The sequence below is a fragment of the Dendropsophus ebraccatus genome, unplaced genomic scaffold (assembly GCF_027789765.1).
Source record: "Dendropsophus ebraccatus isolate aDenEbr1 unplaced genomic scaffold, aDenEbr1.pat pat_scaffold_510_ctg1, whole genome shotgun sequence".
NCBI lineage: Eukaryota > Metazoa > Chordata > Amphibia > Anura > Hylidae > Dendropsophus > Dendropsophus ebraccatus.
The window spans coordinates 1-112718 of record NW_027210112.1 but is presented as its reverse complement, the minus strand read 5'-3'; the positions used below and the strand labels follow the sequence as shown (position 1 = coordinate 112718).

The 112718-nt window shown below is 45.4% G+C and overlaps 2 protein-coding genes across 2 annotated transcripts; one reads left to right on the top strand and one right to left on the bottom strand.

Annotated features, from left to right (window-relative positions):
* The first annotated feature begins 36954 nt into the window (after positions 1 to 36954).
* On the top strand, positions 36955 to 50305 carry LOC138777136 (heat shock protein 105 kDa-like). Its single transcript, XM_069956241.1, has 18 exons — positions 36955 to 37293; positions 39550 to 39607; positions 40142 to 40282; positions 40372 to 40494; positions 41046 to 41145; positions 42115 to 42248; positions 42463 to 42707; positions 42909 to 43137; positions 44390 to 44496; positions 44889 to 45022; positions 45280 to 45488; positions 45850 to 45972; positions 47054 to 47188; positions 47722 to 47847; positions 47957 to 48064; positions 48371 to 48490; positions 49030 to 49191; positions 49398 to 50305. The coding sequence occupies exons 1-18, from the start codon at positions 37187 to 37189 to the stop codon at positions 49593 to 49595; spliced, it is 2559 nt and encodes an 852-aa protein (XP_069812342.1). The 5' UTR covers positions 36955 to 37186; the 3' UTR covers positions 49596 to 50305.
* Positions 50306 to 53446: 3141 nt separating this feature from the next.
* On the bottom strand, positions 53447 to 108198 carry LOC138777134 (WD repeat-containing protein on Y chromosome-like). The gene is made up of 9 exons (XM_069956240.1): positions 108140 to 108198; positions 91886 to 91978; positions 91746 to 91804; positions 85763 to 85904; positions 82528 to 82567; positions 68692 to 68780; positions 62810 to 63000; positions 61754 to 61857; positions 53447 to 54239 (listed from the first exon to the last, which is right to left on the bottom strand). Exons 1-9 carry the CDS (start codon positions 108144 to 108146, stop codon positions 54071 to 54073), a joined length of 894 nt encoding a protein of 297 aa, XP_069812341.1. The 5' UTR covers positions 108147 to 108198; the 3' UTR covers positions 53447 to 54070.
* Positions 108199 to 112718: the final 4520 nt, after the last annotated feature.

Sequence of the window (112718 nt, the reverse complement as noted above, 5' to 3'; positions counted from 1 at the left end):
TATATATATATACCCACACACATGACATGCCTGCTGTACACACACATATACCACACACACTATACCTGACATGTATACTGTACCATACACACATATACCTCACACACACTATACACATGACATGCATACTGTACCCATACATACATATCCACCACCACATATACACATGACATGTATACTGTCACATACACGCATATCCTCCACACACTATACACATGACATGTATACTGTACACATACACAACATATACCTCACACACACATAATACACATGACATGTATACTGTAGCACTACACACATATACCTCACCACACATATACACATGACATGCATACTGTACACATAAATACACCAACACACTATACAGATGACATGCCTACTGTACACATACACACACACTATTCCACATGACATGCCTACTGTACACATACACACACACATACCTCACCACATATACAACATGGACATGCCTACTGTATACCCCACACACACACACCACACATATATACAGACATGCCATTTCCACTGCACACATTTATACATAAAACTGGATAGCACACACTTATGTATGCATACCTGGATACTGCACACCACATACACAACATAATTACTACACCTTATATAAACATACTAGATCTACACACATATACACATGAACATGCATATGGCTCACATATATACTAACATACTGCACACCACATATACACCAAAGATACATACTGTACACACACACACACAAACACACACCACACGTACCTACACAAATCCTGTGCGTAGTGTAGACATAGCTGCGTCCAGGAGAGCAGCAGCTATACACATGTCCATAGTACAGCTGGAAGGGGTGAGCAAGGGACAGGGCTGACAGTTTCCTGCTTCTCCTTTGCCCACAGCCCGGTCTCCCCCTCCTGTCTCTGTTTCCTTCACTGCTCGGCAGGGTCGGCACGACATCACATGGCCCAGGCTGGAGACAAGCAAGAGCCGCACAGGCAGAGAGGAGGGGAGGAGTCCTGCCTGAGGTCAATGTGCCGGAAGGAAGGAGAAGCAATGTAGAAGAATATAGCTGCTCAGCTCTGCAGGGGACCCGATAGTGGGCGGGACTTTTCTCGCCGAGGTAACACCAGAGGATCCTCCGTGGCTCCGGTCCGACACAGGTTAGGAGTGCTAAGAGATGTAGCTACCATGGTGGCTGGCCCGGGCCCCACAGTGTGCAGGGGCCCCATAGCAACTGCCTACCCTGCCCCCATGGTAGCTACGCCAGTGATAAGAGTAACCCTTTAAGGAGAGAAATGGAACAGTTTCTAGTTGAGCTAAATGTTAAGTGACAGTGAAGTAAACATCAGAGTTGAAGAAATGCATCTCTTAAATGTCTTAAAGGGAACTGTCACCATGAAAGTGCTTCTAACCTAAAGGCCCCTATCGCGGACTGATTATCAGCCGTATTCGACCAATATCGACAATGACTTATACAGCAACGATCTGCTGCCGTCGCCCCGTGGAAATAGGAGCGGCGGCAGCAGACCGCTGCTGTATGCTATGGGCTGCCCGACGATCTAGCGATCACCCAGGCAGCCCCCCCCGCGACCTCCCCGCGGCCCCATCCCGCACTCCACCTGAGCATACGCTGCTAAAGCCATGTGGAATAGCGGGCGGCAGCGAGCGGGGAACGAGTAGCACACAGCTCCTCTTAGTCGGCCCATGGAATAGGGCCTTATGATGTCATGTAAGCAGTAGGAGGAGTTGTGTAGATTGATATATATATCTTTGGGGGCAAAGCTTTAGTATACCCTTGTCCTTTATTGATTGAAGTCTCTGATCTTTACATGCTTAGGAGTCCAGTAGGTGGTCCTAGCACTGAGTGACACTGAAAACGTCTCCTAAACACAGAGTGAGGAGCGATTTCAATTAATAAGTTAAAAATTATACTGAATATTTTCCCACTCATCCTGTCCTATAACATGATGTCAATAGATCAGGAATAAATTTCCATGGTTACAGGTTCCTTTAAATGGGCTCTGTCACTTTCTAAAAACTTTTACTTGTCATGATAATGTCAAACTTTTGAACAGTTGGGGTCTCAGTGTTGGAGTCTTGTTCAAGGCCTGCATTAGAGTTCATGCTGCCCTGTCAACTCTTGGCACGCTGAGGCGCCCCCCCCCCCCCATTACTGTACATGCATGGTATATACCCTGGCACCTGGGTGCCGCTCTGCTTGATGCCGCTGTTTCTCATCAAACAGACGTGATGGAGGGAGGAAGGAGGCCGGGGACGTCTTAGTTTGGGGACCGGTTCTGTCCAGTGTCGGACTGGGTACCTGGAGCCCCCAATTACAACCAGTGAGACACGGCATGCTGACCCGCTCCTTCCTAATTCATCTGTATCTGTGACAATCTCAGAACAGCCCTCCATTTATAAGCTCTCAGGGTATGCTGGGAGTTGTAGTCTCTGAGAGGACACCCTGTAATAAATCACTGTGTGCAGAGTCTCCTGTGTCTGCCATCTGTGGGTGACAACACATCGCCACTGAAGGTCCAGCAACACATCTGTCACAGCGGCAGCTATCGAGGATTGTACTACGGTACTACAACTCCCAGCAGACCCGAGGGCTGCGACTGTCCAGTACATGCTGGGAGTTGTAGTGCCTGCAGCTTTGTATGTGGGTCCTAGTGCATTATACACTGGATGCTTTGTGCATATAAGAATACATAGATCTGTGGGGGCTCAGTATATAGAAGTGACCCCAGAACATCACTAATAGGGATAGAACAAAAACATCTCCCCCAATATCTTATTAGTGATGTTCTGGGGTCACTTCTATTATACTGAGACCCCCACTGATCTATACATTCGTATAATGCCACAAAGCATCCAGTGTATAATGCACCTAGGACCCAACTACAGCAGCTGCATACACTACAACCCCAGCTATCCTGAGGGCTGCAGACGTTCTGGGAGTTGTAGTGCCTGCAGCTGTTGTAGTTGGGTCTGGAGGCGTTGTGGGAGATCAGAAGACATAGATCTGTGGGGGCTCAGTGCAGGGAAGTGACCCCAGAACATCACTATAGGGGGGGAGATGTATTTGTTCTATACCCTATTAGTGTGTTCTGGGTCACTTCCACACACTGAGCCCCCACAGATCTCTGTATTCTGATCTCCCCACAAAGCCTCCAGTGTATAATGCCCTAGGACCCAACTACAACGCTGCAGGCACTACACTCCCAGCATTTACTGACAGTCTACAGCCCTCAGGATATGCTGGGAGCTGTAGTACCTGCAGCTCTTGTAGTTGGTCTATTTTAAAAAGTTTGTTTGCGTTTGCAGCTAGTGTACTGTAGTGACCGCGGGGCTGTGTCAGTACCTACGCAAACAATACACTGACCATTGAGACCCCAATGGTACACAGGCTCTGCCCACTATAGAAGTGATTACAGTGCAGTGCAGTTACTAATGACTCACGGTGACGTCTTCTCAAATTGCTGTCGCTCACTTTTGCTTTCTTCTCCCCATATGGCGCAGCCTCATGGACGGCTGGGGTCAGGGGAGACGCTGAGGGTTAGTGGGAGGCTGGGGGGGTCAGGGTAGAGGCTGGGGGTTAGGGGAGAGGCTGAGGGTTAGGGGGAGGAGCGGGAGGACGGGAGAGGCTGAGGTTAGGGAGAGGGGTTTAGGGGGAGAGGCTGGGGGCAGGGAGAGGCTGAGGTTAGGAGGAGAGGCTGAGGGTTAGGGGGAGAGGCTGAGGGTAGGGAGAGGCTGGGGGTAGGGGGAGAGGCTGGGGGTAGGGGGGAGGCTGTCGGACAGGGGAGAGGCTGAGTTAGGGGGAGAGGCTGGAGGGCAGGGGAGAGGCTAGGGTTCGGGGGAAGGCTGGGGTTAGGGGAGAGGCTGGGGGGCAGGTGGAGAGGCTGGGGCAGGGGAGAGGCTGGGGCAGGGGAGAGGCTGGGGGGCAGGAGAGAGCTGAGGGTAGGGAGAGGCTGGGGGGCAGGGGAGAGGCTGGGGTTAGGTGGAGAGGCTGAGGGTTAGGGGGAAAGGCCTGGTGGGCAGGTGGTAGAGGCTGGGGGGCAGGTGGAGAGGCTGGGGGGCAGGGGAGAGGCCTGGGGGCAGGGGAGAGGCTGGGGGGCAGGGAGAGGCTGGGGGGGAACAAGGGGAGAGACTGAGGGTATGGGAAGGGCTGGGGGGCAGGGGAGAGGCTGGGGGTTAGGTGGAGAGGCTGGGGTTAGGTGGAGAGGCTGGGGGTTAGGTGGAGAGGCTGGGGGGCAGGGGGAGAGGCTGGGGGGCAGTGGAGAGGCTGGGGGGCAGGGGAGAGGCTGGGGGGCAGGGGAGAGGCTGAGGGTAGGGGAGGGCTGGGGGCAGGGGAGAGGCTGGGGTTAGGTGGAGAGGCTGGGGGGCAGGGGAGAGGCTGGGGGTTAGGTGGAGAGGCGGGGGTTAGGTGGAGAGGCTGGGGGTTAGGTGGAGAGGCTGGGGGGCAGGGAAAGAGGCTGGGGGGCATGATGAGAGGCTAGGGGGCAGGGGGTAGGGCTGGGGGCAGGGGGAGGCTGAGTGTAGGGGAGAGGCTGGGGTGCAGGGGAGAGGCTGAGGTAGGGAGAGGCTGGTGGGCAGGGAGAAGGCTGGGGTAGGTGAGAGGCTGGGGTTAGGTGGGAGAGGCTGGGGGGGCAGGGGAGGCGGGGGGGGGGCAGGGGAGAGGCTGAGGTTGGGGAGAGGCTGAGGTTAGGGGGAGAGGCTGGAGGACAGGGACAGGCGAGGTTAGTGGAGAGGGTAGGTGTGAGAGGCTGGGGTTAGGTGGAGAGGCTGGGGGGTAGGTGGAGAGGCTGGGGGGCAGGAAAGAGTCTGGGGTCAGGATGAGAGGCTGGGGGTGGCAGGGGAGCGGCTGGACCAGAGGTAGAGGCTGGGGGGCAGGGGAGAGGCTGGGGGTCAGGGGAAGGCTGGGGGCAGGGGGAGGCTGAGGGTAGGGGAGAGGCTGGGGGGCAGGGGAGAGGCTGGGGTTAGGTGGAGAGGCTGGGGGGCAGGGGAGAGGCTGGGGGTTAGGTAAGAGAGTCTGGGGGGGCCAGGGAAGAGGCTGGCTGGAGGATAGAGGCTCGGGGGTGCAGGGGAGAGGCTGGGGGGGGGCAGGGGAGAGACTGGGGGTGGGGGCATGGGAGAGGCTGGGGGGTGCAGGGGAGAGGCTGGGGTCAGGGGAGAGCTGGGGACCAGAGGGAGAAGGCTGGGGGTCCATGGAGAGGCTGGGGTTAGGGGTAGAGGCTGGGGGGGCAGAGGAGAGTCTGGGGGGCAGGGAGAGGCTGGGGCAGGGGAGAGGCTGGGGGCAGGGAGAGGCTGGAGGGGCAGGGAGAGTCGGGGGGCAGGGGAGAGGCTGGGGGGAGGGGAGAGGCTGGGGGCAGGGGGAGAGGCTGGGTAGGGGAGAGGCTGGGGTTGGGGTGTAGAGGCTGGGGTTAGGGGAGAGGCTGGGGGTTGGGTGAGAGGCTGGGTTTAGGGGAGAGGCTGGGGGGTTGGGTGGAGAGGCTGGGGGGGCCCATGGGAGAGGCTGGGGGTTAGGGGGGAGGCTGGTGGGTTGGGTGGAGAGGCTGGGGGCAGGGGAGAGGCTGGGGGGCAGGGGCGAGGCTGGGGGGCAGGGGAGAGGCTGGGGGTAGGGGAGAGGCTGGGTGTTGGGTGGAGAGGCTGTGGTTAGGGGGAGAGGCTGGGGGTTGGGTGGAGAGCTAGGGGTTAGGGGGAGAGGCTGGGGTTGGGTGGAGAGGCTGGGGGGGCAGTGGAGAGGCTGTGGTTGGGTGGAGAGGCTGGGTGCAGGGGAGAGGCTGGGGTGCAGGGGAGAGGCTTGGGGGCAGGGGAGAGGCTGGGGGCAGGGGAGAGGCTGGGGGTAAGGGGAGAGGCTGGGGGGGGCAGGGGGAGAGGCTGGGGGGTTAGGTGGAGAGGCTGGGGGGCAGGTAGAGGCTGGGGGCAGGGGGAGAGGCTGGGGGTTAGGTAGAGAGGCTGGGGGTGGGGGGGAGAGGCTGGGGGGCAGGTAGAGGCTTGGGGCAGGGGGAGAGGCTGGGGGGTTAGGGGAGAGGCTGGGGGGCAGGGGAGAGGCTGGGGGTAGGGGAGAGGCTGGGGGGCAGGGGAGAGGCTGGGGGCAGGGGAGAGGCTGGGGGGTAGGTAGAGAGGCTGGGGGGGCAGGTAGAGGCTGGGGGCAGGGAGAGGCTGGGGTTAGGTGGAGAGGCTGGGGGTAGGGGGAGAGGCTGGGGGCAGGTAGAGGCTGGGGGTAGGGGGAGAGGCTGGGGGGCAGGGGAGAGGCTGGGGGTAGGGGGAGAGGCTGGGGGGCAGGGGAGAGGCTGGGGGGTAGGGGAGAGGCTGGGGGGCAGGGGAGAGGCTGGGGGTAGGGGAGAGGCTGGGGGGGCAGGGGAGAGGCTGGGGGGCAGGGGAGAGGCTGGGGGTTAGGGGGGAGAGGCTGGGGGGCAGGGGAGAGGCTGGGGGGGTAGGGGAGAGGCTGGGGGGGGCAGGGGAGAGGCTGGGGGGCAGGGGAGAGGCTGGGGGTTAGGTAGAGAGGGCGGGGGGCAGGTAGAGGCTGGGGGCAGGGGAGAGGCTGGGGGCAGGGGAGAGGCTGGGGGCAGGGGAGAGGCTGGGGGGCAGGGGAGAGGCTGGGGGTTAGGTAGAGAGGCTGGGGGGGCAGGTAGAGGCTGGGGGCAGGGGAGAGGCTGGGAGTTAGGTAGAGAGGCTGGGGGTTAGGGGGAGAGGCTGGGGGGCAGGTAGAGGCTGGGGGTAGGGGGAGAGGCTGGGGGGCAGGTAGAGGCTGGGGGTAGGGGGAGCGGCCAGAAGCAGGATGGCAGGCAGGCTGGCTCCCTCCCCCTATGCAGCGCCGGGGTCCGGGGCCGAGCTTCCGGCACACACAGTGTGACAGAGGCCGGAAGCTCACAGCTGCAGCCCCGCGGTCCCGGATCTTCTCTCCTGCTCGGCGATGACGTCACATCACGTGAGCGCCGCCGAGCACGAGAGAAGATCGTGCATCGCGGGGCTGCAGCTGTGCGCTTCCGGCCTCTGTCACACTGTGTGTGCCGGAAGCTCGACCCCGGCGCTGCATAGGGGGAGGGAGCCAGCCTGCCTGCTGCCCATCCTGCTCCTGCTCCCGGACGCTCCCCCTCCTCCCCTCCTCCCCCTCCTCCCCTCCTCCCCCTCCTCCCCTCTCCCCCTCCTCCCCTCCTCCCCCCCGGCGCGGACTAGGCACCCGTGGGCCGGTGCCTACAAAGATATTTAAAAAAAAATATATATATAATAAAAAAAGTGTTCCCTGCAGGTGCCGCCCCCCGCAGGGCGCCGCCCTAGGCACCGGACCACGGGTGCCTAGTGACAAATACGGCCCTGGTCTTGTTAGATATAGCTGGGAGAGGTGAGCGATAAGTGCTTTCACTTTTCGCACTGTCCAAGGAACCGAGATGGACTTGTATAAAGAGTGCAGAGACGTAGCACTCAGTCATGTGCTTCTCTCTCCCCACTCATTCTACGATCAGTGGGGTCCTGAGCACCCACACCCCCACTGATCAAAACTTTTGACATGTCTCTGTCACATGTCAAAGTTTTTAAAGTAACAGATACATGTAAGGCTATGTTTCACACCTTGTAAGAGACCAGCCATTCCGTGGCCCAGCTGGGTCATGGACGGCCGGTCTCAGAAGAGATCATCCTGCCTGGTACTGCAGTACCGGACAGACTGATCTTTAGCGCCACTGAGTTCGTGTGCACGCATGTGCATCTTTAGCTCCGCTGAGTTCTTGTGCATCCGTGCACGCAGCATCAGAATCCCCACTGCACACAATGGATTGTGCGGCCTAGCCGCTAACGGGATCCCGGCTGGAGTGTAAACTATGTGTATACACTCCGGCAGGGATCCCTCAGAAGGCATTTTTGTGTGACATAGCCTAATGCATTAATTTTGGATATACATATATTACTTTATACCCATTATATTTCCACCAATACAACAAACGTGCCCAGCTATTATTGTTTATGGAGAATTAACTCGGCATCACACAAATCTGCATAAACATCCATTAAATCTCATCAGGTTTCTTTTTTATTATAACAATTATGTTAGAGAAAACTAATGCTGGAAGGTATTTGGAATAGCTGCAGGCTCTCCGTCTGTCTGCCGGCTGGATAGTATATGTGACAGGGTGACAGGTTTGGGTCTTCCTTGTGTTCCAAATGTTTCTGCCTCATTATAACACACCGCTACATTATACCTGTGGAACGCACACATTGCTATGTATTATTTATTATGTGCATGCGTCCCTGCTATTATTGCCATCGCTATCTGGTTGCTGGCAGATTTGTATCGGTCACTTCTTTAATAAGATATTTTTAGAGAAATGGAGAAATGTGCTGCACAGACAGAAGTTGGAGCGAGTACTTTAGGACCTGCTTTCACCAATTTGACTATTATGAAAAAAATTTTTAAGCTGATTCTTTAAAAACCTTTTCATGACAGATCTACTTTAGTCGTATTAACACCTATTAAAATAGGTATAAAAATGGAAGGGATTTTCCTGGATTAATATATTGATGGCAGGTCCATATGATCAGCCATGAATGAATGATTGGGACCTCACCAATCAGCGAAATAAGAGGTGCTATACATAGGCACAGCAGCTCTTCTCAGACATCTGTGCTTGTACTCTAGGTAAATCCCATTCAAGCACTGTCTGGATGTTGACAGTCCTTTCATGCTGCCCATTGGTGGAGGTCATGTGATAAGGAGAGGCAATAAAGATGTTTGAGATATAATGGAAAAAAAGGTGGTGGAGGATACACTCCAACATAATAAAATAAAATGTAAGCTTAAATTATCAAAATATAATGTAACAGACAATGTGGACCCTTTGTGCTACTTGTAACGCCTGGAGTAGTGGATCCACTGGACCGGCACCAGCGATGGCACAAACCTCACCAGGGAGCGGAGTCTAAGGGGCCGCTGGTTTTCACCAGAGCCCGCCGCAAGGCGGGATGGACTTGCTGCGGCAGGCGACCCCCAGGTCGCTACCCCTGGCTTGGTTGCTGGTGTCGGCAGGCGAGGCGTGGCAGGAGATGGCACAGGCAATAGTCTGCAGATGAGAGAGCACGTGACAGGCTGGACACGGGAACAGGTGGAGTGACAGGGGAACAGGAACCAGGAACAGGGACTTGGGACCAGGTAACGGACAGGACTCAGGAACAGGGACTTGGGACCAGGTAACGGACAGGACACAGGAACAACAGGGAGCTGGGCCAAACGCTATGGGAAGCATGTAGAGGCTCCAACACAGGGGACAGGGCATGCTGGGATTTATAGGGGAGTGATTAGGTGCAACTACCAATTAGGAGCGCACTGCCCCTTTAAATCTGAGACAGCCGGCGCGCGCGCGCCCTAGGAGGCGGGGACGCGCGCGCCGGCCGGCACAGCGGGAGTCAGGAGCGTGGAGAGGTGAGGCGCCCCCCGGGGCCGAGGTGATAGCAGCGCCGGGTCCCCGACTATGGACACCGGCTGCTGCATGGGGCAGGAAGCGGTCGCGGCGGCGGCCCGGCACGCGGGACGCCGCCGCGGCTGTGACACTACTTAACCGATTGTGCTTCTTTGGCTTTAGGCCACATCAGGGAGCAGAGTCTAAGTGCGCTCTAGGTCTTTACCCTTTATCCCACAAGGTAGTGGGGAGACAGGTATCATAGTCAAACCAGCGATAGGTCAGGGCAGGTCAAGCAATCTGAGTCAGCAATGGGAGAGGCAGGCAGTACAGACAAAAGTGAGGCATGTAATCCGAAGAACAGTCACGGGTCAGGATACATAGGAATACAGCAGAATCAGCAGACATCTTCACTTGGAATGCTAGAACTCAACAATGCTCAGACAGGGAGCAGGAGGTGGAGCTATTTTAAATAGGTGCAGGTGGCTCTGGATCGGCAGACGGTAGTAGTTGGAGACAAACTGCCCCTATAAATCCCGAGAAATTGGATGCTTGTGCATCCTACTGGCCAGAGGTGTCATTGAGGGAGAGCAGCCCCAGGACAAGCGTGGAGCAAAGGAGAGGAGCGGACAGGATGGCAAAGCTGCCAGTGAGTCTTGCCCAGTATTGCATATTATATAATGCCAAGGAGATTCCCTCCTTTAAAATCACTTAAAACAAACACACCATACTTGGAGACAGACAGTATTCCCTGCCCCCTGAAGCGATGCCCACATGGAATACTACTGACCTAAAGCGAAAAGATAAAGTGCATACAAATATTAAAGCAAAGACCTATACAAAAAGTATAAACAGTGGTATCCCCAGTGATGCAGATCCGAGGGGTCTGTTTCCTACTGCGCTCCTGAGAAAGCCAAGTTGTAGAGGATTAGGGGAAAAGGTAGTAAAACATAAAAAATATAATTAGGTAACACTGAAATTGTAAATAAATAAATAAATTTCACATTATAGTTCTAGGTGCAAAAAAAAAACCAAACCGGAATTTCTTCTGCTCATCTTACCTACCAATGAATAAAATGTAATTAAAAAGTTGTATGTTATGGTGCCAGCAACATACTGGAACAATGGGATGTGAGTCGACCAAGTCGACCCAATTTGCAATCTCAATGCTGTTTATACCTAGGTTCTTACCTTCCCTTTGATCTAAGCAAAATTCCAAGCTGCCTTCTCATCCATGTGTGCCAAAATTATTACAATACCAAACTACGAAATAGACATCCTCACCTGACATTATATTTTCAACATGGCCTACCGGATCTACATCTAATATTCTAAGATAAAATTACTTTTTAAAGATTTCTGCAGATGAGGCTGAAGAGGAGATGTTAGGAGAAAAAGAGCGCCTTTGTGTCGTCTGACAACCCAGGCAGCCAAGCAGTGAAAGTAAATATTCTCGAAATACAAAATAGCTGCTGCAGGAATAATTGAAACAAAATAAAGAGCACGCACACAAGTGAAATGCAATTCAAGGCTCGAAACACATGAGTGGCTCTAGAAAAAAAAACCTGCATTAGAGCTCAACTCTTCAATGTAAGACCAATGAAAAAAAAAAAAAAAAAAAAAAATACATGACCTACCTGAAGCCTGTGATTTCACTATTCTGACTTGCTTGATTGAAATATAGGCCTCACACTAGACGCTGCAATAAGAATAAGCAACTTGCCTGTACAGGAGTGTTTCCCCCGCATGGCCTGATATATTAATATCATGTCGGGCACGGGGAATCTGTTTGAATGATCACGCCGTTGTAATGACACAGCCTCACAACTGTGAGCTGGTTTAAAAGGAAAAAATAGATTTTTCTATACCCCTAGTGGCCGATCCCCATAGATCAGCAATTCTTGTTCACATCTCAACATGCAGGAAATGCCTGCTTGGCCAATAGTCGTCTAAGGTGGGCATTTCTCGTGTACTAGAAAGTACTGATCAGTGGGGACCTGGCACCATAACAATGGCAGCAATAAGGGATGGGGTAAGGGAATATTGCCTATTGTTTACTATTACTCTTGTATACTTTACTCTTTGCAGTTCCTGACAGTGTCTTTAGGTATGCAGTAAATGGATATAATGAATATAAGTCCAGGATGGTCCCTCCTTAAAGCTATGTAAGGGAAAAGACAGGATGGAGTCACAACAACACACATATTACAGACAGAAAAAAATGATTAAAAAGTGCTATACATACACCATGTTTATGATGGATTGGTCTATATATTAACAGTATCAGTGTACACAATCAGTTCAAACAGTTCCACTTCCAACATTTCCCCCCAGCTAGTAAATCCAGCTTCATCAGGGAACCATAATTATTGTTGCGCCCTCTCACTGCAGTACAAGAGGAAATGTATTTCCAGTCTACACAGCAAAGATGGCGAGTGTATCCACAGTATTGGGGAACAACTACAGTGGGGGAGGGAGGTATACACTATGGGGGGCTTACTGCAGAGGGGGATGTGTACAGTATAGGAAAAGAAGTACAGAGAGGTATACAATATGGAGGCCTAACTATAGGGGAAATTACAGTATAGGAGCCTAACCACAGTGGGACATAAAGTATGGCGGCTAAATACTGTGTAGAGTGGGGATACAGTGTAGGGGCATACTGTGTTTCTCCAAAAATAAGCCCTAACCCTTTTTTCAGATGTCTAAGAGAGAGGTTCGATCATCTGATGAGCCCGGGCTACGACATGGTTTCAGGATGCGTGACCCCATCCTGATACCATGGCGTAGTCCGCACTCTCCAGATGACCGATGTTCTAATAAATGTGACATTTTATTGTAAACAGAACATAGGTTCTTCCACTGTGATTTGTTATGTGAACATAGCCTTAACATAGAAAGTTAATTTAAACAATAAATCACATTCAATAGGTCACATTTCTTCATAGATCAGCACATTTGTGGTGCCTGCCATAGCAGAAAATACAGGAAGGGGGAACTGGCGCCAAACCATTCATTATGCAATATGACTATAGGACTTGTTCTGCCTAGAGCTCTATATCAATAATGAATACGCCTCAGCACTAGACATGCCTTGTCTCAAAGAGAACAACAGAGTCGCCTCCCATGTATATTGTGTATTTAGATAACAGAGGTTATTATTAGGCTACAACTAGTTACTATGTGACTGCAAAAATAATATAATCTGCTGTTCTTTGTGTAACAAACTGAACAGAAACTCAACATTGCATTACGCCAGAGCAACAGCGATGGCCGTAATTTTGAGGTAAACATACAGCCATGTTTTCATTATAATAATGCATTCAAAGTCAATGAGAATTTGTCTGGCAGTGCACACGCACATGTAGAGTGACCATCATGCACGTGCTTTTCAGTTACCACCTGCATTTCCATCTGTTTACACATTGTTTTATTTTTACTTCAAATTACGGTCGTATTTAGCATTTTACTGTGTACATGGACTAACAGGGCCATCGATCAGCTCAGAATTCTCTAATTCATTAGCTGATCGCATTTTTTGTGTGGGCATTTAAAGTGTCACTGTCGTTATAACTTTCAAAATCTAAATCAACAGTAGATGTGATATAAAGCAAGTTTACAATATACATTCATTATTTTTCTTGTTGTTATCATGCTGTAAAACAAAGCTGTACTTACCAGAAATCCAGGTTCAGCCTCCTGAAGGAAGATTTTCTGACTTGTGTCGGTTGAAAAAAAAAAAACAGACTAAACACAGGAAACACAGAAATGTGTCCATCAGTCACATGACTGCCTTCTCTCTGTGATTGCTCAGATCACCTGGGAAACAAAGGACTTCCTGTTTTCTCACTTTTTTGAGAAAACTGCCGTGTTTTCCATGATAACTAAAAAAAAAAATAATGAATTTAAATTGCAAACTTGCTTTATATCACATTTACGGTTTATTTAGATTTTGAAAGTTTTAACGACAGGTACACTTTAACCCTTAGACGACCCAGGGCGTATAGTTACGCCATGGAAGTCTGTCCCCAGACGACCTAGGGCGTAACTGTACGCCCTGGGTGTTTCTCACGCTATGAAGCGTGCTCCGGAGCGGAGCGCGCTTCATAGCAGGTGGGGGCCGGCTGCAATCAGCAGCCGGGACCTCACCGGTAATGACACGCGGCAGCGCGATCGCTCCTTAAACGCGACCGCGGCGTTTAAGTGTAAGTGACAGGGGGAGTCCCCTGTCACCTACCGATCGGGACCCCCGCAGTGTGACTGCGGGGGTCCCGATCGGTAAAACGGGCCGCCGGAGCTCTCTCACCTGCCTCCGTGCGGTCCGATCGGCGCTCTGGTCACTGAGCCTGCACAGGCAGGCTCAATGAGCAGAGCGCCGATAACACTGATCAATGCTATGCCTATGGCATAGCATTCATCAGTGTAAAAATCCAAGTAATGAATGTAAAAGTCCCCCAAAGGGACTTCAAATGTGTAAAAAAAAAAAAGTTAAAAACACTAACACACTACCCCAAAACCCCCTCCCCCAATAAAAGTTGAAATCACCCCCCTTTCCCATTATATAAATAAAACATATAAAAATAAATAAATAGATAAACATATAATATACCGTAGCGTGCGTAATTGTCCGATCTATTAAAATATAACAAGCGTCATGCGAACGGTAAACGGCGTACACGAAAAGAGGGAAAAAAGTGTGCGGATTACCGATTTTATGTTACATTATATATATAAAAAAATTAATAAAAGTGATCAAAACGTCCGATCTTCACAAATATGGTATTAATAAAAACTAGAGATCATGGCGGAAAAAATGACACCCCATACAGCCCCGTAGGTGAAAAAATAAAACCGTTATAAGCGTCACAATAGTCCCATTTTATTTATAATTAATTGCCAAAAAAAAGGATTTCATTTAAAAAAAATATATAACATTAGAGAATCTGCGTAAACCTGCATATGGTTGTGTTCGGACTGACCTATAGAATAATAGTATCATGTCGCTGTTACCATATAGTGCATTACGTAGACACAGGAACCCCCCAAACGTTACCATATTGCATTCTTTTTTGCGATTTCACCAATTTATATCTTCATAAATAATATATTTGGAATTCCATCATACATGTTATGGTAAAATGAATGACGCCATTACAAAGTACAACTATTCCTGTAAAAAACAAGCACTTACATGGCCTGTAGATAAAAAACTGAAAGTTCTGGAGCTCTTAGAAGGGGAGGAGGGAAAAACGGAAACACTAAGATCAAAATTTGCGCGGTCCACTGGGTCATTTTGGGCCTGGTCCTCAAAGGGTTAAAGGGTTTCTATCATTTAAACAAACTTTTGACATGTCATGTCAAGTCGCCCTCCCACATGCCCTGGCGCTTTTTTCCAGCCAGGTAGGAAGGGACCCCCAAAGCACTTGTTAGGGCAGAAACTATATAAAAACAGACATTTACAAGCTGTTGTGAGACAGGCAGTGTGTCTACACTGTATAAGCTGTTGTGAGACAGGCAGTGTATACACTGTAGAAGCAGTTGTGAGACAGGCAGTGTGTCTACACTGTATAAGCTGTAGTGAGACAGGCAGTGTGTATACGGCTGTACACTGTAGTTGTGGGATGATACCTTTTATCTTGCTACCACAAATTTGCGCAGTCTGCGTCCAGTGAAGGTGCTGACCAGCCCTTTATTTCTATTGTTGTAAAAACTATTTTATATCCGGTATACGGCTGAATACTGTAATTGCGGGATAATACCTTTTATCTTGCTACCACAGATTTGCGCAATTTGCGTCCAGTAAAGGCGCCGACCAGCTCTTTATTTCTATTGTTGTAAAAACAATTCTATATCAAGCATACAGCTGTATACATTGTGTGGGATAATATAGCTGTTTTCTCGACTCTAGAGATTTGCGCAGTCTGCGTCCAGTAAAGGCGCCCACCAGCCCTTTAATTCTATTGTTGTAAAAACAATTCTATATCAAGTATACGGCTTTGTACATTGTGTGGGATAATATAGCTGTTATTTCGACTCTAGAGATTTGCGCAGTCTGCGTCCAGTAAAGGCACCCACCAGCCCTTTAATTCTATTGTTGTAAAAACAATTCTATATCATGTATACGGCTTTGTACATTGTGTGGGATAAATCTAAAACTATCTGGTACAGCTAAATTGTATACTATTGAAAAAAGTTAAACGGCTACTACAATGTGTAGGGCAAAGCGAAGAGGACAGAGATGCGGAAATGCTGCTGGGGTTTCAAGCCACGGTGAAGTGATTGGGAATACAGCGCGTGATTCAGAGGGGCGTCCACCATCCACCATCCCTGGCTTTATAGGACAGTTGGGCAGGGGGCAGGGTACACAACTGTCGAGGCCCGATCAGTGTGACCAAGTGATGGATGGCGGAGAGTACTTCCAGTCATTTATCCACTCACTCCAGTCTCAAGGCTAGCCAAGAGTCTGACACTCATGTCTCCAAACCTGCACAATTAGTCCATAGTCATCCCACCCTTGTCCACTTCGAGGAGCTCTTTTCGGGTCCTTTTCCCAATTGGACAGTGTTGAAATACTTGATGAATCCCAGAAGCTACCTGAGGATTTTATCTGTAGCGATGCACAAAATCTGGACCAGCATCCTCAAGTCGTTATAAATGACGATGAGAAGACCCAATTGCCCTTAAGCCAAACAGTTGACATGCCCAGTGTGCAGGAGGAGCAGCAGAGTGAGGAGGAGGGGCTGGACGATGAAGCGAACGACCCGACCTGGCAAGAGGTGATGTCCAGTGGGGAAAGTAGTGGAGGTGTGGAGGCCTGCGCCACACCAAAAAAAGACGCAAAGAGGCAGAAATGTCCAGAGGTAGAGGACAGATGAGTCAGGGGAGGCAGGCCAGAGTCACCAGGGCCGAAGCTTTCCCCCGAAGCAGCCAGTCACGTCAAGCTCCACCCTTGAGGTCACGCAGTTCTTTGGTGTGGAGGTTTTTTAATGTTTGCGCGGATGACAAGCTGAGCACGGTGTGCACGATATGTCACTCCAAACTGAGTAGAGGCTCGGAGAAGAGCAACTTAACCACCTCGCCATGCAGCGTCACCTGAAAGCAAAGCACTGGGCTCAGTGGGAAAGAGCAAATGCAGGAGAACCTGCACCCGGCGTTGCCACTGCTGACTCTTCCCCTGTTTTCTCTGCTAGAGCTACAGTCCAGACCACCACCACCCAGGACATTTCGCCATCTGCCTGTGCTTCGGCCACTTTGGTGCCTTCTTCACCTTCCCCTTCGCCTGCACCGTCATGCGCCTCTTCAGTGCAATTGTCTCTCAGTCAGGCATTTTGACTCACCCCTCTGCCCAAGCCTTAATCTCCAAATTGCTGGCCATGGAGATGGTGCCGTTTAGGCTTGTGGAGACGCAAGCCTTCTGTGACCTCATTGCAGGTGCCGCACCTCGGTATTCCGTCCCTAGCCGCCACTACTTTTCCAGGTGTGCCGTCCCCGCCTTGCACCAGAACGTGTCTTGTAACATCAGGCAGGCCCTGAGTTATGCGGTTAGCGCGAAGATCCACTTGACCACCAACGCGTGGACAAGTGCTTGCGACCAGGGACGCTATATATCACTCACGGCATACTGGGTGAATGTCGTGGAGGCGGGTACCGCGTCTCAGGCAGGAAAAGCCTCCCTCCTCCCCCCGCCTAAGATTGCCAGCACGGACTCTGACAACCTCTCTTCCTCCTCTGTAAAATCTCCCTCATTGGTCAGCTGGAAACGCTGTAGCACTGGCGTGGGGAGATGTCAGCAGGCCGTGCTCAAGCTTATCAGCCTGGGTGATAAGAAGCACGGCGCCCCAGAGGTCAAGGATGCCATCTTGCAGCAGGCAGAAATTTGGCTGTCGCCTCTGCAGCTGGGATCAGACATGGTCGTGTTATAATGGCCCAACTTGGTGGCAGCTCTGGAGCTTGGAGAACTCCAACACATTCCATGCCTGGCCCACGTTTTTAGTTTGGCGGTGCAGCGCTTTTTAAAGACCTACCTCGACCTGCCTGAGCTACTGGTGAAAGTGCGGCGCCTGTGCGCCCACTTTCGGAAATCCACCATGGCATCTGCTAGCCTTAAAAAGCTCCAAAAACACCTACATTTGCCAGAACACCGGCTGTTGTGTGATGTCACCACTCGCTGGAATTCCACGTATCATATGTTGTCCATGGTGTGTGAGCAGCAGAGAGCTCTCATGGAATACCAGCTACAAAACCCACAGGTGCCTTCAACTCAGCTCCCTCAGTTTGCCAACCATGAGAGGCCATGGATGGCAGCCTTATGAGAAGTTTTAAGGGTATTTGAGGGGTTCACTAAGAGGGTCAGCTGCAACAATGCCATAGTGAGCGTAACCATCCCACTCCTATGCGTCGTTAAAGAATCCCTCATTGCCATCAGGGAGAATGCCTTACATGCACCGGAGGCCGGGATAGGAGGAGATGTGATGGAGCTAGACAGTCACACTACACTACTGTCAGCTTCTCAGGGTCGATTTCTGGAGGTAGAAGAGGAGGAGGAGGCTGTTGGCCACACTGTTGGCGAGGCTAGCGGTGCAGTTGTATGCGTTCTATTGGTCCAGCGAGGATGTGGCGAAGAGGAGGAAGAGGAGGAGGAAATGTTGAGCAATACTTCTGGTGGGGGCAGCGATGTGATGCCAATTCACAGCCTGGCACACATGGCTGAATTTATGTTGGGCTGCTTTGCGAGGGACAAACACGTTGTCCACATAATGGGGAGCAAAAAATACTGGGTTTTCGCAATGCGGGACCCCGGGTATACAGATAATGTCTCCTCATTCATTCCAGTAGAGGAGAGGACCACTAGACTACTGGAGTACCAGAGAGAACTGCTGCAGAATATGATGGAGATATTCCCACATTCCATTGCTGGCAGCAGAGAGTTCCTCCCAAAGCCAGACAACATCCATCAGGTCCATGGCCACCAGGGGAACACTCTCCAAAGCATGGGACACGTTCATGGCACCCCCTCGCCAAAGTACCATCAGTGCAGGGCCTAGTACGAGCAGGAGGGACAAGTATCGGCGGATGTTGAGGGAGTACCTGGCCGACCACAACCCTGTCCCCCTCGATCCCTTGCCGCCCTACACGTATTGGGTCTCCAAGTTGGACACGTGGCTGGAACTCTCAATATACGCCTTGGAGGTGCTGGCCTGCCCTACTGCCAGTGTTCTGTCCGAAAGAGTCTTTAGCGCAGGTGGGGGCATCATCACAGATAAGTGAGCTGCCTGTCAACTGACACTGATCAAAATGAACGCCCAGTGGATAGACCCAAACTTTGCTTCTCCACCAGTTGAAAGCCTTGAGAAGTGAAGTCGCATGTTTCAGCTCTAGGTCATTTCCTCCTCCTCCACTGCCATAGAAATGGGCCATTAAAAATAAATAAATAACAAGACTGAAGGGCCATGTTCACAATTCTTTTAAGGGCTCACCTGGTGGGCCTAATTTCATACGCCTCTATACAGTTTTTTTGAAGGCTCACTTCATAGGCCTCTATACAATTTTTTTGAGGGCTCACTTCATAGCCCTCTATACAATTTTTTGAGGGCTTACCTCATGGGCCAAAGTTCATAGGCCTCTATACAATTTTTTTGAGGGCTCACCTCATGGGCCAAAGTTCATAGGCCTCTATACAATTTTTGGAGGGTTCACCTCATGGGCCTCAAGCTAATTTTTCGATGGCTAACCTCTTGGGCCTCAAGCTAATTTTTTCGAGGGCTAACCTCATGGGCCTCAAGCTAATTTTCGAGGGCTCACCTCATAGCCCTTGTGAGAAGATAATATTTGTCATTTTAGAGGACAGATACGTGTCACCGAGGTGCCTGGCCTTGGTGAAGTGAACCGATAGCTTTAGACAGTAACTGTAGGTTATTGTCACTTTTATTAAATGCATCAGCTGTTTCCACAGCTGATCCGAGTCCGGGTTTACTGGAGCAGTCAAAGCGACGGGTAGGACGACTGGTCCCACGAATTCCAGGCTTTTCCATTGCCTCAAAAAATAAAAGGACTGCTGTTTGGCTAAGCAGCATGGGGAGAGAGACTCTACTGCCGTTTAAAGTAATCCCCACACCAACTTTGCTTTTTGTGATTTAAATGGCTGCATGATAAATTTTATTTTGCTCAATATTTGGCTTTCTGTCCACGCTAATGTAGAGGAAATAAGTTGTCCGAGTATTTTTTTCCATTATACAAAGCGGTTATATTGTGTTTGGAGTCTATAGTGGATAGTCTGTGATAGTGGCGTAATACTGAAAGTGGATATATATTTGCAATATATTCATGTGTGCAATTCACATCACTGGCTGGGCATTATATAACTCTGCAAACAATTTTATTTCACAAGTGTACTGAATAAACAAGAAACAAACATATGCTAATATTACACACCACCTAATAGGCAAGTACCGCTAGACCAAAAGGTACACTTCTACCTTACGTTCATGTACCCAGGCATGCTTCCCTTGCTGTCCCATATGCATTCCAGAGGTGTTTGCATCATTCCCTGAGGTTTCATTGTGCACTTGGTGACCTCCTAGTGGTCGAATTTTAATTTCCAAGTCTCAAGGATTTTTCTCCCATAGACTATAATAGGATTCGATATTCGATCGAATAGTCCAATATCGGGAGCTATTCGAATCTAATCCAATCAAATATTTCACTATTCGCTCATCTCTAGTAATTGGTATACTGGAAGTTTCATAGGGCTCCATTATAATTTCGTCCACCACTACTTTAGCAGTGAGATGGAGATGAAGAGGCAGAGCACATGGTGCTATGCGTGTCTGCCCTTTCGTTCAAACAATCGGTGCAGGTCTCAGCACCTGGACCCCGACCGATACAAACCTCTGACATGTCGCTATGACATGTCAGGAGTTTGTTTAAATGATAGGTACCCTTTAAATTATTACTAGTTCCCCCCACATCTTTTTCAGTAAATAGGAATATACGTGTGACTGATGAAGATAATAGGCCACACCATTGATCTTGCTGATTGGCGTTCACTTTCAGCACAGATTTTTGTCCTATTTCTTCCCCCTCTCATGTAGCCTTCCTGGTATGGTTTATTCAATATGCAAATTAGCCAGTTTGGTGCACTGGGAGTACTGGTGCAGTTTGGAGTACTGTCATCAGTCCACGGATCAATCTCGCTCCTTCTCCTTCATCCGGCATTCTGCAGTGATGAGGGTCGGAGTGAGGTCACTGCAGAGCGGCACCTCTATATTCATGAGGATGGTTCAGCCGACGGGGTAGATTGTTGCACATAGGATGTATCCTGTATTTTTAGCCTGCCACGGAATTCTCCTTTGCCAGGCCATTCACAACTGCTTCAAATTCCAATTAAATTTTTTTAAGCTCCCATACCTCTTTATTGAAATAGTAGTAGATGTTGGAATAAACTTCCAGCAGATGTGGTAAGTAAAAGTAAGTGAATGTAAACTTGCCTGGGATAAACATCTATCCTAAGATAAAAAAAAAAAATAAAGGAAATAATATAAGGGCAGACTAGATGGACCAGTTGTTCTGTTGAAAATCTTCTATGTAGCTATGTAATCTTGCTCTGCCTCTGCCCACTCTAGAGAGTATAATGGAGGGGCTGCAGTCTTCAGTATGATTCATGTAGTCAGTCTGATTTTGCCATCTGCTCACTTCAGCATTTTCCTAATGTTTACCTCCCAGGAACCACTTGCGTCATGTAGATTTGGCATCTTCTTTGCCATTAACCTCCCACAACCACATCAAGTTGTACGGAGATCCAATGGGATGCAGGTGTGAGGCAGGGCATGGGTACACTTTGCCAGATCACCAGATGGCAATTCTGAATTAGAAGGTGCTGTAAGGAAACAGTCCAGACAAAAAAATGCAGAATTAAAATCTCCAGTAATGGAAGGAATAGTCTTAAAGCGTAACTGTCATTTCAGGGTCATTTTTTTGAAAACATTAAATATCATCAGTTCAAGAGATTTTAAGAAACTTTGTAATAGGTTTTATGTACTAAAAGAGTTTCCTTCTGTACTGAAAAAGCAATCTCCCAGCCTCCCCCCTCACATCAGATGAAGCAGGATTTCTGTCTCCATTATGTGGCTATGGAGAGGAGAGGGGCTGTTAGGAGTGACTGAGCACGGAGCAGTCCTGCACAGCACAACACCCTGCAATCTTCTCTCAGTAAGTTCATAGATAAGCACTGACCTTTTTGACACCTGAATTTAGCGTTTTAGGTGCCCAGACAGTCTATAAACAGCTGACCTTCATGTCACCTCTTCCTGCTCCCTCATCTCCCTCAGCCCCTCCCCTCTTCATAGGCTTACAATGGAGAGAGCAGAGCCCGTCTTCACTGGCTTCTCTGTAATGAAGACGTGTTTGCCTGATAATGCATAGATAAGAAGTCAGGGGGGGAGGCTGGGAAATTGCTTCTTGAGTACAGAAGGAGGCTTTTTTGGCTGATGAAACCTATTACAGAGTTTCTTAAAATCGCTTACAATACTGATTTCTGCAATAAAAACAAATATGACAGTTACGCTTTAAAGGAGAAAGCTTATTACGTGCTTTTTTCCCTGCACTTACTACTGCATCAATGCTTCACTTCCTGGATAAAATGGTTATGTCACTTCCTGGATAACACGGTGATGTCACAACCCGACTCCCAGAGCTGTGCGGGCTGTGGCTGCTGGAGAGGATGATGGCAGGGGGACACTGAGGGATACAGGGCACTGGAGGGACACTGAGCATCCCTCTGCCATTATCCTCTCCAGCAGCCACAGCCTGCACAGCTCTGGGAGTTGATTATTTTATTTTTTATGGTGGCAGAAATTAGGCAGGAGAACTGACTGACTAGTGGACCTATATACAAGGAGCCATATTGGGAGGACCTAGCTAATGGGGTAAACTTATCTACCACTTACATGCCTACCAACCTACTAGGGGCCTACTTACTGGGGGACCTACCTATCTAAAGATGAACCCACCTACTTACTAAGGGGGCTATCTACTTACTGAGCGACCAACCTATCATAGGAGGTCTACGTAACTTTCTGGCCAGCCAAAAAAAAAGTAAAAGTTTAAAAAGTATGAAATACCTCTTTTCCTCCCTAACTTTCTTCCTGTACTTTTTTGCTTGGTCCACTCCTGTAGTCCCGTTATCTTGTTTCTTGTCGCTCCTCTTTACGTGCGCACTGTCAGGCTATATTTCCCTGTAGTGTTTGCGGTATGTGTTTTAGCCCTGTTCTGCCCCAGGTCACAAAAGTGGCCCGGGTTCAAGCTATAAGTATAGTGAGGGGCATGGCTTAGGAGCCATCCTTTAAACCCTTAGTGACCGCCGATACGGCTTTTTACGGCGGTCACTAAGGGTCCTTATTCTGCTGCCATCAGCTTTTTACGGCGATGGCAGAGAATAAGGCTGCGGGGCCGGGACGGCCCCCACCCCATCCCCCGGAGGTAGCTGAGGGGTTGGGGCAGTGTGTGGGGTCCGTCCCGCCCCCCCCCCCCCCAACCGACGATCGCCGCTATTAACGTTATAGTGGCGGCCGTCGGTAAAGGGGATTACCGGTGCCGCCGCCTTTCATCTCCCCCCCTGTGACTAATGTCTGTTCACAGCGATGGAAAAGTTAAAATGAATGAAAACCCCATGCTCTCCACCACCGGAGGTAGCGGAGAGCATGGGGCAGTGATCGGGGACCCCCCTGTGGGGTCCCGGTACAAGCGATCAGCGGTATATACTATATACCGCTGATGGCTTGTGCCACGTACATCCCGGCACTTTTTATCCCCTGTCACCATGAATGATTGGTGACAGGGGATAAAACGTGATGTCCCCCCACCTCCCAAGTCGCCCCCCACCCCCCTGTCACCCTCGTCCCCCAGTCACCCCCCCTACCCCTTATACGTTACCTGATCCTGGAGCTCCTTCCTCTTCGGCGTCCTGGCTGGTTGTGAAGTGCGCATGCGCTCCACAACCAGCCAACTCTGAAAATTTTAAGTGACAGAGACCAATTTGGTCTCTGTCACTGAACTATGATTACTGTGATAGAAAATATCACAGTAATCATAGTAATACAGTGAAAATGAATGTGTAAAGTACAAAAAGTGACAAACATACAAAAAAATAAAACACACACTTATTATTATAGTAATAATTGCAGTTTACTCCCAAATTACCCCTAAACCTCCCCCCAGATTACCCGTAACCACCGCACGTTGCCCATAACCACCGCACGTTGCCCGTAACCACCGCACATTACCCGTAACCACCGCACATTGCCCGTAACCACCGCACATTGCCCGTAACCACCCCAAATTGCCAGTGACCCCCTCCAGATTGCCCGTAATCACCCCAAATTACATGTACCCACCCCAGATTACCTATAAGCACTTCAGTCTATCAGTAACAATCCCAGATTGTCTGTAACCCTTCCAGGTTGCACATAACCCCCCAGGTTCCCCGTAATCACGCCAGATTACATGTAACCCCCCAGATTGCACGTAACCACCGCACGTTGCCTCTGACCACGCCACGATGCCTCTGACCACGCCACGATGCCTCTGACCACCGCACGTTGCCTCTGACCACCGCACGGTGCCTCTGACCACCGCACGTCGCCTCTGACCACGCCACGTCGCCTCTGACCACCACACGTTGCCTCTGACCACGCCACGGCGCCTCTGACCACGCCACAGCGCCTATGACCACCCCAAATTGCCAATGACCCCCTCCAGATTGCGGTGCCCATGCCAGATTACAGGTACCCACCCCAGATTGCCTATAACAACTTCAGTTTATCCGTAACCACCCCACGTTGCCCGTAACCACCCCAGATTGTCTGTAAGCACTGCAGGTTGCCCGTAACCACCCCACGTTACCCGTAACCACCCCAGATTGCCTGTAAGCACTGCAGGTTGCCCGTAACCACCTCACGTTGCCCGTATCCACCCCAGATTGTCTGTAAGCACTGCAGGTTGCCCGTAACCACCCCACGTTGCCCGTAACCACCCCAGATTGTCTGTAAGCACAGCAGGTTGCCCGTAACCAACCCACGTTGGCCGTAACCACCCCACGTTGCCTGTAACCACCCCACGTTGCCTGTAACCACCCCACATTGCCTGTAACTGCGCTATTCTAATAACCATTACTAGCTGCGGTTTTGTTCCAGTAAATTGGCGCTCCTTCCCTTCTGAGCCCTGCTGTGTGCCCATACAGTGGTTTATGCCCACATATGAGGTACGGTTTTACTCAGAAGAACCTGCGTTACAGATTTTGGGGTACGTTTTCTCTCCTTTTCCTCGTCAAATTGAGAAATTTCAAACTAAACCAACATATTATTGGAAAAATTCGAGTTTTTCATTTTTACTGGCCAATTTTGAATACTTTCCTCTAATACCTGTGGGGTAAAAATGGTCACCACACCCCAAGATGAATTCTTTGAGAGGTGAACTTTCCAAAATGGGGTGACTTTTGAGGGGAATCTATTCTGCTGACACTACAGGGGCTCTGCAAACGCACCTGGCGCTCAGAAACTTCTTCAGAAAAATCTGCACTGAAAATGCTAATTGGCGCTCCTTCCCTTCTGAGCCCGGCTGTGTGCCCATGCAGTGGTTTATGCCCACATATGGTGTACCTTTCTACTCAGGAGAACCTGCGTTACATATATTGGGGTGACACTTCTCTCCTGTTCCTCGTGAAATTGAGAAATTTCAAACTAAAGGAACATATTATTGGAAAAATTCGAGTTTTTCATTTTTACTGTCTACTTTTAAATACTTTCCTCTAATACCTGTGGGGTCAAAATGCTCACCACACCCCAAAATGAATTCTTTGAGGGGTGTACTTTCCAAAAAGGTGTGACTTATTGGGAGATTTTACTCTGCGGACACTACAGGGGCACTGCAAACGCACCTGGCGCTCGGAAACTTCTGCAGCAAAATCTGCATTGAAAATGCTAATTGGCGCTCCTTCCCTTCTGAGCCCGGCTGTGTGCCCATGCAGTGGTTTATGCTCACATATGGGGTACCGTTCTACTCAGGAGAACCTGCGTTACATATATTGGGGTGACATTTCTCACCTGTTCCTCGTGAAATTGAGAAATTTCAAACTAAAGGAACATATTATTGGAAAAATTTGAGTTTTTCATTTTTACTGTCTAATTTTGAATACTTTCCTCTAATACCTGTGGGGTCAAAATGGTCACCACACACCAAGATGAATTCTTTGAGGGGTGCACTTTCCAAAATGGGGTGACTTATGGCGAGATTTTACTCTGATGGCACTACAGGGGCACTGCAAACGCACCTGGCGCTCGGAAACTTCTGCAGCAAAATCTGCATTGAAAAAACTAATTGGCGCTCCTTCCCTTCTGAGCCCTCCTACAGTGGTTTACGCCCACATATGGGGTACCATTGTACTCAGGAGAACCTGCGTTACAAATTTTGGGGTACTTTTTTCCTCTTGTTCCTCGTGAAATTGAGAAATTTCAAACTAAACGAACATATTATTGGAAGAATTCGAGTTTTTCATTTTTACTGTCTTCTTTTGAATACTTTCCTGTAATACCTGTGGGGTCAAAATGGTCACCACACACCAAGATGAATTCTTTGAGGGGTGCACTTTCCAAAATGGGGTGACTTATGGGGGGTTTCCTCTCTGCTGACACTACAGGGGCACTGCAAACGCACCTGGCGCTCAGAAACTTCTTCAGCAAAATCTGCATTGGAAAAGCTAATTGGCGCTCCCTTCCTTCTGAGCCCTGCTGTGTGCCCATACAGTGGTTTACGCCCACATATGGGGTACTGTTGTACTCAAGAGAACCTGCGTTACAAATTTTGGGGTGCATTTTCTCTCATGTTCCTTTTGAAAATGCGAAACTTTAATCTAAATGTATATATTATTGGAAAATTTTAATTTTCCATTTTTTTACTGCCTAATTGTGAATATTTTCCTCCAGCCCTTGTAAGGTTAAAATGCTCATTATACCCCTAGATTAATTCTTTAAGGTGTGTAGTTTCCAAAATGGGGTCATTTATGGGGGTTTTCAGGATACTAGACTTCTAAATTCATTTAAAAAAAGAACTGGTCCCTAAAAAAAATCAGTTTTGGAAACTTTCATGAAAATTTGATAATTTGCTGATAAATTTCTAAGCCCCATAACACCCTAAAAAAGTAAAATATGTTTACCAAATTATGCCAGAATAAAGAAGACATATTGGTAATGTGACTTAGTAACTAATTTATGTGCTACGACGTTCTTTTTATAGAAGGAGAGAATTTCAAAGTTCATAAAATGCTAATTTTTTAAATTTTTCATGATATTTTGATGTTTTTCACAAATAACACACAAAGTAGTGACCAAATTTTGCCACTAACATAAAGTGCCATATGTGACGAAAAAACAATCTCAGAATCGCTAGCATACGTTAAAGCATCACTGAGCTATAAGAGCATAAAATGAGACAGGTCAGATTTTGAAAAATTAGCCTGGTCATTAACCCTTTAAGGACAGAGCCAATTTCGATTTTTGCATTTTCGGTTTTTCCTCCTTGTGCTTAAAAGGCCATAGCACTTGCATTTTTCCACCTAGCGACCCACATGAGCCCTTATTTTTTGCATCACTAATTGTACTTTGCAATGACAGGCTGAATTTTTGCATAAAGTACACTGCGAAACCAGAAAAAAATTCAAAGTGTGGTGAAATTGAAAAAAAAAAAAACGCATTTTGTTTATTTGGGGGAAATGTGTTTTTACGCCATTCGCCCTAGGGTAAAACTGACTTGTTATATATGTTCCTCAAGTCGTTACGATTAAAACGATATGTAACATGTATAACTTTTATTGTATCGGATGGCCTGTAAAAAATGTAAACCGTTGTCAACAAATATACGTCACTTAAAATCGCTCCATTCCCAGGCTTATAGCGCTTTTATCCTTTGGTCTATGGGGCTGTGTGAGGTGTCATTTTTTGCGCCATGATGTTTACTTTCTATCGGTACCTTGATTGCGCATATACGACTTTTTGATCGCTTTTTATTACAATTTTTCTGGATTTGATGCGACCAAAAATGCGCAATTTTGCAGTTTGGGATTTTTTTGCGCTGACGCCGTTTACCGTGTGAGATCAGGAATGTGATTAATTAAAGAGTTCGGGCGATTACGCACGCGGCGATAGCAAACATGTTTGTTTATGTATTTATTTATTTACTTTTATTTATAACCTGGGAAAAGGGGGGTGATTCAGACTTTTATTAGGGGAGGGGGCTTTTAACTATTAACAACACTTTTTTTTTTACTTTTACACTTATACTAGAAGCCCCCCTGGGGGACTTCTAGTATATACACTTGGATCTCTCATTGAGATCTCTGCAGCATAGAAATGCTGCAGAGATCCATGAGATCGGCACTCGTTTGCTTTCTGCTGCTGCAGCCGGAAACAAACGAGTGCCGAGCCGAGGACGGCGCCATCTTGGACGCGTCCCCGGCCGGCTTCAGTTACGGAGATCGCTCCTCTGGGATAACATCCCGGAGGAGCGATCTCCTCCACTAGACCCCAGGGAACGGCTGAATCCGGTAATCGGATGCAGCTGTCATGTTTGACAGCTGCATCTGATTACTGTATTAGCGGGCACGGCGATCGGACCATGCCCGCTAATACCTACGGTCCCGGGCTACTCGCGGCACCCGGGACCGGCGCGGTTCTGAGCGGGGTCGCCGCGCGGCCCCGCTCTGGACTTCCTTACCGGCATCAGGGCGTAAATTTACGCCCGATGTCGTTAAGGGGTTAAGGCCCAAACTAGCTGCAGCACGAAGGGGTTAAGTACCCAAGGCCCATATCTGGAGAACATGTGGGCTTTGTCTCCTGCAAAGGTTCCGGCTAGAGATGAGTGAACCTGGAGCATGCTCGAGTTGATCCGAACCCAAACTTTCGGCATTTGATTAGCGGTGGCTGCTGAACTTGGATAAAGCCCTAAGGCTATGTGGAAATCATGGATATAGTCATTGGCTGTATCCAGGTTTTTCAGACAACCTTAGAGCTATATCCAAGTTCAGCAGCCCCAGCTAATCAAATACCGAACATTCGGGTTCTGATCGACTCGAACCCGAACCCGGTTCGCTTTTCTCTAGTTTGGAATAGATGAAGCTGGAGACCAAGAAGGTCACTCTCCATAGAGTTTCCATGTTGTCTGGCGGTAAGTGCATTACCAGCACAAAATTGCCTAACTGGTAATACGATTACAAAGTAATTTAACCTTTTATTTACTTTGTATTTGAGTTATAAAACCTATTGATTCAGAATATCTCTTTAAGGGGACCTACTTATCTGAGAAGAGAACCTACCAACTTACTAAGGAGGGCTACATACCTACTAGGGAAACCTATTTACCTAACATCTACTCAGCTCTTGCTGGTGGCTCCATAGAGAATAAAGAGCTGCGGATCATGTCCTGTACCCGTGGCTGTATTGCAAACAAAGGATCTGAGCATTCAGATTACTAAAACAAGAAGGTAGTGGGGAAGCATTGAGCAACTATAGACAGAAGAATAAAATGTGTAAAAAACAAACAAAGGAAGCAAAAATTGCAACAGAAAGAAGGATTGCCAAAGAACGTAACAGGAATCCCAAAATGTTCTTCACCTATAAAAATAACAAGACTTAAAACTGAAAATGTTGGTCCCCTCAAAAATAATCTGGGTGTAATGATGGAGGGGGAAGAGGAAAAGGCCAATCTACTAAATGCATTCTTTTCTACTGTATTCACAGAGGAGAATCCCATAACAGAGGACATGACTAGGGATAATATAAATCCTCCCATAAATCTCACCTGCCTAACACAAGAAGTGGGGAGACGCCTTAAAAAGATTATAATCCATAAATCACCAGGCCCAGAAGGTATCCATCCTAGAGTTTTGCATGAATTAAATACTGTGTTAGACAGACCGTTATTCCTAATATTTAAAGATTCTATAACGACAGGGATTGTTCCACAGGACTGGCGTATAGCTAATGTGGTACCAATATTCAATAAGGTATCAATGAGTGATCCAGGAAATTTTAGGCCCGCAAGTCTAACATCTATAGTAGGTAAAGTATTTGAGGGGATTGTAAGAGATGCTATACTGGAGTATCTTAATGAAAATAATCTTATGACTCAGCACCAGCATGGATTTATGAAGGATCGGTCCTGTCAGACTAATCTGATCGGCTTCTATGAAGAGGTAAGTTATAGATTGGACCTGGGGGAGGCTGTGGATGTTGTGTATCTGGACTTTTCAAAGGCATTTGATACTGTGCCGCATGAAAGGTTGGTGTACAAAATGAAGATGCTGGGACTGGGGGAAATTGTATGCAAATGGGTAAGTAACTGGTTGTGTGATAGAAAACAGAGGGTGTCATTGATGGAACATATTCAGATTGGGTTTTAGTTACTAGTGGGGTACCACAGGGGTCAGTGTTGGGTCCACTTATTTTTAATATTTTTATTAATGATCTTGTAGAGGGGCTACAGAGTAGAATCTCCATTTTTGCAGATGATACTAAACTGGGTAGAGTAATCACTACAGAGGATGATAATATCATATTACAGAGGGATTTGGAGAAGCTAGAGGCTTGGGCGGTGAAATGGCAAATGAAGTTTAATGTGGATAAATGTAAGGTTAGGCACTTGGGCCATAGAAATAATAAATAAAGTTATGTGCTAAATAATAAATCACTGGGTGAAACTACTTCCGAAAAGGACCTGGGGGTATTGGTGGACAGTAAACTCAACTTTAGTGATCAGTGCCAGGCAGCAGCTGCCAAGGCTAATAAAATAATGGGGTGCATCAAAAGAGGTATAGATGCTAAAGATCAGAACATAGTTTTGCCTCTTTATAAATCACTGGTCAGACCACATATGGAATACTGTGTACAGTTTTGGGCACCGGTATATAGGAAGGACACAGCTGAACTGGAGCGGGTGCAGAGGAGGGCAACAAAGGTCATTAAGGGAATGGGTGGGTTACAGTACCAGGACAGGTTATCAAGCTTGTTATTTACGCTAGAAAAAAGATGTCTTAGGGGCGATCTGATCACAATGTACAAATATATGAATGGACAGTACAGAGATCTTTGTAGTGATCTCCTTACTCCTAGGTCTGTAACCATGACAAGGGGGCATCCTCTACGTCTAGAGGAAAGAAGATTTTATCATCAGCATCGACGCGGGTTCTTTACTGTACGAGCGGTAAGACTGTGGAACTCTCTGCCACATGATGTTGTCATGGCCGATTCATTAAATAAGTTCAAGGGAGGCCTGGATGATTTTCTTGAAAAATGTAATATTACAAGTTATGGGCATTAGATTTCCGGCAGTGGCGGATTATAATATGGGCGGTATGGGCGGCCGCCCGGGGCCCGAGGCTCCAGGGGGCGCCCATGCCGCCCACATTATTACTATGCATGAGGTTACACAGCAGCACATCACTTACGGGGCCCAGTGGGCCCCTGAGTGAAGTGCTGCTGTGGCGCGCTGTCCCTGGAGTCCCCCCCCCCTGTCCTGCGTGAGCTGCGGCTGTACACTGCTCCAGGTGGGCGGGACGCAGCGCAGCGGTCAGAGGAAGCTGGTGATGCAGGAAGTGAGGCTGAGCTGACAGAGTCTGTGCCTCATTGCAGCCAGCAGTCTGGGGCCCTGTTTACTCCCCTATCTGCTGTTGGGGGAGGAGCGGAGGAAGAACCCGGTGCCCACCTGGATGAAGATAGAAGCAAAACTGCAGTGAGCCTGCATAGGGGGAGGGATGGAAGAACCCAGTGCCGGGACCAGGAGGAAGATGGAGGAGGGAGGCAAGAGGCTGCTGTCTGCTGATAACCAGGAGTTTCTTTGTAATAAGTGTGTGTGTGTGTGTGATGTTACACTGGGTCAGGCTGTATACTGTGTGTGGTGTTACTCTGGGTCAGGCTGTATACTGTGTGTGGTGTTACACTGAGTCAGGCTGTATACTGTGTGTGTGGTGTTACACTGGGTCAGGCTGTATACTGTGTGTGGTGTTACACTGGGTCAGGCCAGGCTGTATACTGTGTGTGTGGTGTTACACTGGGTCAGGCTGTATACTGTGTGTGGTGTTACACTGGGTCAGGCTGTATACTGTGAGTGTGGTGTTACACTGGGTCAGGCTGTATACTGTGTGTGTGGTGTCTGTTACACTGGGTCAGGCTGTATACTGTGTGTGGTGTCTGTTACACTGGGTCAGGCTGTATACTATGTGTGGTGTCTGTTACACTGGGTCAGGCTGTATACTGTGTGTGTGGTGTCTGTTACACTGGGTCAAGCTGTATACTGTGTGGTGTCTGTTACACTGGGTCAGGCTGTATACTGTGTGTGGTGTCTGTTACACTGGGTCAGGCTGTATACTGTGTGTGATGTTACACTGGGTCAGGCTGTATACTGTGTGTGATGTTACACTGGGTCAGGCTGTATACTGTGTGTGATGTTACACTGGGTCAGGCTGTATACTGTGTGTGCTGTTACACTGGGTCAGGCCTTATACTGTGTGTGTGGTGTCTGTTACACTGGGTCAGGCTGTATACTGTGTGTATGGTGTCTGTTACACTGGGTCAAGCTGTATACTGTGTGGTGTCTGTTACACTGGGTCAGGCTGTATACTGTGTGTGGTGTCTGTTACACTGGGTCAGGCTGTATACTGTGTGTGATGTTACACTGGGTCAGGCTGTATACTGTGTGTGATGTTACACTGGGTCAGGCTGTATACTGTGTGTGATGTTACACTGGGTCAGGCTGTATACTGTGTGTGCTGTTACACTGGGTCAGGCCTTATACTGTGTGTGTGGTGTCTGTTACACTGGGTCAGGCTGTATACTGTGTGTATGGTGTCTGTTACACTGGGTCAAGCTGTATACTGTGTGGTGTCTGTAACACTGGGTCAGGCTGTATACTGTGTGTGGTGTCTGTTACACTGGGTCAGGCTGTATACTGTGTGTGATGTTACACTGGGTCAGGCTGTATACTGTGTGTGATGTTACACTGGGTCAGGCTGTATACTGTGTGTGTGGTGTCTGTTACACTGGGTCATGCTGTATACTGTGTGTGGTGTCTGTTACACTGGGTCAGGCTGTATACTGTGTGTGTGGTGTTACACTGGGTCAGGCTGTATACTGTGTGTGGTGTTACACTGGGTCAGGCTGTATACTGTGTGTGTGGTGTTACACTGGGTCAGGCTGTATACTGTGTGTGGTGTCTGTTACACTGGGTCAGGCTGTATACTGTGTGTGGTGTCTGTTAAACTGGGTCAGGCTGTATACTGTGTGTGTGTGGTGTCTGTTACACTGGGTAAGGCTGTATACTGTGTGTGTGTTGCCTGTTACACTGGGTCAGGCTGTATACTGTGTGTGTGGTGTTACACTGGGTCAGGCTGTATACTGTGTGTGTGGTGTCTGTTACACTGGGTCAGGCTGTATACTGTGTGTGTGGTGCCTGTTACACTGGGTCAGGCTGTATACTGTGTGTGGTGTCTGTTACACTGGGTCAGGCTGTATACTGTGTGTGTGGTGTCTGTTACACTGGGTCAGGCTGTATACTGTGTGTGGTATTACACTGGGTCAGGCTGTATACTGTGTGTGTGGTGTCTGTTACACTGGGTCAGGCTGTATACTGTGTGTGGTGTTACACTGGGTCAGGCTGTATACTGTGTGTGGTGTCTGTTACACTGGGTCAGGCTGTATACTGTGTGTGGTGTTACACTGGGTCAGGCTGTATACTGTGTGTGGTGTTACACTGGGTCAGGCTGTATACTGTGTGTGTGGTGTTACACTGGTTCAGGCTGTATACTGTGTGTGGTGTTACACTGGGTCAGGCTGTATACTGTGTGTGGTGTTATACTGGGTCAGGCTGTATACTATGTGTGGTGTCTGTTACACTGGGTCAGGCTGTATACTGTGTGTGTGGTGTCTGTTACACTGGGTCAGGCTGTATACTGTGTGGTGTCTGTTACACTGGGTCAGGCTGTATACTGTGTGTGTGTGTGGTGTTACACTGGGTCAGGCTGTATACTGTGTGTGTTGTCTGTTACACTGGGTCAGGCTGTATACTGTGTGTGGTGTCTGTTACACTGGGTCAGGCTGTATACTGTGTGTGATGTTACACTGGGTCAGGCTGTATACTGTGTGTGATGTTACAAAGGGTCAGGCTATATACTGTGTGTGATGTTACACTGGGTCAGGCTGTATACTGTGTGTGTGGTGTCTGTTACACTGGGTCAGGCTGTATACTGTGTGTGGCGTCTGTTACACTGGGTCAGGCTGTATACTGTGTGTGGTGTCTGTTACACTGGGTCAAGCTGTATACTGTGTGTGTGGTGTCTGTTACACTGGGTCAGGCTGTATACTGTGTGTGTGGTGTCTGTTACACTGGGTAAGGCTGTATACTGTGTGTGTGGTGCCTGTTACACTGGGTCAGGCTGTATACTGTGTGTGTGGTGTCTGTTACACTGGGTAAGGCAGTATATTGTGTGTGTGGTGTTATGTGGGCACTATGGGCACTATGATGGCAGTATACTGTGTGGGGGCACTATGACGATATTATACTGTGTGGGGGCACTATGATGGCAGTATACTGTGTGGGGGCACTATGACGGTATTATACTGTGTGGGGGCACTATGACGGTAGTATACTGTGTGGGGGCACTATGACGGCAATATACTGTGTGGGGGCACTATGATGGCAGTATACTGTGTGGGGGCACTAAGACGGTATTATACTGTGTGGGGGCACTATGACAGTAGTATACTGTGTGGGGGCACTATGACGGCATTATACTGTGTGGGGGCACTATGATGGCAGTATACTGTGTGGGTGCACTATGATGGCAGTATACTGTGTGGGGGCACTATGATGGCAGTATACTGTGTGGGGGCACTATGATGGCAGTTTACTGTGTGGGTGCACTATGATGGCAGTATACTGTGTGGGTGCACTATGATGGCAGTATACTGTGTGGGGGCACTATGATGGCAGTATACTGTGTGGGGGCACTATGACGGCAGTATACTGTGTGGGTGCACTATGATGGCAGTATACTGTGTGGGGGCACTATGATGGCAGTTTACTGTGTGGGTGCACTATGATGGCAGTATACTGTGTGGGGGCACTATGACGGCAGTATACTGTGTGGGTGCACTATGACGGCAGTATACTGTGTGGGGGCACTATGATGGCAGTATACTGTGTGGGTGCACTATGATGGCAGTATACTGTGTGGGGGCACTATGATGGCAGTATACTGTGTGGGGGCACTATGATGGCAGTTTACTGTGTGGGTGCACTATGATGGCAGTATACTGTGTGGGCGCACTATGATGGCAGTATACTGTGTGGGGGCACTATGATGGCAGTATACTGTGTGGGGGCACTATGACGGCAGTATACTGTGTGGGGGCACTATGATGGCATTATACTGTGTGGGGGCACTATGACGGCAGTATACTGTGTGGGGGCACTATGACGGCAGTATACTGTGTGGGGGCACTATGACGGCAGTATACTGTGTGGGTGCACTATGACGGCAGTATACTGTGTGGGGGCACTATGACGGCATTATACTGTGTGGGGGCACTATGAGGGCAGTATACTGAGTGGGGGCACTATGAGGGCAGTATACTGTGTGGGGGCACTATGACGGCAGTATACTGTGTGGGGGCACTATCATGGCATTATACTGTGTGGGGGCACTATGATGGCAGTATACTGTGTGGGGACACTATGACGGTAGTATACTGTGTGGGGCACTATGACTGCAGTATACTGTGTGGGGGCACTATGACGGCAGTATACTGTGTGGGGGCACTATGACGGCATTATTCTGTGTGGGGGCACTATGACGGCAGTATACTGTGTGGGGGCACTATGACGGTATTATACTGTGTGGGGGCACTATGACGGCATTATACTGTGTGGGGGCACTATGAAGGTATTATACTGTGTGGGGGCACTATGATGGCAGTATACTGTGTGGGGGCACTATGACGGTATTATACTGTGTGGGGGCACTATGATGGTATTATACTGTGTGGGGGCACTATGACGGCATTATACTGTGTGGGGGCACTATGACGGTATTATACTGTGTGGGGGCACTATGATGGTATTATACTGTGTGGGGGCACTATGACGGCAGTATACTGTGTGGGGGCACTATGACGGTATTATACTGTGTGGGGGCACTATGATGGTATTATACTGTGTGGGGGCACTATGACGGCAGTATACTGTGTGGGGGCACTATGATGGTATTATACTGTGTGGGGGCACTATGACGGCAGTATACTGTGGGGGCACTATGACGGTATTATACTGTCTGGGGGCACTATGATGGCAGTATACTGTGTGGGGGCACTATGACGGTATTATACTGTGTGGGGGCACTATGATGGCATTATACTGTGTGGGGGCACTATGATGGTATTATACTGTGTGGGGGCACTATGAGGGCAGTATACTGTGTGGGGGCACTGTGACGGTAGTATACTGTGTGGGGGCACTATGATGGTATTATACTGTGTGGGGGCACTATGATGGCATTATACTGTGTGGGGGCACTATGACGGCAGTATACTGTGTGGGGGCACTATGACGGTATTATACTGTGAGGGGGCACTATGAGGGCAGTATACTGTGTGGGGGCACTGTGACGGTAGTATACTGTGTGGGGGCACTATGATGGTATTATACTGTGTGGGGGCACTATGATGGCATTATACTGTGTGGGGGCACTATGACGGCAGTATACTGTGTGGGGGCACTATGACGGTATTATACTGTGTGGGGGCACTATGATGGCAGTATACTGTGTGGGGACACTGTGACGGTAGTATACTGTGTGGGGGCACTATGACGGCAGTATACTGTGTGGGGGCACTATGATGGTATTATACTGTGTTGGGGCACTATGATGGCATTATACTGTGTGGGGGCACTATGAGGGCAGTATACTGTGTGGGGGCACTGTGACGGTAGTATACTGTGTGGGGGCACTGTGACGGTATTATACTGTGTGGGGGCACTATGACGGCAGTATACTGTGTGGGGGCACTATGACGGTATTATACCGTGTGGGGGCACTATGACGGCAGTATACCGTGTGGGGGCACTATGACGGCAGTATACCGTGTGGGGGCACTATGACGGCAGTATACCGTGTGGGGGCACTATGACGGCAGATGTATCATATACACTATATGGGACTGATGGTTTATGCTGTTATACATTTCTATTCGGAAGCTCCCTGCTCGGATTATAAGGAGTATATATAATATATATGTGTGTGTGTATATATCTATATATATATCTATATCTATATATATATATATATATATATATATATATATGGTTATTCATAGAGAATGTATGCCGACTATTCATTGAATGACTACAGGAAGCGTCTGCTGTTCCTCTATCCGCACATCTGCCCTCCTCTCCCTAGTAACCGCAGCGTTCAGGTCGTCCTAGTAACTATCTACGTCACTCCTCACGCCGCCTTCCCATTGGCTCCCGGGCAGCGCGTTCTCTCCAGAAGCGTCCAGAACGCGGAAGCGGCGTGTGTGTAACCGGCGAGTAGTGTGAGGCTGCAGCTTCTGGAATGTTCTTCCCCAGCATCTATATATGTAGCGGCGCCGCCCCCTCCCCCGCAGCACACTAAGCAGCAGCAGCTCCCGGCTCAGCAGCCGCCGCACAGGTCTCCCAGCTCTCCAGATACCGCGTCTGTCTGCACTCTGCCCTACCGCCTCACCATGTCTGTGGTCGGCTTCGATCTCGGCTTCCAGAACTGTCACGTCGCCATAGCCCGAGCTGGTGGCATCGAGACTGTGGCCAATGAGTTCAGCGACAGATGCACGCCGTGAGTACACGTGTGGGGGGTGTAATATAGATATAATGGAGCAGGGCATGCTGGGAGTTGTAGTCCCAGCACAGTATACTAATAACATTATAAGGTATTGGCTGAAGTCATAGATTTCTATGGGGAAATAGACTAAATGATGGTGAATATAGTCACTAGCACAGAGCTCAGCTCCATCAGGTTAACCCTTTAAGTGCATGGCTCTCTACATAATAGAATACACTGTATAGTATTGATCTGATACATTGTTGCAGTCTATGATCCTGCTACTTGTATAGACAGGAAAGTATCCAGCTCCTCCTTATCATCAGCCTTGGCTTGTGTATCCCTGATACCTGGTTATCCTATGACATGCGGTCTGCCAATGACTTCTGCTGTATTATACTTGGCCCCATGTGACGTCACATCATCCTCATCATCACCATGAGGTTCATGGAAGTCTCTGGAACCTTCTCCTCCTCCCCCTCCCTCCTCCAGGATGTCTCCAGGGTTATTATCCTGTGATGCTGTCTCAGCGTTAGGTTAACAGGATATAATGATGATGCAAGACTATACACGTGTCTATGCTACAGGTCAGGGATTGGGAACCTTCCGCCCTCCAGCTGTGGTAAAACTACAATTCCCATCATGCCTGGACAGCCAAAGGCTGTCCAGGCATGATGGGAGTTGTAGTTTGGCCACAGCTGGTGGTGCGAAGGTTCCCCATCCCTGCTATAGGTAGTCGCCAAGCCTATGTCTGTATAGTGATGGTATGGGGTCAGACCTTGGATCTAGTTATCCAGTCTTGCTGTTTGCTGAGCCTATATCTGCAGAGGTTCATCACTATAATAGGGCTTTTTTTTTTACAGTCGGGTAATGTGTTAATTAAAGGGGTATTATCATCTGGACTTGTTATCCCTTATCCATAGGAGAGGGTATATAAAGCGGTTTGCTGGGGGTCTGACCTTCTTGAACCCCACCGATCCTGAGATTTGGGGTGCAATCTTCCCACATCGCTGAACTTGAAAGCATTCAGCGCCTCCATACAGAGTGAATAGAGCAGTGGCCACACAGGCGCACTAATCACTCCATTCACTATGGGGCGCCCCCCTTCTCATGATCAGTTGGGGTCTGGACAGGTGGACCCCAGTGACTAGCTTGTTTACAAGCCATTCCACCCCCATACTGTAAAAGAATAGAAAAATGCATACTCTCCTCCCCTGCTCCCCCGACACCGCAGCTATCAGATCTTCCGGTTGCCACTCCTGTGCTTTTTCTTTTTCTGCTCTTGGCCTGGCCAGTCACAGGCAAGAAGCAAAAACAGCACAGCAGCGGTATCTGAAAGAACTCAGAGTTACAGCATCAGGTGAGCAGGGGAGGTAAGTATGCGTTCTGTTATCGTTTTACAGCATAGGAAACTACAGGTTTTTACTGGATTACTCCTTTAAAGGGGTTTGTCCATCAATACAAGATGTGCCCTAACAGGATAGGGGATAAATATCTGTTCAGTCGGGGGTCTGACTGCTTGGACCCTTCAGAATGTGCAGAACAGGGGGCAGCATCTCCCCTGAGAATGGGACTCCATTCTTTCTCTATAGAAATGCTGGCTACTATGGATCTGCTGCAGAAGGTCTGCAGTGATTCTGCACCAAAACACTTCATTAGATGGAAAATCACTTGCAGATCTGCAACTCGTTGAAGATAGTGGAGCTTTTTTTTCTGGGCCAAACAACCTCTTAAAGGGTGGCTAGAGAGGGATGCCGATTGCATTAGTTTTCTCTCTGGACAATCCCTTTAAGGGTGTCTATATGCTTTCCATTGCTATCCGACAAACGTTTAGCCTGTCCGCTATCTCCCTCTATACGTGAACATTCATGTGTTACTCTTCTCCATGGAGTTCCCGACCGGGTACCTGACACTTACTGAGTTGCAGTACAACACCTAACCTGTGGACAAGTGTGGTGCTGTTATACGGTGCATTGCAGCTTTATATAGCTATAATGTTGTTCCAGGGCAAACTGTGTCTCCCCCCAATATTTTCTTACAGTCTGAGTGCTAAATAATACTGTGATGCTTCAGTGTCTGATGTGGGAGACTTCTCCTTATGGACTATGTTCTGGAAGGTTTATTGTACAGGTTTAGGAAGCTGGAAAAACCTGACAGGTTCCCTTTAAATTTGCATCTTTTTCTTCTTTTACTGTGTGTTGGGAACATCCCATAGTTAAGAGTTTACTACCCCTATTCTTTATGCTGACTAGTGTCTGTGTCTATTTTCAGGGCTGTGGTGTCTTTCGGAACAAAGAACAGAACAATCGGCATTGCTGCTAAGAATCAGGTACTGTATGATCTTCAAACTACAGCTAAATAGTGAAAGGGGTCTCTAGATAAGCGGTGTTTTGTTCTAGGTCTTTGATGCTTTATCTAGATATCATCCAGGTCTAATAATGCGACTTCCATATCTAATCAGAAGGAATGCGACTCCTAGCATCCCACCCATTCAGCTGACTGAAGGGGCCAGTAAGTGAACACGGCAGTGACCAGATACAGCCCTGTACATGTTATAACAGCTGTGCTTGGTGCTGCACATCGCTCAATTCCATTGGCTTGAATGGGACTTAGTTGTAGTGAACTGCAGTCCCAGGTACAGCCACTACAGTGTGTATGGCGCTGTGTCTGGAGAGCAAAGAAGGTAGAGCAATCATAACCCTCTGTTCAGTGTGGATGCCAGAAGTCAGACAGATCTTATAGGGATGTCCCGTCCTAAGGATAGACTAATAGCATTAAAGTCCTGGAAAATACCCTTAAAGACAGACATTTTTCATCTGTTTGATGATTATATAATCAACTTCATATATTTGTCTTCCTGCAGCTAGTCACTAATGCTACCAACACCGTATCCAATTTCAAGAAGCTCCATGGCCGAGCATTCAGTGATCCTTATGTGCAGAAGGAGAAGAAAAACTTGGCCTATGAACTGGTCCAGACAGCCAATGGAGGTGTTGGGTTGCGGGTATGTGTCCAGTGAATATTACTATGGTCTATAAACTGCATTGTGCTCTGTGTTGGCTTTGTATGACCCCCTTTTTGTCATATTTTCAGGTGATGTACATGGAGGAGCCCCATATATTCAGTGTAGCGCAGATAACAGCAATGCTGTTGACAAAACTCAAAGAGACTGCAGAAAGTAACCTGAAGAAGCCCGTGACTGACTGCGTCATATCTGTAAGTGTCAGGGTATTGTCTCCAGAGGTCCGTGTTTAACCCGATGCCTGAATCTCTTGGCCTGTGCGTATGGCACATACACAGACCAGTGAATGTGCAGTACAAGTAATACGAGAGGTACATGGTGTAAGCCAGTCCAGTGTTGTTGCAAAATTACAACACCCATCATGCGTTGCTTCTGCTATTAAGGCGATATAGCAGTTGTCCTTTTGCAACAACCACATAGCCACAGGCTGTGCAAGAAAAAGCACTGGTCTTTTAGCTGTCATTCACTGATATGCTAGTGATGCTCGAGTCGGAAAGTTCAGAATTTCAATACCAGTGGCTGAAGTTGGATACAACCCTAGGGTATCCTGGAGAACTTGGATACAGCCTATGGCCTTAGGCTGTATCCTTTTTTTTTTCCTGGACTCCCTAGGGCTGCATCCAACTTCCGCCACTGTTACTCAAATGTCTAACAATCGGCATGGCCGAGTCACGCTAATCTTTAGTTGTGAATAGTGATTTGGCTTCTGTGTGCAGCGTTACAATTATGTTCTCTCTTTTGGTAGGTTCCCTCATTCTTCACAGATGCTGAGCGGAGGTCGGTGCTGGATTCAGCTCAGATCGTTGGCTTAAACTGTCTGAAACTCATGAGCGATATGACAGCAGGTAAGTTTCTCGTTTGAGAGTTTTATTGTTTGTCATCATTCAGTTGCCTTTAAACCATAATTTTTATATGGCACGTGGAATATCCTAACTTGGGGCCTCGCACCTACCTAGGGCCAGAGTTTGGTTAAAGGGAAACTATCAGCAGGTATCTAACCTGTTTCATAGGTCTCTCTAGCACAAGGGCGCTGAGGAAAAAGGTATGTCTCTTACCTTTATCCTTGGCACAATGTCTGTGATATTAATAGTTTTTAATTCATATGCAGGTTAGAGATGAGCGAACCTCGAGCATGCTCGAGTCTATCCGAACCTGATCGTTCGGCATTTGATTAGCGGTGGTTGCTGTGGAAAACATGGATATAGTCATTGGCTGTATCCAGACAACCTTAGAGCTTTATCCAACTTCAGCAGCCACCACTAATCAAATACAGAACGATTGGGTTCGGATTGACTCTAGCATGCTCGAGGTTCGCTCATCTCTAATGCAGATATCTAATTTGGCACATCAGGGTGGGACTACCGATCTGCCACTCCCCCCTAATGAATATCAGCAGAGCAGGCTGGGGGGTGAAGCCGGTGCAGGGTGGGTGGTATTCCTTCCCCCTAGTGCACCAAACAACATTTGCATATGGATTAAACTTTTACTATTGCTGAAGCGGCACCAAGGTTGAAGATATGGAACATAACCTTTTTCCTTAGTGCCCCGTGCACTATAGGGGCATTTCAGCAGGCTAGGTACATCTAACCTGTTAATAGTTTCCCTTTTAACCCCCATTGACTGTATCTGGAGTAAGGGAAATGACATTGCTCACAGTCCTATGCTTTTCACACAACATCACTAAACCATGTGCTGTTTTTGCCAAGTAGGCCATAGCTCAGTGTATATGGACATATTCAGAGTGTTTTCTGGTTATAAACATTACCATCAATGTTACATCTTGAATTATACTGTATTTTTTTTTTTTTCTTCAGTCGCATTGAACTATGGCATTTATAAGCAAGATCTTCCAGCTCCGGAGGAGAAGCCCAAGATTGTAGTTTTTGCCGATATGGGGCATTCATCTTTCCAGATTTCTGCATGCGCCTTCAATAAGGGCATATTAAAGGTAGAGTAATAATCCTATAGAAATAAAACACATTCAATAACAATCACTTTTTCTGCTTCTAGATTACAATTTAAAGGTACTAAGGGGGGACATCTATCAAAATGCGCCCAGGTGTACACCATAGAAAAGGAGTAGATCCTGCATATGTAATGCACAGGCTGTTTTATCCATATGTTTATTAAAATGACACCACTTTATCCTATCTTGTCCATAGGTTTTGGGTACTGCCTTTGACCCGTACCTGGGAGGAAGGAACTTTGATGAAAAATTGGTTGAACACTTCTGTGCGGAGTTCAAAACCAAATATAAGTTGGATGTGAAGTCTAAAATCCGAGCCCTCCTGCGCCTCTATCAGGAATGTGAGAAGCTGAAGAAGCTTATGAGCAGCAATAGCACCGATCTACCGCTCAATATCGAATGCTTCATGAATGACATTGATGTGTCAGGACGCATGAGCAGGTGAGTGATTGGTTAGTTCCTGTAATATAGGACGGCGTTGTAACGTATTAGCAGATTCTCCTGAGCTGGTCCAAGTATTAAAGAGCAGGTTTACAGTTTACAAGCTGTATAGTAGTCAACCAAACATGGCTCCTGATAGGGAGTGTTTCCTACAAGTACATGGTCAGGTTTTCATGGTATGACTATTATGGGATCTTGCAGGTCAGAGTTTGAAGCATTATCTGCCGACCTCTTACAAAGAATCGATGCCCCCCTGCGCTCTTTAATGGAACAGATCCAACTTCGGGTGGAGGATATCGGTGCAGTAGAAATCATTGGCGGTGCCACCCGTATACCAGCTGTAAAGGAACGCATTGCTAGGTTTTTTGGGAAGGATGTCAGCACCACATTAAATGCAGATGAAGCCGTGGCAAGAGGATGTGCACTTCAGGTAATGTAGTTTCCAGCTTTAACCAAACTACAATCGCCATGAAGCCTGGACAGCTAAAGCCAAAGATTTAATATAGTCCAGGCAAAAACCTGTCAGAAATGTCTTTTGAGCTGCTTTCTACTGCTTCTCCTTCCTCTGCTCCATTCACAACTCTCTCTTATGTTTAGAAAGAGATCTGTCAAGCCAAGCAGGAGGTGAGATGCCAACATCTCCTAGGGTCTTCATAGGGTCAGTCTTGCTACTTACAGCTTCTTGAGCTGTACAGCCTTTTGTATTGATTACTAATGGGTGTTGAATATTTATGGTAGGCTGCACCTTCCGTAACGAATGTTAGGGTCACTATGACCATTCTATATTGATGTAGAAAGCTTTCCTTAAAGCTCTGGTACTTGGCCAAGGTTGAAGCAGGTGTTTGAGTTTTTCGAGCACAGACCAGATCATATAGGGTATCAAACCCCCCAAAAGGGTAAGTTGGCTATAAAAGTCCTCTTTCTATTATATCTGTAAATACTAGGCAAATGCATCCTTTTTACAAAGAAGTCCAGCCAAAACGTTTTTTTTTTTTTTTTTTTTTAGCAACTGATGGGGAGGATAAAATAAAGTGTTCTTAACTCCCCTACTCCAGGGTTGGTGTCCACGTACCTCTGCTCTGGTCCCTGTGTCCCTGGCAGTCTCCTAGTCTGGTCTAGGGACCTGGGTCATGACTTGTGAGGCCCGCTCAGCCAGTCAGTAGCCGAGGCGGGACCCCACTATGGCAAGTGACCTCGCACATCACGACCTGGAAGTGGCCAGGAACCAGAGGGCCAGGATGCGGCCACCAACGCTGGAGCAGAACAGATAAGAGCACTTTATTTCTTTTATTCCCTCCAGATAAAAATGGGTTTAGCTGGACTTTTAGGTATTACCAAGCACAGTAAGAGGCAAGTAGGCAGAGACATATGATCTTGTGGCATCTGCAGCTTGAACTGATCTTAATTGAATATATGGCTGTATTTAAAGGCGCATTTTACTGTTCCTTGTCTTGTTGAACTAGAGTATTGCTGTAGAAAAAAGGTGGGATGGGGAGGGAGGAATTCCTTCAATATAGAGTAGAGCACAGAAATGGAGCATAAATAGAGAAAAATGAAATTCACATGGGAGTAGGTATGAAGACCAGATCAAAGACGATCAAAAGATTTAAGAATTCAATGGCAGTCTATTGTTAACACGCTTTCTGGCTGTGTATGTAATTATTTCCCGTTTTCTTCTGCAGTGTGCAATTCTCTCACCAGCCTTCAAAGTCCGAGAGTTTTCAGTCACAGATGTAGTGCCTTATCCCATCTCCCTGAAGTGGAGCACAGAGGCAGATGAGGCTGAAGGGTAAGTAGAAATTGCCTAAGCTAAATGACCTTCTCTTAAAAAGGGGGTTATAGTGGATTAGAAAGTAGTGCCCCACCTGTGGTCAGGTTGTGTGTGGTATTGCTTAAGTCAGGGATGAGGGAATCTTCGTGTGAAGCTACCCTTAAAGGGAATTGAGCTGCAATACCATACACAAACTGAGGATAAGGGTGGTGCTGTTTTAGAAGGAATTGCATATGTTTTTCTAATCCCATTAAAAGGGTATTCGAGTCTTATAATATTTTGTCATTGCTGGGATAACTTACTGATTCATGGACAGGGCACAATCTGAGGTTACTTGGGGGTGAAAGAATAGTTGAGGCTTGGAACAAGCAGACAACTCATCAGTTATTGTAACCTGATCTATTTTCTAGATTTCATGAAGTCTTCAACAAGAACCATCCCGCTCCATTCTCGAAAGTCCTCACTTTCTATAGAAAGAATCCTTTCAAGCTTGAAGCCTTTTATTCTGATCCTGCAAGTGTCCCTTACCCTGAAGCCAGAATAGGTAAGTCTTTATGGGGATTCTGTATTCCAGCTTGATTTGTCGTGTTGGTTTGGAAGCATAGATGGAAACAAACCCTTGACACTGAGTGGTTAGCTAAGGCGTATATTGGGTTCTGTTTCCACCATAACTGTATCCTAAATATGTTTTGTTAACATCATTTTGAAATGTTTAATGTGACATAGCGTATATGAGCTGGTGATGTGTTTGCTTTTATCATATGTGCAGAAGTATTCATAATAGTTTTTCTCCACTTATAGGCCAGTTTGTTGTACAGAATATTTCCCCGTCTAAAGATGGCGAAAAAGCTAAAGTGAAGGTTAAAGTTCGTGTAAACACTCACGGTATTTTCAGTGTTTCCACGGCTTCTGTAGTAGAGAAAATGGAGGTGGATGAAGCTGAAGAACAAGCTGTAGAAAGTGGAGTGGAAGCAAAGAACCAAGGATCTGTGGATGCGATGGAAGAGGATGTAAGTAGTTCTTAGACTGCTGAGCTAAGGAGAGGGATGGGAGTGATGTCCCTGTCTAGGCTGGGTAAGGGGTATTGACCTTTGTTATAGGTGTCAGACATTGTTTGGTCCAATCCCCCCCATCCCACACTGTCTTGATAAGATGACAGTCAAGATGAACATGTGACTGCTCCCATTGTACATAGGATCGGAGATCATCCACATGCTGCATTGTGATAACGTGTATATTGGAAGGCCCTTGTGTGTCTGGTGCATATGTGACTGCTTCCATTTTAACTGCATATAAGAAATGCTTTAACAGTGCCATGTTTTCACCTCCTAATTTCATCTGTTTGTGCCTGGGTTTTTTTTTCTTCAACAGAAGTCTGTCCAGCAAGATCACCCAGATGCTGGACCACAGCCCCAGGTACAAACCGATGAGCAACCTTCTCCTCCTCCTCCCGAGTCCACCAGTGAGGAACACAAAGTTGCTGACACTGAAAAAGTGAGTTTTTCCAGTTCACCTTTTTTGCTTCAGCTTTCCTCCAAAGTCTCACCCTTAATCATCAATAGTTTTTAGTAGTGTCCAAAAACTGCGGCTTGTGCAAGCGTTTTCTCTTAGAACTCTGCAATGTGATGTTCCTTTAGTTTTCTGTTTGTGGATTTCCAGGAAGAACAAGAGAGCATTAGAATGTTAGGGGTGTGTCCTTTACAGTCTGACATTGTCCAATCAGTGCCAGTGTATAGGGACACGCCTCTATGACATAGGGAGTGTGAGAGGAGTTGTCAATTTATTCATATATTTATATAGGAGGAATAAGAGGGGAACGACCTAGTGTAGAGTTCTGGGAAAGGATGCGCCATAGTTGTCTCTTTGTGGCTAATATGAGTATTGCAGAGATGTCAGGAAAGCTGACTGGTTTTCCTTAGAATTGGCTAACATCTGCTTTAGGTATATGTATTGTATTTCAGTAGAGATGAGCAAACCTCGTGCACGCTCAGGTTTGTCCGAACCTGAACGCTCTGCATTTAATTACCTTTGACTGAAGTTGGATGCAGCCCTAGGGAGTCCGTGAAAATATGGATGCAGCCTATAATCTGACTTTTTGTTTTCTAACCTTACTACTTCAGCCATCTGTAATCAAATGCTAAGCATTCGGGTTCGGATGAACCAGAGCATGTTCGAGGTTCGCTCATCTTTATAGTTCAGTCTTTGTGTGCCTCGGGAGGATTTGGTTATCACATCTGTAGATAGTTTCCAAGCTATCTCCAGTGAGCCTGAAATATGCAGTGTATCCTCTGTATCCCTGTTTAAGCAGAAAAACTCTTTCTACCTACTTAGAAATGTTTGCCACCATGTCATTTCTTTGGTCTGTAGCTATAGACTACAGTGCTCCCCCTTATTGCTGTGAATTCAATGTCCCCTTTCCTTTTAGAGCCGGCCCTAGATATCCAAGAGCTGCAATCACATAAGTTGCTCTAAGCAAAGTCCTGATGGAGCCATTCATAGACCCTGCAGGTTGACGTAGTCACTTGAGATACTATAAAGACTTGGTGATTGATAACTATGACTTTTTCTTATTTAGGTGGAAAAGAAGAGTGATAAGCCTCCCGAGGCCAAGAAGCCAAAGATGAAAGTAAAGAATATTGAGGTGCCCATAGAAGCAAACTTTGTATGGCAGCTGGGAAAAGACCTTCTCAATATGTACATTGAGAATGAGGTAAGGGGTTAAAAATTACATATTCATCATACGTCTGGCTTTAAAGAGGTTATCTGGGATTAGAAAACATAGCATGTTCTCAGCTTGTATGTGGCATTGCAGCCCTAGTCTATTGAAGAGAATGGAGCTGAATTTTAATACCACACATAACATGAGGACAGGACTGGTTCTGTCTTCTATTCCTGGATAACCTCTTTAGAGCATATCCATACTAGAGGTCCAACTTGTTTTTTCTTAGTCCTTGGGATAAAGCAATGCTATTGGGTAATAGGGACTGTAGACATAAGCCGTGCCCACACCTTTGCTCAAGACACTTTCTCTAAGATGTATAGTAAGGATCAGCCATGTGGCAGCTTCCTAAGTTTGTTCAGTGTGTTTTATGAGTTCAGACTGTCTTGAAGGCTGTGCAGCTATAATTACCAGTCTCATCCCCTGGCGGCAGTAGTAATTACATATATAAGGCTGTTTACAAGGGCTTTGGAGCATTGCATCTGCACCTGTTTGCTTAGAAATCTCTCTATACCAAATTGCAGGGAAAGATGATTCTTCAAGACAAGCTAGAGAAAGAGAGGAATGATGCAAAGAATGCTGTAGAGGAATATGTTTATGAATACAGAGACAAGCTGTCCGGTCCTTATGGCAAATTCATCAACCAAGAGGTATGTGCATGGATTGCTAGTTCTCTCCCCATCCACCCCAGGTAAAACTTGCCCTTCTGGACAGTTGGCACGAAAAGCTAACGTAATATCCTATTACCCCCTTCCCCAGGACCTGAGCAGTTTTTCTGAGCTTTTGACTGAAACTGAGTACTGGTTGTATGAAGACGGAGAAGATCAGCCCAGACAGGTGTATATTGAAAAGCTGGATGAGCTTAAGGTACGTATACTGTAAGAGAACTGAGTGATAAGCAAACCTCGAGCACACTTTTGATTACCGGTTGCTGAAGAAGGCTGCCTGGAAAACTTGGATACAGCAATGGATTGCATCATTGTTTTCCAGGACTCCCTAGGGCTGCATCCAACTTCAGCCTCCCATAATTTAATGCAGTGAGTCTAATGTGAACAAAGCCTATGTGAAGTTTTTCTGAATAGTCTTCTAATGTAATTCTTGTTCCTTAGTCCAGCGCTTGTTATCATTATAAACTCTGTATTAATGTGGTTCCGTATTTGCATTTTCCTTTAGAAACACGGTAATCCAGTCAATGAACGGTATAGAGAAGCAGAAGAACGCCCAAAATTGTTTGACGATCTTGGTAAAAGGTTGCAGCAATACTCAAAGATTGTAGAAGAATACAAGAACCAGGTATGTGTCTACACTTCATGATTGTAGAGCATAGTTAGTGACTGTACCACCAGGCCCAGGCTGAAGCACTGGAGGCGGGCCGACCCACCCTTAGTGGGAAGAAACCCCAGCCCCTCCATGACAGGACTCCATTAGAATCAATGGAACCCTATCATAGAGGGGCTAGGGTTTCCTCACACTAAGGGTGGGTCAGCCCGCCTCCAGTGCTTGGGCCTGGTGGTACAGTCACTTTAAAAACTTTTCACATCTGTTATAATGGGGAAGGGGTCAGGTGCTGAGATCCCTGATTATTGCTCAGAGCAGAAGTGCTCAGGGAAGTCCTGTGGCCATTGTTTCTTGGAGAGCCTATTTCTTTTATAGAAGTTATTAAAACAAATGTGCACCATGCTCAGCTGAGCGTTTCGTTGACACTAGGGCCCCCACTAGTTTAAATATTTTTGATATGCCACCATGCTGTGTCAAAGGTTTTTAAAAATAGGCACCCTTTTGCTTTCATTTATGACGGGGAGCTAATGTAGTGTACATGTTCCTATTGACAGAGTGAGGCGTATCAGCACATCAGCGCCACTGACATGGAGAAAGTAGAGAAATGTGTCCAGGAATCCATGGAATGGATGAATAACGCAATGAATCTTCAGGCCAAGCAGCGATTAGATCAGAACCCTGCTGTATACAGCAGTGAAATTAAAGCGCAGCTATCTGTAAGTATTGCTAACAAACTTGTGCTGTGTTTGGGATCTGTAACAGATGTGTTTGGATGTGACCCCCTATGGCTGCACGGAGCAGAGATGCGTCTACACCTTAAAAGGTTCCTGATGAGTGAAGCCAAAGAACCATTGCTCTTGGGTTGCCATGTGATAAGTGTCTTATCAGAATAGATGGTAACCTATGCTTTTATTTTATTTAGGCATTGAACAGCAGCTGCCACCGCATAGTAACACAACCAAAACCCAAGACTGAATCGCCCAAATCTGATAAACCGGTAAATGGTATGAAACACAATGAAGACCACAAAGATGAGAAAAACAACACCGTACCTACTTCTCAGCAGAATGGAGACTGCCATCCAAATGAGAAGGAGACTATTGATATGGACTTGGATTAAAGGACTCTGTCCCCTAATCTCCTGTTACAGGGACTCGCTGGAATCTGTTCCTGGTTCTTTGCTCTTTACATGTGTAACCTTCCGTAAATGAAGATTTGTTCCAGTTTGGGTTTTTTTTCCTTTTATTTCCGCCCATTATTTCTGTATTCCGTGACCAAGCACTGTCTAAGGACTATTTATAACAGATGTAAAATTTTTAGATTTTTTTTTTGTGTGTTATGTATTTGTTTCGTTTCATGACGTAGTCTATTGCACAGGACTAGATTACGAGATGCCTTGTTAACTTGGAGGAAAAGAAGAAAAAATTCCTGTGGAATTGTGAACTTCATATTGGGCTTCTGAGCAGATGAACATTACAAAGCACTGAGAAAAGGCAGTGTTTGGTGGAAAAGGATCGGAGGGAGCACATTCTCGTTCTTTTCACGTTTCCTGCATGCCATGAAGAGACCAAGCAAGTCTTCTGGAAATGGCTTTTTGGTTTATAACAAACTCTTTATAACCTTCTTTTTTTTTTTTTTTTTTTTGTTTTTTTTTTTTTAAGCCGAATGCTGAGTTTTGATCACAGCACTGCAGAGATCTGCATTCGTGCATTTTCTTAGTTTTGGCTATTTTAGAAAGCGCAACAAAGTGAAAGATGTGCTTGATAGTATTGTAATTGTTGTGAAGCCTTTACAGAACTTGGTTAATAAAGTTCTATGCTCTATTGAGAACTCTGTGTGTGTTTTATTTTATTAATTCAGAATTGTGTTAAGGCACAGATGTCAAAGCTAAAGATTTGGCTGTCCAGGCATGATGGTATTTGTAGTTTTGCAACAGCCAGAGGGCCGGGATTTTGACACCCCTGTGTTTAGTGGCTGACTGTACCGTTCTGGGCCATGGGCTGTCTAGTATTACAGCCCAAACATATTCACTTCTATATATGATATGTGCATAGTGTAGTTGTTTGTAGGGAGACCTCACCCTTCATTGCAGGTTGTGCAGAAACATGCTATTTTATGCCAAAACTGCCATATGAGAGTGACCTTCCCCAAACCAAAGTTCCTTACAGCATCCATTACATGGAGCTATATCACATAAGGAGGTACAACCAGGTGACTCATATCAGGAGATATAGTTGTATAAACCATTGCATATTGTGATCAGGGTGCTGGATATACAGATGCTAATCTCACACTGGCCATATACTGTATAAGATACATGTTGCACATATCCAGAGGCCAATTTTTTTGCTCTGAGAAAGACAGGCCGCCACCAGAGAAGTTTACTAGGCACTTTCTCAAGTTATTGTTAAAGGGATTTACTCATCTGAGACACTTACGACATATGGGCATTACATGCTATAATGGTGTTTTTACAGAGAGATTCATCTGAAGCCAAAGCCAGGAATGGATTTGAAAAGAGGAGAGATCTGTCTTTCTATTATGACCTGTTCTGTTTATAGCCTGTTCCTGGCTTTGGCTTAAAAAATCTGTCTGATAAATCTGTGTGTAAACACACCCTAAGGCCTTATTCACATATTCCGTAAAGTTGTCCGGGATCACTAATCCACTCTCACGGACAACTTTAGGGCCCAATGAAATCTATGGGTCTATTCAGACGTTCTGTGCCGCGACCTGTACCGCCATCCTTGCCGTAAAAAAAGGGCATGTTCTAGTGCGGACTGCTCAATAGGACTCTATGAGAAATATTTTTTTTCCAATGACTCCATGGATGTTACATCTGTGAAATCTGTGAAAAACCTCGGACCCATGTCGCCTGCACCAACATCACTTTACTTGTGCCCCAGGAAGCCAAAAGAAGGAAGCAGTCAGGCACTAAGCCAATTGAGCTGAGACCTGAGTTCGTCTGTGTGGTGATGCCCTGCCAGGTCCAGACAGCAGGGGGTCTCCTTTGGGTGTTGATGTGCTGCCAGGTCTGGGCGGGGGTCTTTCTTTGAGTGGTAATGTGTTTCCAGATGTGGGACTGGGGGACGGAGTGGGGGGTTGACCTCTCCTCTGTGGGGATGCACTGCCATGTATGGGAGGGGGGACTAAAGAAATACCCCGGGGTAATGTGGTGCACATAATTGAAAACAAAAGATTTGGATGATAGCTGTTGGCCTAATGGTCTGACAGCTGTTTAAAAACAACCTGTCACTAATTTCATGTCAGAATCACGGGCAACATAAAATGCACAGGCTCCCTTGACATTCTTATACAAAATTTACTGCAATTTTGGCTTCAGCTTGGAATTGGGCTTGAAGTCATAGAGGCGGTCCCCGACAGTGATTGACAGATCTCTCAGGATGTGCATAGGTACAGATCAGTCATCCAGGGATGACAGACCACTGCTATGGCTCAGAGCCAACATTGCAAGTATGATAAGTCTGCTACAGATAGTCTCTGTGAATTCTAGAAAGTGTGAAGGAAGCCAGTCAGCGTTTCATCCTGCCCGTGGCTTGGACAGCCTGAAACCAGTAGCAGGTTTCCTTTTAATATACATGGCCAGATTTAGGCACAGAAGCTGCAGACAGGATGGTCAGTAGCTGCAGCCTTTGTACTGGTAATGTTCACGTTCCATCCTACTGTATGGAGGAGTGTTGCCATCTTGCATAATTTATATGAAGCAGCCTGAAGGGAGACTTGGTAACCACTGCAGAATATACAAGGCTGGTTGTCACCCAGATCATTGTTACTATGCAATGGTCCAGGCTCACACTGCTTGTTATATATATATATATATATATATATATATATATATATATATATATATAGCAATTACTCATTACCTACAAGAGGCAATAGTGATAGGATATGTGCGGCTCGGAGCCCTGTCAGAAACTGCAGAGGCATATGAAGAACAGGACTGTGTGCATGTGTGTACAAAGTAACTACTAAAAGGACAGACTGGGTGGACCAAGTGGTCTTTTTCTGCCGACACTCTGTGTGATGAGGTCTTGTTTCTTAGCCAGGCTCACAGGAAATTTATATAAATTCAAGAACTAGATGTGTTATAAGATTCCTGTTACTGCTTAATTCAACCAAAAACAATAAACTATTCATACAGTCCGGATAAGCGTATTACTTCTCCAAACATTTTTTTCGAAAGGTCAGGGACTCTGCTTGTGACGTGTTAACCTGCTCAGCCAATCAGCGACTGGGGTGGGACCCCGCTATGGCCACTGACTGGCTGAGCAGGGCGGACATGTGACGACCCGGGTCCCTGCTCAGAACATAAAGTGGCTGCGAACCAGAGTGGGGGAGAGCAGACCCCTGCGCTGGAGCCTGGGAGATAGGTGCATGTTGTTATGTGCACCCACCTCCTCCCTGACTCTTTTGAAAAAAATGGCCAATGCCGGACTACTCCTTTAAACAGGCAAAATCTTTGAAAAAATATTCTGGTATGCTTCAATTCATGCTGGGTTCACAAATGTCTGGCAATCTGAAGCTATCCCATAAGATAATGCAATAGGCTGGATCTATTGCACCCAGTGCAACTAGGCTGACATGTACCTGAATGCTCTCCAGTCTGGTATACAATATTAAAATACATTGAATGCAATGTTTTTTCTCCCCTCATCCAGCTCAACCAGGTTGGATTACCAGACACGTGTGAACCTGGCCTTACAATGATGTGCTTCCCTACAATCCATGGTCAGTTATCCCCCAGTAGGAGTTGAGCCCACTGTTAATAGGTTGCTGACATTTTAGCTATACACCATGTTTTGTGGAAACCTTTTTACACAGACCATTTAGAACATTCTTTAGCAATGGATCCGCTGATCTCTGCTGCCACCTCACCTCATTATCACACAAATATTATGAATGTTATAATGTGCAAGAAAAGGTGAATATCACTTTGCATTCTAGTTTATTCACATAGGTTTGCACGAAGAGCTTCACTGCAGAAAACCACACGTGCATAGCTGCCACCACATGAAGCTTTGTGATAATATAGAAATATTGCACCTCTCCCCTGCAGTATTATTACCCCATGTGTATACATCCTCAAGACAACTCAATATACATACAAAAAAGTGCACCTGTAATTTGGGGCCATCAGTGTTCAGCACGGTGTGCAGGGACAATTTGAAAAAACTAGCTGAAAGATTGTGTAGTTAAAGCGAATGTAATACTACATTTTGAGGTTTTTACATGAATAGACCAGCGCAGGGATGCTAGTGACGTGGTCATTTTCTGAACCGCCCACCGACCCCCAGTGTGACGATCTTTCCTCTGTGACGTGGTTCCATTGGTTATAATGGAGACGCTTCACAGAGGGGAGGGGGTTTCGTCACACTAGGGGCCAGCTTGCCCACCCCCAGTCCTTTATGCCCAGCTGGTGCTAGGGAATAGACCAGTGCTGTGTGCAGGAACCAGGGGCGGCGGTTCAAAAAAAGGACCACACCAGCAGCATCCCTGTATTGGTAAATTTATGTAAAAACCCCAAAGCGATGTACATAGTGGTACATTTGCTTTCAGTTGCCGTCAGTCATCTCATGAAGATACAAAGCTCTGAAATGGATCAGTACCAGCCACAGACATGTCCGGCTTTTCAAAAGTCACAGAATTACTTTCCAGGTTGAAGTATTGAAGATTGTGAAATGCGTTGGGTCCACCGTGGTCCAGAGGCTTGTGCGCGATCTTGTATTTCTCATGACGTAACCTGTAAATAAATAAGATAAATAATAAGAAAGGAATTCCTAAAAGGCCGGACTAGATAGACCAAGCGGTCTTTTTCTGTCGACAGTCTTCTATGGACATAAGGCGGCACAATGCATCGGTTTCAACAGGGTGTTTCCAAATTTTTGATCTCCTCACATTCTATAATATATTAATTTTATATAAAAAGAGTAAGAGGAATAGTGCATGATAGGAGTGCCCAGGTGACATCCTATAATACCAAGCAAAATAATGCCACAGTATGTGGGGCTCATACTTTGCACTAGCGCATGCTATACGGTGTGGCTATGTGTACAGACTGTATTTTGGAACATTCTTCTGTCGTAAAACTGCTGTTTTACACCTCTAAAAAATGTGGGAAGATAGGCCCAGATTTGCCTGAATTTTGGTGCAATTTGCGCCGAAAGAATCGTCTGGCACCAAGAAACTATACATGACATATTATTTTGTAGAAAAAACAAAGGGCGACAGCGCTCCATGCTATACGGTGTGGCTGTATATATTGTATACAGATTTTAGACAAGATGACCAATAATCACAAACATGAAACTACTTCTGAAGATCATAACAAATATGGCATCTCTATGATTACAGAATATAATTGTGGTACACAGGAAATTAGAAGGGTCCTAACGAAACATTGGGGTATTATTCTCAGTGATCCCATTTTGAAATCAGTTCTTCCCAAACAACCTAATGTTATTTTCCGTAGAACTAAAACATTACGTAGCCATCTAGCACCTAGCAAACTCTGTAAAATCACTTCAGACATGGAAAATAGTAATAATAAAAACAAAAACAAAAATAAAAAAACTAGGTCTGTGGGCACCGTACGTTGTAATGTAGCGAGGTGCTTATGCTGCAATTGGATAACAGATACCCCAGCATCAACATTTACTTCTATAGTCACCAATGAGATATTTTTTGTCCGTGAAACGTATTCCTGTTCATCACAGTACGTTATTTATCTCTTAGAATGCCCATGTCACCTGCAGTATGTGGGACGCACCATTCAGACGGTGCGTTGCCGCATGAACAAGCATCGAGCTAATATTAAAAATTCATTTTTTTTGCATAGTGTCTCTCGACACTTTTTTCTCAAGCATAATTCTGACCCTAGTAGTTTGAGACTCACTATTTTGGAACGTATAGGAGAGAATGTTCCCAATAGATATAAGCAGCTCATTAATAGGGAATCGTATTGGATTTTTAAACTTTGCTCTTTGTCACCAGATGGCTTAAATGAGACATTAGAAAATACGAAGGTATAATTTTAATTTTATATACTTGTTTCATACATATATATATATATATTTTATATACATTATTTATTATTTTTTATATATATATATATATATATATATATATATATATATATATATATATACTTTTTATATACTCTTTCTTATATATTGTTGTATTTTATGTAATGTAGTATATGGCTATATGCCTTCCTTTATTGGTGTCACAGGTGTCTGTGTTGATTGAAGTGGGAGGTTCTGAGTTCCCCTCCCCCTTTTGATGTCATTTTGGTTTGTGATATATATTGCTGTTTTGTTTTGTCAGTATCATGACTCTTGAGAAAGGAACCGGTGCGGTTCCGAAACGCGTTGAGTCTCCACAATAAAACATTTTTATTACTCACTGTGCCTCGATCTCAATTTGGACCTGCGCCCCATAATCCGTGTAGTCTGGAGTTGGAGGTTGTTTATATTATTTTGTAGACACTTTTCCAATGAGTCAGTGAAAATCGACATGACCTCTGTAAAAGTGGGGAGTTTTGTTTAAAGGAGCCGAGGCCTAAACTATTGTGGTTTGAGTTTGTCTAAACTTAGACAGCCAGATTTATCAAATAGCCTGAACTATTGTGATAAATTAGGAGACTGTCTAGTCTTGGTTTTCACTAAGAATAAGTAAAGTAAGTAAATAAGTAAATCTGGGCCATAGCTTGTCTACTAATTTTAAGGGTGCCTTCACACCTACCGTATCACAGCGGATTTGACAGTGCGTATTTAATGCTGTGTTCATTCATTTAGTTAAATCTGCTGCGGATCCGCAGCGGATTTTCTCCTGCGATACGGTAGGTGGGAAGGCACCCTAAAGGGGTATTCTTAGAGGTCCCTCACACAGGACCTACTCTATTAAAAGTGGGTTGTTGCTAAAAAAAGTGCAGTGCTCATTTGGGTGGACCGGGTCAGTCCACATATCACATGCAGAGTAGGTTCAGGTTTGCGTGAATTTGGATGCTCTTTGTTTGAATCCTAGTTGCTGGAAAAGAATGATGCAACCCTAAAGCTGCCTGGAAAACATGGATACAGCTTATGTGAACCTGAACGTACTGTAAGTTCACTCATCTCTAATCACATGGTAATATATAGTCTGTAATATATCAGTTTTCTATCCTAAAACATTAGACAAGGAAGTGAGGACCCACATGTTAAACCTGATCGCCCTTCTCCAACCTTAATGGGTGCCATTTACCCCCTTTAGGACACTAGAGGCAGCCTCCTAGCAATACTATGCAGGCTTCCAGTGGATTTACATGGCAGTGATGCTGAAATAAGTGCCAGATGAAGTCCTCATTTCCCCTTCTGTCGTCTGCACAATATATACAGATAATTCATTAATCCACAATGAACCTGCAGGCACAGCCGCAATCCTTTTATGAATTATCATTTATGATGTATTGAGCTGTAAAATAACAGAGGTTACTGGGTTATTGAGCTTTCTTCTTCGCAATTACTTTCCTTTTTAGTTCAATGTAGGGAACATTTTGCACCGAGATAAGAAATCCCAGGACATTTAGGTTGTATCGATAACAGAACAGAAAATTATTCACATAGCAGCTGAAAGGGTATGGAGGAGTTCCCAACATATACTAGGAAAATGACAGCTTCTATTCTCTAACTCACTGCTAGATTCTACCTCCAATAATGAAGCAAAATATGATTTTATATGTAAGATTTCCCTTCAAAACCCCTTTAGGGTACAAACCCACTTGACGTATTTGCTGCGTGAATCAGTCTTAAAAATAAGCAGGCAAAACGCAGGTTGGCTTTATACGATTGTTCTGCGTTAAAATACGCAATTGCGTATTTTTGAAGCGTGAAGCTTGTTGTTAGCAAAGCATCAGTTAACAACCTGTGCGAAAAACGCATGTAGTTTCACGCTTCAAAAATACGCAATTGCATATTTTAACGTAGAACAATTGTATAAAGCCAACCTGCTTTTTGCCTGCTTATTTTTAAGACTGATTCACGCAGCAAATACGTCAAGTGGGTTTGTACCCTTAAAGCGAATCTGTATCACCCAAAAAGTGCCCCAAAACCCTCTAACGTTTGTTAGCTCTCCCCAATCCATGCCTGGTCCAGTGGTCTATCTGTCTCTTGGGACCACTGTCTAGGGAATAAACTTATTTTATTTAGGTGGTGCAGTTTAGTGCCGTGTCAAAAGGGCGGGGCCTAGAGAATCCGTGCCCTAGGCCTGCCACATTTCTCTTCTTCCATGGCCTGGATATTCATGTTCTGAAGGCTTAGTGTTGCTCTAGGCCCTGCCTCTTAGTGCCACCTTCCACTACCTGAATAAAAGAGTTTTTTTTTATGTGAACACAAGCTCCAGGAGACAGATCAGATCAGGCATGGGTGGGGAAGAGCTAACGAATGGTACCAGGGGGTTGAGGATTGTGTTCGGGCGATACAGATTCACTTTAAATTGATCAGTATATTGTGTGCACATAGCCTGACTCTGTGCTGCAGATCCGTGCACAAAGTATCTCTGTTCCCTCCCTCTAAGGACAATCATAATCTTATGGCCTATCTTAGTGATAAGCAATAATGTTATCTAATAGGAATACCGAGAAGGTCATTTGGGTGGCCATGGGCATCCAAAAATCTGCTGGGCTCAGCCTAGGGCTTATGCCTCTTTGTTCTAGCAGTTGTCTGAAATTACAATTGATACATTTAGTGACAATCTAAAAATTTTTGTAAAAAATAGGACAAAGTATTTTTCTAAATTTAAAATTCTCGTCTTGTAAAAACGTCTACTCTTAAAAACAAAAGTCTACTTTATGTATTTATTAACCCCTTGCCCCAAAATGACGTCCTGGGACGTCATGAAATGCCAGTGCTTAATGCATCATGACGTCCCAGGACGTCATGAAAGTAAACAAACACTGTGCAAAATCGCACAGTGATGTTTACTGTTTCTGGGCACCGGCAGGACCCAGGGTCTCCTAGCAACAGCCAGGAGACACACCTGGGCCCCGACGGTCAGTTTAACCCTATAGATGCGGTGGTCAGTACTGACCGCGGAATCTATAGGATTGACAGGAGGAGGGAGCTCCCCCTGTCACCCATCGGGACCCGTGCAGTGTGATGGGGAGTCCCGACGTGTGGCTGAGTCTGCTCATAATCAGTGGAGCATGGCCCCCCGGCGTATCTGCAGATCTGACCCCCGCGCCCCCCCCCCCCTCCCGCTGAGTACATATAGTAGTATATAGGAGTGACAGGAGGAGGGATCTCCCCCTGTCACCTATGGGGACCCTCACAGCGCGATCGCGGGTGTCCCCCAGCTTGTGGAATCAGTGCACCAGTAACAGCAGAAGCCTGTGAGATCGCGCCGAAGGCTTTGTCTCACACACTGACACAGTGACAGCCTGTCAGATCCTGCGGCGCGATCTCACAGTAGCGATCTGTGCAGTAGTTACTGTAGTGTAGTGTAGTGTAGTAGCAGTTACGATCGCGGGGTCCCGATGTGTCCCCCAGCTTGTAGAATCTTTGCATCAGTAACTGCTGCTACTACTACACTACACTACAGTAACTACTGCACAGATCGCTACTGTGAGATCGCGCCGCAGGATCTGACAGTCTGTCACTTAGTGTGTGAGACAGAGCCATCGGCGCGATCTCACAGGCTTCTGCTGTTACTGGTGCACTGATTCCACAAGCTGGGGGACACATCGGGACCCCGCGATTGCGCTGTAAGGGTCCCCATAGGTGACAGGGGGAGATCCCTCCTCTTGGTACTCCTATATACTACTATATGTATTCAGCAGGAGGGGGGGGGGGGGCGCGGGGGTCAGATCTGCAGATACGCCGGGGGGCCAGGCTCCACTGATTATGAGTAGGCTCAGCCACACGTCGGGACTCCCCATCACACTGCACGGGTCCCGATGGGTGACAGGGGGAGCTTCCTCCTCCTGTTACCACTATAGATTGCACACAGATTACCACTATAGATTGACCCTGTGATAGCTAGTATAACACATAGTAGTACATCAGAATTGATATGTGCTATACCTGTCAATGTCAGGCTATAGCACATAGCAGTACTGATAAACTACTTTTTGTTATACTAGCTATCACAGGGTCCTGATGTGTGCCTGCACTGTGTACCTGCTAAACATGGCCCCCAGTATGGTAACCTGTGAGATTGCGCCACAAGCTCTGTCTCACAGGCTGTCAGTGTAAAACTGACAGGTATGGCACATAGCAGCACTGATGTACTGCTATGTGCTATACTAGCGATCTAACAATTGCAGCGTTTAGTCCCATAGGGGAACAAAATAATAAAGTAAAAACATAAATAAAATAATAAAGTAAAAAATGTAGATTTTATCTTTCATGGCAAAATGCTTAAGACTTTCCTCCAACACCTGTGAGGTCTAAATGCTCATTACACCCCTAGAAGAATTTTATGTGATGTCCAGTTTCCAAAATCGTGTAATTTCTGGGGGGTTTCCTCTGTAATAGCATCATGGGGGGTGCTGCAAACGCATATGGTCCCTAAAAACTGTTTTAACAAAATATGTGAGAAGAGCATCTTTCCCCAAACAACAGTTTGTGACCCATATAGGGTACTGCCGTACTCAGAAGAAATTGGGGAACATATTTTTTGTATTATTTCCTTGTCTGTCTTATTATATTAGAAATTTTAAGCCAAAAATGAATTTTACTGGAATATTTTTTCCATTTTCATTGCCCACTGCTAAATACTTTCTCCAAACACCTGGGGAGTGCTTATACTTACTACACCCCTGGATGATTAATTTGAAGGGTTTAGTTTCCAAAATGGGGTCACTTGTGGGGCGGTCCACTCTGCTGGTACTACAGGGGCACTCCAAGCGCATGTTGCACCCAGAAACTGCTCCATGAAAATATACACTGAAAATGCAAGAGGACACTCCTTCCCTTCTAAGCCCTGCCATATGCCCAAACATGGTTTATACCCCCATATGGGGTATTTTTGTACTCAGGAGAACTTGCGTTACAAATTTTGGGGTGCATTTTTGCATATGTTCTTTGTGAAAATATGAAATTTTAAACTAAAAGAAAATATTAATGGAAAAAAAGCCAGTCTTTAATTTTTTATGTCCTAATAAGAAATGCTTTCCTCAAACACCTGTAAGGTCAAAATGCTCACTACACCTCTCAATTAAATCATTGAGGGGTGCAGTTTTTAATATGGGGTGAGTTATGGGGGTTTCTAACATACAAGCTGCTCCAATTCACTTCACAAATGGACTGGTCCCTAAAAAAATAGATTTTTGAAATTTTCATGAAAATGTGAAAATTGCTGATAAACTTCTAAGCCTTGTAGCATCCTAGGAAAATAAAATATGTTAACCAAATCATGCAAGCACATAGCAAACGTATTGCTAATGTGACTTAGTAACTCATTTATGTGGTGTGACCTACTTTTTTAGAAGCAGAAATTTTCAAAGTCATACTAATGCAAATTTTTCAAATTTTTCATAACATTTTGCACTTTTTCCCCACAAAACACCAAAAATATTGACTGATTGAATACAATAACATAAAGTACAATGTGTCACGAGAAAACAATCCCAGAATTGTGAGCATACGTTGAAGCATTGCAGAGTTATAATGAAATGAAGAGAGACAGGTCAGATTATGAAAAATGAGCTTGGTCATTAAGGCCAAAACATGCTGCGGAGGCAAGGGGTTAAACATCGTATTACTTTTTACGGCTATGTTTCCACGCAGTATTTTTACTCAGTATTTTGCAACCAAAACCAGGAGTGGATTGAAAACACTGAAAGGCTATGTTCACACACTTGAAATTTAGTGGATGGTTGTCATTTAATGGCAAATAATTGCCGTTATTTTAAAACAGCGGCCGTTGTTTTGAAATAATGGCCGTTATTTGCCATTAAATGGCAGCCATCCGCTCAGTGTGTGAACATAGCCTTTCTGTGTTCAATCTGTCCAATCCACTTCTGGTTTTGGTGGTTGCAAAATACTGAGCAAAAATACCGTGTGGGAACATAACCTAAAGATGTAAGAAGGCAATTTTCAGAAAAAAAAAACTGTAGGCATGAAACCAACATAAATCAGGCCATTTTACGAACAACACTGGAAGTATTCACAATGACATTTAGAACAATTATTAACCCAATATGAAATGGAAATGTCTCCTCTTACGCATGGAAATATTTTGTTTGGGTGACCGGCTTTCCTATTGCATGGTACATCTCACCTTTTCCCACTGCCACAGGAGAGATTCTGCTTGTTGATCTCCTCCTGGATATCTTCTTCTGTTATAGTTAGCAGTAAGGACTTTGCATTGTAGTTTATTTCATTCTGCAGAATACATCACAGATATATGACACAGGAGACTCGGGTTTGCAGGTGTAATGTAAAAAAAATGTTATTGCAGATTGGACCATAAATACAAAATGTTACTCGTAGCATTTATGGGAGGACACTGCGGAGAGATTACTGCGCTAAGAATGGGATTTTCTTATTCCTAAGGTTTTTAAACAGAAATGGGCCTCCTGCTATTGCTGGTATATATGGTAATATTTTCCTTTCCATCCCAGGACATGACAGTCCAGTGTATACTGCTCCCCTTACCCCCTTTGCATTCTCTGTAGAAGTGTTGGTGCCATGGCAAAGGGGCAGGGCCAAGAGAACCAGTGCCCTAGGCCTGCCACACCTCTGTCCATCTGTCCGTGGGCATGTTCATGTTCTGAAGGACTAGGCCTGCTAGGGTTGCTCTAGGCCCTATCTCTTTGACATAGTGCCACGCGGCACTGCCCGAATAAAAGAGTTCTTTATACGAACAGCGGCTCCAGGAGGCATGGATGGGGAAGAGCTAATGAATAGTACCAAAGGTTTGGGGGCAGTGTTCAGGAAATACAGATTCCCTTTAAATTTGTCAGTATACTGTGTGCAGATCCTCGCAGAAAGTATCTCTGTCCTCATTCCCTCTCAGGATTGATGGGGTTCCCAGAGATCCCTCAACAATCATAATCGTCTGGCATATTTTAGTAATAATAAATAATGTTATCTAATGGGAATACCGAGAGGGTCAGAAGAGAAGGGCATCTAAAAATCTGTTGGGCTCAGCCAAATGTCTGGACCTCCACGGACATAAACATCTGTCGATTAGAGGGGTCTTAGCACTGAGATCCTGACCAGTCTTAACTCTTTACACATCTGTGCAATATGTCAGAAGTTAATATACATGACAGTAATGCTTTATTGTGCATGGGCCCCTTTAATCCTCAATCTTGGCAATCCTTATATATACCTTTATATCTGATGTTTCCTGTGGCTCCTCTTCCTCTTGAGAAGTCACTTCTTCAGGCTCATCCGTGGGCTGCTCCAGCACTGGATGCACGGGCATGCTCTCTGGGTCAATGAGGATCTCATACGGCACCATGGGATGTTTCCAAGATGCCGGAGTGAACACCTCCCATGGATCCTCCTGGCCAAACGTCCCTGGAATAATATAGGAGCTGTCAGTATAAGTTCTATAACCTCCGTCTATTAGTGCAGTAACTATCCCGTGTGTAACTATTGGTTATAAGGATTAAAATCTTTCCACACAGTTCTGCTAAGGGAAACACGTTTAATCCTTTAGCTACTAAATTGCTGCTTTAGGATTAGTTGGCAGAAAACTTCATGCCAGGGAGCTGGCACCGTCATGTACCAAACAGTTATTTATTATTGGGTCTCTGTGGGGCACAAATGATACAACACACCATCTGTAGAAAGAAACATTTATATGACCCAGCAGCGATGATCTATTATTTAGTGGGTTCTGCGAATAACTGCTGTAAAATATTCAATCAATACATAGATATGTAGAATATTCAGTACACAAAAGATCTGGGTAACACAAATATCCTTTTTTATCATTTTTTTTCTAGCAGAATGACAATAGTGGCCCTGCTGTGGGCCCATATTGCACCTTCCATAAACCTTCAATCTTGATACAGAGGCATTTAGAGGTTTTCTTATCTTGGATTCTGTATAAATCTATGACATTTTGGCATGTTCGTTGACATGGTCTAATGCACCCATACAGGGTCTGTGGGACCAAAGAGGTCATTATTGTCTTTTAGGATAGTGCCAGAAAGACATGTTGGTAGCCAGCACCCTGCTCTGTACTGATGAGGGGAAACAACCCAAAACTGCTGTCTACAGATGGTTAAGTTCCCTTTCTAAGGAGCTTCTGGCTTGGCTCATTAAATCCCCAGTCATGTTCTAAGGCTTCTTAAAGGAGACAAACCCTGATTAGTAGATAAAGATAAAGATCATCTGACATATCTGTGTGATCTGTGCTTGGTGGTAGAGGAAGTACATAGACTTTTATGGACCAAAGTTAAACTTTGCCCTTTTTGATACAGTAAATATATTATTATACTTTATGCTTATTATGTCAATTTTGCCCCATTCCTGCTTGACCCCTTATGCTTAGGATTGTAAAATGACGGGGATGGGGGTGGGTAGGGCGTATTACGGCACCAAACCACCTAATTTACATATGAATAAAAAAGAAGGTAAGAAAATTACCTTCATTCTCAGTGTCGCCAGCCCAATGGGAACATAACAGCAGATTCTTCTAACCTGTTGTTATTTTTCCTTTAATTTACCAAAAATGACTCCAGAAAAACAACTCTACATTCTTGGTCAGTAGGTGTCTTCCTTCTCTTCTATCTGCTGTTCACTGCCTGTTGCCAGGGGAAATATGTCTCTAGTAGCAGATAGACAAGGACTGAACACAGGATGCGAGGGTGGTGGCTAGACTGTAGTGTGTTCAGGGGCCAGAAAAAGTCTACATGCTTGCACCCTAAGTCTAACAGTGTTACACATTGTGAACAGTCCTGCCTGAAAGGTAAACTGAGGTTTTTCTCATATCTTCGCAGCACCAGCTAGGGGCTTAGTGTCACTCCTTCCATGCTGTGCTGCTGCTGTTTATTTCTTTTTTTGCTCAAATAGCACATAGAGAAGCCAGTGCATCAATAACCCCTTCTCTTTTCACATGCCATCTATAGTGGTGTATTGTAAATCATCCCCCAGCACAGTTCAAGCCTGTTCAGTCCTATGCACTTTCACCAGAACTATGTTATGGCATAGCTGAGAGGAGTGGGTGATGCGCTATGTAAAGTCCAGGTGCTGGCCGCAGTTATCTCTGAATCTCAAGAACTAGTTGATAACAAAACATGGCTGCTTTCTTCCATAAACAGCATCTCTCCTGTCCTCAGTTTAGGCAAGGTTTTGCAGCCTAGTTTCATTGAAGTGAAATGGGATAAACTGTAATACCACAAACAACCTGAAGCCAGGAGTGGTGATGTTTCTGCAATAAATAGTTATGCTTTTTCTAATCCTGGATAACCTCTTCAATGAATGTCTATGCAACATTTATCCTGGGCGGTTACATTCTAAAACCACCGATACAACAGAGCACCTTTCACCACTTCGAATTAAGTATGTACAGGTATACAATACGCGTCAAAATAAACAATCCCCCTAAAACTTAGCTTTCATTCTGGTGGTTTAAGAAACACCCATAATTAGTGTCCCCATACCAAAACTATTTACATATGATAAAAAAGAATCATACACATCCGGAATGTATTGATCCTTTATTAGTAATGCAAATCAGGCAAAATCGTGTAAGAGTAGCGATCACACCTCAATGCCCAAGAATGAGTATCCATGTAAAAATGTAAGGGAAGTCTCCCAACGCATTTCTGCCCCTATTCTTAGTGGCGTCTTCAGGGGAGTAGGTTCTGCCACTGCAGACGCTGAATACATCTATAGTCCGAAGCTGTGTTGGGGCATGCAGTACTTTGCTGTATAAGCTGCCACTGCAGTAACTCACTGACATGTACAGGGGAACACAATTCTCCTGCATACTACTCCATAAGGCACACTGATTTCACGGCCAGTGAGTAGCCGTATGACGGCCTGACCACATTTGTATCTCGGCTTGCCCTTATATATATATCTAACACAGTGGCATCTAGTATAAACCTTAGTCATAGGAATGATATATGTGACAAGGTGCACTAATACTCTGCTGTTGCCATAATACTGTGCATAATATTATTGTATCCAGGAACCTCTGATACATCCTGTAGAGGTCAGTTAACTTACTCCCCTGATGACGCCACTAAGAATAGAGGCAGAAACACGTTGGGAGACTACCCTTACATTTTTACACGGATACTCATTCTAGGGCATTGAGGTGTAATCACTACTCTTTTGCATTACTAACAAGGATCAATAGATTCCAGATTTGTATGCTTATTTTTTTCATACGTAGATAGTTTTGGTATGGGGGACACTGATTATGGGTGTTTCTGAAACAGCCAGAATAGAAGCAAATTTTTAGGCTTTTCCCACATTTTTTCTGGTACATCTTTCACCACTTGAAAGAACTCCACCTGATGGCTCTGTACACAGCTTTTATGAGTTCTTTCCGTATGTATAATCCCGTGAAGCTCCACATTAGCCGGTTATTGATAGGTAGCAAGGAACATGATAAATGAGCAGCAAGGGGCTTGATTATTCCCAATGCTGTCTAGAAATCTGCCATGTTTCTACCATTATTTCTCAGGGGTGTCAGCAGGAAACAACAGAGATCTGACACAGAAATGATGAAGTCTTTCATCTTATAAATTAAATGTTTTTTTTCCTCCTACTTGATAGACACCAACACTAACAATTATGCTGTAATTGGGCCTCCTATTTAGCTTCTGTACTTCACAGGTTGCCATAATGAGTTCAATCCTATTGACAGGCTGTATAATCTCCCCGGATGCCGCCTAGCCCCACTGATTAATGTAGATATCTGTGTTACTTATGGGCAAAGATTACAAGATAACTGGATCTATTAACTCCAGTTCAAATTGACTGAGAGTACTTGCAAGTCAATTTCCTCCAGGGAGCGTATGCTTTCTGTGGATGCCAAAATTCAGTCGAAGCCAACTACAGCAGCTAATTCATTGTAGGAAATTAGCGGCACCATTCACAAGGATGTTTGGCTGGGAGGAATGCTATGACTGATAGCTGCCAGTATCTTAATAGACGCAAATAGCTTATGATGTTAAACGGAGTCTGTCAGCTCTGTATCCAGCTCAGAGCTGCAAACATGGGCATAAAGCCGATAGGGAGCGAGAATAAACTGCTTCCCCGCTTGAGTGTCATGGAGTCCACGCTGTAGCATGCATGTCTCCTCCTGCCCCCACTACCCTGCACTGATGTACAAGGCTCAATGCTAGAAGCCGAGCTCAGTGCTTCAATTATGTAAGGCAAGAATTCATATGGTGGGCTTGGATGGAAAACATGATTTTATAACTTTGCAAACAGCAAGTCTTTTTCCAATCTCCCTATAAGTTTTCTGCCCATGATATAGAGCAGAATTGCATAGGCAGATACAGAGGTCTAAGGCCCAAGTAGTGCATTTCTGGGTCTCTGGTACATAGTCTTATTCCAAGTCCATTCAGTGTCATTGTCTATAGAAACCCATTGGTTGTTTGCTCCATTCTAAAGAATTATTGTTGAGCAGATCTTGTTCGGTTTCTGTAACGTTATCCGAACTCGAATGCTCAACATTTGATTCTCCATGGCTGCCCCAGGGCTGCCAGGGAAAACATGGAGACAGCCTATTGCCATGTTCACACGGCGTATGACACCGGCCGTTCTCTGACCCGGCCGTGTCATAGAACGTCCGGTGTCAGTGAAGATTTGTGCTGAATTATGATGCGGGCGCATCCGTGTGCGCCCGCATCCCAATTCACCATAGCCGACAATGGAGAATGCGGCCCGGGCTGTACTTTCCATTGTGTTACCTGTCAGGCTTGTGTGGCCACTATTCAATGAATAGGGGCTGCACAAAACTAACATGTCAGTTTTTTGTGCGGCCGCTAGGGATCCCGGACGAAGTGTATACTATATGTATACATTCCGGCTGGGATTGCCTCAGATTGCACTGCACGTAACTTGTGTATTAATCAGGGCTGTTGTTGCAAATCAGCAACAACGGATGTGATTACTATTGAACTTACGTCGTGTAAGCATGGCCTATGGCTGTATCTTTTTTTTTTTCAGGACTCTTTAGGATTGCATCCAAGATCTGCAGCCACAGGGAATGAAACGCTAGAAGTTTGGGTCCGGATGATGTTGCCAAACCTGAACATTTTGGGTTTCTCATCTCTGTGAACCCAACTAGCATTTTTCTTGCTTGACTATGCCCAGTGTACTGAGAGAACCATGGGCATCAGAGTAAATTTTGGTCCTGTCCTGCAACACTTAGACCCCAGACCCAGATTTCAGGCCATGTTCACATGGGTTATGAACCGTGTCAAACAGCGGCTGGTGTCTGACATGTTCCCCGGCCGATACTGCGGTTGATTTTAATTGGAATGCGGGCACATTCAGGTGTGCCCGTGCTCCAATTTGCCATAGACCACAGTGTAAAGTACGTCCGGGAGCCATACTTTACACTGTGAGTACAGCCTATTTTATATGGCCGCTGTTTACCAAACATTGGCCACATAAAATAGACCTGTCAATTATTTTGTGTGACCGCAGGGTGAATACACTACTACGGCCGCTATTCCATACACTTACATGTAATCGATTGCGGTCAATAAGCAACGCCTGTTGTTTCAACCTGCAGTATCGGCCAGGTGAACATGTCAGACATTACCTGTTGTTTGACACTGCCATGTCAAACAACGACCGATGTTCTCACAGTGTGTGAACATGACCCGACACCTAGTTCTTCTTCCTCCTTCCTTGATTTTGTAGACATGGACGGTCCAGTTCTTTCAGTAAACGACCATCCTGAATGGCTCACAAGCCACGTAGGCAGCTCAGCAACTGCGAAATGGAGTAAAGCAGATGACATCTACCCTATCCATATCCTGGCATGCATCAGTCATTATAGTCATGTATAACACCTAAACCTCCAATGTGTGACTATTTGTGCAGACTGTATGGAACCCAATGTTTCATCATTGTTGCCTATTGAGCTTTCCTTTCTCGGTTGACATTTCTGGCATTTTACAGTTTATTCCTTATTCTAGTTTTACACACCCTGATTTAGACACTTTGTGCAGTATTGTTAACATAAATTGACTAATGGTAAGAATATAGTGACACATATAAAGTACAAACCTATAAATTCTCCATCGATGCTCCAGAGGCGTGCTGTACAGTCTAGTGATGAAGACAGCACAACCTTATCCTCATCTATCACTTCAAGTCTAAAAAACAGAAATAAAACATTGTTACAGGTTTGAATACTGCATAGAAAGACCTTGGGTACATAATACTTAAAGGGATTTTTTTTGTAAATAATTATAATCAGGTGATAAAAAAAAATGTACTCAAGGATTTGCTTAGCTAATCCCTTGCTGCAGCTGTGTTCCCTGTTATTGTAGTGGCTGGGGTGACCCTGACTGCAAGTGCCCTTGAACAACTTCTGAAAAGCCACATCTTCTTGAAGAGGGACGGCAATCTGAAAATGTGTTATTGTGGGGCAACTCTTATTCACCTACTACATACAGACATAAAGAGCAATACTTAATGGAAAAGAATAGACGGCGTTCCATAGAAAGGATCGGTGAGTACAAAAAACCGGTGACGCTAACACAGGCAACTTTCACCTTAAGGAGACAATAGAGGCACAACTTTCATGATGGCAAATGAAACAGGCCGCAGCCGCTCCCTATCTCCACAAGGCATGATAATAACAGAAATAAGGGCTTCCTCTGCACCATGGGTATGATGGGTGCCGGTCCGAGGGCAATGAACCATAAAAGATGATGTCTGATAAAAGCTGATTTATTAGAACCAACGCGTTTCAAAACTGATCTGGTTTCTTTTTCATGTGACACTCTTGAAAAAGAAACTAGATCAGTTTTGAAATACGTTGGGTCTAATAAATTACCTTTTATTGGACATCATCTTTTATGGTTCATAGCCTCGGACCGGCGCCCATCATAAAGAGCAATACTGGCTCCAAATGTAATAAAATCCACTTTAACGTATCAGTGAATGTTGGTTTGTAAAGGTTACCGGGGATGAGTAAATCATACTATGGTACAAACAGACCCCAAATCTCGATTCTTCAGTACAGCAAACCAATCTGGTGTGTGCTATCCTATTTACTTGTTGCAGTAAATATTATTCTGCCTGCAACATCATCCGGCATACCCAGTTTGGTGGTGGACCAGAGATGGACTGTGGAGGCATATACATGAAGGGCCACACAATCCTCTGAAGGCCATTGTTGGACCTTACTCCGGTGCAGGACAATGACTGGCCTCATGTTCTAGTGCATTCAACACCACCAAGTACCACCACAGGAGCTCACTTATGTCTTGATCTACTGTTGAGCGCTTTTACTAGAAGCCTATAGTGACTTCTTTAGCTGGTCTCCCGGAGATCAGTGGATTGTTTTACAGTGGTGGTCTACTAGGCCTTGCTTCCAGCTACTCCACACTGATGAGGGGCAACAACCACGAAAAAGCTGTCTGTGGATGGATACCTGGCTTTGGTACTTCCCTTCTCATATCCTGGAAAAAATTGAGTTGGATATTGACCGAAAGGGCCACTTAATATAGTTGGTTTTGGTGGTCACCTTACATGAACCACCCTTTTGCTAGGTCCTTCTCTGGAGAGATATCCAGCTAGTCCTGTGAGTCGAGACTTGTGGACTCTTTTTGCATATCTGCTCTAGTTTTAGGAGGAGATCTTCCAGAACACCACGGTCGTTTCATCATAAGCATGCTCAGATGTTGTTGGGCGTACATACAGACACTTGGGGGTAATACCCAAAAGTCACATTATAGTAACACAGTGACAGTGTATCAGGGAAATAGAGCGCCTGGTAAGCACAGGGAGGAAGGCAGCTGTTTACTTTCACGTAGCCTTATGTCGGGAGGGTACAATAACATTTCACTGGAGTGTCCTTTTGGGTATGTGTATACTACGGAATACACGCAGAGACTTCAAGCGGATTCCACTGCGCGGCCTCCGCTTCTGGTTCCACCCGTCCGATAGACTCGCTGACGAATTATGCCGTCCGCCCATGTCAATTCTTTGATCTATGGGACGGGTGGAACTTCAAGCGGAGGCCGCATGGCAGAATCCGCCTGAAGTCTCTGCGCGTATTCTATAGTGTGCACATACCCTAAGTGTAGCTATAAGAATAGTCCTAAAAACTGGATCCAACTGTGATCCCAATTTTTGATTTTTGGTGCAATCTGGAACCCAGCTCTCCATTGGCTGATGATTTTGACCTCTGATATGTCATTTTCTTCCCGACAAATTATACAAATTTATATCAGTTAACATTTTCATCAGGATCCGATGTGTGATAGAAGCGCGATGTGCCGTGTGAGTTACGATACATAAATGATGCTAATTTGTAGTCACATTCAATTGCGTTTATAGTCTTCAGTTGTTCAGAGCCGCCACTTTCATTGTCACTTTCCTTTATGCCGTTCCTCTCCGGATCCTCACAGCCTTCACCTTCATTGTCTCATCCTCGGCATTGTCTTCAGATCTTCACCACCATTGTCTCACTCTCCTTCATTGTCTTCAGATCTTCATAGACTTCACCTTCGCTGCTCTTGTTGGTACACTCAGGGATATTCTTCCTTTCAAGAAGAACGCCATCTTTTTATGAAGCGAATGGAAAAGCTTTTATTTGCCAACAGTCTCTTCATGAGATGTTACTGTGTGGGCGATGTTTACAACAGATTTCCAGCTAGATTAGTTTGACAAGAAACACTAATGTCTCCCACTTTGAAAAATTATATATGCCTACAAAGTCCGGGATGTACTCCAAGAAATCGGAGATTATTAATATCACTTAGAGACACCTACTCGTAATTTGGCTCTAATCATATGCGTCAGAAGTGTGAACTGTACACAAAGGATGAAGGGAGTAAGAACTCCTGTGAACTAGCCGCGAATATTAACGTAATTGTATGTAGGAAATGCAAATATGTTGTCATGACTCACCCATGCATAACGCATTTGTAATGGGTCTGTGGTTTTATTTTTTTCCATATTGCGAATATCAATGAATCCTAAGGATGTGTTAATGGCTTTATAAAGAAAATAAGTCTTGAAAACTATCTCGTAGATCAGACTAGTGGTGCGTTTACACAGACAGATTTATCTGACAGTTTTTCGAAGCCAAAGTCATCAACAGACTATAAGCAGAGAGCAGGTGATAAAGGAAAGACTGAGATTTCTCCTCTTTTCAAATCCATTCCTGGCTTTGGCTTCAAAAGTCTGTCAGATGTGTCTGCGTAAACGCACCTTGAGGCTGGGCTCACACTACGTATATTTCAGTCAATATTGTGGTCCTCATATTGCAACCAAAACCCGGAGTGGATTAAAAACACAGAAAGGATCTGTTCACACAATGTTGAAATTGAGTGGATGGCCGCCATTTAATGGCAAATATTTGCTGTTATTTTAGAACAACGGCTGTTATATTGAAATAATGGCCGTTATTTACTGTTATATGGCGGCCATCCACTCAATTTCACCATTGTATGAACAAATCCTTTCTGTGTTTTCAATCCACTCCTGGTTTTGGTTGCAATACTGACTGAAATATACTGACTGAAATATATGTAGTGTGAACGCAGCCGGGCCCCGGCTGGGTTCACACTATGTATATTTGAGGCTGTATTTGGTCCTCATGTCAGGTCCTCATAGCAACCAAAACCAGGAGTGGATTGAAAACACAGAAAGGATCTGTTCACACAATGTTGAAATTGAGTGGATGGCCGCCATATAACAGTAAATAACGGCCATTATTTCAATACCACAGCCGTTGTTTTAAAATAACAGCAAATATTTGCCATTAAATGACGGCCATCCACTCAATTACAACATTATGTGAACAGAGCCTTTCTGTGTTTTCAATCCACTCCTGGTTTTGGTTGCTATACAGCCGCACAAATACAGCCTCAAATATACATAGTGTGAACCCAGCTAAGGCTGCATTCACACGTTCTGTGACATTGTCCGTGATCACGGATCCGTGATCATGGACACTTTTATAGCTCATTGTTTACTATTCACATGGTCCGTTTTTCATGGATCCAAAATCCATTCTGTGAAACAGTAGACGAGATCACAGCACAGATCCCCCCCATAGAAGTCTATGAGATCTGTGTTTTTCACGGATTGCAATAGATCTGACATCCGTGTACATCTGTGCAACAATGTAATCAGTGTAATTTAAAAAGCTTTAAACAGATCCTTGAAAAACACGGACACTGATGCAAAAAGGATACAAAATTGATGGTTTTTCAAGTATTACGGAGGAAAATAGTGGACTTCATCCACGGACCTTGAAAATCACTGAACATATGAATGCAGCCTAAGGCCACGTTCACATTACGTATGAGACCAGCCATTCCGTGTGTCCGGTCTCATTAAAGATCATCCTAGCCGGATGATCTTTAGGGCCGCAGAGTTCTGATGCGAGCGCATCTGTGCGCTCGCGCATCAGAACTCCCTCAGCACACAATGGAGCGGCGCCGCTGGGGATCCTATACTATATTATACAGTATGCTAGAGAGCTAGTGCATGTTGTAGCTGAACTCTACACAAGATTGGCGCTAGCGTAGATTTTAAAGTGTGACTCATTTGGCATCTGCTACAGTGTCTGATTCCTTAAGAGACGTATGCTTCTTAATGAACATGCCAAATCCTATGGCTTCTGGATTTACTAAATACCAGTGTGGGGGTGGGCTGATTTTACCACCTGCCGATTATTTTACTTCTTTCCAGAAAAAGCTCAGATCCACAAATCTAGATGAAATCTGCAGCATGCCCTCTGTTTACAGACCCATAAAGAAGCATACAGAGGCCTTACATTTTCTTATTATAGAACCCAATCCTCCATGTGCTGCCATATAGTGACCCAAGGGGAATAGTTTCCGGGGTGAACAGTTCAGTAGTATTGCAGATGTATTGATGCTCATAGATTTGTATGAAATAAATCTTCCGGAGCTGTTATTCTGAAAAAATCTATTTCTATTAAATCAACTGGTTTCAGATTTGTAATTTACTTACATTTAAAAATCTCAAGTCTTCCCATACTTATCAGCTGCTGCATGTCATGCAGAAAATGTTGTTTTGTTTTCAGTCTGACACAGTGCTCTCTGTTGCCACCTCTGTTCATATCATCAACTGTCTAGAATAGCAGCAAACGCCTATAGAAAACCTCTCCTGCTCTGGACAGTTCCTGTCTCGGACAGAGATGTCAGAAGAGAGCACTGTGTTAGACTGAAAAGAAAACATTTACTGCAGGACATACAGCAGCTGATAAGTATGGGAAGACTTGAGATTTTTAAATAGAAGTAAATTACAAATCTTTTTTTTTTAATTCTTTATTTTCAAAAGAGCATCAAACAAAGCACAGCAGTTTCCAGCCACATATGCCGGAGGCAAAAACAGGAAGAAATGAAGAATAATAGTGAATAATCGTTATCATATGTAGGCATGTAACAACAACGGAACTCCATGAAAACCCTGGGGGCTGTATAGCAAAGCTAGCAGTATCCTGCACATATGGGGGAGGGCACGCGGCCCGCTCGACGCTCGCATTTTCCAGTTTTCATAGTTCAGAAAATAACAGGTTAAGACGACAAATAATGGAAGACATCACGTACGGAGAGGAAAACAGAGACAAAGAGAACAGAGAGCAGGGGGGTATGGGGGAGAAGAGAGGGGGAGAAATAGAGGGGGGCAAGGAGGGTGGGGGGGGGGCTGGGGGCAACCATCTGAAACGAGAACCTGGCCAACCGCCAAATCACCTGTATGGGCCCCATCTAGGGGGCATCAGTAGAGCGTAACAGCTCCCTGTAGGCATCGGTCTCTTGGAAACTGATCCACGGTAACCAAGTGGAGTGAAATTTTTTGTTAGTAGAGTGTAATTCTGAAGTGAGATCCTCCATCCACATCAGGTCATTCACTTTTGCAACCCAGAGTGAAAGAGAAGGAGGAGAGCGCTGCTTCCAACAAAGCGGAATACACGCCCTGGCCGCCATCACCAGGTAACTTAGCAATGAGTGTTTGTATGCCTCTTGGGTGATCTCGCTGTGATGAATCAGGAATAGGGCCGGGCCCATGTGCATGGATAGGCCAGTCACCGCTCTAATGGTCGCTATCACATCAGACCAGAAGCCGCTCAATCTGGGGCAGTCCCAGAACACATGTAAGAATGTCCCCTTGGCCCCTTCGCATCTCCAGCCGACTGGGTCAACCTGGGGAATAATAAAGTGTAGAGTGGCTGGTACCCTGTACCAACGTGAGAGAATTTTATAGTTTGCTTCCTGAAATTTGGAACTGATGGAGGACTTGTGCGTCAGGTAGAGGATTTTAGATCTCTGTGCATCTGTTAGGGTAAGTCCCAAGTCAGTTTCCCACTTAAGGAGAAAGGGGGGTGGGGGCTCTTCAGGGGCAGTCTGAAGAAGTTGGTAAGTAATGAATAGGGTGTGTCGCAATGGTTCCTGATGGTTACATAGCTATTCAAAATCTGCGAGCGCTCGGGTAAATTTGGTCGCAGGTGGCAGGGAAGACAGATAGTGTCTCAATTGCATCACCCTCCATTGCCCTAGGGAGCATGGGTCCGTCAATGCTAACAGGGCAGTTGCGGACACCCACGTATTGTCCTGTATATAAGATTTGGCCCTAAAGGCTCTGGTCGCTATCCATTCCCGGAACACTCTGTCCGTCAAGCTTGGAGTAAACTCAGGGTTTCCCAGGATGGGGGTCATACTGGAGGTGAGCGGTAGAAACGCTCGTCTTATCACTTTGTCTGAGCACGCTGCCACGATGGGTCCAATGGTAGGGTGGTATTTCACATCATTAAGATGTTCTCCCGACAGCCATGATAACCCACTCAAAGGTACGCCCGTGTACGATTGTTCTATCGCCACCCATGGGTTCCTGCTGCTATTTCTACACCGGTCAACACAGCGTTCTTTCGCTCCATGGAGTCCATCCAAACAAAATTCATATGGGGAGATAAACCAGCATGCATCCGTTAATCGTTACTCACCTGTCCGAAAGAACGCGGCGGGATCGGGCTCCCTGATGTGAAAAAATATTATTTGGCCTCTCAGCTTACACACATTGTTGACTGGTGTAGAGATAGCAACAATTCTATATAACTTTCTGAAATCAGTTGATTAAAAGAAAAAAAGATTTTCACTGGATAACTCCTTTTAACCCCTTAACGACCCATGAGGTATCTCATACGTCATGGCCCTTTTTAGGGATTTCAGAGAGGGAACGCACCACGACCCCCCTCTGAACCGCCATGATCCCGGCTTTTTGCAGCCCAGGACCGCGGTCATTAGCGGGCGCAGCCGATCGCACATGACAGCTGCATTTAAATGCCCTCCATAGCCCCTTCATTGGGGTCTAGTGGGCGCCCCCCCCCCCCCCCCGAGGTGTGATCGCATAGGGGGTTCCCTTCTCCTTACCGGGCCGGGTCTCAGCGTTGGAATGATGCTGATCCCGGCTCGGTATTCTATGAATCTGGTCTCCAGCAGACAAGACCAATAGAGCACCGATCTAATGGATCGGCTCTCTATTATATACACAACATTGATCTCAATGGGAGATCAGTGCTGTGTATATAGAAGTCCCGCAGGGGGCTTCTAAGTAATGTAAAAGTTGTTGGGGTTCTTTTAAAGTTTTTTTCTTATTAAACTAATAAAAGTCCAAGTCACTCCCCCTTTCCCATTTAATAAATAAATATAAAGAAAGAAAGAAAAAAATAAACATCGCCGCATACAAAATCACCCGGACTATTAAATTATCCCATCCCTGATGCAAAGTCTCATATGCGCAATCAAGGTTGCGCTAGAAAGTACAGGTCATGGTGCAAAAAATGACTCCTCACAGCCCCATAGACTAAAGGATAACAGCACTATAAGTATGGTCATAGAGCAATTTTGAGGAACATTTTGTTTTTTTAAAAGATTAAAAAGTTTTAAAAGCTGTCAAATAAAATAAAAGCTATGCAAGTTACATATTGTTGTAATTGTAACAACTTGAGGAACATATATAACATGTCAGTTTTACCATAGGGCAAATGGTGTAAACACAAAAAAAAAAAATTGCATTTTATTTTCAATATTACCACACATGTACATTTTTTCCAGTCTTGCAGCTTGTTTTTATACAAAAATTAAGTCTTTCATTGCAAAGTACAATTAGTGACGCAAAAAGTAAGGGCCAATGTGGGTCTGTAGGTGAAAAAATACAAGCACTATGGCCTTTTAAAGGGGTTGTCCAGCGAAAATCTTTTCCTTTCAAATCAACTGATATCAGAAAGTTATATAGATTTGTAATTCACTTGTATTAAAAAAAATCTCAAGTCTTCCCATACTTATAAGCTGCTGTATGTCCTGCAGGAAATGTTGTTTTATTTTTAGTCTGACACAGCGCTCTCTGCTGACATCTCTGTCCGAGACAGGAACTCTGTCTCGGTTTTCTATGAATCCCCATAGAAAACTTCTCCTGCTCTGGACAGTTCCTGTCTAGGCCAGAGATGTCAGCAGAGAGCACTGTGTCAGACTGGAAATTATATAAACATTTCATGAAGAACATAAAGCAGCTAATAAGTATGGGAAGACTTGAGATTTTTTAATACAAGTAAATTACAAATCTATATAACTTTCTGACACCAGTTGATTTGAAAGGAAAAGATTTTTGCTGGACAACCCCTTTAACCCCTTAGTGACCGCCGATACGGCTTTCTACGGCGGTCACTAATGGGCCTTATTCTGCTGCCATCAGCTTTTTACGGCGATGGCAGAGAATAAGGCTGCGGGGCCGGGACGGCCCCCACCCCATCCCCCCGGGTACCGGAGGTAGCTGAGGGGTTGGGGCAGTGTGTGAGGTCCGTCCCGGCCCCCCCCCTTACCGACGATCGCCGCTATTAACGTTATAGCGGCGACCGTCGGTAATGGAGATTACCGGTGCCGCCGCCACCTTTCATCTCCCCCCGCCGTGAATCTACGGCGGGGGGAGATGAAATAAGTGTATATCAGACCCCAGATCAGACCCCCCTAGTGCCCCGATAACTAACCCCCCTCCCCCGGCGGCCATCATTTCCAAGATGGCCGCCGCAATCGCTGTGAACCGACTAACGTCGGTTCACAGCGATTAAAAAGTTAAAATGAATGAAAGCCCCATGCTCTCCGCCACCGGAGGTAGCGGAGAGCATGGGGCAGTCATCGGGGACCCCCCTGTGGGGTCCCGGTACAAGCGATCAGCGGTATATACTATATACCGCTGATCGCTTGTACCATGTGCTCCTGGCACTTTTTATCCCCTGTCACCATGAATGATTGGTGACAGTGGATAAAAAGTGATGTCCCCCCACCCCCCAAGTCGCCCCCCACCCCCCCTGTCACCCCCGTCCCCGAGTCACCCTCCCTTCCCCATATACTCACCGGATCCACGGAGCTCCTTCCTCCTCGACGTCCTGGCTGGTTATGAAGTGCGCATGCGCTTCACAACCAGCCAAGCTCTGAAAATTTAAAGTGACAGAGACCAATTTGGTCTCTGTCACTGAACTATGATTACTGTGATAGAAAATATCACAGTAATCATAGTAATACAGTGAAAATGAATGTATAAAGTACAAAAAGTGACAAACATACAAAAAAATAAAACACACACTTTTTATTATAGTAATAATTGCAGTTTACTCCCAAATTACCCCTAACCCCTCCCCAGTTTACCCGTAACCACCCCACATTGCCCGTAACCACCCCACGTTACCCGTAACCACCGCACGTTGCCCATAACCACCGCACGTTGCCCGTAACCACCGCACGTTGCCCGTAACAACCGCACGTTGCCCGTAACCACCGCACGTTGCCCGTAACCACCGCACGTTGCCCGTAACCACCGCAAATTGCCAGTGACCCCCTCCAGATTGCCCGTAACCACCCCAAATTACATGTACCCACCCCAGATTACCTATAAGCACTTCAGTTTATCAGTAACAATCCCAGATTGTCTGTAACCCTTCCAGGTTGCACATAACCCCCCCAGGTTCCCCGTAATCATGCCAGATTACATGTAACCCCCCCCAGATTGCACGTAACCACCGCGCGTTGCCTCTGACCACGCCACGATGCCTCTGACCACGCCACGATGCCTCTGACCACGCCACGATGCCTCTGACCACGCCACGTCGCCTCTGACCACCGCACGTCGCCTCTGACCACCGCACGTCGCCTCTGACCACCACACGTCGCCTCTGACCACCCCAAATTCCCAATGACCCCCTCCAGATTGCGGTGCCCATGTCAGATTACAGGTACCCACCCCAGATTGCCTATAAGAACTTCAGTTTATCCATAACCACCCCACATTGCCCGTAACCACCCCACGTTGCCCGTAACCACCCCAGATTGTCTGTAAGCACTGCAGGTTGCCCGTAACCACCCCACGTTGCCCGTATCCACCCCAGATTGTCTGTAAGCACAGCAGGTTGCCCGTAACCACCCCACGTTGCCCGTATCCACCCCAGATTGTCTGTAAGCACTGCAGGTTGCCCGTAACCACCCCACGTTTCCCGTAACCATCCCAGATTGTCTGTAAGCACAGCAGGTTGCCCGTAACCAGCCCACGTTGCCCGTTACCAGCCCACGTTGCCTGTAACCAGCCCACGTTGCCTGTAACCAGCCCACGTTGTCTGTAACCAGCCCACGTTGCCTGTAACCACCCCACGTTGCCGTAACCACAGCAGGTTGCCCGTGACCACCACACGTTGCCCGTGACCACCACACGTTGCCCATAACCACCACACGTTGCCCGTAACCACCCCGCGTTGCCTGTAACCACCCCACGTTGCCTGTAACCACAGCAGGTTGCCCGTGACCACCCCATGTTGTCCGTAACCACCCCAGATTACCTGTAACCACCCCTGGTTGCCCATAACCACCCCACATTACCTGTAATTTCATTTTTTTTATTTTATTTTAGTAACTGCGCTATTCTAATAACCATTACTAGCTGCGGTTTTGCTCCTGTAAATTGGCGCTCCTTCCCTTCTGAGCCCTGCTGTGTGCCCATACAGTGGTTTATGCCCACATATGAGGTACCGTTTTACTCAGGAGAACCTGCGTTACAGATTTTGGGGTGAATTTTCTCTCCTGTTCCTCGTCAAATTGAGAAATTTCAAACTAAACCAACATATTATTGGAAAAATTCGAGTTTTTCATTTTTACTGGCCAATTTTGAATACTTTCCTCTAATACCTGTGGGGTAAAAATGGTCACCACACACCAAGATGAATTCTTTGAGGGGTGCTCTTTCCAAAATGTGGTGACTTTTGGGGGGAATCTATTCTGCTGACACTACAGGGGCTCTGCAAACGCACCTGGCGCTCAGAAACATCTTCAGAAAAATCTGCACTGAAAATGCTAATTGGCGCTCCTTCCCTTCTGAGCCCGGCTGTGTGCCCATGCAGTGGTTTATGCCCACATATGGGGTACTGTTCTACTCAGGAGAACCTGCTTTACATATATTGGGGTGACATTTCTCTCCTGTTCCTCGTGAAATTGAGAAATTTCAAACTAAAGGAACATATTATTGGAAAAATTCGAGTTTTTCATTTTACTGTCTACTTTTGAATATTTTCCTCAAACACCTGTGGGGTCAAAATGCTCACCACACCCCAAAATAAATTCTTTGAGGGGTGCACTTTCCAAAATGGAGTGACTTATTGGGAGATTTTACTCTGTGGACACTACAGGGGCTCTGCAAACGCACCTGGCGCTCGGAAACTTCTTCAGCAAAATCTGCATTGAAAAAGCTAATTGGCGCTCCTTCCCTTTTGAGCCCTCCTGTGTGCCCATACAGTGGTTTACGCCCACATATGGGGTACCATTGTACTCAGGAGAACATGCGTTACAAATTTTGTGGTACTTTTTTCCTCTTGTTCCTCGTGAAATTGAGAAATTTCAAACTAAAAGAACATAATATTGGAAAAATTTGAGTTTTTCATTTTTACTGTCTACTTTTGAATACTTTCCTCTAATACCTGTGGGGTCAAAATGGTCGCCACACACCAAGATGAATACTTTGAGGGGTGCACTTTCCAAAATGGAGTGACTTATGGCGAGATTTTACTCCGCTGGCACTACAGGGGCACTGCAAACGCACCTGGCGCTCGAAAACTTCTGCAGCAAAATCTGCATTGAAAAAGCTAATTGGCGCTCCTTCCCTTCTGAGCCCTCCTGTGTGCCCATGCAGTGGTTTATGCCCACATATGGGGTACCATTGTACTCAGGAGAACCTGCGTTACAAATTTTGGGGTACTTTTTTCCTCTTGTTCCTCGTGAAATTGAGAAATTTCAAACTAAACGAACATATTATTGGAAGAATTCGAGTTTTTCATTTTTACTGTCTTCTTTTGAATACTTTCCTGTAATACCTGTGGGGTCAAAATGGTCACCACACACCAAGATGAATTCTTTGAGGGGTGTACTTTCCAAAATGGGGTGACTTATGGGGGGTTTTCTCTCTGCTGACACTACAGGGGCTCTGCAAACGCACCTGGCGCTCAGAAACTTCTTCAGCAAAATCTGCATTGGAAAAGCTAATTGGCGCTCCCTTCCTTCTGAGCCCTGCTGTGTGCCCATACAGTGGTTTACGCCCACATATGGGGTACCGTTGTACTCAAGAGAACCTGCATTACAAATTTTGGGGTGCTTTTTGTCTCATATTCCTTTTGAAAATGAGAAACTTTAATCTAAACGTATATATTATTGGAAAATTAAAATTTTCAATTTTTTTCCTGCCTAATTGTGAATACTTTCCTCCAGCCCCTGTAGGGTTAAAATGCTCATTATACCCCTAGATTAATTCTTTAAGGTGTGTAGTTTCCAAAATGGGGTCACTTATGGGGGTTTTCAGGATACCAGACTTCTAAATCCATTTAAAAAAAGAACTGGTCCCTAAAAAAATCAGTTTCACGAAAATGTGATAATTTGCTGATAAATTTCTAAGCCCCATAACACCCTAAAAAAGTAAAATATGTTTACCAAATTATGCCAGAATAAAGAAGACATATTGGTAATGTGACTTAGTAACTAATTTATGTGCTACGACTTTCTTTTTTTAGAAGCAGAGAATTTCAAAGTTCATAAAATGCAAATTTTTTTAATTTTTCATGATATTTTGATGTTTTTCACAAAAAACACACAAAGTAGTGACCAAATTTTGCCACTAACATAAAGTGCCATATGTCACGAAAAAACAATCTCAGAATCGCTAGCATACGTTAAAGCATCACTGAGCTATAAGAGCATAAAGTGAGACAGGTCAGATTTTGAAAAATTAGCCTGGTCATTAAGGCCCAAACTAGCTGCAGCACAAAGGGGTTAAACACGAGGAGGAAAAAACAAAAGTGCAAAAAGGAAAATTGGTTCAGACCTTAAGGGGTCTAGGTATGGCATGGTATGGTTGTGTAATAATTTATCAGAGGAATGGCCGGAGACCACAAAACTCCAAGTTGCAGACACACACATATGGACAGATAAAGAACTTTATATTGCAGCTTCATTATATCCTGTACAATTGTGATTGTAACATGGTAGAAAATGGATATCTAGCTGTATTAAGACCTAAATTTTAGTTTTAGGCTATGTTCACACATAGTATTTCCTTCATCTGTTTTTTTCAACCAAAATCAGGAGTGGAACTGAGAGGGCAAAATTATAATGGAAAGATTTGCACAGTTTTGGGGTTTTCAACCCACTACTGGTTTTGGTTGAAAAAAGGCTGAGGGAAATACTATGTGTGGACATAGACTTAAAATGATTTGGATTGAGCTGTAGTACCAGGCACAGTCACTACAACACATATGGCGCTGTGCCTGATAAACTACATATTCTCAATAATATACAATGCAAATCAGAAAAAACGTGCAGCAATGGTACTCACTCTGTAACCATGTCCACATGTGCCCTCCAGTGCTTGATAACTACAGGGATAGGAAACATGTACTGGTGATATATTGGTAATAATCATAGAGAGGAGAATATTTAGTTGAAGTTGAGTTTTGCCATCTCAAAAAGTGATTTGACTATACAGCTCTCCCTTCCCTAATCCTGAGAATAAGGAGGAAGTAATGCTGTGCCCAATATTCATTAACAATCCTACTGACATACCATCACATACAGTATATTATTCCAAGGATCCGATAATAATCCCCAACCTATACAGGGAATACAGAAAGAGTAGAGATAACTGCTGTCCATAATACATGTATCTTCTATAGCTCCCCTGATGCACTGCTGTCTATGCACCTCTGCTATATCCAGAGTGGTGGTCAATGATTCCTCCTCTGAATGGTCCCCAGTTATAAGTGGTGTACCTCAAGGGTCAGTACTGGGCCCCCTGCTGTTTAGCTATTAATTATATAGAGGATGGAATTAACAGCTATCTTTGCAGATGACACCAAGCTTCGTGGTACAGTACAGTTCTGTCACACATGGCCGTTTTTGTGCCAAAGCCAAAAGTGGATTCAAATAGGATAGAAAATATTAATGGAGGACTTGTACTTCTCTTTCCTGTTGGATCCACTTCTGGTTTTGGCACAAAAATGGCAGGGGCAGTTTAAAAAAAAAACAAAAACTGTGTGACATCAGCATTACACAAGCTTAGACGTTAATACGTATGTAGAAGTAAAAATTCTTGTTACCCCTACCCCTCTTCTAAATCCCCCACCCTACTTGGTTGCACTTTGTGGACAAGGGTCACTTTTCAAGCATACTAACTTTGTAATCATGTAACGTATAACAACAACAAAACTGTAAAAATCCCTTGGAAAGCCGCGTGACCTAGGTGACTCGATGATATCACGTCTAATGAGAATATTTGAAGTCTCCGTATTCTAAGGGAATTTAAAAGCACATTGCCCCAGGCTGAGCTCTGAGGTGACTGCTAATACTCTCATATACAGAACAGACCTGTCATCTGGACCGTTCTGCTGATCTGTGTAACCCTTATTATTAGTTCTTTTTATGCTGTATAATTCACCGTAGAAAACATGAGATGTTCTAAGACCTAGCTGCACATTTGCAACGATTACTTTATCACTTCAAACTGTTGTCAAAAGAATTCTATTATTTCTTGTACACAGCTTATACAGACGCATGTAACTCTTTGTGTACAGGCAGACATTAGAGAAAGGATATAGTCATACCTATTATCGGCACTATGTTACTCAAACTGGTTAGAATACCAGTCATTCCCCAGTTACACCACAGTATGGATAGAAATACCTTTTTGTATACCAACCTATAAGAGCCACGTAATGCCAACATTGTGTGCGTATACCCTAATACAGCCATTTCTATTTCATGTGAAATTCAAAACAGCAAAAACCATACTGAATGTAACTTTGTTGTGCTTAAAGCGGTACTATCAGCAGGTTCTGCCCAATGAACCATCTGATATTCCCCAGTAACTCTTTACCTTATAACTACACTGCTGTTAGGGTGGGTTCACACGCCGATAAGTTCCCGGCGGATTCCGTCGCTCGTACCCGCTCACGGTGGCACGCATATCTGCCCATGCCATAGACACCATTCTATGCACGGGCAGATTCCGCCGTCCATCGAAAGAATTGACATGTCAATTATTTCGGCGGATGGCAGAATTCGCTTGCCCTCAGAATGGTGTCTATGGGACAGGCGGATATGCGCACCGCCGTGAGCGGGTACGAGCAACGGAATCCGTCGGAACTTATCCGCGTAGTGTGAACCCACCCTCAATCATTCTTCTCTTCTCCTCAGCATTTTGTTGATATTCCCTAATTGCCCCTATGCTAATCCAGGGTTTAGGAGCACTTGGGCGTCACCCATTGGCCTGGAGCAACGACTCTGCCCGCCTGCCCCCTTCCATGCCGCCCCCAGTATATATAAGTATATGAATATGCATAGTAGCCAGCCCGTACCACCCTCCGACCCTCCCAGCAGGCCCCCTCTTGTGCTTCCCAGCCCGCCCCCTGCCGTGCTGCCCACTATGCATATATAAATATGCACAATATATATGAATATGCACGGGAGGGGGCAGGCTGGGTGTATCGAGGGGGTGCTCTGGGCCGCCCACTATGCATATTCATATATGCAAAGTGGGCGGCATGGGAGGGGGTGGGCTGGGGGTCCTAGCTGGTGCTCCAGGTGATACCCCAGATTAGCATAGGGGCAATTAGGGAATATCAACAAAATGCCGAGGAGAAGAGAAAAATTATTAAGAGCCGTGCAGTTATAAGGTAAAGAGCTTCTTGGGCATATCAGCAGATTCATTGGGCAGAACCTGCTGATAGTACCGCTTTAAAGAGGTTGTCAGGGATAAAACAATTGATAGCCTATGCACAATTGATCAGCAGTGTTGGAAGCCAGAAGTATTTGGTTCTGTTTCTCGTGCAGCGGTGGCGCTGGTGTACTGCAGCCTCAGCTCCTGTTCACTTCAGTAGGAGCTGAGGCTGCAGTACACTGGTGCCACCACTACAATGGGAATGGAGTCAACTGCTTCCGACTCTGTTCTCACTGTAATGTGGGCACCAAACAGCCTATCCTGTCACTAGGCTATCATTCGTTTTATCCCAGACAACACCTTTAAAGGGAAATAGTAATCATGCCTGAACCACAGATTATTGGAGAGATTCCGAGTGGTTTCTGTCTAACAGGAGATCTCTCCCTATACCTAAACAGGAAGCCACCAGGGACCGTCCTGACTTGTGGTTCAAGCAGCAGGAAAGCGATGACAGGTTCCCTTTAATTTGACCTGGTGGTAGCAGAATCATAAGGGAGTTTTGCTTTTGAATAATTAATCTATATGAACTATTTGGCGCCTCCACAGTAAGAAAAATATCCGATCACTATGATCTTCTTGGTAGTAAGGGAATTAAATTTTTTAATTCTCCTGATATTTATTATATTGGCAAAACCCAAATAGCAGGTTAGTTTCAGGGCTGGAAAAATCTATTTATACACTGCAGAAACAATGGCACTGGTGGACCTGCTATGTAACCTTCTTGATATTCCTGCCTAACATAATACTTTGCTTAGAAAGGTTCTGCATAACAGAAGGCCATAGCTATACCAGACATGGGCACTGCTTGTGATGTATGACTGAAAAGTCTGCAATAAATATACTTAATTGTACTTACATGGCGGACGATCTTTTTCGGGTCCTTGGATAGCATAGTCTTTAATATTATAAACATAAATGTATCCGATGTAATCTGCCACAAACATCAGCGAGTTGTCCTTAGTCACGGCAAGACTGCTGACCTGGCACCCAGTCCTAGACTTAAGGAAGAGAAGTGGGGTTTATATAATGCAGTTTTAAAAGTAGAATCAGAAGGGGAAATTATTTATAAGGGAATTGGGGAACTATTTTTGGTTAGGGAAATACCTATGAAGCAGTTCCTTAACCCCTCAAGGACAGAGCCTGAAATGGCCTTAATGACAGAGACAAATTTTATGAATATGACCAGTGTCACTTTATTCATTAATAACTTCGGGATGCTTTTATCTATCCGGCTGATTCTGAGATTGTTTTCTCGTGACATATTGTACTTTACATTTCTGGTAAATTGGAGTCGATACTCATAACGAATCTTTATGAAAAAAAACCCAAATAACGTGAAAAAATTTGAAAAAAAGCATTTTTCCAACTTTGAAACTTTTTTGCTTATACAGAAAATGGTTATGCCACATAAATTATATATTAAATAGCATTAACAACATGTCTACTTTATGTTGGCGGCATTTGTTAAACGATCTTTCATTTTTTTAGACAATAGGAAGCTTAAAACATTAGCAGCAAATTTCCAATTTTTCAGTAAAATTTCAAAATCCGATATTTTTAGGGACCTGTTCAGGTGGGAAGTGTATTTGAGGGGCCTGTATGTTAGCCCCACAAAGCACCCCATTTCAGAAACTGCACCCCCCACACTCTGCAAAAGCACATCCAGAAAGTTTTTTAACCCTTTAGGGGAGTCACAGAAATAAAAGCTAAGTGTGTAAGAAATTTGAAAATTTTAATTTTCTGTGCAGAGATTTTATTGTAATCCAATATTTTTCATAATTATAAACCTATTACCAGAGATATGCACCCCAATATTGATTGCTCCGTTTCTGCAGTTTATAGAAATACCCCATATGTGGCCCTATTGCGCTATTTGACGCAACCACAAGCCTCAGATATAAAGGAGCGCCTAGTGAATTTCAACGCCTCCGTTATATTTGGTCATTTTTGACTGTACCACTTCAGGTTGGCAGAGGCTCTGGGGTGCCAAAACCTAAAAAACACCCCTAAAGGGACACCATTTAGAAAACTACACCCCTCAAGGAATGTAACAAGGGGTGCAGTGAGCATCTGGACCCCACAGGTGCTTCACAGATTTTCCGAACAATATGGCGTGAAAAAAGAAAAATTTATTTTTTACACTAAAACGTTCTAGCCTTCAATTTTTCATTTTCTTAAAGGGATGAGAGGAAAAAAAAGACACAAAATGTGTAGCGCAGTTTCTCCCGAGTACGGAAATACCCCACATGTGGCGATAAAGCGCCAAGGGGGCGCAGGACGAGCCTCCAAAGGGAAGAAGCGCCAATTGGCTTTTGGAAGCTGAATTTCACTGGAAAGGATTTCAAGGGCCATGTCGCATTTACAGAGCCTTCGTGCTGCCAAGACACTGGAAACCCCCCACAAGTGACCCCATTCTGGAAACTACACCCCTCAAGGAATCTAACAAGGGGTTCAGTGAGCATATGGACCCCACTGGTGACGGGCACAAATATGGAACAATGTGACGTGAAAGGGAATATTTTCATTTTTTCACTTTCATGGCACAAATGTGCCCGTCATCAAGGGGTCAATATCCTCACTGCACCCCTTGTTAGATTCCTTGAGGGGTGTAGTTTCCAGAATGGGGTCACTTGTGGGGGGTTTCCAGTGTTTTGGCAGCACGAGGGCTCTGTAAATGCGACATGGCGTTCATCATCCATTCTAGCCAAATCCAACCTCCAAAATCCAGATGGCGCTCCTTCCCTTGGGAGGCTTGCCCTGCGCCCACATGGCGCTTTATGTCCACATGTGGGGTATTTACTGACTCGGGGGAAATTGCTCTACACATTTAGGTTTTTCCTATTTTAAACCATTGTGAAAATGATAAATTCAAGGCTAAACCAACATTACTATTATATAGTGTAAAAAATGTAATATTTCATTTTCACGCCACATTGTTCCACATTTGTGCCCATCAACAGTGGGGTCCATATGCTCACTACACCCCTTGTTACATTCCCTGAGGGGTGTAGTTTCCATAATGGGGTCACTTGTGGGGGGTTTCAACTGTCTTGGCAACACAGAGGCCTTTTGAATGCAACATGGCCCCTCGAAATTCATTCCATCCAAATCCAGCCTTCAAAAACAAATGGCGCTCCGTCCCTTCGGAGGCTTACCCTGCACCCGCATGGCGCTTTATGTCCACATGTGGGGTATTTCCGTACTCAGAGGAAATTGCGTTACACATTTAGTGTTTTTTTTTATCTTTTAGCCCCTTGTGAAAATGAAAAAATCATGACAAGATTAATGATTTAGAGTAAAAATTTTACAAAAATTACACTAAATGTTGGTCTAGCCTTGATTTTTTCCATTTCCACAAGGGGTTAAAAGATAAAAAAAAACACTAAATGTGTAGAGCAATTTCCCCTGAGTACGAAAATACCCCACATGTGGACATAATGTGCCATATGGGCACAGGGCAAGCCACCAAAGGGACAGAGCGCCATTTAGAGGCTGGAATGGAGGATGGAGGCCATGTCGCAATTACAAAGCTCCTGTGCTGCCAGGACAGTAGAAACCCCCGACAATTGACCCCTTTCTGGAAACTACACCCCATAAGGAATCTAACAAGGGGTGCAATGAGCATATGGACCCCACTGGTGACGGGCACTTACGTAGAACATGTGCCGAGAAAATAAAAAATACAATTTTTTTTCATTTTCACGTCCCAAATGTGTCCGTCACCAGGGGGCCATATCCCCGCTGCCCCCCTTGTTAGATTCCTTATGGGGTGTAGTTTCCAGAATGGGGTCACTTGTGGGGGGTTTCTACTGTCCTGGCCGCACAGAGGCTTTGTAATTGCATCATGGCATCCTCTAATGGGAATGGCGGCCATACCTATTTAGCTGGGGAAAAGGGACCATTCTAATTTATTTGGGGGTATTAGGCCAATAATTGGTTTATAAGGTTGAAAATGACAGGTGTCCATCAAACTCAATCTGTGTTGATCCAGAGGAAGGCAAAAAATCCTTGTGAGGCAGACGACAGTAGCCTCATCACAGGGGAAAAATTCCTTCCCGACTCCATAATGGCGATCAGAATAATCCCTGGACCAACGTGACCCCTGAAATAGGAGTAAGGGACAGAATTTAGAAAATGTAGAACCCCAATGACGTGATCCTGTATGCAGAGGCCGGGGTGATCAGGACAGGCGTCACACTGTAAAATGGTGTCCTTCCTGATCCCCCTGTTATGCCACACTCTGCACTTCTTCTGGGGTCTCCCGTTCTCCTGTGTGCGGGACGTCACCTGGAAAATGTTGTCCTGGTGCGATACGGGGTCCCTCATATCCAGAAGCGCTGGGTCCGCTCCATGGCTGCTAAATATTAGGGCGCTATTACTACTTCTGATATGTTCGGATCGTGCCGCAAGCTACAGTAGCTCGGGCAGCGAGGGACCGGAAGAGGGGGTGCTGGTATAAAAGTTATCCCCGTACAGGTGGTAACCTTTATCCAGCAGTGGGAAGATCAGTTCCCGGACGATTTTCCCACTTGTTCTGAGGATGGGGGGGGGGGGGGGGGGGGCATCTGGGGGCATCTGGGGCTGGATTCGGGTGTCCCTTACTACATACACTCTAAGGGTACGTGCACACTGCGGAATCGCAACAGATAACCCTTCGTGCATTCCACAGCTGGCACCCACCGGCGGACTAATGCAGGCGCACGTCTCCGTCCGTGTCATAGACTCCATTCTATGCAAGGGCGGATTCCGCTCTCCGTCCAACGTGCATAGAATGGAGTCTATGACATGGGTGGAGACACGCGCCCGCATTAGTCCGCCGGCGGGTGCCAGCTGCGGAATGCACAAAGGGTTATCCTTCGCCATTCCGCAGTGTGCACGTACCCTAAATCTGTAAGTGTACCCTGAGGTACTCTCACAAAGTTTGTAAAATTTCATATCGTCATCTCTTATTGGGACAGTACTGGCGGAAAAGACGTGTCTGGGGGCAGCGTACGCTACGCTACCCCCAGACACGTCACTGGATGATGAGGATGAATGGAGGAAAGAAGGATCCCCCCATTCATCCTCACTAGCTGTTTCGGTGTCAGAGGCAATAATAACGTATGCGTCCGACGCCGAAAACACCCTGGGGGCCATCTTTATACGGGGATTGGTATATGGGGTATGTAGTGGTGTAGTGTCAAACTTTATTCAATGTAGTGTGGTGTAATGTAGTGTTTTTTACGTGTTTTTTTACAGTAAGTATAAAAAAAAATCCTACGCCAACAAAGGAGTTGCTGATAAATGCCGCACTTATGTGCGGCACTTATCAGCAGACCGTGGCAGTAGAATATAGAAAAAAAAACACCCTACGCCAAAAAGGAGGAGTTGCTGATTAGCAGCGCACTTTCGTGCGATGCTGATCAACACTCAGCGGCGATAGGGTGCGAAAAATAGAAAAAAAAATTTGGAAAAAAAAACAAAAACCTTTTTCTACATTCTGAACATCCCTGTAGCTGCTGATAAGTGTATTACACATATCAGCCGCTAGAGGGCAGCAGAGCTCAAAATCCGGAAAAAGACGAGGCTGGAGCCGAAAAAAGCCGATGGGGACCGCCGGAAATAGCCGAAGACCCGACGGAAAGACGGAGGACGCCGCGAACCCGGAAGACGCCGATCAGGACCCCGGGACAGGTGAGTAATGTACAAATACCTGCTCTGGACCCCTTAGCTACCTAGCTGAGGGGTCCAGAGCAGGTATTTACTATTTTTGTTCACGGCGATCGGGCCGGTGGCACCGTGACCACCATTACTTTTTACAGTAATGGCGGTTGGTGCCGTCCTCGGACAGCACCGACCGCCATTTTTTGACCCGACCCGGTGACCCGATGACCCGGAAAGGTTCCGATCGCCGCTATTGGCTGATCTGAATTGATCAGCCAATAGCGGCGATCGTAAGCACGGGAGGGGGGGGGGAAACCACCCCCCGTGCCGAGAAGCTAAGATGGCCTGCTATGATTTATAGCAGGCCATCTTCCCCGATCGCTGTGTGCGAACACACAGCGATCGGGGAAACATCGGGCGTAAATTTACGCCCTGATGCGTTAAGTACCAAGGCGCGAGGGCGTAAATTTACACCCGATGTCGTTAAGGGGTTAAAGGGGGTTATCCAGCGAAAATCTTTTCTTTTTTTTCATATCAACTGAAAGTTCAGAAAGTTATATACATTTGTAATTTACATCCATTTAAAAAATCTTAAGTCTTCCCATACTTATCAGCTGCTGGATGTCCTGCAGGAAATGTTTTTTTTTTTTTTTTCAGTCTGACACAGTGCTCTCTGCTGACATCTCTGGCTGAGACAGGAACTGTCCAGAGCAGGAGAGGTTTTCAATGGGAATTTGCTGCTACTGTGGACAGTTCCTGTCTCGGACAGAGGTGGCAGCAGAGAGCAGACTAAAAAGAAATCTTATCTGGGTGTCAAGGCTTAGATACCAGATTACAGGGAAGCTACGTCCAATAGGTGGCACTAAAGTGGCAGCTTTCTTCCTCTTTTAGGGGTATATCACATCCCTATAGAGAGTTTCAGATCTCACACCACCTGGCATAACCTGCTAGGTCAATGTATTCTGAAAAATAGTTTTTGGATCGGCCGCTAATTCTGACAGAATGTAATGCAATCTTGCTTAAAGTGTTTATCCAGGATTAGGAAAATTGGCTGCTTTCTTCCAGAAACTGCACTATAGTCTCTGTAATATTGTAACTCAGCACCAATGGAAAAGAATGTAATATCACACACAAACTGAGAAAAGGGGTGGCACTGTATATTTTCTTGTTAGAATGTTAGTCACATGGACACTTACTGGTTTAAAACTTGCCGACAGTTTTCCTCCTTGAAATATATTCCAAAAATTGACAGAACCTATAAAACATATGTAGAGTGTGCTTACTTTCCAGCATTGCAGACCCTATGTGCCACTCACTGTACTTCATCATGTCTTACCTAATGGCCCATTGGAGATGAGAGAGGCCGCTCCTTGTAACTTCACCGTCCGAGTTTTCAGAAATACAATTTTGCTAACACTTTTGTCTGCTACTGTGGAGAAATATTTGCCATAGGATTACAACATGTATTTATGGATATAAAAGATGTAAACCAGGGATGGGGAACCTTCGGCCCTCCAGCTGTTGTAAAACTACAATTCCCATCATGGGTATTCCCATGATGGGTATTGTAGCTTTGGAACAGTTGGTGAACTGAAGGTTCCCCATCCCTGACATAAACCATTATTTATATAGTGGGATCAACTTCCATAGTATTTTATGCACAATATTATGAAATCAATAATTCTTTTACTTTCCTATGTACAACACCTTCCGTGCAATTGTTTTTTGGACCAATTATATTATATAATGAAATCCTTAATTTTACCATAAAATGTACAATTAAATCAAAAAGAAACCATGTATGGAGTGACACTACTACCTAAAAAAAAGTTTTTCCAATAAATAATCTGACCCTTTTTTTATTTTTTTTTATTTTGTAGGGCGGCATTTGAATTTCTATGATATTTTTTTTATATTATGTAAAGAATATTTATTTATTTATTTATTTATACCTCTTAAAGGGGCCCTTCCATCTTGCAAAATCATGGCTTTCAGTCTAGTTGGGGCAAACTAAGGTGGTCAGGAAGCTGAATACAGGCAAAGTGGATGAGTTACGGAATTTGTATACCTCCATTGATGTTAATGGGAGTTGCATAATCATAATCATCAATATTTCAAATTTTGGCACATTTTTGGACTGTAAAATCTAAGTATACACTGAAGTTTTTGAATATTTCCCCATTGTGTACAGACAAGCAGGAAGCTATGCTCTGCCCTGACTATCACATTCTTCACAATAAGTAGTGTAGATACACTTTAAATGCTAGGTGTAATCCTCTGCTCAGTGATATACTTGCTTATTCCCTAGAGCTGAATACAGAAAACAACCAGTTGAGGCAAGATACAGAATACATTTGACCTATACATTTTCTAACAGCAGAAATAGCAGTGAATTGTTCAGGTTTCCACAGGTATCTGGAATTAAATAAACAAGATGGATCCAAAAAGTGACCTACATTTCCCGTCCACCATTACTTTTACATGCTGTTTCCATAGAAACTGCCTGAGAGCTTTGCAAAATAAAGTTGCCCAAGTCACCAAACGCGCTACATCTCATAGGTACGGGGACTTGTATAAATTGCAGTAATAGTGTTGTTGGCTTGGCTACCATTATTTAAAATGGCATTAAATCTGTAAACCTATCATCACCGTCTCTGGCTAATCTCTCTTTTTTTATCCTGTAAACATAAAAACACACTGTAGCATACATGGGTAATAGGGTTCAGGTATGCTCGGAAACTCTCCTAGAGTATCCAGAAAAAAAACTCCCAGAATATAAGATTTTTCAGATTCCCAGAAGTGCTAGCAAAGTTCCAAGGATCCACTTTTTTTACATATACAGTACTCACCTCTCCCTGTTTCTACAGTCCTTTTCACTCCATAGGGCGCTGCAGACAATGCCCTGATGCTGGGGTGAAGAAGACTTGAAGAGGTGAGTATCTGCAGGTCTAGTCTGAGGTCTGTATTATGGGAACTCCCTTAGTCTGAGGCCTGTGAATCCCACCTACTAATATATCTAGTCCATCTTACACCACTAGGACTACTGTTGAGCGGACCTGTCAAACTGTTCGAGACCAGCAACATTCTCCGAACCCGAATGCTTGGCATTTGATTCCCTGCAACTGCAGAAGTTGGATGCTGACCTTAGGTCTGCTAGGAACGGCCATGGCATACAATTTCTGCAGCCACAAGGAATCAGATGCTAAGTGTTTGGGTCCGCAGAATGTCGCCGACCCCGAACAGTTTGACAGGTCCACTGAACACTACTTAGGACTGACCTATGAGATGCCAATGTTGAAAAAGTCCCCCCATTGCATATATCTACAGTATAGCTACTATATCCTTTATATACTCAGTAATACCGGAGGTTTGGATAGAATAAATCTTCCTATGACTGGATGACAGCAGTACAATTATTATAAGAGAGAAATATAGATATCGAAATGCAAAATAAAGATGATATATTATTAATGCGGAGGTGGGAAGCCTAGTAAGCGTACAGTGTGTCATACCGACGCATTTCATTCCCAGGGACAGGGCATTTGTAGAACAGAAACAGGATTCTTTTTTCAGTTTATATGTTACTATAGCAAAGTGGTGGGTTGCTAAGCTGTGTGATATAGCTGCCAGCTGATGGGAACAGTACATGTGCCATGTGGTACTCATGTATTATGTACTAACCCATTATGCTTCAAGAATAAAACATTTTACATATTGTCTTAAACAAAAATCAAACTAAAAATAAAAAGTGCAATTTCTATTTCTCTTATTTTAGTAGGATAAAGGGATGCAAAATACAAAAATACAGTAGTGATGGTATCTTATACATACATAACCTAAAGAGATGATGTGTTGTGAAGGGTATATGGGTATGTGGTTACATGTGACCTCAAATGTTTAGATGTATGGTGGGATGTATACCCTTCCAGCAATCAATAATTATAAATCACTAGAAAATGTACCCGGCGCTGCCCGGGTATAAAGTGTCAGTGTGTTAATTAGATTTGTTCTAAGGTGCCCAGGAGGCCAAGGTAAAGGTATTGTTTCATCTGAGTTAATCAGTGGAATTAGTGTATACCTGTAGTGCATAGTTGGAGGGGTTCTGTATACCCACAATGTATAGTTTTTAGGTGTCTCGCATATCTGTAGTGCATAGCTGGGGGGGGACTGTATACCTATAGTGTATAGTTGGGGAGGTCCTGTATACCTGTAGTGTGTAGTTGGGGGGGCTGTATACCTGTAGTGTATAGTTGAGGGAGGTCCTGTATACCTGCAGTGTACAGTTGGTGAAGGTTTTGTATACCTGTACTGTATAGTTCGGGGGTCCTATATACCTGTAGTATATATTTGGTGCTGTATACCTGTAATCTATAGTTGGTGGAGGTCTTGTATACCTGTAGTTTATAGTTTGAGGGTCCTGTATACCTGTAGTGCAAAGTTTGAGGGTCCTTTATAACTGTAGTATAGAATTGGTGGAGGTCCTGTATACCTGTAGTGTATAGTTTGGGGTCCTATATACCTGTAGTATATAGTTGGTGGAGTTCCTTTATACCTGTAGTATATAGCTTTGGGGTCCTGTATACCTGTAGTATAGAGTTGGTGAAGGTGCTGTATACCTGTAGTATAGAGTTGGTGTAGGTCCTGTATACCTGTAGTGTATAGTTTGGGGTCCGATATACATGTAGTATATAGTTGGTGGAGTTCCTGTATACCTGTAGTGTATAGTTTGGGGTCCTGTATACCTGTAGTATATAGTTGGTGGAGGTCCTGTATACCTGTAGTGTATAGTTTTGGGGTCCTGTATACCTGTAGTGTAAGTGTGGGGTCCTGTATACCTGTAGTATATAGTTGGTGCAGGTCCCGTGCACCTGTAGTGTATAGTTTTGGGGTCCTGTATACCTATAATGTCCTGTATAGTCCTGTATACCTGTAGTGACCTGTAGGGTCGTATTTACCATTAGGCACCCATGGTCTGGTGCATAGGGTAGCACCTTGCAGAGGGGCAGTACCCTCCCGTTCACACTTGCCAGAAAATCTGGTGTCTTTTCGAGGGGGGTATGGCGGTATTGGTCAGGTCTGGTATAGCGGTGTTATCCAGTCACAGTATGGCGGTACTGGTCAGGTCTGGTATGGCAGTGTTATTCAGTCACAGTGTGTCGGTATTGGTCATGTCTGGTATGGCAGTGTTATCCAGTGACAGTATGGCGGTATTGGTCAGGTCTGGTGTGGTGGTGTTCTCCAGTCACAGTGTGGCAGTATTGGTCAGGTCTGGTATAGTGGTGTTATCCAGTCACAGTATGGCGGTATTGGTCAGGTGGGGTATGGCAGTGTTATCCAGTCACAGTATGGCAGTATTGGTCAGGTCTGGTATGGCAGTGTTATCCAGTGACAGTATGGCGGTATTGGTCAGGTCTGGTATGGCGGTGTTATTCAGTTACAGTATGGCGGTATTGGTCAGGTCTGGTATAGTGGTGTTATCCAGTCACAGTATGGCGGTATTGGTCAGGTCTGGTATGACAGTTTGGTATACCTGTAGTGACCTGTATATACATGTACTGTATAGATGGAGTAGAGGGTCCTGTATACCTGTAGTGCCCTGTATATACATGTACTGTATAGATGGAGTAGGGGGTCCTGTATACCTGTAGTGCCCTGAATATACATGTACTGTATAGATGGAGTAGGGGGTCTACCAGTTTTTTCTGTGGATGTTGTGAGGCAGCTTCCCTAGCAACCATTGCTCCCTGTAGTGTATAGTTTGGGGTCCTATATACCTGTAGTATATAGTTGGTGGAGTTCCTGTATACCTGTAGTATATAGCTTTGGGGTCCTGTATACCTGTAGTATAGAGTTGGTGAAGGTGCTGTATACCTGTAGTATATAGTTGGAGTTCCTGTATACCTGTAGGGTATAGTTTTGGGGTCCTGTATACCTGTAGTGTATAGTTTTAGGGTCCTGTATACCTGTAGTGTAAAGTTTGGGGTCCTTTATACCTGTAGTATATAGTTGGTGGAGGTCCCGTGCACCTGTAGTGTATAGTTTTGGGGTCCTGTATACCTGTAGTGTCCTGTATACCCGCAGGGTCATATTTACCATTAGGCACCCATGGTCTGGTGCGTAGGGTAGCACCTTGCAGAGGGGCAGTACCCTCCCATTGAGACTTGCCAGAAAATCTGGTTTCTTTTCGAGGGGGGTATGGCGGTATTGGTCAGGTCTGGTATGGCAGTGCTATTTAGTCACAGTGTGTCGGTATTGGTTATGTCTGGTATGGCGGTGTTATCGAGTCACAGTATGGCAGTATTGGTCAGGTCTGGTGTGGCGGTGTTCTCCAGTCACAATGTGGCGGTATTGGTCAGGTCTGGTATAGTGGAGTTATCCAGTCACAGTATGGCGGTATTGGTCAGGTGTGGTATGGCAGTGTTATCCAGTCACAGTATGGCGGTATTGGTCAGGTCTGGTATGGCAGTGTTATCCAGTCACAGTATGACGGTATTGGTCAGGTGTGGTATGACAGTGTTATCCAGTTACAGTATGCCGGTATTGGTCAGGTCTGGTATAGCAGTTTTTTCCAGTCATAGTATGGTGGTATTGGTCAGGTGTGTTATGACAGTGTTACCCAGTCACAGTATGGTAGTATTGGTCAGGTCTGGTGTGGCGGTGTTATCCAGTCATGGTATGGTGGTATTGGTCAGGTCTGGTATAGCAGTGTTATCCAGTCACAGTATGGCGGTATTGGTCAGGTCTGATATGATGGTGTTATCCAGTCACAGTTTGGCGGTATTGGTCGGGTCTGGTATGGCAGTGTTATCCTGTCACAGTATGGTATACCTGTAGTGCCCTGTATATACATGTACTGTATAGATGGAGTAGGGGGCCCTGTATATACATGTACTGTATAGATGCAGTAGGGGGCCCTGTATATATACATGTACTGTATAGATGCAGTAGGGGGTCCTGTATATACATGTACTGTATAGATGGAGTAGGGGGTCCTGTATATATATGTACTGTATAGATGGAGTAGGGGGTCCTGTATATACATGTACAGGCTCGGACTGGGCCACCGGGGGGCCGGGGAAACCCCCGGTGGGCCCCGAGCTGGAGTGGGCCCCCTGCTCCTAGGGGGGCCGGGGGCCGCACCTCCCTTTTAACTGGAAGCGATCGCAACAATCGCTTCCAGTTAAATGTAAGCAGTGTTGTGATTGACAGGGCCGGAAGCCTACGGCTTCCCGCCCTGTCAATCACTCTTGTGACCGCAAGCAGAGATTTGCTTGCGATCACAAGAGTTACGCAAGCTCCGTTGCGAAGTCCCGGCGGCGCCATCACTGACCTCAGTGTGCGCCGCGGCGGCTAGGACTTCCGGGTCATGGAGCGAATACCGGAAGTCCCAGCCACCGCGGCGCACACTGAGGTCAGTGATGGCGCCGGCGGGACTTCACATCGGAGCTGCTCACCTGTCAGAGAAGAGGACACCGGCGACCGACGGGGGAGCGTGTGGTTAGGTGAGTTGTCTTGTGGTTTTTTTTTATTTTTTATCAGAGGGGGCAAGATAAGGGGGGGCTGTATACAGGGGAGGACAACATAGGGGGGCTGTATACAGGGGAGGACAACATAGGGGGGCTGTATACAGGGGAGGACAACATAGGGGGGCTGTATACAGGGGAGGACAACATAAGGGGGGCTGTATACAGGGGAGGACAACATAAGGGGGGCTGTATACAGGGGAGGACAACATAAGGGGGGCTGTATACAGGGGGAGGACAACATAAGGGGGGCTGTATACAGGGGAGGACAACATAGGGGGGCTGTATACAGGGGGAGGACAGCATAAGGGGGGCTGTATACAGGGGGAGAACAATATAAGGGGGCTGTATACAGGGGGGACAACATAAGGGGGGCCTATATACAGGGGGAGGACAACAGAAGGGGCTGTATACAGGGGGAGGACAACAGAAGGGGGGCTATATACAGGGGCAGGACAACATAAGGGGGTATATACAGGGGAGGACAACATAAGGGGGGCTGTATACAGGGGAGGACAACATAAGGGGGGCTGTATACAGGGGGAGGACAACACAAGGGGGGCTGTATACAGGGAAGGACAACATAGGGGGGCTGTATACAGGGGAGGACAACATAGGGGGGGCCGTATACAGGGGGAGAACAACATAAGGGGGGGCTATATACAGGGGGAGAACAACATAAGGGGGTATATACAGGGGAGGACAACATAGGGGGGCTGTATACAGGGGGAGAACAACATAAGGGGGGCTATATACAGGGGGAGGACAACATAAGGGGGTATATACAGGGGAGGACAACATATGGGGCTGTATACAGGGGGAGGACAGCATAAGGGGGGCTGTATACAGGGGGAGGACAACATAAGGGGCTGTATACAGGGGGAGGACAGCATAAGGGGGGCTATACACAGGGGGAGGACAACATATGGGGCTGTATACAGGGGGAGGACAGCATAAGGGGGGCTGTATACAGGGGGAGGACAGCATAAGGGGGGCTGTATACAGGGGGAGGATGGCATAAGGGGGTCTGTATACAGGGGAAGGACAACATAAGGGGGCTGTATACAGGGGAAGGACAACATAAGGGGGGGCTATATACAGGGGGAGGACAACATAAGGGGGCTGTATACAGGGGGAGGACAACATAAGGAGGTCTGTATACAGGGGAAGGACAACATAAGGGGCTGTATACAGGGGGAGGGCAACAGAAGGGGGGCTGTATACAGGGGGGGGGACAACAGAAGGGGGTCTGTATACAGGGGAGGACAAGAAGGGGGTCTGTATACAGGGGGAGGACAACATGAGGGGGGCTATATACAGGGGGAGGACAACATAAGGGGGCTGTATACAGGGGGAGGACAACATAAGGGGGGCTATACAGGGGGAGGGACAACATAAGGGGGGCTGTATACAGGGGGAGGACAACTTAAGGGGGGGGCTATATACAGGGGAGGACAACATAAGGGGGGCTGTATACAGGTAAGGACAACATAAGGGGCTATAAACAGGGGCAGGACAACATAAGGGGGGCTGTATACAGGGGGAGAACAACATAAGGGGGGCTATATACAGGGGGAGGACAACATAAGGGGGTATGTATACAGGGGGAGGACAACATAAGGGGGTATGTATACAGGGGGAGGACAATATAAGGGGGGGCTATATACAGGGGGAGGACAACATAAGGGGGGCCTGTATACAGGGGGAGGACAACATAAGGGGGCTGTATACAGGGGGAGAACAACATAAGGGGCTGTATACAGGGGGAGGACAACATAAAGGGGTCTGTATACAGGGGGGGACAACATAAGGGGTTATATACAGGGGCAGGACAACATAAGGGTGGTATATACAGGGGAGGACAACATAAGGGGCTGTATACAGGGGGAGAAACAACATAAGGGGGGCTGTATACAGGGAAGGACAACATAAGGGGGGCTATATACAGGGGGAGGACACATAAGGGGGCTATATACAGGAGAAGGACAACATAAGGGGCTATATACAGGGGCAGGACAACATAAGGGGGGGCTGTATACAGGGGGAGAACAACATAAGGGGGGCTATATACAGGGGGAGGACAACATAAGGGGGTATATACAGGGGCAGGACAACATAAGGGGGGCTGTATACAGGGAAGGACAACATAAGGGGGGCTGTATACAGGGGGAGGACAACACAAGGGGGGCTGTATACAGGGAAGGACAACATAAGGGGGGTATATACAGGGAAGGACAACATAAGGGGCTGTATACAGGGGGAGGACAACATAAGGGGCTATAAACAGGGGGAGGACAACATAAGGGGCTGTATTCAGGGGGAGGACAACATAAGGGGGCTGTATACAGGGGAGGACAACATAAGGGGCTGTATACAGGGGAAGGAAAACTTAAGGGGGCTATATGGGGCAAGGACAACATAAGGGGGCTATACGGGGGAATAGACAACATAAGGGGCTATATGGGGGGTAGGGATGGACAACATAAGGGGGCTATCTATATGGGGGGATGGATAACACAAGCGGGCCAGTTATAAGGGGGATAACACAGGGAGACATCTATAAGGGACACTGGATGGGGCAATTTATAAGGAGGACAACACTGAGGAGGCATCTATAAAGGGCACTACACAGAGGGGGACAACAATGGGGGGCATCTATAAGGTTAACTATACTGGGTGCGGTGTGTATACAATAGGCTATAGGGGGCATCTACTTTAGTGGACTACACAGAGGGGTCATCTATAAGGGAACTACACAGAGGGGGCCATATACTATAGGGCAGGAATAGGGAACCTTGGATCTCCAGCTGTTGCAGTTGTTGCAGGCATGAAGGGAGTTGTAGTTTTGCAACAGCTGGAGAGCCAAGGTTCCTTATCCCTGATAATAGGGAATGCACAGAGGTTGTCATCTACTATAAAGGGATTACACAGAGGGGGATCTCTACTATAGTAGAGGCACACAGGGACACAGGGACACAGGGCCATCTATATGGAGGACTGAACAAGGGGCCATCTACAAGGTGTGTGCACAATATATATATATATATATATATATATAAACACACACACACACACACACAATAGTCAGGGCTAACCACTGAGAGAAGGTGTAAAGAGGCCAGTACAGATGTGCAGTTTGTAGAGAGATGAGGATGGTGACAGAGTAAGGAGCCTAATATATTTCTCTGGCAGATTATGTGGATTCGTGGCTCGGAGAAGTTCTCATAACGGCCCAGGGCAGATGAAGAAGTAGATGAAAAGGGAAGAACTCCGATCAGAGAAGACGTCCCCTGTGAGTCACTAAATCTATGTGCACTGTAACGTATATAGTGTAGAGCTGGGGCTACCTCTGTATGACTGTATGAGGGGATATTGATCTTTGTTCAGAGCATTTTATTCAGTAGCAGCTGTGGTGTTAGTCAGTATGTGGGGGTGTTAGTCAGTAAATGGCGGTGTTAGTCAGTATGTGGGGGTATTATTTGTTACTTGTAATCTGGTGCGGTGTTCATTGGTCTTAGTATACCAGATTTGGTCAGTAACAATATGGTGGTGATGGTTGTGGTGTGGCGGTAATATTTCCCCCTTGTGTACTGGTAATTTTGGTCTCAGTATACAGGATTTGGTCAGTAACAGTATAGCGGTAATATGTATGGTGATACTATTCCCTCCTGTATACTGGTTTATTGGTAATATCGGTCTTGATATACAGGATTTGGTCAGTTACTGTATAGCGGTAATATGTGTGGGGATATTTGCTCTTTATATACTGGTGTTATTGGTAGCATACAGTGTTATCATGCAAAGAAAATTGTCTTATAGCGCGATTACACCGGCCAATAATCGGTAACAAGTGCTCCTAGGAAGTCTATTCAGCCGATGATCGGCCCATGTAAAAGTGCCAGAGATTGGCTGACATGCAAGCAAATGCCCCATAGTCGGCTGATTTGATCTTTTGTGCGGCTAAGATCATTGCTGTCGGCTGCACATCTCTATATATTCCTGCCCTGCTGATTAGCAATCATTTGCAGCCCTACACTGCCCCATATCACGCCGTGTTAATGTACCTTTATTAATGTTACCATAGATAAGTGTGGTGGCAGAAGGGTGGGCCCCAAGAATGATTTCCCCTGGTGGGCCAAGGCACTCCAGTCCGACACTGTACATGTACTGTATAGATGGAGTAGGGGGTCCTGTATATACATGTACTGTATAGATGGAGTAGGGGGTCCTGTATATACATGTACTGTATAGATGGAGTAGGGGGTCCTGTATATACATGTACTGTATAGATGGAGTAGGGGGTCCTGTATATACATGTACTGTATAGATGGAGTAGGGGGTCCTGTATATACATGTACTGTATAGATGGAGTAGGGGGTCCTGTATATACATGTACTGTATAGATGGAGTAGGGGGTCCTGTATATACATGTACTGTATAGATGGAGTAGGGGGTCCTGTATATACATGTACTGTATAGATGGAGTAGGGGGTCCTGTATATACATGTACTGTATAGATGGAGTAGGGGGTCCTGTATATACATGTACTGTATAGATGGAGTAGGGGGTCCTGTATATACATGTACTGTATGGATGGAGTAGGGGGTCCTGTATATACATGTACTGTATGGATGGAGTAGGGGGCCCTGTATATATATATGTACTGTATAGATGGAGTAGGGGGCCCTGTATATACATGTACTGTATAGATGGAGTAGGGGGTTCTGTATATACAGTACATTTACTGTATAGATGGAGTAGGGGGTCCTGTATACATGTACTGTATAGATGGAGTAGGGGTCCTGTATACATGGAGTAGGGGGTCTACCAGTTATTACTGTGGATGTTGTGAGGCAGCTTCCCTAGCAACCATTGCTCCCTGTGAAAATGAAAGCAGTAATCCTATTGGTTGCTAAGGCTCCAACTGCCGTGTCTGCTGCAGCTAATTATATCACCTGTGTTTGCAGTGAGGAGATTTTCCAATTCATCTCTATGAGGCGCCTCTCTTGCCCCTCCCCCTCCCCTCCTGTACATCTGGCGGGGACGGGACCTTCGCAGTAACCTTCCCGGGCACCCAATGTATCTGTGTGCCAAATTTGGGGTCAAACGGTTCAGGCGTTTGGAAGTCTATAGAGGACAGACAGACAGACAGAAGGACAGACAGACAGACAGACAGATAGACTTTGATTTTTATTATATAGATTACAAAATTTTGGACATCTTGTATGGTCAACCCAACGATGTGTGGAGTTGTTTTTGACCCTGTTTCCAACATGTTTCCCCCAGTCAGTGGTCCTGGGTTCCTCAGGGAAATAGTGGGTCAAATGTTATTTTACTGACATCATCAGAGGTAGGGAAGGTCACTGTAGGCTGTGCAGATATCTTTTCCCAGAAGAGTAGATGTATAAAGACAATTGCCGTGTGAGGTAGGATGCTGGATGACCCTAGGGAGTAGCTGTGTACCTTAGGATGTTGTATATCTAGGGCCACATAGTGCAGTGCCCAGAAGGATACACTAATAAAAGGTGAGCATGGCTGTACGAGTGTTCGCCACCGATATATGAAACGTCTCTTGTGTGAGGTATCAATCCCTGAGATAAGGGAAAGCATTGGAGGTATGATTCACCCTTTATGTACCCGGGTCCATTGAAAGGTATAGGTCAGCCTGGGAGGTTCCTAGATGCTGGTTCTTTCCTTCTAGATATGCCTGTGCAGATAAGGAGACATCCGGATCCTATCCGGTTCTATTCATTGGGATTGTGAGGTATGGCGTCCGGGTCTGTAGTCCTAGTATGTATATATATATATATATATATAACGTGTTTCCCAGAAAAATAAGACAGTGTCTTATATTAATTTTTGCTCCCAAAGATGCGCTATGTCTTATTTTCAAGGGATGTCTTATTTTTCCAACAACATAATTGTTGAAAAAAAACAAAAACAAAAAAAAGAACATTTATTATGCACTGTATAGTAGCTGTCATCACATACCCGCATAACCCTGGTCGCAGTGGGGGTCTTACGTTCGGGGATGCCTTATTTTTGTGGGATGCCTTATATTAAAAGAAAAGTCTGGTGAAAATTTTTATTGAAATATTGTATTGCTCCCCAAAAGTTTTACAAATCCCCAATATACACTTATTATGTGAAATTCTTATAACATGCTTTTTTCCCTGCACTTACTACTACACCAAGGCTTCACTTCCTGGATAAAGCGATGATGTCACTTCCTGGATAACATGGTGATGTCACTTCCTGTAAAACATGATGATGTCACGACCCGACTCCCAGAGCTGTGCGGGCTGTGGCTGCTGGAGAGGATGATGGCAGAGGGATGCTCAGTGTCCCTCCAGTGCCCTGTGTCCCTCAGTGTCCCCCTGCCATCATCCTCTCCTGCAGCCACAGCCCGCACAGCTCTGGGAGTCAGGTTGTGACATCACCATGTTATCCAGGAAGTGACATCACCATGTTATCCAGGAAGTGACATCACCATGGTTATCCAGGAAGTGACATCACCATGTTATCCAGGAAGTGACATCACCATGTTATCCAGGAAGTGAAGCCTTGATGCATTAGTAAGTGCAGGAAAAAAAGCACTTTATAAGCATTTCCGGTAATAAGTGTATATTGGGGATTTGATTAACTTTTGGGGGGCAATCCTGTAAATTCTCCACTATGCCTTATTTTTGGAGGATGTCTTATTTTCAGGGAGACAGGGTATATATGTATATGCATTTGTGTGTCTATGTGTATATAGTGAAATTTTTTGTCTTCTACCCTCCTTTGCTCATATTTTACAGTAACAAAAATGTTGCTCGGAGATTAATAGACCATCAAGGCGGTAGAAACTATCAATATCTTTCCCATCTTCTCCCGCATTCATCTTTCCATATCTCTGGTTCAAAGCAGAGTTAGCTTTAACTAGCCTTTGATATAAAAGTCAATACTCACTAGACTGTCTTTAGCATTCTCAGCGGTTAGTCAAACAACTCAGTGGGCTTTTCAAACATAATTAATTGCTATTTTTTTTTCTCCATTTAAATTTAAAGAAGACATGTCACCATTATCACAACTTGTAAGAGAAATGGGACTGACAGAAGAGTAAAGTTTGTATTGCTGTGATTTGGCTTTATTGCAGGTTAATATGATGTGCTGTGTGTTGTACTGAAAACTGCTGTATATATATGTTACTGCATTTGGAGCAGTATCTGTACAGCCTTGTAATCGCTGTCACCAGCGCATTATCACTTCCACATGGCAATGTGGGACCAATAACCAAAAGATGTGATTAAGCCATTAAGCTATCAATCAGCAGCTGATCGCTGACCCTTTTAAGGGTACAAACACACTGGGTGTATCCGCAGCGAGATCCGCTGCAGATCTGTGCCCTGTACACTCTATGGGCAGACAAACTCGCTCCATTAAGCCCCGCACGCCAGCTTGCTTCAGGGGGCACTGATTGGCTGAGCGGGACGTGAAGACTCCGGGAGCCCCAAAGCAAGACTCCGGCGGGGGGGGGCGGGTTAACAGGGCGGGCTGCTGACATACTTTGCGCTGCGGATATGCCCAGTGTGCCCGCTGCGGATATGCCCAGTGTGTTTGTACCCTAAATGGGCTGACCGCCAGGAAGTTCTTATGAGCACTCATTCGCTTGATAATCATCCTGTGTAGAAGGACCTGAGCTCTGTGTAATAGAAACGGTGGAAGCAGACCACCGCTATCTCCTATGGGCTACCTTGAAGATCTAAAGATCAGCTATTAACTGCTTGATGTCAGTGCGTATAATAGCACCAACAGCGAGCGGGGAACGCTAAAAGGTCGGCGCTTGCTTGCTTTTAATATCGGTCATTTATCCCAGCCCTAAGTCACTAGAGATGAGCGAACCTCGAGCAGGCTGGTGGGTGAAGAGGCTGGATGCCGCCCTAGGGAGTCCTGGGAAACATGTATACAGCCTATGGCCTATGGTTGTTCCTTGTTTTCCACCAACTGGGCCCTCAGGCTTGGGTTCGATCAAACCAGAGCCTGCTTGAGGTTCGCTCATCTCTATAAGTCAAACTATCCAGCCATGAATGGTCAGAAATCCTGGTCCAGAAATTCTGGTACACTGTTTGCTACTAATATTAATTCACTCTTTTAAAAAATAAAAACAGCATTTATACACTTTCTGTGATCCATTGATGATAAAAAGGTTGTCTACTCTCTACAGATAGCCACCCTGGTGACCAATCGATTCTTAGAAAGATGAGTATAAAATTGACGGACTATAGGGGAGATATAAAATTGACGGACTATAGGGGAGATTTATCGAACATGGTGTAAAGTAGAATTGTCTTAGTCAAGGGTGGAAATTTTCTGTGGCCATTAACCATATAAATTACTACAGGAAAACTCTATACAGCCTCTATAGGCCGCATAGTATACAAAAAGAGGACTAAATATAATACACAATGTCTTTATTAATATATAAAAAAAAATCACATGATCAAAAGTTTAAAATTACATAACATGGATTTTTATGGCATTACAGGTAAAACTGACCACGGTGGGGGTAAGTAACATAGGCTACATCAGGCAACTACACCACAAATAGTAAGTGCAGTAAAAAGAACATTATAGAGCAGGGAGGTTTCAGTCCAAGTCTGGGCTTCCCACAATAGAGAATATAAAGCCTCCTACTACCCCCCAGATAACCATCAACCCTGAGAGCCAGTAAACAGTTCACCACTCACCCATGTCAACGTCTCCCTAATGTATGTTTCACGTTTCGCGCTTCCTCAGGGGGCGCTGAGGAAGCACGAAACGTGAAGCGTACATTGGGGCACACCGCCTGAGGAAGCGCGAAACGTGAAACGTATGTTGGGGTGATATGGGTGAGTGGTGAACTGTTTACTGGCTCTCAGGGTTGATGGTTATCTGGCGGGTAGTTAGGAGGGTTTATATTCTCTATTGTGGGAACCTGAACTTGGACTTAAACCTTCCCTGCTGTATACTGTTCTTTTTACTGCACTTACTATTTGTGGTGTAGTTGCCTGTTGTAGCCTATGTTACTTACCCCACTAATGTCAGTTTACCTGGAATGCCATAAAAACATCATATTATGTAATTTAAACTTTTGATTATGTGATTTTTTGATTTATTAATAAAGACATTGGGGGGAAAATTATGAAAGGGTGTAAATATACACCTGGTGTAAACTGCCCACAGCAACCAATCACAGCTTAGCTTTCAGCTCTAGTGAAATATAAGAGGAGCTGTGATTGGTTGCCCGTGGGCAGTTTACACCAGGTGTAATTTTACACCCTTTCATAAATCTCCCCCATTGTGTATTATATTTAGTCCTCTTTTTGTATACAATGTTTTGAGTATGGTCCAATATTTGGTATGGTGGACATGTAGTCAGTATTTTACTGATAAAGGTTGCAGAGGTCAGTGGAACTTATGTGTATAATCTATAGGCCATATAGCCTGAGGACATTGTATATAAATGTGGCTGTGGCAGACGTGCCTACCCGCGGAACATCTGCTGCTAAAGAAGAATATTTTAAAGGGGCAGAGCGGCCCAAATTAGATGCGGCGGCCAACGGTCGTTCGGTTTGCACCTGGGGGGCCCGGACCGGGGGGGCAGAGTAGAGCGCTGCTGTTATTATAATGAGGGCAATCTTACTGGGCCCTGGGCGGTTGCCCAGATTGCCCTCATTATAATCCGCCTACGGGTCTTAGTTGCCCCTAGCAACCAATCAGATTCCACCTTTCATTTTCCAAAGAATCTGTGAGGAAAGAAAAGTGGAATCTGATTGGTTGCTAGGGGCAACATGAGCCAGCTCTACTTTACACCATGTTTAATAAATCTCCCCTTCTTGCACTGTGAACCCTCTGCGCCAATATTTATTAATAGGGTATAGAGATTGTCTTTATGAAAAAATCTTTTTTATTGGAATAAAGACATCTCCTGTATTAGTTACACCGTCTATATAGATTTCTTTATTTGATAGCTAATATATTCTCTCCACTTTACATAAAGAACACTGTATAAGTGTCGCCCTCCGTATTAGACGCTATGTACTTACATTTCATTCCTGCAGCATCCACATGAATGGCTGTGTTTATTCGGCACTGTATGTGGCCTGAGCTCACTGTTCCAGATAATAATTTCTCCATCATAACTTGAGCTGGCAAGGAGATTAGGAGGATTTGTGAGCTATACACAGAATGTCTTCCGGTGACCTCGGATCTGCAGAAGGAATAGGTACATTGAGCTCTGACGCTATATCCTATCATCTCCAACACCACAATGTGCTTGTGAAGAAAACACAATCAATCGCAACCTCGGCTCACATGACCTTTTTATTATTGCTATTCTTAAGCGGGTGCGGTGAGCTCAGCCATATCACACAAAAAAATACACAACTACAATGTACTAAATACTAATTTTTATAGCTTAAAGGGGTAGTACGGCGCTAAACATTTATTCACAAAATAACACACATTACAAAGTTATACAACTTTGTAATGTGTGTTATGTAAGTGAGTCGCCCCCTTCACCGTGTTTCCCCCACCCCGGAGGTGTGGTGCATTATACTCACCACATTACTGTCGACCCCCCGCCGCCATCCTTGGGACAATGACGACATCTTCGGAGGCCAGCCGAACCGCTCCAGCCGTCCCTCATGTTGGCCTCCTCTGCTGCATCATCCAGCTGCTCAGCCACGATTGGCTGAGTATAACTGTGCTGGAGCGGTTCGGCCGGCTCCCGAAGATGCCGTCATTGTCCAAGATGGTGGCCGGGGTTGACAGTAATGCGGTGAGTAATGCACACAATTCCGGGGTGGGGGAAACACGGGGAAGCGGGCCATTTACTTACATAACATACATTACAAAGTTGTATAACTTTGTAATGTGTGTTATTGGTGAATAAATGTTTAGCGCCGCACTACCCTTTAAAGGGGGTGTCCAGCGAAAATCTTTTCTTTTAAAATACACTGATAATAGAAAGTTATATAGATTTGTAATTTACTTCTATTAAAAAATCTCAAGTCTTCCTAACTTACTAGCTACTGTTATGCCCTGCGAGAAGTGGTGTTTTATTTTCGGTCTGACACAGTGCTCTCCGCTGCCATCTCTGGCTAGGACAGGAACTCTGTCTCGGTTTTGGGAATGGGAATATGGGAAGACTTTTTAATAGAAGTAAATTACAAATCTATTTAACTTTATGACACCAGTTTGATTTAAAAAAAAAAAAAAAAAATTTTTTCACTGGACAACCCCTTTAAGTACCAAAAAGAAAAGAGTACTCTGGAGGAAAAAATTTTTTTTAACAAACTGGTGTCAGAAAGTTTAAACAGATTTGTAATTTACTTTTACTAAAAAAAAATCTCAGGTCTGCTAATACTTACCAGCTACTGTATGTCCTGCATGAAGTGGTGTTTGCTTTCCAGTCTGACACAGTGCTCTCTGCTGCACTTCTGTCCTTGACAGGAACTGTCCAGGCAGAGGTTTTCTGTGGAGATTTCCTACTGCTCTGGACAGTTCTGACACAGACAGAGGTGGCAGCAGAGAGCCTGTGTCAGACTAAAAGAATACACATTCCTGCAGGACATACAGCAGCTGATAAGTACTGAAAGACTTGAGTTTTTTCAACTAGAAGTACATTACAAATCTCGTAAAACAATTCTTCACAATTCATTACTAAGCTTGTAGTACCCATGTCTAAATTATTTGATGAAGGGTAATCTAGAACCAGATATTTATTTTATATTTTTATGAATTTTCTAAATAAACAAGTTATTGATTAATTTATGCAAACTGACTGGCGTGCCGATAGTCCTTGTTTATTGGTGTTTTTTTTGTCCATTAACACTGAAGAGTCAGTGTTATGACATAGACAGGAATGGCAGTACAGAGCTCTGTGTCAGACTGGAAAAGAATACACCATTTCCTGCAGAGCTTACAGCAGCTGATAAGTCCTGGAAAGATGAGATTTTTTAATAGAAATACTTTACAAATCTATATACTTTTTAAAATATTACTATTTTTTTTATTTCTACAAAGCATCCTATAACCTGGGACATTGTATTTGAAAGAATTTGCCACATGAGTAACAGTATCAGTATTATAAAAATCACATGGTAAGGTGGATGTCTTAACACTTATTGTTTCAACGACCGTGATTTCCACGGAACTTTACATAGTGCTGCAGGCTGAAGGGATCCCAGCCGGAGTGTATACACGGTATACACTCCGGCTGGGAGATCCCTAGTGGCGCCGTAGAAAATGAACATGTCATTTTTCCTGCGGCCGCTATTCAGCACGCTCCATTGTGTGCTGTGGGGAGTACTGATGCGGTGCGCGCACGGATTTGCCCGCTTTAAAATCTGTGGCGCTAAAGGTCATCCGGGATTATCTTTTCAGAGACCGGCCGTTCCGTGACCCGGCCCGGGCACGGAACGGACGGTCTTATACATAGTGTGTACATAGCATTAATATTATGGCTTTTCAATTTATCAATTTTTATTTTGTAGAACATATGAAGTCGCCACTCACCAAATCATCGTGCCCAGCCTGCTGCGGTTTCTTGAAGTGATGAAGATCATCATCAGAATCCTGTGGAAACCAACAAACAACACATTTCACACCTTTGCTCTGGGTCATAAATTATCTTAGAAGAATCATTCAGAAACAAATGTGTTTGCAGATCATACAATTCAATTAAAAAAAAAAAAATTACATTCAAAGGTTTCTATAGTTTTAATATGACTCTTATTATGTTATAACTACCGATATAAGGTCTATAATTATCATTCATCTTATATCATACAGGGCACCACAAATTATAGTCTAGTAATTATCCAGAGATAGATATAAAGCAAGTGTACTCACAATATATATTATTCTTCTTCCCCATCCAACCCAATAAATAATATCTGAAGTCCAAAAAAAATGCCATACCTTACTATGTGACAAGGTACAATTTTTCAACTGAAAAACAGTACTGTCATGAGTTACGAGTTATATTGAAACTTATGACATGGGAGGCGAGCTGAGCGTGCAGAATGAGCTGAGTCGGAGCTTGTGGTTGTGATAAATATTTTTACGTTTTTAAAGTGTTTTATTGAAAGATTTTTTCAAGAAGACAACAACAATGTCAACTGGCGAAAGCAATGCCAATGCACGATACGACAATATAAAGGTTGGTGAATGTATGGATTTAACAATAGCTACTAACAGCGTCTCTTCATATGGTGTGCAATGTGAGGCTACCCATCAGGGTGCTGGTGTGGCCTGCCATTGGAGGTAACAAGGGACGGTGGAAGTCCATGATATATGTCCCATGCAATGGCATAGTGATATTAAAGTAAAAGAAAAAAAAACAAAAATAGATCAAATATTTTTTAGATTTTATGTAGAATGGCACTTTTCCATAGGATGAACTTGTTGCACAGCTTTCTTAGAACTACTGGTTGTGCCATTTGGGAACCTATATTCTTGCCAGTTGGAGCCATAATACTGTACCCATAAACTTTATGACCCTGTACATTTTTGTGGTTGGTTTATTTCTCTTTAATCCTAACAGAGATAAACATTTAGCCATGTGAAGGCTATGTTCACACAATGATTTTGACGGCTGTAATTTTGAATATCAAAAAATGGGTCGTTGTTTAAAGTGGTTATCCAGCACTATAAAATAGGGCCACTCGGCTGCCATTCTTGATCCATGACGTCATCTTTGGAGGCCGGCCGGACCGCTCCAGCCGTCCCCCCTCTACACGTCATCAGCTGCTTAGCTGAGATTGGCCGACAGCAATTGAGTAACATATACTGCACCACACTTCTGGGGTGGGGGGAACACGGAACAAGTTGTATTACTTTGTAATGTGAGTATTTAGTGAATAAATGTTAAACGCCGCACTACAGACCCTTTAATTGCTAAACCACACCTGAACTGGAGACAAGAGAGTGGGCAAAGTGGCCATGTTTTTTGTAGCGCTTGATAACCCCTTCCACAATATTGGCGGCCATCATTGCAGTGATGGCCGGTAGTAAATTTTCAGCTTATGTTTGCCATGGCCGCCTTTTTTACACCCTTTAGTGTGGCTATTTTATTATACCATTGTGATATCCCAACAGTAAAAAACAAACAAAGTGTGTGAATAACGTAAAAAAACGGCCGCTGTTTGCTCATAACGGACAGAAATAAATGGCACAAACATTAAAGGCGAAGTCCAGCAACAGTGTGTTTTTTCCAATGCAGGGGTAGTGGGGAAAATACCAAAAACTCACAACTTATCTCTCCCTGTGCCTCTTCAGCAATGAATTTCGCTCCAGGACACCCACTGGGCTCCAGGATATCCACCTGAGCCAACATCACGAACCATTTAAGGACAGTCCACTCAGCCAATCAGTGACTGGGGTGGGACTTTGCTCCAGTCACTGATTGGCTGAGTGGGTTGTTTCATAACCGGGATGGGCTGTCCTCAGAGGAAATGCCGGGGGTCCCTGAGCCAGTCATGTGGCACAATACGAGACGTATGTAAGGACCGCTTGTTATCCTCTCCCCTGTTCCCCTGCGATGATAGGGACGGGCAGTGCGTGTGCGTTGGTGTGTCTGTGGTGCTTGGTTAGTGAGGCGGGACTCGCGGGGACATGCGG

Excerpts from the sequence above, each read along its gene's own strand:
- LOC138777136 (XM_069956241.1), top strand. The coding sequence starts at position 37,187 with ATGTCTGTGGTCGGCTTCGATCTCGGCTTCCAGAACTGTCACGTCGCC. Across the intron at positions 41,146-42,114 it reads CATGAGCGATATGACAGCAG|TCGCATTGAACTATGGCATT; the intron begins GTAAGTTTCTCG and ends TTTTTTCTTCAG. Across the intron at positions 42,249-42,462 it reads TCAATAAGGGCATATTAAAG|GTTTTGGGTACTGCCTTTGA; the intron begins GTAGAGTAATAA and ends TCTTGTCCATAG.
- LOC138777134 (XM_069956240.1), bottom strand. Across the intron at positions 91,805-91,885 it reads CATCTCCAATGGGCCATTAG|GTTCTGTCAATTTTTGGAAT; the intron begins GTAAGACATGAT and ends TATGTTTTATAG. Across the intron at positions 61,858-62,809 it reads AGGAAACATCAGATATAAAG|AATGAAATAAACTACAATGC; the intron begins GTATATATAAGG and ends TGTATTCTGCAG.